The sequence below is a fragment of the Trachurus trachurus genome, assembly GCF_905171665.1.
Source record: "Trachurus trachurus genome assembly, chromosome: 19".
NCBI lineage: Eukaryota > Metazoa > Chordata > Actinopteri > Carangiformes > Carangidae > Trachurus > Trachurus trachurus.
Genome location: NC_139913.1, coordinates 9,807,557 through 9,932,407, shown reverse-complemented (window position 1 = coordinate 9,932,407; position 124,851 = coordinate 9,807,557). Strand labels below are relative to the sequence as shown.

Sequence of the window (124,851 nt, the reverse complement as noted above, 5' to 3'; positions counted from 1 at the left end):
TGCCATGTCCAAAAATAACCACATAAACTAACAAGAAAAAGTTCATAATTACATAATTTTAGCTTTGTTGCTGTTTTTGTTTCATGTAATTAAAGCAGAAGTAAGTGATATATTTGTGTTAATATAAGTCTTAAATAGTTATATCTTCTGACAGCAATCACTTACATAGAGTGTTTGGACCAAAACACGGGTCTGTCAGTCACTCTGCTCTGCGCCGAGCCGAGGAGAAAACATTTATCATATCCTACAGTTTTTATCCAATGAGGAGAGAGAACGGCATGAAGGGCTGTGTGTGCAGCCAAGGGACGCCGTGAATGCGGTGACGTAGGGACGAGGACTGTTATGGTGCGTTCAAGGCAACTCGTAACTCGTGTTTTTCCGACCTGTGAAGTCATACCAGTTCGATCTGGTACGAGTTCACGGGTCGGAAGTTACGAGTGGCCGTTATAGTGCACTTTCACCGGTAAAACAGGTCGGAAAAACACGGGTGGGTTGCCTGGAACGCTACAAAATCGTAAGTTGTGACTTGAAGCTGTAATTTACGGTTTCAAAAGCCTGCCTGGAACGCAGCATTAGCCAAAACGACCGGATCGCTTACTTCTGCTTTAATATATATATTCAAACTGTAATTATTCATGCACAACGCGTATGTTCTGTTGTCCATATTTTTGAGTGAAAACTATGCTGTTGCAAACTAACATTAGCTTTGTCAGTTGGTTTAGTTAGGTTTAGCCAGTGTAGGGTGTAGATAGATATTATACAAAGTGATTTCCAAACAGTCATTTTTACAGTAAAGGTTAATTTGGGAGTTTTTTTTTTGATAATATATAACTAAAAACTTTGAAAAGATTTAGTTGCCAAGGTGAGAACTCGTAGCCTACAAAGATGGCGGCCGTGACCTCAGGCGCCAGTTGCCTGGTTACCAGACAATCACAGAATTTTGAGTCCAAATCTTCTGTTGGTTGTTTATTGTCCCAGGTTTCAGACTGAGCTGGCAAGGTGAGTCGTCCTGGGTGAGAAGAACACCCCTTTCTCCTCCTGCTCTGACAGGCTGTATAATTAAACCCCTGCCTGGCTCTTATCGGGTCCTGTCAGAAACCATTTCCATCTCCCGCTTGGTGCCGTTCGTTCACCCGCCGTCGATGCGATTACCGGGTGAAAAGTAAAGTAAAGAGCCGAGCACGTTGCACCGCTCCGTGCCAGCGCACCTGACCGACCGACGCTGCTGTTGTCCAGGTAGACTGGGGATATGACGGCGGGGGCGGGGGTAACTTAGACCATGAGGCGGGGGTGGGGTGGGGTAGGCGGGTCCGGAGGATGTGACGTCCACCTGGGAGAGGAGATTGTAGCATATCCCGTAAACGCTGCCCGTTAAAGTTGATTTGTGGTGGGGATTATTACAAGGATGGCTGAGTGAGCGAGCGAGCGAGTGAATGCATTTGACTCAGGTGAACAGACGGAGGAACAGCAGAGACAAAGCGAGTCGGGATTTACACGTACACACACAGAGACATAGCCTACACACGGCTCCACAACCATGGATCTAACTTTTGTATTATCAGCTATTATCTTCACGCTTCTCGCCATTGTGGTCGCAACGTCGGTGTTCAGCAGCTCTTCGCCCGCAGCCGACTTCGCAAACGACGCACGGAGCTATTTCGGTTCCGCCGCAGGATTAGATCAGTCGGGGCCGAGGCAGAATGGCTATTTACCGGATAAGAAGAAAAAGAAGACGGCGGAGGACTGGTGCGAGATCAGCGGGAGCTCACACGATCACTGGGATGTAGTGAAATCTGTGCAGTCAGTAAGTCACTCTAGATCTACCTGTTATACAGTTTCACACACGCCCTGGAGTCATGGTTTATTTTGTCATGCCCTGTCAAACCCCTCTTTTGTTACACAAGTCTCAGTTAATCTGACTATCCCTCCCACTTAGCTAACAGTTTGTTTTACACTGACCGATCAGTTGTGACAGAAGCCTTCAAATCCTTCACCTCAGTATAAATAAAGGTGTGAAAAATAGTCCCTTAAGCGTTATAATCCTGCAGGACAGTTTGACTGCTTGGATTGTAATCAAGCATTAAAATTGAAAAGGAGGCGATTCTATACTTACCGGTATTCAAAACAATGTTGTAGTATCTTGTATGTTAGAAAGAGGGCAACACAGGGAGGATATCATAGGTTGCCCATTGTTTTGTCCTTCAGTGTTAATTGGTGTAGATAAATAGAGTGAACATGGCTTGACTTAAATTTCTAAAAGGTAACGAAGGGTTATAGAAAGCTGCCAGGATTGACCACCTAAATCTAAACACACCACTCCTAGGCCCGTCTCTAGTCTACCTTAAACATAGACTAGGTTTTTATTCAGCCGGCCTGGACAGATAGTAAAAGTTTGTGATGATAACCTTGCCTCTCCCATGAGTAGCATTGGTGTGAATTGAAGGCCTGATCCACATCCAGCATCCAGGAAGGGTGATGAGTTAAGGTAACACACAGAGTTAAATCGATTTGTTTGGAACTAAATATCCGCACAGCAGTTTCTAATCCAGCCTGGCTGCAGAGCACGTAGACGCACAGATATGTGAGAGGTAAAAGGTGGACTGCAAAGTGATGGTGTGATGCCCCTCATCTGACCCCTTAATTCTCCGACAGGAGGAGGCACATCCGCAACCTCACACTGAAGAACTGGCAACACCAGTTGTGCGCTGCTCCTCCCCATCCAGCCTGTCCATCCCCAGGCCTGGATCTAGGCATATGAGCTTAGAGCTAGATTCATCATCCAAGGCGTCACCAGGGAGGGTCCGTAGGTCATTCATTGGGGTCTCTGGGAAGGAACTCCTAAAGTGTGCTTTTTCTTACCCCCAGACCGAAGGAGCCACAGAGAGCCCAGGGACCAACGGTGAGCACTTTTACCCACTTTGAAAGAGTTGTGAGTTACATATTTGAATTTATACTTCATATGTATGTGGGGGGGGGGGTTTCGTGTTGGTTTTTAATCATTGTTTGTCTCATTTCATCAGATAAGCTGGAATCAAATGCAAACAATTCCTTGAAGTATGTCCCCGGAAAGGCACGATCCCACCACATGGAAATGATGATGTCCAAAGATGAGCTGGAGGACGAGCAGAGGTCAGTAACAAAATGAGGACAACTTCCTGACAAGACTCTTTATAAAGGGTTTATTGATACGAATTGATAAGAACACAACAGTTGTTCTTAATAATGGCTTCAAAAAGATTCATAACAGCTGATAAAACCATTTATAAAAAGGTGTCTTATTGAAAAAAGTAGCCACCAAATAAAGGGTGGGGTATAGTAAAAATTCCCAGAGTTGGACACATTAACTTGTGCTTACTGGACTTTCCATTTAGCTCAATATCCCTCTGTTTACCCAGAGTCCTTCATAAAAGAACTAAAGATGCTTTGTCACAAAATTGGTCAAATGTTTTGATTAATTTCTATGAAGTTGCATTGTGTCTGTTCTGCTTCTGTTCTGCTTTCTGTCCAATGTCAACTTGTTGTCTTCCTCCCTCTCGCCTTCCCTACGCTGTCTTCACGTGTGCTTGTGTGTCGTTGGCAGTTCAGTCGCAGCCGTACACGATTAGCTGCTGTATCACCCCTCGGCTTTAGGCGAGACTGAGTAAGGCGAGATTGAGTCTCTGCCAGGCATTAGCTGAAGGATGAATCACACGAGACTCGAACAGTTTGGTTGCTGCTGGTATTAAAAAGAAACAACAAGGAATAGAGGAGAGAGTTAAGGTAGTATATTAGTTATTCTAGCCTATAATTTTTGTGAATACCCTGCTCTTATCATTGCAGGATACACTCCAATACACACTTTAACTGTCTGTGAGCCTGAAAAAGGAGCAAATACGTGGTAAAGTATGAGTTATTCTCACCCGTCTGTCTCAGGGGAGTCACTTTCTGGCCATTTAATGCAAACCTCATCAACGCTGTTTGTCTCAGGCCAATTTGCTTTTACAGTTCTGGCCTCATCTGCTCGTTTATCCTCAAGTGGCCACGAAGCGACTGGTGTAACTGACTGTGCAGTGCTGCTTACCTGATCCCACTTACCTACCCATATTATTCCACATTAGATGTGTGATTCACAGGTGTCACAGCAGGTGTCGATTGTGTCTCCAGTCGTCACCTCTGACAGATAAGTGTTAGTTAATCCCCTGATGACCTGCTGCTGTTCGGCCACAAGGAGTCATTGTAACACAACACTGGGACCTGCTGCTGACAAAGCAGTGACTCCAAAAACATGGATAGTCAGAGATAGATAAAAGATCAAGAAGATAAAACCCTCATAGTTATGCTTTAGTATGACACATGTCAAGTTTAAAACAGTCGTTGCTAGTCATGCAGCATTATCTGTATCCGCATCATTTATTTTGCTTGTCTTTTTTTCTCTGCATATGTGAATGATCGACTTTTATAAGTCTTGTCCTGTCCCCTGTGTCGTGTCTGTCTCCTCGAGTCTAGCTTGTCTTTATTGTTTGTGACATTACAACAATGGTGATGAAGATAATGATTTGTGTAAAAAACTATAAAAACTGAACACTATTGATCTCTTGTACTCACTTTATTATAATGGTGCACTTGTGTCCACCCTTGCAGCAATAAATTATTATCATTATTATACATGAGATCAATTTCGCCTAGGTAATAAATAACAACTTCTTTTAGGAGGTTTGATAAGGAGGTTGTTCTTAAATTTTCAAGGAATTGTTCTGCATTTCATGAGATTTCCTTTTAGTTTTTTTTTTTTTTTTTTACATATATATTTTTTTAACTTATCAGTATTTATTTGATATTCACTTTCGCAGGGTGCAACGGGAGCAGCTGGCCGCCATCTTCCAGCTGCTTCAAGACAACAAGGAGACGTTTGGGGAGGTGACGGCAGGAGACATGGAGGACCAGCTCAAACTCTACTCCATCTGAGACTGCTCTCTGACTCTGCTCTTTTGCGTTGCCATCCACCATCAGACTGTGCTGCTCTATTATCTGTGAGCGTAACTGAAGGACCTCTCCGGGATTTCACATCATAGCTGTACAATCCACCAAACAGCAACTTTTATTTGTGTTCCTATTTTGTTGTTTTTGTTGTTGTTGTTGTTTTTGTTGTTGTTGTGGTTCTTTTTTCTTTTTTTCCCTTTCTTTTTGCTTCCAGCCCCTGTTATTCAAACTGCAGTCCACCTGAAGACCAAAGGAAACATCTGACCAGAGCAGGACTTTATAGCTTCAAATATACAAATAAGGACAAAGAGATAAAGGACTGTTGCTGTGTCTTTTAGTTTTATATCATTATAAAATGTTAATTTAACATCAAACTTTTTTTTTTAACTCAACTTTACCGTCACTAAATGTGAAACAGGTTTGAACCCCTGCAAAGTTATTGGATTATTTCCACTCAGTTGTGCAATAAACTTCCACACCTACTATCAAGAATGTGTTTGTGTGTTGCTATTAGGTTTCTATTGTGTGTGTACTCTTGTCAGTCACCTCATAGCCAGTCAACTGTGCTGACGTAATATACTGCAGGCGGCTCTCCTACCTGGGCACATCTATCCCATCTAGAGAAAGTAAAACACACTTTTTTTTTCTAACTGAGCAGCAAAGAGTCCAAACCAGAGGGATGGCAGGTGGAAATTACAGGACTTTTTCGCTGGTGATTGTGATGTGTGTCACCAGTGTACTTTTAATTTTGTCATGGGAATATTTATCAAAAAGCAGGTAAGTTGTATTTGAATTTTGTTCACTGAGAAACAGGAAGAATAACAAGAAAATACTTCAATATATTTTACAGTTCCCTCTGTATTAATTACATTAATTTTTAACCTTAACCCTGGTATTCATTCTGGTATACTCAGGTTTTTGGTTTTATGTTTTTCTGAATGTTTTTGATGACTGTGTTATTTTTACTTGATCTGTAAAGCACTTTGTAACTGTATTTTGAGAGGTGCTAAACAAATAAAGTTTATTATTATTATTGACCCTAAAGTTAAGTATAGCAGCACATTTAGGTCTACCTTTTTTTTTTTTTCTTCAAATTGAAGCCTCCTAAAGTGACTTGCTAATTCTGTTGCTCTTCTGTCACATTTGCATTTTTAACAGCACGGCATATTCAGGAAAACACACCGAGAGTGACGTTACAGATTGGGTGACGAAGCTAAACATAACTCGGGTTAAAACCACCACACCACCTGCAACTGAGGCTGAGACCCCCATGCCCATACTCTACAGAAAAAACTTCACAAAGTATCCTCGTTGGGACTTTGAGGAAGTCTATAACCAAGACGCCCCACCTAGACAGACAGTAAGCATCTTCAAATAGTTTTTTGAAATAGACTGGGTTAACATGGCTGACAATATCTTTGCTCTGATCTGTATGACCTGCTATGAACTTTTGTTTTTAATGCTTGCCCAGTATCACTTTTAATCACAATTAATTACTTACATTTGAGTGGTTAACAACACAAGCTGTATTCACCTGGGCGATTACTGGAATCTCCTGTTTGCTCAGGGAGTGACGTGGATTAAATTCCATATCCTGCGTTCTTTTTTCTTTTTAAAATTTTTCATTATCTGGTATTTTATCTCATGTTTTCAGACTTGTGCTGAGTCTCTGCGAAACTCTCAGGATGAGAGCTTCAAGAAGGCTTTCCTCCCCAACATTCGCTTGTTTCTACACAAAGACAACATCAACATGAGCGAGTGGAACCGACTTTCACATTTTAACAATCCCTTTGGTTTTATGGAGTTCAAATATGACGGTGGGTGTTACACACACGGACTGAGCTGAGATAAAAAATGTGATATTGATTAAGAGGAAGCAATGAACCCATGTCCGAGTATCCCTTTATCACTATCAGGTGACTGGTGCAGCCGATCTTAAGGTATTAAGGAAGAAAAAAACACAAAAGGCGGAAAAACCCAGGGGGTAAACTAGTTTTACAGTCAAGAGTCAGACAAGCAACAGAAAACGATCAGAATCAGAAACAGGACATTGAAAAGAACACATACACATAAAACAAGAAACAAATTAGATAAATATATCGTTTTGTCTCTATTGTTATTTTGTAATTTTAATTAATGGTGGAAATGCTGGGCTAGCCGACCAGCGTTTCCTTACTTTCAGTTTCGCGGACGCTCATGAGAATAACGCCGCCGTATTGCCGTTCATGGTCGGGACTACGACGGTAACTGAACCTCTTTGAACCTCTGACTTTAAAGCAGAAGTAAGTGATATATTTGTGTTAATATAAGTCTTAAATAGTTATATCTTACGACAGCAATCACTTACATAGTGTTTGGACCGAAACACGGGTCTGTCTGTCGCTCTGCTCTGAGCCGAGGAGAAAACATTTCTCGTATCCTACAGTTTTTATCCAATGAGGAGAGAGAACGGCATGAAGGGCTGTGTGTGCAGCCAAGGGATGCCGTGAATGTGGTGACGTAGGGACAAGGACTGTTATGGTGCGGTAACTCGTGTTTTTCCGACCTGTGAAGTCGTACCAGTTCGATCTGGTACGAGTTCACGGGTCGGAAGTTACGAGTGGCCGTTATAGTGCACTTTCACCGGTAAAACAGGTCGGAAAAACACGAGTGGGTTGCCTGGAACGCTACAAAGTCGTAAGTTGTGACTTGAAGCTGTAATTTACGGTTTCAAAAGCCTGCCTGGAACACAGCATTAGCCAAAACGACCGGATCGCTTACTTCTGCTTTAATTCTTGATGAATGAAAACATGAGTCTGTCTTGCGCCGGTCGAAGAATTCTACGGTGTGCACGGAGGCTCATAAATGTAGTGTGAAAACGCTTCGCTTTTCCAAAACTCCTCGTTGTCCCTTTAAAAGCAGATGAAAAGTCAATAAAAAGGATTCAAGCATGAGATCCACTTCCCTCCAGATGCTTAGAGCAGATGAAGCAAGGTGGCTGTGGCATCCTCTACTCCCTTGCGTGGCCTGTAGGCGAACTGCATGGGGTCAAGTTCATTTTCAGTGATTTTTAAGATTTCCCACCTGAGGTCAAAGCAACCAGTCTAAGATCATTAAAAATTTTAGGGCCACTAGATTTGGGAACTGGGGCCACTACAGCATCCTTCCAGATCTTTGGAACATGTTGTGTCTGCAAGGATTGTTGCAAGTAATGTTGCATAGCATTTATGAATGTACAAATGTGTACAAAATACATCATTCATCATACAACACATTAGCTGACACAAGCTAAGCATTTTAGCATCTGTCATGCTGTGTTTCTTGTTTTGCAGAGGTAATGTCTTCAGTGAAGCTGATCCCAAAGCCAAAGGAGCCTCTACTCTCCCCAAAGCCAGGTGGTGATGGCTGTGTGCGCTGCGCTGTGGTGGCAACTGGGGGGATCCTCAATGGCTCTAAGATGGGAAAAGAGATTGATTCCCATGATTATGTTTTTCGGTAAGAAAGATGGAGACCACGGAGAACATGGTGAACATGGCTAACTCAAACAGAAACACTAGACACTACTAAGTCAATATAAGCTCAAGCATGTGGGGCCTCCTTTCATATATCTGACAGTACAGCTATCAAGATACAGATGAGAGGGCAGAAGTGGTGGAACAGGAAGGTGTGGCCTGAAGGCCTATGGTGAAGCAGAGGAAACTGGCCCTGGTCCAGGCCAAAAGTGCTTTGTTTTTGCTCACCAGCCACAGCTTCCCACTCGACCAGTTTCATACACTCCAGCCATTCTTGCCATTACAAGGAACCTCAGTCAGTACTAAATGTGCTTTTCTATCTAAAGCAAATGTTGTATTTTGCCTTTATTTTCTTCTCAGAATACACCAGAATGCTTAATTTACGTGTTAAAATCACACATTTTTTCTTGGGGGAGTACCCACCGACCCCCCCCACTGGGATTTAGTTTGACACCTTTTTCACCGCTTTTGAGTTTGCAGGTGTGGCGTGTGTGTGTGTGTGTGTGTGTGAGAGAGAGAGAGAGAGAGAGAGAGAGAGAGAGAGAGAGAGGACTATATTACCTAGAGGACTATATTACCTGTTATTATTAGTGTGAATGCTGAAAGCATTCACACTATTGTTCTTCTGTTCGGCCATTTTCTTCCGCCTTTTTACGGTCTTCTTCTAGTCCTTCATACTTTGTGCTATTTCAACAATTCATATATCAAAACGTGCAGCTTTTTTTGAACTTTATCGGCATTACTTTTCTCTTTTTAACTATTTATACTTTTTAAAATATTTAACTTTTTCTGCAAATTAAACTCTAGACAAATTATTTTCTCCAGTTTTGTAGCCACACTTGTGTTCTGGCTAAAATTCTGGTCAAAAATGCAAAGAGACTTAGATAATAATTTAAAATATTTTTTAAATGCAGCCAGGGAGCCCTCTGCTCTCATTCAGCCCAATGCATTTTTTTCACAGCAGCAGGAGAAGGAGCTCAACTTTGTAACTTCTCCACAACTCTGTCTGTAGTCCAGTTGGTAAGGTGGCCGCTTGCCAACCCCAAGGTCACTAGTTCGAATCCAGGCTGAGCAATCTTGTTATGTGATGTTGAATTCTGCTCCCCTCCCCCACCCTCAATTGGTTACAGGTGTTCGTTAAGAGACGCGTCAATTGCTACTGCCACCGTTTGCAGCACATCATCACATTACAATGGCAACATGCTTATGTCTGTGCTCTCTGTGGCGAAGCGGCAGAGTAAAGGTTTAGTGATCATGAGGTTGGGGGTTCGATTCCTGGTTCAAATCTTGCCTCAACAACAATTATAGTGAATTATTTTCCCAGTCGTCCTCTGTTGACTTCTGATAACTTGCTTCATGTTGAAACTGCTGCTCTCAGCCTGAAATTCACAGAAATTTTCACTGTAAGTCATTCAAGCTTGACTCTCAAGCTTTCTTGGTGTTGACAGTGTTTCCAACAGGTGCAGCTTTGGGCTCGTTAACTTCAGAGTGAGACAGAGTGCAGCTCATCAACAGACAACAGTCTTTGCAACTGTGTGTACACTGTGGCCTAGAGGCAGAGTGAAAGTCTATTGACCATGAGGTTGTGGGTTCGATTCCCACCTCGATCAAACATTTGTATGGTGATCAGTCACTGCTTGCACTATTTGCTAATTCTGCAACAGCGTTCAGCTGCTTTCAGCATTCACACCATTTCCATTCTTGGAAATGCTTTTTCTAGTTATTATTATTGTTATGGAAAAGCTAAGACAGAAATAAATCTATATATTCAATAAATACACTATATTTCCAAAATAATAGGTAATTAAATTATTTCTCTCACCTGGTTAATGTGATTTCTAGTGTGAGGTGCGAGCGATGTTTACTTTTGATGTAGTTCATGGTGGAAAAAACCTGATGTGATGCATATTTTGATTGACAAAATATTAAAACAAGTTTTATTTTAAAGGGACAACGAGGAGTTTTTGAAAGCGAAGTGTTTTCACACTACATTTACCATGAGCCTCCATGCGCACTGTGAAATTCTTGGACTGGCGCAAGACGGATATCTTGCCAAGAATGTTTTCATTCATCAAGAAGTAAAGTCAGAGGTTCGAAGACGATCACATACCATCGTAGTTCCGACCATAAACGGCGATTCGGCGGCGTTATTCTCATGACCCGCCGGGCAGCGTCAGCGAAACCGAAAGTAAGGAAACGCTGGTCGGCTCGCCCAGCATTTTCACCACTACTAATAATAACAAAATAACAATAAAGACAAAACGATATATTTATCGAAAATGGACCCATTAACAAGTGTGGGTAACGTAGATTCATCCACATTAATATGAGACTTTTTTATTGTCGCAGAATTTTTCGTTCTGCCGATGGAGAAACTCCTCGTTGTCCCTTTAATGTCACAATAGCACCTCAATGTCCAAAGAAATAACTATTACAACGAAAAAAACTAGCCGCAGGTTGCCGACCTCTGCCCTGGGTGGTGGTGATCCCTTGTGTGTGTGTGATCCCCTTTCAAGATTTTCTTTGTGTGCACATCACGTTTTTGCTGTGTGAGCGGGGTGCTCTCCTCTTTCTTTTGGACGTCACTTTCCCGTCGACCCCTCCTCCAACCGGTAAGCCTCAGCCTGTTCTCCAGTTGGGCTCCCTTCTCCTTTTCTGTTTATTCATGGTTGCCAAACCTTGTGCTTATTTAAACAATACTGTTGTGCCCCAGAACTTTCGTTGGCCCAGAGGGGCATAACAATGGACCCAAGACCCCCCCCGCCCGCCCCCCGACTACCAAACCTGGCCTCAACTTAAAACACCAACAATACTTTGCAGCTATTTCATAGCTGTTGGGACCAGTGCCCGGTGCGATTGCCCGTGGCCCTAATAACGTAAGACTTGTGGCACTGTTTACCTGCATGGCGGGCTGTAGCCTGGTCCAAGGGCGTCAGTTTACTTTGAAAAGTGGTGGGGACAATGACCATATGCCCCCCCCCCCACAGCACCGCACCTGACACCGTTTCCCAGACCGTCTCATAGACTACCGTTCTCTGGCTCCAAGTTTGAGCAAATAAATGAGCAAAGGTCCGACCAGGTCCGACCAGTGTTGAAGCCTGGACCCTGGACCCGATGCGGCCGGACTCACGAGCATTTTTTTTTTTTAAATTCTCCGCCGGACCGCAGCAAAAAAAGAAAAGAAAAGAAGAAGAAGCCCGTAGTTGTGCTTAGAGACGTGACAGGTGGGGCATGACAAGCTGGTTGTTAGATTGTTAGACTATACTACAGTAGCCTAGGTCATTTCAATTTGCGAATCTGTGTTTTTTCCTTTTTATTTTTTTATAATGCGCATCGAGAGTGAGTGAGAAACAGAGAAACAGCGGGTGCACACCAGATGATTGCCAACCGGCAAAAACTGAAACGTTCTCTCCTCTTATAGAGAGGAAAAAACACAGAATATACAATATATGTCCAAAAGACTTTGTCCCGTCGTCACGACATGAGTGAGGAAGGATCGGATGGTTGCTCAGGTTTAGTGATGAGGAAGCAGCTGCTTCAAACAGACACGTTACAAACTTTATTTTGAAGGGACAGATTAGATGTTGATTTCGTTAACAGTGACTTTGCACCCAAACATTAAGCATATCGGGTGCTGTCTCATCCGGTACAATCGACCCCGCGTGGAGGCTGCCCTTCAGTCTGTTCTATTTTTCACGCGAGCCGGATCGTACCAGACAGGAAGTCGGGCACAGAAAAGGCGAGAGAATCCGGTCAATTTTCAAAATAAAATGATGATTACCGGTAATGAAGTTGTTGCTCGTCCGTCTATAAATATTTGTCAGTTGCGTCTGCACACGAGACACACACACACATCCATACAGAGCTAGAGACAGACCTGTGTGTGTGGAAAACCGAGTACAGACGAGTGGAGTCGATGTTTTACCGGCGCGGAGAGAGAGAGAAGCAGCTCCCTGTGTAACCAGCCAAGCGCCTGCGAGGATGCGCACAGCGCCCGCTCCGGCTGTGAGAACTCTTTAATCGAAACTACATTGTTGGGAGTTGGCTCCGGCAGAAGCTCTGCGCCGTGCACACTGTTTCGGCTGCCTATTTTGTCATAGTTTATCAACGTTTTTTCGCCATTCTTCATTAGGATAATGTTAAGTTAATTTTGTGGTGGGGACAAACAGGTGCCGGTAAGGGGCGTGACCACACACCTGACGCGATGCGCCAGACCTGCTGCAGCATCAAAGACTGAGGGACACAGAAGGAGAACACAGCATATATTCACACAACAAATAACCACGCGGTTACACAAGTTAAACAAGTTTTTAAGGATGGGTTTGGTTTAATTTGTTCTGCCTTTATCACAGTCACTATGGGTGTGGTGGTGTGGTGGCAGCCTCGTAAACCAGCCTCTCGCGGAAATGCATTTCATTTCATTTCTCGGGAGAGTCTGGCCTCATCCCCCCTGCAAGCGTTTGGGGTGGGCGGGAGCTGGGCGGGAGTAGTAGCAAAGACGGTTTAATATCTTTGGTAGTAGCGTTGACAGACAACCCCATTCAGCCAATCAGCAAGTTGGTGTAGTGACGGGGCTTTGCACCAGTCGGTCCCTGATTGGCCAACGTGCTGTGTCAATCACAGCGGGCGACGCTGATTGGCTCGGTCTTCTGAGGGTTTCAGTCCAAACGCTTAGAATGGGGATGAGGCCAGACTCTCCCTCGGAATGAAATGAAATGCACTTCCGCGAGAGGCTGGTTTACGAGGCTAGTGTGGTGGAGCTCCCTGGGAAAACCTTAAAGGTGTACAGAAATGGCCGCTGTTTGTCGCGCCGAGTTGTCACGAGCTGCAACACGAGTTTACCCGAGTAAGGAAAACGAATTTGATTGGTCGTTATCGAGCGGGCGGGATATTCAAAGTTTGGGGCGAGCCCGAGCTCCGTGTGTGTGTGCGTGTCTCAGACGTTTGAATGACGGATGACGGATCCAATATCAGTGGCTGGTGAATCGTGTACAGGCTGACGTATAATCCGTGTGCCTGCATTATCCAATGCGGAAAAAAAAATACACACTTTCATCCCGGATTTACTCAAAAATAGAATTTTGCACAAAGTTTGACCTACATCGTCTGAAAGATGAGTTATCACATTAATTTTATGACCCAAAGTGGGCTCAAATTCAATTTTCTTTTCTGTACACCTTTAAACCATCTGCCAATAGGAGAACAACACGTGTGTTGGCAGGTTATGCGGTCAGTTGTCTGTGTCACCTCATCTCATGTGATCTTCATCTTCTCCGTTTCATTTCATCGCTCTGATGCAGACATGGCAGCAGTACAGCAGAGCCAGACTTGTTGATGTGGCCCAGTGTTTACACTTATGAGTGACTGTGAGTGTCATGTTGTTAGAGGGAAAGTCCCATATTATAATAATTGTGTGTTAACTGGGTATTAACTTCCATGAGTTTGTTCAATGTGATGTTGAATGCCAGCAGGTTTTGTTTCAGTGGGCTGACCTAAATGTCTTTTTAAAAAATTAACACTGTGCATTGAAACATGAAAGTTAATTTTAAATACAGCCCTTTTTGTGCCATTTACTGTATAATGCTGCTATGTTACTGTGCTATGTGTTAAGTGTAGTCTGAAAGATGAATGTAGATTCTGTGACATCAGAGACAGAGGAGAGGTTTTAAAGCTCAGAGTGAGCTGTGTGCTCCCTCCTCATTGCCGGTACCTGACAACGCTGAACTGTACGAGCCGATGTCTTGCTGATGTGTTCACTGTCCCGATGCAAAAAAAACTGTATGTAAGTATAAAAGAAATACTTTTAAAAAGCTGCCGTCGGTGAAGAAACAAAAAATAAATGATGATAATGAATTACAGCCTATCCACAATGTGTGGTGAAACGGTATCTTTCTTTCATCATGGATCAAACCTGCCAGGGAGCGGGTTTGCTTCACAGCACATGTTATATGTTATATGATGATATTGACTGACTCAGCATTACGCTGATCCGGCTCTCTGAAACGGGAAACTCAGAGTTTCCGTCATCTCAGTCTCAACATACTCTGAGTTTCCACTAATCCCGCTTTCTGGAACAGGGCCCTGGTCGGGGGCAGGTACTTTCGAAAGGTTCAGGAACTATGTGGGCGTGGTATCCTGAACATTTCCGATTGGATGAGCACTCATTTCTTTTACCCGGCGGTATATTCAATTCCAGCTGCAAGCCCACTGTTTAGTTTTTTTTAGCGTGGATTTCTTAGATTTTTTTTCCACCAGATATAAATAAAAAATTAATATAATATAGCCATATTCACAACATTGTGGGAGAAAAAAAAATGACCTTGTATGTGTAATTTTAAGACTAGTAGGCTACATTTAGGCCTAGTGATTTGCATAATCTCCCCAGGATTTTGGGCCTCGGAGGAAACACAGCGGGCCACAGGAACCATTTAGTTCTGGGTACTTTTCAGTTTAAAAGCGGGTCATGAAAGACATGTGGATGTGTTTGTGTGGCAGGATGAATGGCGCCATCATCAAAGGTTACGAGGAGGACGTAGGGAACAAGACATCGGTGTATGTCCACACAGCCCACTCCATCACTACATCACTGTACTTGCTCAAGAAATACGGATACACATCTATTCCTAACGATGAGGTACTGAAACTCACACGTCAAAGGTGTTAATACGGGGATTGTTTAAACATGCTCCAAACACACACTCATCAGTCCTCCTTCTCCCAGGGTTCCTACGCAAGTATGGAAAGTATGGAAAAGTATGACATTTGATTTTATACATTTCCAGGTCGGGAAATGTATGGAAAATGGAAACTATTGTCTGGAAATATATTTATCACCTGGTTTTGGTCTTATCTGAAGTTATTTGGGTTCATTATTTTGTACAATTGTATAGCTACAATCTCCTCGAAATGATTTGGTTACATAATGGCATACACATTCAGAATAATGAAAACAAATGATTAATTACATGCTTTTTTATATTATGCACATCTATTTACTCAAATATTACAAATTATTTGAATTTTTTTACCAAGAAGTCTTTAAATTGGGGTCTGGAAAAAGTATGGAATTTGGACATTTCAAATGTGTAGGAACCCTGTTCTCCTTTTGACAGGGTATAAAGCATGTGATGATTCCCGAGGGGATGAGGGATTACAACTGGCTCCAGGGTCTTCTGAAAGGAGAAAGGATTGAAGCTGGTCCCTACAAGAACAAGCGGCAAGTACACACTAATACACATCCAAATTTCCTATGACGTCTGCAACGATGTACTGTCCAGTGCTTATACGTAAATATGACATGACTAAATGGTAACAAAGTAGTAACTAAACTTATTACCATCACATCATTCTTCAATAATCACTTTAGATTTTGTATTTTCTCCCCTCAGACCGAGGACGTACTATGGCGGGCAGTACAATGAGAGTCGTTTCTATGTCCTGCACCAGGATTTCCTCAGATATGTGCGAAACAGGTCACACTCAAACTTTTCACTTGATGTGGTTTATTATGATAAAACTTTTCATGTAGCGTAAATTCAAACCAAAAAAAGAATAATGAAAAAAAATAGCAACGATGGCAAAACTACATGTATGGCAATGAAACAAATAGTAGAGGATTCAGTTGAGTGTCCAAATAAAGAAGATGGGTTTTCTAGAAACAACTGGTGAAACGCTAATCGCTGATTGTACACCCCCCCCCCCCCCCCCCAAAAAAAAAGGCTGTATGTAGAGAGGAGTTGTGAAGAGTTGAGAGGAGTGTCGAGCGGGAGCAGAACGTATTTGTTATGCCGCCACTAGGGGGTGATTTATGATTGGTTTGGCTTTATTGCGTTCAAAATCCCAGAGAAAACCCCGCCCAATTCAACCCCAATTTCAAAAATGTACAAAAACTTAAAAGGCGAATATTTTGAATTTGGATGGGAACTGATTTCAAATTATTTTTACATGTTTAATATTATGTACATAAGACCCTAAATTACATAGTTAGAAGGCTTTTGTGGATTTGGGTTTCCAGGGGCTTTAAGGTCATTTTGGAGGCTGAATTATGTTTTTTCCTTATAAAACACATTTTAATACATTAAGTTGATTTTATATTTAACTGTCACCTACAGGTTCTTACTGTCTCGTAATGTGAATCGCACCTTTTGGGCAATGGTCAGACCGACCAATGGGGCATTCACTCTCTTCCTGGCTCTACAAACCTGTGACACAGTAAGTTAATATTATTCAAACTAGTTGCTGCACCTTTGTAATATGACCTAATATGTCATTAGAGAGAGAGTCACACATTTACTGAAAATCTATTATAACCTCATTCAACCCCAAGTCAAACTTTTGACCCTTAAAGGAATAGTTTGACATTTTATGATTTGTGCATGAACCACTGTACCTTGATATAACTTCTTTGGTGTGTCTTTAATTCTTTCTTTTCTCAGGTAAATGCGTATGGATTCATGACTGAGGACTACAACAAATACTTCAACTATTATGTAGATAGGGGCACCAAAACCCGTGTCATTTTTTACACTAACCACGACTACCCCCTGGAGCTGAAAACTTGGAAAAAACTACATGACACTAAAATAATGAAACTGTTTCAAAGAACAGACTCAGACACAACAACATGAGAGCAAATACTGATACAATGAAGATTTTGTACACTTTTTTATTCTTGTGATTGAAAACTAGATAAGCTCAGTGTAGTGGCTATTTGTCTTTAAGTCCAACTTAAAAATCAACAGGCCTCACCCAGAAAAAAACATAAAGTAGTAAATCAATAGATAATATAACTTCAGTCAAATCCAATCAAATTGTGATGAGGGCATCTAAGTAATACTGTGACAGAGTGAGATTAACATAAAGAACACAGAAACACAGTTTTCGATCTTCCTCTGCAGTTCTCCCTCTGATCCCATATCCAACTATCCACCCCCATTATTTCAGTTTATGTTTTCATGCAGCACATTGTGAAGTGTATAGCTACTGTACAAATAACACTAGTTTGACCACAAACAAGAATGTTATACCTGTCAAACTGACTAATCACTTAGTTCCTGAACAAAAATAGTTATATCTGCCTATCTGAATGAAATTGTGAACATTTGCATACAGTTTATTTTTGCTTTGTGTACAAACGGTACGGTTCTTTAATTCTTGTATTTCTGCTGGTGTCCTCTCCACCTGGATTTTACAACACACACAGGTGGTAGGGGAGACCAGGGCTGGTTGTAATATTTTTGACATTTCTGTCTGTATCTTGGAGCTCTCTTAAGCCAGAGCGTTCAAAATGTGATACTAACTAGTTACATGTGTACTTGGCGCAGTAGCTATTTGTCTTTAAGTCCAACTTAAAAATCAACAGGTCACTCAACCACCCAGAAAAAACATAAGTAAAGTAAAAAGTAAAGTAAATTGTAGTAGTAAAGTAATCCAAATTGTAGTATTACATAATAAAAATAAAAAAAACAACTAGCTACAACACTCAGTTTATCACACAATGAAATCAGTGATAACATGTTTATTTTTTGGGTTTGTTTTTGTCCAAACATGTGTTGTGTGTGTGTTACTTCTTCCTCTCCACTTTCCTGGTTCATTTTTTAGTCAATTCTGTGCTTAATTGCAGTTTGTTACTTATTATCATTATTGTTACAAATAATGATGTGAGTAGCCCCTTTTTGTGCATTTCAAAGTGCTTTACACTTGAAGCAGTAAAACAGGAACAAACAAAAAATACAGTAGGAGCAAATAACACAACAAATAAAACAGGACATGTACAGAAGAAGAAGTAAAGAAAAGAGAGAGAAAACACACACACACACACACACACACCAATGTTTGTTATTCTTATGGTTGACTGGTTAATGATTTTTTATACCTTTTCTATATGTGTGAATAAATGATTGAATTGAATTGGTTTTGAGATCACAAAAAACACAAGGGAAACACTGGTCTTTTGAGTGAGAATCCTACATGTGTAACAGGGGTTATGCATATGATTATATAATTACACAAAATGTTTTTGCTTTTGTTCATATACCTCAGGATTGTGTTCCCTGCTTTCCTTTTTCAGGGAACCCCATGTTTCTATAAAGACCCTTGTCCCGCCAAAACTCTCCCTCTTGCCTGTGGGAGAGGTGAGCAGTGTTCCTTGTTCCAATCTCTTTTGTGTTTTATTGGGCCTCATTTAATGGGTTAATAAATATGTATCCATGTTATGTCCACATTTTAGGGGCTCGCTTGAGGGAGGTCAAAGCGCATCATTTATTGTTTTTGTTTCACCTTGGCCGTCAGATAATAAAGACGCTTGAAAGAGCAGTGTTATGGTCTCCTCCCTCCTTCTCGACGGAAAAAACACAACACAGAAGATATACACCAGTTACACGTGCAGACAGTAAACAGTAGGCTATGTAAAGCAGCAGATAAGAATCAGGTTTTTGAATGCAGTCAGATTGTGTTTTACATGTTACACCTAACAACTAGAAAATGGAGGTTCACTGTTTGCGAACAGAATGTAGATAAATGCATCTCAGACCACCTCGGCAAGTGGTTTAACAAAACGTTTTGGTTGCCATTAGAGCCAACCACTTGTGATCGGATGCATTCAGATGTAAACAAGCTCAAACAGTGATGATTGTTTTGGGATGTTTGGCTGCTCTGCTGCAGCAGAAGGGCTGCGGTCAGGTTGATGGACCAGTCGCTGTATGTTGCATTTGCATAAAGTAGACTCGACTTGTACTTTATCCAAATAAGGTTCGTCCAAAACATTGCAGCTGGCTCCCAAAACTGTTCAAACAATCAAATGAGTGTTGATCAAATAATCAAAATGCTGTTACTGCACTGCCCTCAAATATTTTCAGAAACATACTTTGTTGAGCTGTAAAATGAGATCGTATGTGACCCGGGCCAGTTGCCATGTTGAAACCAGCAGAGCAAAAATGAAGCTCTGCCCACTCGCCGGTGCATTCAGTGATCCATTGCGGCATGACGGTGGAGCCGATACATTTCAACTCTACGTAGTCAATGTGTGTGCTTCCATCGGCTGCGGCTGCGGCTGCGCTGCGACACGGCTGGAGCACAGCGCATCAATTCAGCACAGAGCAGATCGTGTGGGACACGAAATCGTGTACAAAATACAAAACAAAACACCTGGTTAGTGTCAAAATAAAATGCACCGTGTTTACAGCTGATCATATTTCCTGCACTACACCTTGAAAACGTTGTAATGAGCAGAGACCGGCCTTAAAGGGATAGTTCACCCTAGAATGATATTTCGCTCTTTATCTACTCACCCTCATGTTGACTAAGGGCTGGAAGAATTTTCAGAGTCCACCGTCCCTTCTCTGAGTTACAGGGGGTCTTGGCGTAGCAGTGCATTTCAATGCAACGGTTGCAAAGGGACACCAGAGCTCTTCGTAAAAAAACACACACAAAAAAACATCCAAATACCTCCATGATGCTCGTATGTAATGTCCGTCTTGTGCTGAAGCCCCAAATTGCGTAATTGTCCCGAAAAAAATTAAATAAGTCTATATTTTAAGCTTGTTTGTAGCGGAAGCTTCTCGAAGCTCCTCTTCCTGGTCCGCCCAAATCTCGCGTGATTTGCGCCGGCGTCAGTGCGGTTACTGCGAATCACGCGAGATTTGGACTTCAGGGGCTTCAGCACAAGACGGACATTACATACGAGCATCATGGAGGTATTTGGATGTTTTTTTGTGTGTGTTTTTTTACGAAGAGCTCTGGTGTCCCTTTGCAACCGTTGCATTGAAATGCACTGCTACGCCAAGACCCCCTGTAACTCAGAGAAGGGACGGTGGACTCTGAAAATTCTTCCAGCCCTTAGTCAACATGAGGGTGAGTAGATAAAGAGCGAAATATCATTCTAGGGTGAACTATCCCTTTAAGTCAACAGGTTAGAGCAGTGGTCCCCAAACTACGGCCCGCGGGCCGCATCCGGCCCGCGCTCAAATTCCAACCGGCCCGCGGCCTCTGTCATAAAAAAAATCAATAATATGCGGCCCGCCAGCACGTACAATTTTTTTCCAGCCTCGATATATTGCCATGTGCATGCCTGTTTGTTTTCCTCGTCTCTGGCCTCCAAACAGGCTGAATGACAAGAGGCTTCACTCTGTGACTCGGTCTCAGCACCTGGGCGCGTTTGTTCCATAGCGGAATGACATGAAGGGAGTGAAGCCTCTCGTCAGTCATCCAGGATCTTTGTCTCCGTGGGGGGAGGCGGGGCCGCTACCACACCGTAGGAACACACACAGTGCAGCATGTGAGGAGCAACGCTAGGTAACGTCAGTTGCCAACTTGGTGACTTTCTCCCTAAATCTGGCGACTTTCCAAACCCTCTCATCGACTTTCTTTTTGACAAAAGCCACTGGCGACAAATCTAGCGACTTTTCCGGTGCTGTTTTACAAACGCTTCTGGTTTGGAGACTCGGACGTGAAAGCACGTCATCATCACAGCTGTTTTCACCGAGCAGCGGTGCTGCCGTGAGCCCCCCGCCCCCGTCCCTACAGCACTCAGCGGCGGTGTGACGGAGCTGTCCCCGCTACAGAGACCCGCTCCACGCCGCTGACACCCCCACAACACCCGTCTTTAGAGCGACATACACAGCCTCAGCTCAGTCACTCACCTCATCTACTGTGATGACACGGTCAATATCTATTCAAGTGCAGTTTTGTTGAGACTTGATAAGCCATTTTATTTATTGTTTTGGTTGTGTGTGGTTTTATATTTGAGTGCATCTTTTCTTAACAGAGACAGGGTCTATTCTTGTTTTTGATTTGATTTTTATTCAAGCGCAATTTTTGATTTTTTAAAAATATAATATAATATAAAATATAGCCTAATAATGTTTCAAATTAACCTAGATATGTTTAAGCTTCCTTTTTTTCCCCAGACATTTAGGCTATGTCATTTTATCTGGTCTTCAAATATGAAAAGCAGAGTGATTTTGATAAAAAAAAAATGTGAAGAAATTAAAAGAATTCCATTTGCAATGAAAAAAAGTATTAAATAGTTAATTTGCATTTAATGTTAATGGTTCAAAGGATGTCAGGCTGAAAGGTCGGCCGACCCGGCCCCCACACATTTTTACTTAACCAAATCTGGCCCTCTTTGCAAAAAGTTTGGGGACCCCTGGGTTAGAGGTTTTCAGACACCATTTCACCCCATTGACACACCATGGACAACTGATTCACAAAATAGGCAGATCAACAGGTCAGCATGGAGCTGTTTTCCTATCTGGATTAAATTCTTTTCGGTTTTGTGGTTCTCTTTATGGAGACTATCGTGCGATTATGAGGGAACAACAGTGCACAGACAGTAATGGTACTATGGATCATTCATTGCGGCGGGGGGGGGGTTGCAGTATTCGGCACAGCAGTTTTTGGACCTGCCGAGATTTGCATCCCCTGGCTGTTTTAGCCAAATACACTGCTACATGTATTCATGTTCATATGCATAAACTCACCAATGTGCGTCACCCCAGCAGAGCCTGCTTGCCGAGATCTGCATGTCGGTCGCGGAATGCCAGGAGATGCAAATCTTAAATGTACAGAGAAAATCCTGTACACTGTTAAACTTGCATGGGCATTTTTAATCATGGCGATGTTTCAGTCTTTAGATCTTCATCAGTGTTGGTGTGGCTCTGTCTATTTTCTGCAAGTGCAAACTAAGCTGTATAGCCATTCTCCTGGCTGTGGTGAATGTATCAATACCACAAGCTCACCACGCTATGAGATAATAACCTAACGTTACGAGACCGAGTTGTTTTTGAAGCAGGAACGTGCATCAGCTGTTTTGCATGAATTTACCTCTAAAACAACTCCGTCTCGTAACGTTCTGTTATTAGAGAGAAACCAAGAAATCCCCTGAGCCTCCGTAGTTTAGCGCTGAGCAGCTCGCAGCTCTGCTCCACCGCTCTAATAATAGCTTGCACCACCTACTCCTAAAACTATAGGAATTATGGCAATGGGCCAATTTGACAAAATGTTGAACTATCCCTTTAACTCCTCGATGGTCTATCTTCAGTGAAGTTGATCCCAAAGCCAAAGGAGCCTCTACTCTCTCCAAAGCCAGCCAGTGAGTGCGCTGCGCTGCGGTGTGGTGGGCAATGGGGGGATCCTCAATGGCTCTATCATGGGAAAAGAGACCAATTCACATGTTTTTCAGTAAGAAAGATGGAGAAAACAGAGAACATGGCGGCAAACCGCCACCAAGGGACAGTTGTTTGAGGCTGTATTTACCAGGTCATGTTTAACTATGGGGTGTTAAAATTAGGCTATTTCTTCTACACAGGCTGCAATTATGCTCTAATTAGGTGCCATGCAAACAAGGGGAAGTGGAGCTGTCGGTCAAAAGAGAAGCCAACAAAGCCACACTGTCTCACAAAGCTAGTTTGGTAAGTTGCCATGGGTTATGACCAGATCAGAATATGATTCATGGCTCAGGAGGTGGGTGTCCACTCATCTAAAGGTTGGTGGTGTGATCCTTGGCTTCTCCAGTCCAATTAAGGACACTTCAATCCTTAATTGGGCAAGTTATTGAACCCAAATTTTCCCCAATTGAACCATTAGCATGTGAATGTGTAGCCTATATATGATAGAAAAAAGTGCAAATGAATGTGAGTGTGTGTATGAACGTTTTTTATTTATACAACAGAGACACATTTTCTTCAATATTTGATGAAAGCTGTACCTGGATGACTGTATTTGCTTCAACCCAAACAAAGCTCAACATCATTAACTGAGGGTTGTTTAGAAATTTGGGTCATGTAGGTTTACCAAAAATGTATTCTGACAAACAGCACCACCTGCTGATTCATAAAAGCTATGACTATGAGAAAAAAAACAGTGCGGACTTCACCCTTTTTTTCCTTCTAAGTCTTTGTTAGTCCTGCACCTGCAATACTTTTGGATGAGCATGCTCTATCCCACTATTATGAGAAAAAATCCCTCTTAAATACTCATACATGAGATTTTAAACTATATACATATATATATATATATATATATATATATATATATATATATATATATATATATATATATATATATATATATATATATATATATATATATATATATATATATAATGTTGTATCATAATTAATTATTGTCATCATGTATATTTAAGTTTATTAAGTTGTGATTTATCACAGATTTATTTATATTTATCACACATTTTTTATTTGTTCCAAATGTGCCTATAGGAATATTTTGTCAACATTTACTATCATCAGAAGTGTTACTTTTAATTCAATTAACACAGTTTATTCCCGGAACTTGGCAAGAGCAAAGCAGCATCAGAGCAGAATCGCAGTTACATCACAGTCACATAATCAAACTCTTAATCCTGATTTTAAGAAAGAAAAAAAGCGGAAAAGCGGGTCCTGCCTGCGAGAATCCACTGAGAGGAACTGTGCACCAATTGGCCCAAGTAATCAACAGTGAACTCAATACAAGGTCACAATAAATTCTCAAAGACTAACAGGGCACTTGGTAAACTTGCAAAATGCGCCTGGACACAACCAGTTGTGCACTGCGCCTTGCTTGCACCTGGTCTATGAAATTGGAGCCCAAAAGATCAAGAAGATAAAACCCTCATTGTTATGCTTTTAGATGACACATGTCAAGTTTAAAACAGTCGTTGCTAGTCATGCAGCATTATTTGTATCCGCATAATTTATTTTCCCTGTCTTTTTTTCTCTGCATATGTGAATGATCGACTCTTATAAGTCTTGTCCTGTTCAGTTCTCCCTGCTTCAAGACAACAAGGAGACGTTTGGGGAGGTGACGGAGGGAGACATGGAGGACCAGCTCAAACTCTACTCCATCTGAGACTGCTCTCTGACTCTGCTCTTTTGCGTTGCCATCCACCATCAGACAGAACAGCAACTTTTATTGTGTTCCTATTCTGTTTTTTGCTGTTGTAGTATTTTTTTCTCTTTTTTTTGCTTGCAGCCCCTGTTATTCAAACTGCAGTCCACCTGAAGACCAAAGGAAACATCCAACCAGTGCAGGACTTTTTATATACAAATTAGGACCGAAAGAGATAACGGACTATTGCTGTATCTTTATTATTATAAAATGTTAATTTATCATAAAACTTTTTTTAACTCAACTTTACCTTTACTAAGTGTGAAACAGGTTTGAACCCCTGCAAAGTTATTACATTATTTCCACTCAGTTGTGCAATAAACCTCCACATGTATGATCAAGAATGTGTTTGTGTGTTGCTGTTAGGTTTCTATTGTGTGTGTACTCTGTCAGTCACCTCATAGTCAGTCAACTGTGTTGTCATGGTGTAAGATACTGCAGGTGGCTCTCCTACCTGGGCACATCTACCTCATCTGGGGGGAGGAAAACACTCATCTTTTTCTAACTGAGCAGCAAAGAGTCCAAACCAGAGGGATGGCAGTCAGAAACTACAGGCCTTTTTCATTGGTGATTGTGATGTGTGTCACCAGTGTACTTTTAATTTTATCATGGGAATTTTTATCAAATAGCAGGTAAGTTGTATTTGTATTTTGTTCACTGAGAAACATGAAGAATAAACAAGACAATACTTAAATATGTTTTTCCAGTTCCCTCTGTATTAAATGTATGGTGATTACATTAATTTTTAACCTTAACCTTAAGTTAAGTATATCAGCACATTTAGGTCTAGCGTTTGTTTTTTGTTTTTTTTGTTTTGTTTTTCAAATTGAAGTCTCCTAAAGTGACTTGCTAATTCATGAATGTTGCTCTTCTGTCACATTTGCACTTTTAACAGCACTGATTATTCAGGAAAACTCATCAACAGTGACGTTACATTTTGGGATACAAGGGGAAACTTGACTCTGCTGTCCGCTGTGTTTAGCACAGCCCGAGCCAAAGCTGCAGGTTCTATGACAACAAAATCACTTACGAAGATAAACACAGCTCAGGTTAAAACCACCACACCACCTGCAACTGAGGCTGAGACCCCCATGCCCATACTCTACAGAAAAAACTTCACAAAGTATCCTCGTTGGGACTTTGAGGAAGTCTATAACCAGGACGCCCCACCTAGACAGACGGTAAGCATCTTCAAATAGTTTTTTGAAATAGACTGGGTTAACATGGCTGACGATATCTTTGCTCTGATGTGTACTTTTGGTTTTAATGTTTGCCCAGTATCACTGCTTTTCATTACAATCAATTATTTGAGTGGTTAACAATAGACTACAAGCTTTAGCCACCTGTGCGGTTACTGGGATCTCCTGTTTGCTCAGGGAGTGATGTGAATTAAATTACATATCCTGTGTTCTTTTTTCTTTTTAAAATTTTTCATTACCTGGTATTTTATCTCATGTTTTCAGACTTGTGCTGAGTCTCTGCGAAACTCTCAGGATGAGAGCTTCAAGAAGGCTTTCCTCCCCAACATTCGCTTGTTTCTACACAAAGACAACATCAACATGAGCGAGTGGAACCGACTTTCACATTTTAACAATCCCTTTGGTTTTATGGAGTTCAAGTACGAAGGTGGGTGTTTTTCATGTGTGAAGCACATTTACTGAGCCGAGACACAAAAATGTGACATGTTGCAAAGGATTAAGATGAAACAATGAACCCATACCTCCTATATCACTCTCAAGTGACTGGTGCAGCCTGTCTTAAGGTATTAAGGAAGAAAAAAACAAAACAGATGGAAAAACGTAATGTTACATAGTATTTATGAATGTACACTGCAGTTTTCAATTAAATCATATTTAATCAAATTACTTCCATTTAAATCCATTTAATGATGACATCAGTGCAGACCAGAGTTGTATGTGTTGGGGTCTTTATAACATTACAACATATTTTTATGAGTCCCAGATCATTTGGATATTCACATTGCACTTACTATACATATAAATGGATGATAATCCCATTTACAAGTCTGCCAGTATACAAAATGGTCTGACAGGTTTAGACTCTCCCAAAAAAACAAACTATAAGAACAACAACAAAAGTTTTTAAATTTCCGAGAATAAAGTGGCAATTTTATGAGAAGAAAGCAGCGACTTCCTCCAAGTCCGCCTGGTTCTTTCTGTGGAATAGATGCATTTTCTTGCATATTCTTTTCAAAGTCCTGAAGTATCCATGTTGTAAAACTCGATAAAATACAATTTAATGCAGACTGATCGGTTCATTGTAAAACATTTATTTATTTATTTATGTTCACTTTTCATTCAAATAAACTAATGCGACTGCCACAATTGTTAGATTTAATCAATGAGACCAACATGTATCTCCTAAAAAGAATTTAACCAGCCGACAGTAAACCTCTAAAAAACCTGCAGGTATGTCAATTAGCGATCGTTGACGACGGAGGTTGGCCAGCTCTGCGGACGGGCTGCTGCCTCTGTGACGAGCTGCTGCTCCGGCGGTCGCTGCTCCCACAGGTAGGGCTTCACTTATCAGAAACGTCGGAGCAAACTTCTAAACAGCCGTCGACAAACTAACCACACAGGGATCTAAACAGTTACTTATTCTCGTAAAAATTATGACTTTATCCTCCAAAGTCTGTGAATTTTTTTTCTCAATGCGGCCCTAACACTACGTCGTACGGTCGTAGTGACGAAAACGTCCTCTTTTGCCCGGACATGTCCACTTTTCATGTAATGTCTTGGTTGTCCAGGTATTGTTTTGGGGGGGGGAGGTTTCAATAAAATCATGAATATGTCCGGTGTTCATTGTTTTTCACGGGACCGCGGACCCTGACAGATTAAATTACCGATACACGGGGGCTGAAGCCCAGACCGGCGTGGCCCGACTTAATTCTCAGTACCGGCCTGTTGAGAAGTTAAAAGTAGGCTAAGCATTTTAGCATCTTAAGTCATGCTATGTGTTTCTTGTTTTGCAGAGGTAATGTCTTCAGTGAAGCTGATCCCAAAGCCAAAGGAGCCTCTACTCTCCCCAAAGCCAGGTGGTGATGGCTGCGTGCGCTGCGCTGTGGTGGCAACTGGGGGGATCCTCAATGGCTCTAAGATGGGAAAAGAGATCGATTCCCATGATTATGTTTTCCGGTAAGAAAGATGGAGACCACGGAGAACACAGCGGCAAACAGCCACCAAGGGACAGCTGTTAGAATTGAAGAACTGTATTTACCAGGACAATGTTTAGCTAGCATGGTAATTGTATAAGGATTTCTTCTTCTGTGAACTCAAACGGGAACACTAGACACTAGTCAGTCGATAGGACTTCACATGGCCATTGTTTAGACCCAACGGTAGAGTTCACTTGTAAACAGAGCATCAGTCATAACTGTCACAATTACAACTGCAGAAGACAAAGGTTGGTATTCGGTCAACATGGTTACACCTTTGTGTGTGTGTATGGACATTCCTTTTTCCATATTTTGAAATGCTCAAACAAAGTTTCATTGTATTTCTTTACAATGGCAATAAAAAACAATCTATATGTAGAGGACGAGTATCTCCAGAATATGTAAGTCACACTGCTGTCTTCAGTCTTCAAGTGTACTGGGACAGACATAACTGGTTTGTGCAGATTTTATTACAAAACCTTTTTTTTCTTTCAGAACACAGTGCAATCCAGTTTTTTTCACCCATTGTCAACCCTGTCAATCCTGTTGATTGCAATTATGAAAGACGTGTGGATGTGTTTGTGTGGCAGGATGAATGGGGCCGTCATCAAAGGTTACGAGGAGGACATAGGCAACAAGACATCGGTGTATGTCCACACAGCCCACTCCATCACCTCATCACTGTACTTGCTCAAGAAGTACGGATACACATCTATTCCTAACGATGAGGTACTGAAACTCACACGTCAAAGGCGTTACTGATACTGGGATTGTTTAAACGTGCTCCAAATACGCACTCATCAGTCCTCCTTCTCCTTTTGACAGGGTATAAAGCATGTGCTGATTCCCGAGGGGATGAGGGATTACAACTGGCTCCAGGGTCTTCTGAAAGGAGAAAGGGTGGAGGCTGGTTCCTACAAGAACAAGCGGCAAGTACACACTAATGCACATGCAAATATCCTATGACAATGTACTGTCCAGTGCTTATAAATCTGACGCGACTTAACAGTAACAAAGTAACAAACCTTCATTCACATCATTCTTCAATAATCACTTTAGATTTTGTATTTTCTCCCCTCAGACCGAGGACGTACTATGGCGGGCAGTACAATGAGAGTCGTTTCTATGTCCTGCACCAGGATTTCCTCAGATATGTGCGAAACAGGTCACACTCAAACTTTTTACTTGATGTGGTTTATTATGATAAAACTTTTCATGTAGCGTAACAGCTAAAATATCTCACAGGACACAAAAATTCAAACCCAAAAAAGAATAATGATAAACAATAGCAACAACGGCAAAACTATATGTATGGAAATGAAACCAATAGTAAAAGATTCAGTTGAGTGTCAAATTAAAACGATGGGTTTTTTGATTGATTATTTCTAGACTATTTCTAGAAACCACTGATGAAACTATACAGTTGTTGTGAGTCGTCTGCGTAAAGTGATATCTTACCTCACCGACAGAAAAGTAATAGATAAAACTTACCTACTTCCCAATGTATTCATTAAAATGCCACAATCAACAGTATTAAAACCAAAATTCTAAACATTAAGGTCATTTTGGACACATTTTAATACATTAAGTTGATTTTATATTTAACTGTCACCTACAGGTTCTTACTGTCTCGTAATGTGAATGCCTCCTTCTGGCCAATTGTCAGACCGACCAATGGGGCATTCACTCTCTTCCTGGCTCTACACACCTGTGACACAGTAAGTTGATCAAATTTGACTAGTTGCTGCACCTTTGTAAGTCAAACTTTAGATGTAGTTTGTTAACTCTTAAAGGAATAGTTTGACATTTTATGAACTGTGCATCAACCACTGATGTAACTTCATCCTTGGTGTGAATAGTCCCTATTTCTTTCTTTTCTCAGGTAAATGCGTATGGATTCATGACTGAGGACTACAAGAAATACTACAACTATTATGTAGATAGGGGCACCAAAACCCGCGTCATTTTTTACGCTAACCACGACTACCCCCTGGAGCTGAAAACTTGGAAAAAACTACATGACACTAAAATAATGAAACTGTTTCAAAGAACAGACTCAGATACGACATGAGAGCAAATGTAATACTGATACAATGAAGATTTTGTACACTTTTCTATTCTTGTGATTGAAAACTAGATAGTGCAGTGGCTATTTGTCTTTAAGTCCAACTTAAAAATCAACAGGCCTCACCCAGAAAAAAACATAAAGTAGTAAATCAATAGATAATATTGCTTCAATCAAATCCAATCCAATTACATGACAAGAGTCTCTAAATCATACTGTAAGATTAAAGGGATAGTTCACCCTAGAATGATATTTCGCTCATTATCTACTCACCCTCATGTTGACTAAGGGCTGGAAGAAGTTTCGGAGCCCACCGTCCCTTCTCTGAGTTACAGGGGGTCTTAGCGTAGCAGTGCATTTCAATGCCATGGTAGCAAAGGGACACCAGAGCTCTTCGTAAAAAAAACACACACAAAAAAACATCCAAATACCTCCATGATGCTCGTATGTAATGTCCGTCTTGTGCTGAAGCCCCAAATTGCGGAATTGTCCCGAAAAAATTTAAATAAGTCCACATTCCAAGCATGTTTGTAGCATTAGCTCCCAGTGTTGTTGTCCGGTCTTCCGCTGCCAGCGCGCATGCGCAACGTTCGCACTGAGACTGGAGTCGGTCTCAGTGCTCTCATGTGCTCTTGCGCATGCGCGCTGGCAGCGGAAGACCGGACAACAACACTGGGAGCTAATGCTACAAACATGCTTGGAATGTGGACTTATTTAATTTTTTTCGGGACAATTCCGCAATTTGGGGCTTCAGCACAAGACGGACATTACATACGAGCATCATGGAGGTATTTGGATGTTTTTTTGTGTGTGTTTTTTTTACGAAGAGCTCTGGTGTCCCTTTGCTACCATGGCATTGAAATGCACTGCTACGCTAAGACCCCCTGTAACTCAGAGAAGGGACGGTGGGCTCCGAAACTTCTTCCAGCCCTTAGTCAACATGAGGGTGAGTAGATAATGAGCGAAATATCATTCTAGGGTGAACTATCCCTTTAACATAAAGACACAGTTATATAGATCTTCCTCTGCAGTTCTCCCTCTGGTCCCTTATCCAACTATCCACTCCCATACGTTCAGTTTATGTTTTCATATGCAGCACACCGTGAAGTGTATATTGTACAACACTAGTTTGACAAGGTCAGTACTGAAAATATACACTATACAAACAAGAATGTTATACCTGCCAGACCTGTTTGCATTTGAATCCATAGTTTAAAGGAGTGTAAAACAAACTGACTAATCACTTAGTTCCTGAACAAAAATAGTTATATCTGCCTATCTGAATGAAATTGTGAACATTTGCATATAGTTTATTTTTACTTTGTGTACATACGGTATGGTTCTTTAAAGCAGATATCAGCTTCACGGCCGTTTCGGCTAATGCTGCGTTCAAGGCAGGCTTTTGAAACCGTAAGTTACAGCTTCAAGTCACAACTACGACTTGGTAGCGTTCCAGGTAACCCGTAGCTCGTGTTTTTACCATCCTGTTGTCTGTGAAAGTTCCCTATAACGGCCACTCGTAACTTCCGACCCGTGAACTCGTACCAGATCGAACTGGTATGACTTCACAGGAAGGAAAAACACAAAGTACGAGTTTCTTTGAACGCACCATGAGTTAGCAGCCCCCGCCCTTGTCAGGCATCAATTGGTCCTCGTGCTACGTCACCACATTCACGCGCATCCCTTGGCTGCACACACAGCCCTTCATGCCGTTCTCTCTCCTCATTGGATAACACTTGTATCCCACAAGGAAAATTTTCTCCTCGGGTTACAGCAGAGCAGAGTGACGGAGAGACTCGTGTTTAGGCTGAAATACTTCATGTAAGTGATTGCTGATGGAAAATAGGACTATTTAGGACTTATATTAACAAAAACATTCCACTGATATCTGCTTTAATTCTTGTATTTCTGCTGGTGTCCTCTCCAAATGGATTTTACAACACACACAGGTGGTAGGGGAGACCAGGGGTGGTTGTAATATTTTTGACATTTCTGTCTGTATCTTGGAGCTCTCTTAAGCCAGAGCGTTCAAAATGTGATACTAACTAGTTACATGTGTCTGCTATTAAATGGCATAACTATTAACTCTGCAACACAAACAGAAAATGCATGGTTGAGTCTAAAACACAAGGAGTCAAAAGTTACAGTCTGGGTTAAGCTGGGGACACACTATGCAATTTATTTTGCCCAATTTTACCCACGATTCACAGTCAGGTCTAGTCTACACCAGTCGGCACTATAGTTGGGGACAGTCGGCATGGCGAGCTGGCGCAGAAATCTGTTAGTGTGTGATGGGGAACAGACTCAAATTGGCAAATGTGTGAGGTGAACATGTTATGAAATTGTAGCCTTGGTTTTTTATTTGTTTGTTTTGTTTCTTTGAGGTAATGTGGGAGATCATTTTTGGATTATTCTATTATATGTATTTAAGTGATATTATGTATGGGTTATTGAAGTTTCTAGTGGTATATTTGTGTTTCTTTTTTGCATATTGTCATTATTTTGAGTCTAATGTAGAGGATTTACGTACATCCTGTATCAGATGTATTTTCATTAAATTTAATTAAAAATGTGTTTTTTCCTTCTAAAACAGTGCGTGTCTGCCACAGGGTGCTACTCCTTCACATATGTTACAAGCCCTGGTCTCCCCTATGGTACTTTACAAATAGCCTACTTTCATGTAGTGGAGGAAACTCTGAGATTTGTGATCTAGGACTAAACACACGTACAAGGGTGTGGGGGAGGAGCTCCCCGAACAAAGAAATCTCTCAGTATGCAAACACAATGCATAGGACATGCCACCTGGCCAACAGCCACGTTATCTCTTACGTTGAAGGAAGATGTTTTCGAAACTTTGTTCTATCAAAGCAGGTTGCATATATACACTATACCTACAAGGCCCTTCTACCAATTAAAGAGCCTTCTCACACAATTTCTCTGCAAAACAGGACATATAATTTGTTAGGTTAAAGCAGAAGTGAGTGATATATTTGTGTTAATATAAGTCTTAAATAGTTATATCTTCCGACAGCAATCACTTACATAGAGTGTTTGGACTGAAACACGGGTCTCTCAGTCCCTCTGCTCTGCTCTGAGCCGAAGAGAAAACATTTATCGTATCCTACAGTTTTTATCCAATGAGGAGAGAGAACGGCATGCAGGGCTGTGTGTGCAGCCAAGGAACGCCGTGAATGTGGTGACGTAGCGACGAGGACTGTTATGGTGCGTTCAAGGAAACTCGTATTTTTCCGACCGTGAAGTGGTATCAGTTCGATCTGGTACGAGTTCACCGGTCGGAAGTTACGAGTGGCCGTTATAGTGACTTTCACCGGTAAAACAGGTCGGAAAAACACGAGTGGGTTGCCTGAAACGCTACAAAGTCGTAAGTTGTGACTTGAAGCTGTAATTTACGATTTCAAAAGCCTGCCTGGAACGCAGCATTAGCGAAAACGACCGGATCACTCACTTCTGCTTTAAATGAACACGTAATATTTTTCCATCACAGCCAAAAGTGCTTTACATAAAACAGTACACTACACACACACACACACACACACACACACACACACACACACACACACACACACACACACATAGCTACTCATGCAGAATTAAAAACATTGAGGAATTAAAAACAGTGAGGAAGTGCTTTAATACACTAAACAATTTGAAGTGAGGAAACAAAAGATAAAAAGAAGATGAGAAATATAAAACTAAAAAGTAGAGACTTGCTTAATTGAAAATTCAGTAAATATCTATCATACAATAAGGCAAAGATAAGGCAATTAAAAACAAGAAAAGTGCTAATGATCTAAGAATCGTAAAATAAATTAAAGGTGCAAGCAGCTGTGATCAGTCCCTAACCAGACCCTCATCACACATGTGAAGTTTCGAGCAAATTGGACAATGCATGAAGGATTTATAACAAGTTGATGTTCTGTGGTGAAGGATGGAAAGCCGCCGCTGTCTTTTCAGGCAAATTTAAAAACACAGAGGAATTAAAAACACAGAGGAAGTATGGAAGCATATTGCATTCACTGGAAAAAGAAAAAAAAAAGCTCTGTTTTTTGAGTAATTTTTTTTTTCTTCTGTTTTTCACATTAATGTATTCTTTTCTGACCTGCTAATGTTTAACCACTGTGGTCAAGGCAGCCTCCACTTACGTTACTTGCTACGGTAAGTTAAGTCAGAAAAAAAAGTACTCAAAAAAACAGAAAAAAAAATACTCCGAAAAACAAACAGAAAAAAATAATTAATTACTCAGAAAAACAGAAAAAAAACTCAGAAAAACAAACAGAAAAAAATAATTAATTACTCAGAAAAACAGAGTTCTTTTTTTCCCCGAGTGAATGCAATAGGCTTCTGAAGAGGAGGAAGTGCTAGAGAACAGATAAAAAAGAAGGTAAGAAATATAAAAATAAAAAGTAGAGAGAAAAAATTGTTAATCTTCATGAATTGAAAATTCAGTGAATATCTTTCAGAATTGTAAAATAAGTTAAATTTAGGTTGCCAGGTAGGCTGTCACACAGACGTGGGCCATAATGGTAAAAGGACAAGGTTGATTATAAGGCAAGGGTTACAAGTGTGGGTGACTGTCATGGGTATGTTTGTCTGTGCGGGTGGAAGAATGCACTTATCTACAGTACAATCAAATGCATCAATGGTCCCACGATCTGATCAGCTTGTCTCAACCCAGCCCGCCCCTCCTTGTGTCTTATTGTGGAAATAGCTGAAAGGATAAGTCAGCCTCACAGACAAAGATGTCATGATCCTGCTCATGTGAAGCAGAACAGATGCAGCAAAAGGTTTTACTGTTGCCAGTAGCCTGTTTTGTTGTTGCTTGGACTGGTTTTGACGTAGAGTGTCCGACAAATTACCTGTTGACTGAATGTGGACAAAGGACGAAGGACATGGGACATTGGGCATTGGATGGCCTAATACTCATACCTGACAAGCTAAACAATATGCAAAAGTCTTTGTTTTCTGCTGATGTCTCTGTGTGACCTACAACAGCAGATGTGGCCATCAGTGTGATGATGAGCTATTTCTAAACAGTGTGGTTGGGTTGGTCCACCGACAAAACAATTTACGATTTCTGGATTTCTGGACACCAAACAGCCGGACTCACGAGCATTAATTCTCAGCCCGACCGACCGTATTAAACTTGTAAATGAATGCTGCTCTGAATCCAACTCTTTTCTACCGTTCTTACTCTTTTAAACATTGACAATAAAACAATTTGAGAGGATTTTCCCAATTTTGCGTTGTTCAAAGTTAAATAAATCCCTGTCAATTATGCAAATTAGGCGACGTCATTTAGTGACTTTTAGGACAGCCAATAGCGACTTTCTATACCGAGTAGTTGGCAAATCTGTTTAACCAATCAAATGTTGGGTTACACTAAAGTCTCACAAAAATAGTTTGGTAAGTTGTCATGGGTGTGATCCTGATAGCTGTATCTGGATGACTCTATTTGCTTCAACCCAAACAAAGCTCAAAATCATGAACTGTGACTAGTTTAGAAATTAAGTCATGTAGGTTTATCCAAAATGTATTCTGACAAACACCACCTGCTGATCCTCTTAAATACTCCTATATATATGACAAGTATAACTATATACAGTATATAAAATGTTGTTTCATGATTAATAATTCTCATCATGTATATTATTATTTAAAGGTACATTGTGTAAGAATTACTCCCATCTAGTGGTGCGGTTGTAGATCGCAAGCAACTCAGTCGTATTTTTCATGCTGCATTGACGTGAAATCGGGCTTAAGGCAGATGGACAACAGCCAGGGCCGGCCCTAGGATTTTGGTGGCCCTAAACAAGATTTTTGTTTGTGGCCCCACTCTAAGCGCAAACACCAAATCACTGGTTAAAACTGAATACAGACATGTTTATGCCCTCTGAGGTTTGAGGCCATTTTCTTGAATTTAACATATTTTCTTAAATTTATCTTTTTAAGATTTGCAGATGTAACAATACTCAAGTGTTTTATGTCTAAATATTAGAACCTCCGCTGTAAGCACACTGAGGCAATTTTTCCTAGAACACTGTATAAAGAAATAATTTAGGCCAAATGCTGGAAATTTGAGGTCTGCTTTTTGAAAAATTTCAAATCCCTTGTGAAAGCACAGCTTCAGTCATGAGAATGAACTGTGTTTTGGTGCTTGAAATAGGATATGAATACAGTAATATATAAGTGTAGAAAACAAGTCTAAAATGAAATTTTGTAAGATTGCTTTTTGAGCACAAATGTTGTCATTCTGCCATTATATTTTCACCAAATGTCTCAAATGTGAGACAAAAGAAGCTGAATATTGACTTCAAATTACATATAAAGCTCATAGCGTGCGTGCAGACCTCAGGATGTTTAAATGACTTGATGAACCCCGGTACTTTTCTGATCATGTGGCCCCCCACCTAACGGCTGTGGCCCTAAACAACCGCATAGAGTGTTTATGCCAGGGGCCGGCCCTGACAACAGCTGTTGCACGTAACGGCATAAACAACTGTCTGTTTAAACAAGTGGCCCGTCAGCACGAGGCAAAACAATACACGTGACAATATGTTGTCATGGCGATGTCGTATTGTTGACCTGACCCACGTTTTACCGGCTTTCTCTCGACTTCTGTGACTAAAATGACATCTGGTTTGTTACCGACGGCCGTTTTTCCGACTGCACCTGAATGCAGCATTCACGTGCAGTCCTCACAGTCCTCACTGCGTTACCGCGGTGACTTTTCACAGAAGCCACCTCGACCTGAGCCGACAGCTCCGGTGTCTCTGGTGAGTTTCCGTGGTTTCCTACCGTCACGCTGCCACTGAACGTAAAAACATGGCGAAACGACATGGCAGCAGCACCGAGCTTACCCGCTCGATGTAGATATGAATGATATGAACTGCAAATTCAGAGCTTACGGGAACACTTCAGTTTGTTGATGGGGGTAATTATTGATGAATGAAAAACGTACTTTTGAACGAAATAATCGATTTTCGTGAATAGATAACAGAAGAACTTACACAGTGTACCTTTAAGTTAATAAGGCACACATTTTTATTAGGCTAGTTTAAAATGTGGCTTACAGGAATATTTGTCAACGTTTATTATCATCAGGAATGTTACTTTGAATTCAATTTACACTGTTTATTGCTGGGACTTGGCAAGAGCAAAGCAGCATCAGAGCATTGAATCGCAGTTACATCACAGTAGTCACACAATCGAACTCTTAATCCTAATTTTAAGAAGAAAAAAAAACATTGATTAAACCACTTTTTGGGTAGGAAAAGCAGGTCCTGCCTGTGAGAATCCAATGAAGGTCACAATAAATTCTCAAAAAGGAACAAAGTGCTTCATACAAAGTACATACATTTCTCAGTAACCCTCCTCCAGTGGCAGGGGGAGACGATGAGGTTCCCCAACTACCCTCTTACCACCTCTGCACCTTGCACTGTTGCGTCACGTTTACATTTTGAGGTTAAATGCTTTTAACGGTTCTTTTTATACCCCAGATGCACAACTCCCTCCCCGCCCTTTTAGAGGTTGATATATCCCTTTATATGGAAATATTTTCATTCTGCATACAGAGTGGTAGGTATTTTTCCATCGCACTCCTTCCTTTTCACCCCCAGTTTGGTTTATTGGGCAACATTTCTTCTTCAGAGTGCTAAAAAAAGTACTCAGCAGGAAGAGGGCTGTTAGGCTGTTATAGACCTCTAACCGCAAACAGTCCTCTTCCTGTTATAAAGTACCACTATCTCTGTTCAGTCTCCTTACTATTATTACTGTTATTACTGTAGTAACAGCAATCATTACTTCCAAAGCAAGAAATCATACATCTCATATGACAATCCTCTGTTTTCTTGAAAAAATGTCATTGATTTCAAGATCTCAATACTCGACAGTGGCCTGGCTGTAGTGCAGGGTCAAAGAAAAGGTCAGAGATGTCACTGGCTGTAGCACATGGGCTTAGCCGCCCCCCCACCCCACCCCCTGCAACGGCCCAGGTTCAACTCTGAATAAAAGCCCTTTACTGCACCTATCCCCAAAATGAATAATGAAAAAAAGAAAAAGAAAAGAAAAGATGTGACTGCATGTGCAACACCTAGAAAAGTCACCGCAGTGTTGGCATAACATCCCCGCTGTGTGTTTTTTTTTCTTCTCCATCTTATGAGGAAGCTGTTCTGTAATTTGTAACGCCCATGTCAATAAGGTCATGAAGGTGGGTTTCCTGCCTCAGCAGCACTTATGCAACAAAGTGATCCAAAGAAAGAAATTAAAAGCAAAAGAAAACGTGTCTTTTTCTCTTAGAACAGCAAAGGGATGGCAGTCAAAAACTACAGGATCATATTTACAGGATCGTTTTTTGTCTGCAGTGTGCTCATGTGTTATTTCTCATGGGAATATTTATCAGAAAGCATCAGGTAAGTTGGATTTGTATTTTAGAGCAGCATGTTTCCAAGCCTAGTACTTTTTTTTTTTTTTAATCAAAGTCTCTTAAAGTGACTTGCCAGCGCTTGAATGTTGCATCTTCTGTCACATTTCCAATTTAGCAGCACTGACACCGACAGTGATGTTACATTTTCCTGCCCGTTATTTTTAGCTTTTTCTGCAGGTTCTACAACAACGAAACCAGTGACGAAGCTAAACGCCGCTGGAAAGAATGATTCATTCAAATGGCTGCACACTGCATAGTTTTTGCTTTGGCAGCAACCTACAGTACAGTGTTGTGTTAATTCAACACCAATTATACATGTCCAATCAGCACGCTTACTTTGTGTTGATTCAAAACTATTGAAATTTGTTTTGTAAATAAAGCTCTGCAATCATTTCCCTTCTCCACGAGAAGAGGAACAGAAAAAAACACATGCAAAAACAATTTCTCTAAACGCAGATGAGGTCTGCATCTTTACATCAGTGTTTCCGCTGCCAGACAGAGAGAGAGCGTGAGAAACGGAGGAGACACTGCACATACAGTATGTAGGTGCCATACTGTGTGTGTGTTTAACTGTTAAGATTGTGTGTTTTGATAGGATGTCGTTTATGTAGTCATACATAAATTACCCAATATGTCACCAGAGACTGAGAAATTTGTTCATTTTATCAAAGTTGTGGTGGTGCGGTCGTCTTTTCATTTTGCCTTTGAGGAAGTGGTTGGATGTTGTTCAGTGTTTTGTTTTATTTTATTTTATTTTATTTTAATAGGGTACTTTATTTTATTTTATTTAAATGCAATCGGCTGAAAATTAAATATAAAAACAGTCTTGTGATGGCTCCTCTTTGGTTTTATTCATATTAAACAAAGTAGAAGTTTATTCATCAGTTTATTCATATTCAAAGAATGACATCATTCTTTTCTTGCAGCCGTGGGAGTGAGAACAAATTTCTTTGTTCTTTGCGGAGTATGTACAGGCCTTCATCATATCATTTTGAAATACTGATCATAGTACAGCCAAAATATTTGCATTAAAAAAAAAATTTGCAGCACACATATTTTGATTTTGTGTTTTGCCTGTTGCCTCGAACCAGGCTGCATAAAAGATTGATGAAATTTTCTCCTGGACACACACCTAGATTCTTGCACAATAATCAGGTTTTCCCAGTGCATGTACAGTATACAGCTTTATATCGGTTCATTTTGTTCTACTTCTACTGTATGTTGTCATGTTTCTGAGGGCATACAGACTGTGTGAGTTAAGGCCCTTACACAACTGGGAATGTATTTTTTGTGCGAGTAAAGATCGCGTGTCAGTCTTTTTTTTTTTCTTTCGACTCTGGTTTTTTTCATCATGGGTCCTTTCACACAGCAGACCATGAATGTTACGCAGCAAAAATGCGACGTAATTTTTTTTCGGAGTGATTTTTCTGAGCTTTCTCCTGGCAAATAGACACAACAACCGATCATACTGCGTGGAAAGGAGGTGACAGTGTTCAGATAGTGAGCTGCTGTGTTGGAGGTAGTAGAGTTGGTAACAAGGCGACTGTGGCACAGCAGGTTTGGCTAACATAAACAAACTGTCGATTATGTGAGGGATAATTAAAGGCTATGTTCGTTGTGCGGGTTTAAGGCACGACGTAGAGGCAAAAAAACACCCCCCGACAGAAGGCTAAACTTTGGTTTATAATTGTTGCGTCTGTCGCATATTTGCATCGTCTTTTATTTGTCACGTCCCCAGTGTGTAAGGGCTCGGGGTACCATGACCACAAAGCTGCACCAGGGCAGAAGTTACTGTGGCAAGGTGAAGAGGGCCCGGGCGGGGATTGAACCCACACCTCCCGGGTAAGAGTCATGCGCGCTTGCCAGTCACCCAAAGGGACATCCCCTTGGCCAAGTAGCCAGGGCACATGATCAATTGGAGGCATAGTGACAGGACCACCACTGTCACATCTCTCCCCCTCTTTTCACAAGCACGTCCTCGTGCTTCCGCGCAGGCTGCCACACATTAGGAATCCATGGACCCACCCCTAGTGCTACATGGATCCTGCCAACAACGCCAGAATGTGGCAAGGTGAAGAGGGCCCGGGCGGGGATTGAACCCACACCTCCCGGGTAAGAGTCACGCGCGCTTGCCAGTCACCCAAAGGGACATCCACTTGGCCAAGTAGCCAGGGCACATGATCAATTGGAGGCATAGTGACAGGACCACCACTGTCACATTACCGTGCGGCTATCTGGCACCTCGAGTCTGCGGGGGAGGGGAAACAACGCGCTGCAGTATTTTAAATCTGACTGCACCAGTTTTTTTTGCTACAGTCCTACATACGGCTCCTTTAACTGCAACAGGAAATCTATCTCAATCTGGAACAATTGTGGCTGACCACATGCATCACTTTCAGTAGGCTAACTCGTTTGGTCTTGCCACAATGAACATTTATAGTTAGACTGCTATAGTCACCACTTCAACACACACACACACACACAACATGAGCAACCAACGTCCTGAAAGTTCCCTATCACCACAACAAAATTAACTCGATAGGCTACCCTACATTTAATTCAATTCAATTCAATTCAATTCATTCAATTAAAGTAGCACTATCACTATCACTATCAGAAATAGCCATAAAAAACACTGAAATATGCAATAAATAGGTCCAGGGGAGCCATAACTATGCCTATCTGTACACAAAATATAGCCAATGGTGTAGTGCCTGTGGAGAAAATGCAAAATTCCTTTTTGTTATGAGACAAGTCGGCCCGGCGCTCAGCCCCACCTCCTGAACGGCACGCTATGTGTAAAGAGAACGATGTTTATGTCTGATACGCTGCACCACTGGCCCCATCTAGTGGCCGAAAAAATAATTGGAATTTGCGATAGTGCTACTTTAAGCACAATATTGTTTAGCTAAATTGATGAAAACTATCTTTTTTTAGCTAACTCGGGTGCATTTTCATTTGTTTTTTTTTACAATGATTTATTAATGTACATTGTCCCTTGTCAAATAAATTAAACTGAAACTAAATTAATCTTCTGACTGTCAAAAGACCACAGGAAAACAGAGCTAATGCTAGTGCTAACAAATGCTAATTTATCAGATAAAACTTTACAAACTACCCAAGAGCTGTGCTCTACTTTTTAAATGACGTTGTTGCAATGAAGTTAAGTATCCATTCGGGTAGCACCGATGATTTGATACAAATTCACACATTAATCTTTTAGTTATTTATTAGCTTATCAACAGAAAGTAAGTGGCACGAAAAGTAACTGCACAGAAAGTAACGGCGCTGTGTGTTTTGAAATGACAGCAGCTTTGAAACTTTAAGGAGCAAGGTTCGCAGACATAACGACAAACTAACTTGTGCATAATAGCCTACTCAAATTAATTCCAGATGCCCATACTTACCGAGCTGAACTGTAACAGGCTGTACTGTGGATATATTGAACTGACGCCTGTCAATCAATGCAGTTTACTACGCTTCTTAACTGGGGTTTTTTTTCTTTCTTTTTTACCTTTATTTAAACTGAAGATTTTAAAGAGGAACTTTGCAAGATTCAACATTTTGGCAAATTGACCCATTGCCATAATCCATAGTCGAGTCGACATAGAGGCTTGTTTATGCCGTTACGTGCAGCGGCTGTCGTCCGTCTGCCGTCTGCCCAATTTCACGTGAATGCAGCATGAAAAATACGATTGAGTTGCTTGCGATATACAACCGCAACGCTAGATGGAAGTAATTCCTACACAGTGTACCTTTAAAGCAATCAAAGACACTAAAACAGATCCAACAGATGCCATTTTTCCTTTTTTTTCAGTGAATTGCCAATTGAAGGTGAGACCCCCATGCCTATTCTCTACAGAAAATCATTCAAGAGGTATCCTCAGTGGGACTTCGACGACGTCTATAACCAGGACGCCCCACCTAGACAGACAGTAAGCATCTTAAAAAAAACATTTGTAAGGCTGGGTAAACATGGCTGATGATACCTTTGTGCGGATGTGTACTGTACCTTGGCTTTGGTGTGACCTGCATGGATTATTTATGAACTTTTGCTTTCAATGCTTTCCCAGTCAGTAGGCTATCACTGCTTTTAATCACAATCAGTTATTTCCATTCGAGTGGTTAACAATAGACTTCAAGCTTAGTCACCTGTTATCACTGAAATCTGCTGTTTACTCAGTCAGACTAAATGACATGTTCTTTTCCTTTGTACATTTTTTATTATCTGATATTTTATCCTATTTTTTCAGACTTGTGCTGAGTCTCTGCGAAACTCTCTGGATGAGAGCTTCAAGAAGGCTTTCCTCCCCAACATTCGCTTGTTTCTACACAAAGACAACATCAACATGAACGAGTGGAACCGACTTTCACATTTTAACAATCCCTTTGGTTTTATGGAGTACAAGTACGACGGTGGGTGTTTTGATATTCAATATTTTTTTCCTGTTCAGTCCCTCTGACAATGACATCAATGCACAGAACTACTAGTGTTACCTTTAAGCCCACTATGTAATTACAGCCAAATTTAATTTACATGCTGTAAATTATGTGATCATCAGAGAGAGAGACAGAGAGTTGATATTATCAATTAGTCAAACTTTTCTAACTCATCACCTGCTTGAAAATTTCAGAAATGTCATTGGATCTCATAATAATACAAGTAGCCTATACAATGTTGCCCGGGTGGTGGTGAAAACTTAGAAGTTCTGATTATTGGCAGTAGTAGGCTTTACGAAAAAAATGTCCCACAAAAAAAACAAGTTTTACATTTTAATGCTGTTAAGGATACATTATTTAAAATATATAAAACGCATTAGCACCATTAAAGCAGAAGTGAGTGATCCGGTCGTTTTGGCTAATGCTGCGTTCCAGGCAGGCTTTTGAAATCGTAAATTACAGCTTCAAGTCACAACTTACGACTTTGTTGCGTTTCAGGCAACCCACTCGTGTTTTTCCGACCTGTTTTACCGGTGAAAGTCACTATAACGGCCACTCGTAACTTCCGACCGGTGAACTCGTACCAGATCGAACTGGTACCACTTCACGGTCGGAAAAATACGAGTTTCCTTGAACGCACCATAACAGTCCTCGTCGCTACGTCACCACATTCACGGCGTTCCTTGGCTGCACACACAGCCCTGCATGCCGTTCTCTCTCCTCATTGGATAAAAACTGTAGGATACGATAAATGTTTTCTCTTCGGCTCAGAGCAGAGTAGAGGGACTGAGAGACCCGTGTTTCAGTCCAAACACTCTATGTAAGTGATTGCTGTCGGAAGATATAACTATTTAAGACTTATATTAACACAAATATATCACTCACTTCTGCTTTAACTCTTGCATGATCGTCAAGTCATGCTATGGGTTTCTTGTTTTGCAGATGTGATGCCTTCAGTGAAGCTGATCCCAAAGCCAAAGGAGCCTCTACTCTCCCCAAAGCCAGGTGGTGATGGCTGTGTGCACTGTGCTGTGGTGGGCAATGGGGGGATCCTCAATGGCTCTAAAATGGGAAAAGAGATCGATTCCCATGATTATGTTTTCCGGTAAGAAAGATGGAGACCACGGAAACCATGGTGGCGAACAGCCACCAAGGGACAGTTGTTCGAAGCAGTTTGTACTAATGATTTTAACAAAACCTACAAGCCGCTGAGGGGCTGCTATACACCTGTAGTCAGTTGACGTATCGTCCTCTCTGTGGGGGGTCCATTGAATGAGAGAAACTCATTAGACGTCTGTACAGTTAATACATTTACTGTATTTGCAATCTCCAAGTTGGTTAACCAATTGCCTTCACCAATCTATACACAGACCTACATTAAACCAATAACTTGTATGCACGAAACAAACAAAAGGCTCACATGTGATGCACACACACCACCTACCATGCCACAAGGGTATTTACACCAAAATAAACATACACATACTTGTGAAAACAACAAAAAACAGCTCCAACACTGTAGCCTATTTACCAGGACACAAACCCTTGAGAAAAAAGGGAACCTACAACAAATTTTAAATTTTGTTTTAATTGTAGATTGTATTTCTTTTGTCTTTAATCCCAGTGTATTTATTTATTGAAGACTTGTGGATGTGTTTGTGTGGCAGGGTCAATGGTGCCCTCATCAAAGGTTACGAGGAGGACGTAGGAACCAAAACGTCAGTGTACGTCCACACAGCCCACTCCCTCAGTGCATCTGTGTTTTGGCTCAAGAAGTATGGATTCAACTCTGCTCCTTATTACCAGGTCCTGAAACTCAAACGCCAAAGGCGTTAATACTGTGAGAGTCAAAACATGCTCCAAACATACACTCATCTCTGTCCTCCTTCAACCTTTCGGCAGGGTATAAAGCATGTGTTGATTCCTGAGGGGTTAAGGGATTTTCGCTGGCTCCAGGGTCTTCTGAAAGGAGAACAGGTTAAGGTTGGAGAATACAAAAATAAGCGGCAAGTACATACTAACACACACAGAAACATACATATTGTACATCCAGTGCAGGCCTGAAAACATGTCTCCGACTCTCCGTATTGTGCTGCACACGTTTTATCAGTCGTGGTGGCCAGTGTACAGTTCAGTGCTTGTAAATATGACATAATCACATCACATTTTGTATCCCCTCTCCCAGGCCGAGGACGTACTATGCTGGGCAGTACAATGAGAGGCGTTTCTATGTCCTGCACCAGGATTTCCTCAGATATGTGCGAAACAGGTCACACTCAAACTTTTCACTTGATGTGGTTTATTATAATAATGATGAAACTTTTCATGTAGCGTAACAGCTAAAATATCTCACAGGACACAAAAATTCAAACCAAAAAAAGAATAATGATAAACAATAGCAACAACGGCAAAACTACATGTATGGCAATGAAATAAATAGTAAAAGATTCAGTTGAGTGTCAAATTAAAACGATGGGTTTTTTGATTGATTATTCCTGGACTATTTCTAGAAACCACTGGTGAAACTATACAGTTGTGAGTCGTCTGCGTAAAGCGATATTTTACCTCACCGACAGAAAGAACCCACAGTAATAGATAAAACTTACCTACTTCCCAATGTATTCATTAAAATGCCACAATCAACAGTATTAAAACCAAAATTCTAAACATTAAGGTCATTTTGGACACATTTTAATACATTAAGTTGATTTTATATTTAACCATCATACAGGTTTTTACTGTCTCAGGTTAAACTCTTTTAACAAGCCGTACTCAAGCTTTTCATTTGTTTAGTATAATAATAATGACAAAACCTTTCAAGCAAACATGCAGACAAAATTTTCTTGCCAAGAAGAAACAAAAATAATCTCAAATCTAAAAAAATAAAACTCAACTTTATGATCATCTTGAAGGCTAGCCTATATGTTGTTTTTTCGCATGCATATAAAACACATTATCGTCCACAGGTTCTTACTGTCTCCTAATCTGAATGTCTCCTTCTGGCCATTCGTCAGACCGACCAATGGGGCATTCACTCTTTTCTTGGCTCTACACACCTGTGACACAGTAAGTTAATGCTATTTAAACTTGTCTGCCTTTGAAATAAAACCCATAATAAAAGGCAAATTATTCCTCTGAGTCTATACTGAAGATGTCTCTTGGTCGAAAGTCAAAACATCTTAATTATAAGATATGCAAATTCATTATTCTCTAACTCTTCCTGTTCTCAGGTAAGTGCATATGGATTCATTACAGAGGACTACAAGAAATACTCCAACTACTACTTTGAAAGGAAAGACAAAACCAAAGTTATTTTCATTTCCAACCACGACTACATCCTGGAGCTGAAAACATGGAAACAACTACACAACAGTAAAATAATCAAACTATTTCAAAGAAAAGACTCTTGACAAAGGGACACAAAATGAGTAATACTGATACAGTGAAGATGTCATCAAGATATAGTTTGCTTCCTTTTTCTGTGACTGAAAATCAGATAGTGGTTAACTCAGGTGAATACCTTATTCAAATTAATCATTGCATTTTGATTTTGATTTCCAAACAAGTTGGTTCTGGTAAAAATAAAATAAAATAAAAATAAATCACCCAGGTGCATGCTGGTCTGACATAAATAACCTCATGTTTTATAGCATCACCCAAAATTAACAAAATGCCAATAACCAATAACTCAAAACATTTACCATAATAGAAAAAATCGACAATCATGTATGCTGTTTTATTGATTTTATTTTATTTGTTTATTTATTTAACATTCTATATTTTATATTTATGCAAAGTAGGACATATTGAACTAATTCAAGACGTCTGATGTAAATGTCATGAAAAAATACATATTTGGGTATTTCACGTTTTAAAATTTCTTTAAAATATACTTCATAAATAAATAAATAATTTAACAAACATCTACATGTTTAAAGTTGGTTATATTACACAAGGCGAGGTTGACAGGTTGTCATGGTATGTGAATGTGAGAAAAAAAAGCACAAATTAATGTGTGAATTTAATAAATAAATACCGAAGCAGAAACAAATTGTCTTCCATAATTGATCATAGCTGTATCTGGATGACTATATTTGCTTCAAACAAAGCTCAACATCATGAACTCAAATGGACTGTGAGTAGTTAGGTGATTAGGGTCACATGTACTGTAGGTTTATCAGACAGTTACTCCAACAAACAGCACCACCTGCTGACTCGTATGAGCTACGACGATGAGAACTGAAGTGGGTGTCTTTTATTTTTTGTCTGAAAGGTGTCAACACTGAAAACTGATTGATCCCTGCCAACACAAGGAGCAGCTTGTTTTTTTGGGAGTGGATGGTCATCCTTATCTCCTGTGATGATGATGGCTATATATATATATAAATATAGGTATATATATGTATAGATAAACTGGTCAACTTCCTTTTACCATTTCAGCATTTAAGTGGATTACTAAATGTAAGGATTTCTAGTTTAGAAATGCTGTCCATGCATTGGTTGGAATAATAACATTATTGTTGTGTTCATTCAGTTCTCATTTCTATAGGTTTGTCCCCATAAAACACTGTAGGACGGATGTGTTTATTCATTAGAGGCTTTTGAACTTTATGCTGAGTCTGTGCGAAACTCTCATGATGAGAGCGTCTCATTGTATTTCTTTACAATGGCAATAGAACTATCTCTCTGATGATTGATTGATTGATTAACGGGAGCAGCTGGCCGCCATCTTCCAGCTGCTTCAAGACAACAAGGAGACGTTTGGGGAGGTTGACTCTGAGCATAACTGAAGGACCTCTCCGGGATTTCACATCATAGCTGTACAATCCACCGAACAGCAACTTTTATTGTGTTCCTATTTTGTTTTTTGTTGTTGTGGTATTTTTTATTTTTTATTTCTTTTTGCTTCCAGCCCCTGTTATTCAAACTGCAGTTCACCTGAAGACCAAAAGAAACATCCGACCAGAGCAGGACTTTATAGCTTCAAATATACAAATAAGGACAAAGAGATAAAGGACTATTGCTGTGTCTTTTAGTTTTATATTATTATAAAATGTTAATTTAACATGGGGCCCCTGCAAAGTTATTGCATTATTTCCACTGAGTTGTGCAATAAACTTCCACATGTACTATCAAGAATGTGTTTGTGTGTTGCTATTAGGTTTCTATTGCGTGTGTACTCTTGTCAGTCACCTCATAGTCAGTCAACTGTGCTGACGTAATATACTGCAGGCAGCTCTCCTACCTGGGCACATCTATCTCATCTGGGGGGAGGAAAACACTCATCTTTTTCTAACTGAGCAGCAAAGAGTCCAAACCGGAGGGATGGCAGTCAGAAATTACTGGACTTATTCGTTGATGTTTGTGATGTGTGTCACCAGCGTATTTTTAATTTTATCATGGGAATATTTATCAAAAAGCAGGTAAGTTGTATATGTATTTTGTTCACTGAGAAACACGAAGAATAAACAAGAAAATATTTAAATATTTTTTACAGTTCCCTCTGTATTAATTACATTATTTTTTAACCTTAACCCTGGTGATCAGGCATTTACTATTAGAGCCCCACTGCTGTGGAACTAAGGCCAGCTAACTCTTTGCCCTCTTTTAAATCACGTCTTAAAACCCACTTTTACAAGAAGGCTATTTTAGTGTAGCTCTGTTGTTTGCCACTTTTATTGTTTTTATTTTATTTCATTTATTCTATTTGTTTTATTATCAATACTGACTGTGTTATTTTTACTTGATCTGTAAAGCACTTTGTAACTGTGTTTTGAAAGGTGCTAAACATGTAAAGTTTATTCTTATTATCATTATTAACCTTAACGTTAAGTATAGTAGCACATTTAGGTATAGCTTTTTTTTCAGAATGAAGTCTCCTAAAGTGACCTGCTAATTCATGAATGTTGCATCTGTTTCTCTTCTGTCACATTTGCACTTTTGACAGCACTGTATATTCAGGAAAACACAAATTTTACGACAAAAGGGAAAACTTGACTCTGCTGTCCGCTGTGTTTAGCACAGCCCGAGCCAAAGATGCAGATTCTATGACAACAAAATCAGTGACGAAGCTAAACACAACTCAGGTTCAAACCACTACACCACCTGCAACTGAGGCTGAGACCCCCATGCCCATACTCTACAGAAAAAACTTCACAAAGTATCCTCGTTGGGACTTTGAGGAAGTCTATAACCAGGACGCCCCACCTAGACAGACAGTAAGCATCTTGTAATAGTTTATAAGACTGGTGTGACCTGCATGGATTTTTTCTATGAACTTTTATTTTTAATGCTTGCCCAGTATCACTTTTAATGATGGTTAATTATTTACATTTGAGTGGTTAACAATAGACTACTGTACAAGCTTTAGCCACCTGTGCGATTACTGGAATCTCCTGTTTGCTCAGGGAGTGATGTAGATTAAATATCCTGTGTTCTTTTTTCTTTTCAAAATTTTTCATTATCTGGTATTTTATCTCATGTTTTCAGACTTGTGCTGAGTCCGTGCCAAACTCTCCGGATGAGAGCTTCAAGAAGGCTTTCCTCCCCAACATTCGCTTGTTTCTACACAAAGACAACATCAACATGAGCGAGTGGAACCGACTTTCACATTTTAACAATCCCTTTGGCTTTATGGAGTTCAAGTACGACGGTGGGTGTTTTTAACGTCTGTGTTTGAAGCACATTTACTGAGTTGAGACTCAAAAAATGTGACATTGATTAAGAGAAAACAATGAACCCAACACAAAAGGTGGAAAAAGATAATGCATTTATGAATGTACACTACAGTTTTCAATTAAATCAAATTACTTAATTAAGATTTTGATATTCCTTTCCTGTTAAAACAATTTAATGATGAAATCAGTGGATCGATGTGTACAAAATACATCATCATACAACATTAGCTGAGGGGCCGGCCCTAGGATTTTGGTGGCCCTAAACAAGATTTTTGTTTGTGGCCCACTCTAAGCGCAAACACCAAATCACATACACTGCTTAAAACTGAATACAGACATGTTTATGCCCTCTGAGGTCTGAGGCCATTTTCCCGACTTTTACATATTTTCTTAAATTCATATTTTTAAGATACTTACAGACGTAACAATATCCAAGTTAAAGCAGAAGTAAGCGATCCAGTCATTTTGGCTAACTTTCTGTCAGCCGATGGAGTTCGCAGTCCCCTCCCTCGTCCCTACGTCACCACATTCACGCGCATCCCTTGGCTGCACACACAGAGAGGACCGCCCCTTTATGCCGTTCTCTCTCCTCATTGGATAAAGGTTGTAGGATACAAGGAAAGTTTTCTCCTCGGCTTACAGCAGAGCAGAGTGACTGACAGACCCGTGTTTCAGACCAAACACTCTATATAAGTGATTGCTGTCGGAAGATGTAACTATGTAAGACTTATATTAAAGCAGAAGTGAGTGATCCGGTCGTTTTCGCTAATGCTGCGTTCCAGGCAGGCTTTTGAAATCGTAAATTACAGCTTCAAGTCACAACTTACGACTTTGTAGCGTTCCAGGCAACCCACTCGTGTTTTTCCGACCTGTTTTACCGGTGAAAGTCACTATAACGGCCACTCGTAACTTCCGACCGGTGAACTCGTACCAGATCGAACTGGTACGAGTTCACGGTCGGAAAAATATGAGTTTCCTTGAACGCACCATAACAGTCCTCGTCGCTACGTCACCACATTCACGGCGTTCCTTGGCTGCACACACAGCCCTGCATGCCGTTCTCTCTCCTCATTGGATAAAAACTGTAGGATACGATAAATGTTTTCTCCTCGACTCAGAGCAGAGCAGAGGGACTGAGAGACCCGTGTTTCAGTCCAAACACTCTATGTAAGTGATTGCTGTCGGAAGATATAACTATTTAAGACTTATATTAACACAAATATATCACTCACTTCTGCTTTAACACAAACATTCTGCTTACTTCTGCTTTAAATCACTTGAATTGAACACCGATCTTTTGGCCCCACCTAACGTTGTGGTCCTAAACAACTGCATACAGTGTCTATGCCAGCGGCTGGCCCTGTTAGCTGACACAAGCTAAGCATTTCAGCATCTGTCATGCTGTGTGTCTTGTTTTGCAGATGTGATGTCTTCAGTGAAGCTGATCCCAAAGCCAAAGGAGCCTCTACTCTCCCCAAAGCCAGGTGGTGATGGCTGTGTGCGCTGCGCTGTGGTGGCAACTGGGGGGATCCTCAATGGCTCTAAGATGGGAAAAGAGATCGATTCCCATGATTATGTTTTTCGGTAAGAAAGATGGAGACCACGGAGAACATGGCGCCAAACAGCCATCAAGGGACAGTTAGAATAAGCTGTATTTACCAGGACAATGTTTAGTTGGCATGGTAATTATATAAGGATAAGGATCTCTTTACTCAAACATTAGACACTAGGAAGTCAACAGGACTTAACGGCATGTTTTTTAATGCTCAAATAAAGTCTCATTGTATTTCTTTACAAATGGCCATAAAACTATCTCTCTATCTATCTAGAGGAGTGGCTCCACAAGTCACACTGCTGTTTTAGGGGCTTTTTCTATCATGTCTACTAAAACAGATTGTAGATTGACATGTAAGAAAGACATAACTGGTGTGTGCACATTGCTCTTTCACAACAAGCCTGTGCATATTCTCATTTGTCCAGGTCATAGTATCTCAAAGGAGTTTAAATCGAAAGCAACTGGACTTGGTTATTTGTCTGGGAAGACGTTTCACCTCGTGTGGATGTGTTTGTGTGGCAGGATGAATGGTGCTGTCATCAAAGGTTACGAGGAGGACGTAGGGAACAAGACATCGGTGTATGTCCACACAGCCTATTCCATCACTAACTCACTGTACGAGCTGAAGGAGTACGGATACACATCTATTCCTAACGATGAGGTACTGAAACTCACACGTCAAAGGTGTAGGCTAAATACTGGGATTGTTTAAACATGCTCCAAACACACACTCATCAGTCCTCCTTCTCCTTTTGACAGGGTATAAAGCATGTGATGATTCCCGAGGGAATGAGGGATTACAACTGGCTCCAGGGTCTTCTGAAAGGAGAACAGGTTAAGGTTGGAGAATACAAAAATAAGCGGCAAGTACACAATAATACACATCCAAATAACTAAACTTATTACCATCACGTCATTCTTCAATAATCACTTTAGATTTTGTATTTTCTCCCCTCAGACCGAGGACGTACTATGGCGGGCAGTACAATGAGAGTCGTTTCTATGTCCTGCACCAGGATTTCCTCAGATATGTGCGAAACAGGTCACACTCAAACTTTTCACTTGATGTGGTTTATTATAATAATGATAAAACTTTTCATGTAGCGTAACAGCTAAAATATCTCACAGGACACAAAAATTCAAACCAAAAAAAGAATAATGATAAACAATAGCAACAACGGCAAAACTACATGTATGTCAATGAAACAAATAGTAAAAGATTCAGTTTAGTGTCAAAATAAAGAAGAGAGCTTACAGAGAGTCCTAAATTAAAAAGATGGGTTTTCTAGAAACCAATGGTGAAACATAAATTTGTGAATCGTCTGCGTAAAGTGATATCTTACCTCTGCGTAAAGTGATATCTTACCTCACTGAAAAGTAGTAGATAAACTTACCTACTTCCCAATGTATTAATTAAAATGCTATGATCAACAGTATTAAAACCAAAATTCTAAACATTATGTTTTTTTGTTTTTTTTGTAAAATACATTTTAATACATTAAAGGGACAACGAGGAGTTTCTATTCGGTTATAAAAAAGTCTCACGTTAATGTGGATGAATCTCCGCTACCCACACTTGTTAATGGGCCCATTTTCGATAAATATATCGTTCTGTCTCTATCGTTATTTTGTTATTATTAGTGGTGGCGGAGATGCTGGTCGAGCCGACCAGCGTTTTTTACTTTCGGTTTCGCAACGAGTCATGAGAATAACGCAGCTGAATCGCCGTTTATGGTCGGAACTACAACGGTATGTGAACCTCTTTGAACCTCTGACTTTAATTATTGATGAATGAAAACATGAGTCCGTCTTGCGCCGGTCAAAAGAATTTTACGGTGCGCGCGGAGGCTCATAAATGTAGTGTGAAAACGCTTCGCTTTTCCAAAACTCCTCGTTGTCTCTTTAAGTTGATTTTATATTTAACTGTCACCTACAGGTTTTTACTGTCTCGTAATGTGAATGCCTCCTTCTGGGCAATTGTCAGACCGTCCAATGGGGCATTCACTCTCTTCCTGGCTCTACACACCTGTGACACTGTAAGTTAATATTATTCAAACTTTACTAGTTGCTGCACCTCTGTAATATGACCTAATACTATGCCATTAGAGAGAGAGTTACACAAACTACTGAAAATCTATAATAACCTCACACAACTCCACATCAAACTTTTGACCCTTAAAGGAATAGTTTGACATTTTATGATTTGTGCATGTACCACTGTACCTTGATATACTGTAACTTCTTCTTTGGTGTGAATACTCCCTAATTCTTTCTTTTCTCAGGTAAATGCGTACGGATTCATGACTGAGGACTACAACAAATACTTTAACTATTATGTAGAAAGGGGTGTCAAAACCCATTTAATTTTTTACAATAACCATGACTCAATCCTGGAGATGAAAACTTGGAAAAAACTACACGATTCTAAGATAATTAAACTGTTTCAAAGAACAGACTCAGATACAAGGACATGAGAGCAAATGTAATACTAATAAGATTTAGTACAACATTTTGTCAAAATGTCAGAAATACTGTTATCTAAACAAAAGTCTGATAATACATTAATTTGTCTTGACAGCATGGAAATGTTGGTGATTTGTTTTTAACAATAAGTGTTGTGCTTCATAAGAGAAAATCTGATGTTTAAAAATACCACTCTCACATTGACTGCAGTTGTTCCCATGAGAGCAGGATTCAAAATGTTCTAGAAAATTCAGTTTTTGAGATAAAATTCTGATATTTGCCAAACTTCATCAACCATGACTCCAAAATATTCTCACATTTTTTCAGGAAGATTGAAAATGTATTTATCAAGAATTTGATGGTATATGTTTACAGTACTGTTTACAGGCAAATGTTTTCATGCACTGTAGGCTCAATTTTTGATAAATAAAAAATCTGTGTGGATCGTTTGTGGAGGACGGTCTGAAGATGCTCTCTAGCAAGCTTTGTGTCAATTGAGCAAAAATTGTGGAAGGAGATTTGATGGAGGTTTAATACGTTTTATAGATTTTGAAGAGTGATGGAGTTTATAATTTGTAATGAGTTTAAGTGGACAAAAGTTTCAGCAGTATTGAGGCTACACTTTGGTGAAAGTTTCAAAACTGTAGCATGTACCATTGGTTTGGTAGAAATTTTCAATTTTTGTGCCTTAATGTGTGGAGTTGAGTAAATCTGACATGGGACCGGACATTTCTGTAAAGTTTTTTTTCACTGATTGTGCATGGGAAGTAGGATTTCCTCGGAAGAAGAAGAAAGTAGAAGAAGAACATTGAGGAAAACAATAAGGTCATGGCAGCATATGCTGCCCATCCCCTAATGAATGTAAGTGTGTGAATTTAAAATAAACAAATACTGAAGCAGAAACAAATTGTCTTCCATAATTGATCATAGCTGTATCTGTATCTATTTGCTTCAAACAAAGCTCAACATCATGAACTCAAATGGACTGTGAGTAGTTTAGTGATTAGGATCACATGTCGGTTTATCAGACAGTTACTCCAACAAACAGCACCACCTGCTGACTCGTAAGAGCTACGACGATGAGAACTGAAGTGGGTGTCTTTTTTTTTGTCTGAAAGGTGTCAACACTGAAAACTGACTGATCCCTGCCAACACAAGGAGCAGCTCGTTTGTTTGAGAGTGGATGGTCATCCTCATTCATTCATTCAGTTTGTGTTTCTTTATAGGTTTTTCCCCACAAAACACTGTAGGACTGATGAGACCTTGTAAAAACAACAACATGCAAATCAGTAAGTCAGACCTACAACACAAAACATGGACCGCAAAACAAAAAACAAGTCTACATACCGTAGTATATAGCCTACATCCTGTATTTGAACCAAATAAAAAGCATTGAATGTATGCTATCTTCCCTTCCAGCCACTCTATAGGTGATCCGCTCATAGTCTGCTTAGCTTAGTACCTCTATCAAGGTGGGAGATTTCTATGGGGTTATTTTTGTCTCATTAATACCTGTAAATGCACAGAGGGTAATCTCTTGGTTTGGACACGCGTTTTGCTATCCACAAATACAAATTTCTAATTTGTAGCTTGTATTTTGTTTTTTACAAAATAGTTTTTTTTTACAATATAATTTTCAAAAAAGCCATTTATAAAACACAAGTATATTTGTTGGCTTTCATGGAGCTCTGTTGGCCAGTAAGTTTGATTTTTGTTGTTCTCGTTCTTCTCCAGCAGGGGTCACTCACCAAACATGGATCACATGGACACACTCATGTTCAGTCTTCTCCTGTATGAGGAGGGACCTAACTAAGTCTGACAAATTAAGGATCTTAAATGCAAAGATTGAATGTTGACAGAGAAAAAAAAATCATATAGAAATAATTTTCAACCAGACCTGTTTCAGTAATGTTTCTATGTGGTTTGCTGTATTCAACATTGAAATATAACTTCACTGTTGTTAGTTAGTTAGTTAGTGTTTCCATTCAGTAAAATACTTGTTTTCTTTTTCTTTAATTTTTTTTTTATCTATCCAACCTGGAAATAGCAGCAGGAACAGACATGAAAACATACCATATGGCTTGTTGCATTTGTCTTAGAGAATATTTTATCTTAATTTATGATTGTATATATTATTGTTAAATTATTTAAACAATCGTTCCAACTTTTATTCACCAAAACAAAAGAAAAGCAAAAGAGGAAATGGTCAGCTAATATGGCAAATGCGCGCGCGTGTGTGTGGTATGAGGGGGTGGGCTGAGCTCTGTGTGTGTGTGTCAGTGTATGTGTGTGTGTGTGTATGTGTGTGTGTGTATGTGTGTGTGTGAGAGCATTGGGTAACTGCAGCAGCGGCAGAGCAGCTCGGTGCTTCGCAGCGGTGAGGACGTCTCTCTCTCTCTCACTCAGAGTCGAAAGGATTTCTCGCGGACTCCAGGAAACAGACAGGTGAGTCGGTCCTTTCACGCGCTTCGTGTGTTTCTCCCACTTTGCCCCCACCAACACGCACACACACAAACACACACACTCCCCCTCTCTCTCTCCCTCACTCTCTCTTTCTCTCTATCCTACACGTATGTGGACGCAGGTGAAGGTGACCACCACACGTTGTGCAGTCGGTGCTGTTCTGCTGCTGCAGTCCAGGTCGGACAGGTGCACATGGGGCGGACAGACGCTGTTGTAGTAGCTACGTTCTCGCTTTAACCTTTGTATTGTCAAACCTGACCCGAACTGTTTGTCTGCTGGTGAAAACAGTGTGATCTACGTCGTTGCAGCGTTTCTATCAACTTTTACACACTATTTTTTGAATTGTATGGTCAATAGAGCTTTATGGAAACACACATCATGTTTGAGTCCAAATCTAATTAGGATATTGTTTGGAAACCATTTCAATTGTGTGAAAATAGTTATCAGTGTGGTCTGGATATGGCACTTACAAGAAAGTACCCTGAGAGAAACCTTCCTATATGTTTTAAAAACATTACAAAAACAAATGTGTGCTCAGTCAGCACCACATGAAGGTTGAAGTGTTATGGTATCTGTATTGTGACCTGAAAACATGTATTCCTTAAAGCTGGCTCCACTGTTTTCCTAAAGTCAAAGGTAGAATAGAAGAATCATACATTGCATGTGCTGTATGCTGTCACTGAATCCATTACCAAAGCTTGGCACTGCTTTCCATTGAGTCAAAGGTTATATTAATGTTCTGTAAATCAGTTTGGGCCCATTTAAAACTTCTGCAGGGTTGCCAGGTTGAGGGAAAAGCTCTTTGACTGTTGAGCAGTCATGAAAGAAATACAAGCAAAAGGAAATACAAGTGTTGCATTCAAATCTGTGCAAAGAATAAGTACAGAGACAATACATGTCGTGTTCAATGGGCTTTTTCAAAGTATTATGATAATAATCTAATATGCAATCAATTATATCATCTTATGATGTATTTCACTATCGTGGCAGGAAGCAAATCTGATTTAAACTCATTCATATACTTCCAGATAATTAACCAGATAGCTTAATCTCACATTTCCATCATAGTCTGTTGTTAAATTGATTCGGCCCACAATTATAAGAGATGATAAGCACATAATTTTCTCCTGAAATGTTGTGATATGTAAAGTGGTAGATAAGCCTATAGAAATTCCCCTTAAGTGCTTGAATAAGTCAACAGTAAAGGGCTGTATGTAGCCTACCTTTTTAAATGTTAGTATGTCATCTGTCATTACAACAGACAACAGATGACATTTGTTATTAGAATAACAAATAAAGAACATGTGTTGCACAATAGGTTATAATGACATCACACTATACAGTGCATTACAACATGGTCTTATATGTCTTGGAAGAATAAACTTTAACCTCATCAGGTCAGATTCAGTATCATCCTGCACCCTGTGATTACTCTTTACACCGTCCGATAGTCGATATAATGTTTTCGTCACTGCTGATGAGACAACTTTTCCCACTGGTCCGGGAAACCAAAACTAGGAAATGCTGGGCGAGAAAAATAATATCAAAATAACTATAAAGACAAAACAATATATTTATTGAAAATGGACCCATTAACAAGTGTGGGTAGGGCTGGGCGATATGAGAAAAAATCCTATCACGATAATTTTTTTCATATCAGTCGATATCGATATATATCACGATAGGACTCAAGTCACTGTTTTTGTCAAGCCTAAATGTTCCATCATACTCACAAGTGAGATTTGAAGATATCAGAAGGTTATTTCTGATTTAAATATTTATTTTTCGTCAAAAATTTAACATTTCAGATGTAATGATTAAAGCAGATATCAGCTTCACGGCCGTTTCGGCTAATGCTGCGTTCAAGGCAGGCTTTTGAAACCGTAAGTTACAGCTTCAAGTCACAACTACGACTTGGTAGCGTTCCAGGTAACCCGTAGCTCGTGTTTTTACCATCCTGTTGTCTGTGAAAGTTCCCTATAACGGCCACTCGTAACTTCCGACCCGTGAACTCGTACCAGATCGAACTGGTATGACTTCACAGGAAGGAAAAACACAAAGTACGAGTTTCTTTGAACGCACCATGAGTTAGCAGCCCCCGCCCTTGTCAGGCATCAATTGGTCCTCGTGCTACGTCACCACATTCACGCGCATCCCTTGGCTGCACACACAGCCCTTCATGCCGTTCTCTCTCCTCATTGGATAACACTTGTATCCCACAAGGAAAATTTTCTCCTCGGGTTACAGCAGAGCAGAGTGACGGAGAGACTCGTGTTTAGGCTGAAATACTTCATGTAAGTGATTGCTGACGGAAAATAGGACTATTTAGGACTTATATTAACAAAAACATTCCACTGATATCTGCTTTAACATATAAAAGCAATCAGTAGCCTAATAACGGTTTCAGATAAATACAACTGGTATTATATACAGTTAGTTTCAACCAAATAATTTGATTGGACAAGAGACATACATGAGTGCTGATATACAGTAGGCTACAACAGGCATTATCACTCCACTGTTCAGGCGTTCTTTAACATTACATCAGACAGGAGTTAGGTCAGACTAGAGCCAGGCTCCCCATACAGGAGCTGCTCCATCTCTCTGCTGCTACAGTTATAAACGGACGTGAAAATTAAAACCCGGACCTGACGTGGTCCGTCTGAGCAGCGATCATTCTCAGCCTAAACCAGGCTGGAAAAGAAAAAGGAAGAGAAATCGCCGCGGTTAGCGCTTGACTCGCAAGTGGCCAGTGTTTAGGTCGGCACAGCTGAACAGTGTCGCTCTGGTGTGAGCAGCAGCAGCAGCAGCAGCAGCAGCAGCAGAGCGGCCACGCCGTGACTGCGCTCCCTTTGATGTGTGACGGCGGCCGGAGCTCGAGCCGCTCCGACTGCCTGCTGTCTCCGTGGTTAAAGTTTAGCGTTGTTTACAGACTAGTACTGTATCTCGGGGTTAATGTAAACATGACGTACCACGCGTCTTTTCGCGGCCACTCGTCCTAGTTCTCCTCCATTTTTTCTTTCGAGGCAACACTCATTCTCTCTCTCTTTTTTACTGGCGATGCCCCGCTGCTGACGCCAGGCTGCAGCAGCCCAAACATTACCACGTGTTGTTGTGCTGTGTACAGTCTTCCTGTGCTGTGTCAATCTAACCTGGTTGGCTCAGCCAGTGGTTCAGCGCGGCGCAACTCCCGTTTTCATTGGCTGTTTCAAAACATGAATGAATGAAACCTATCGACTTTCTATCGACCACGTTTCATATTGCTATTGAGTAAAGTTATATCGCGATATATATCGTTATCGTTTTATCGCCCAGCCCTAAGTGTGGGTAACATAGATTAATCCACATTAGTATGAGACTCTTTTATAACTAGAAGCAAACTCCTCGGGGTCTCTTTAATGTGAATTTATTTTGTAATGAACAATTTATTCAGGTTAGTTTGGGGAAATAACTGATCCGAGGCCAGTGTGTTTAGTCTTTGTGTGTACATGCGTGGTGTTTGCTGTAGCTAACTGTCCAAGTTGGCAACCAGAGAAGATCAGGTCGAAGTATCAGTCCAGTTGCTTATTTTTACCCAGAAATGTAAAACACATCATTATTATAGAAACCAAGACAACAAAGGATCATTAGATGCCGAAAAGGTTATTAAAAGGCCTATTTCAACAAGAATTATGGACCTAACCAAGTCGGTTTCGTGTTTAAACCTTACCAAACCATGATTTTTATTTTAGTAACCACAGTGTTACACTGTCTGGTGCAGTGTTTATTATGGTAACAATGACAACCAAGGTCCATTCAAGCGTTGAAGGTGCCACTCACTCGCACCGCAGGGTTGAAAAACGACCTCCATGGTTGTTTAGGTTGGAGGACTTTCCATCCAAGGACTGTCATCACCTGATTGTGTGGTGGAAGATTTCAGTAACAGGCAGAAGATATGTATATTTATGATTATAGTTAGAGTAGCGGTGTGGATGCATGTGAATGACGTTCACGTTGGCTTGCTGCATGTGCAGGATTGTCCAGTGGTCTGTTTACTCCACCAGTCTTTTAACTTGATGTTCTTTTTGTACTGTATGTGTTTTTTATGTATGCAACATGTTCCCTGTCTCCGCAACAAATTTCTCCCTGGTGGAAACCAATAAACTAACCTAACCTAACCTAACAGTCGACTTGACCGTTGACATTCAGTAGAGTGTCTCGTGTCCCTGATGATCACATGTGGTCAGTGTTGAGCGTCATGGTGCAAAGTTTTTACATCAACTCGACCTGCACAGAGAAAACCTTTGTAATTTTAGTTTACACAGACTCTGGTTAGTTACAACAAAATCACGATTTCATACTTCTCCAAGAAGATGTGTCTTCAGATTCTTCACGTCGTGGTGAACGTGGCCCACAGGGTGAACCCACTCATTCTTCCCTTAATGTGCAACTAATCTCATTTATGCTTCAGCTCTGTGAAAACCTTTGGGGTAAAGAAAGAAAGAAAGAAAGACAGGAGGGGAAAAAAAGAATTGCAGTATGTATTGCAAACAGTTCCTTTAATGAAATATAATGTTGATGCTGTTGTGTTTGTTGGGAGCTGCTTTAATCTAAGCTACAGTGGCGTGTTTGGCATCTTAAGTGGTTTCAAATGAAAGAAAAGTACAAGAACACTTCACCTGTCTTATTGATCTTCCTGCAGAAATGTCAGACTAGATGTTTAGCAAATAATTCTGTCCTGCTTGACAGATGGTCGTATTGGAAAACAGCTTCATCACAGTCTGTAAATGTCTTCATACTCTCTGTAGGTGAGTAATGGCTCCTTTTCAAGATGTCTGATGAGCCCAGAAGAGCAGAGAGAGACTATCACCGAAATTAGGTTAAAAAGTCCCAGTAGATCTGTCTGAGGCCCAGCTCTATGGATCAATGGACAGGAAGAAACTGATAGTCTTTGCTAAGTAAAAGGCGCCTGCTGTCTTTGTTCGATTCCCTTCCTCTCCTGTCATGCACGGTGCATCTGTGGCTGATGTGTTTGTTTACCTTCACCCCCCCTCTCCTGGAGTTTCCATGCTTTCGTCACCACGTCATCATCGCCCTTGCCAACTCCTGCACCCGGCGCAGATGCAGATGTGTTGAGACAATGGTGTGTTTGCTGTGAGCTATACGTGCATGAGGGCAAAACCACACCAAAGGGCCTCTCACCAGCATTGCCCGCCCGTCTGCTGCTTGATCTGCTGCCGGCCGCTTGTTTTCCCAGCTTTAGCTCGTGTTGCCTTCACTTAACAGCGTTTAAAGGGGAACTCCACTGCTCGTGCGACATCAAAAACTCTTCAGTTGTTGAAATAAGCAGTTATTTAGTTACTTATTTTTGTGTTATGCCGACAAAACAACAAGACCTTATATGATAAATGATGCTAATACTCCAGTACAGGAACCTGTGGAAGAGGTGAAGTTAGCAGTAACTGTAAACCACTGATTTGGAATAAATTACCATTAGATGTGAAAACATTAAACTGACTCTAAACCTTTCAATACTGAGGCAAAATTATGGCTGGAATAAAGTCTAATTTGCAAGCAGCTACAAATGTCAGAGCATCTTTTCATTTTGTTTGCTCTCAGCTGAAACACCAGTTGACAACCTTAATTCCTTTTCCTAGTCATTATCAATCAGTCTGTTTGCCTGTGTAGGTTTTTATGCGAGTATGTGGCTTTGATTGTCAGTTTTCATTTCCATTTTACTGTGATGTATCATGTGCATCATTTGCGAAAAAGGCAAACCAGCAGCAAGGACTGCAAATTGACCATGGCCAGAAGCCCTGTATACATTACACTGGCTGCACTTTAATTAGATGTAACACTGCCAATATGTACTGTGTCTGACAAATGAACCGATAAATAAAAAAAAGTCTTAACTGAGGGTTCACATAACAGCTTTTTTCTGGAGCTCCTGACTTTGCTAAAGTTTTCCTTGAAACCACCGGTCACACTGATGTTTGGTCTGCACGGCCTCCCCACCTCAGCTTCCTCACTTATAGGATACAGATGAAACACCAAGAAGACAATCATGCAGTTTCACTTCTTCCTCACAATTTGAGCTTAGATATATCTATTGGACTGGTTAAAGCAAAGCAACTGTAGGAAAAGCAGCAAAAGTACATGGACATTACTATGTAAAGCCAACGTCGTCACTAAATCTGTCACATTTCATCTCTCACTGTCTCATCCCATAGGTTACAGAGCTTAGCAGCCAAAGTGCTAACAGAGAGGTCATTAGCTTCATTGTGCTTCATGCTGCGAGTGATTTGCAGCAGCAGCAGCAGCCGTGGAGATTAAGCTGGTTATTCTCCAGTGTCACTGCTCGGCGGAGCAGGATTCACAGTGTTGACCCTTTGATCGGTGACAGAGCCAGAGAACGAGCAGCCAGGCGGAGATTGTGCTGATGGCACGGGGCCTAATCTCTAGATTATCCATCATGCTGCTCCAGTGTGCACACAGCTAATTAAGAGATGAAGTTGTGTGTTGCAATATCGCATCACAAGTCTGTATGTGTGTATGTGTATGTGTGTGTGGTAGGGTGGAGGGGGACGCATTATTTAAACTCCCCAAACTTTTTAAATGGTCTTTTTATGTAACGACACCTTTGTCGTTCACTTTGGCTAATTGGTTGTACTCAGAGAGTGATCATGCATATCAGCATCTAATTTTCTGCTCATGCAGCCGAGTAGGCAAAAGAGTCTCTTCACCATCATCGTGCCCTTTGTGCACGTTCTGGCATCGCTATTGTCTGTTTCTGGGCTGGCGAACACAGGGGACATTAGAGGAAAAACTGTAATTTCATTCATTTTCTGCTACTACAATAACCCATAGTGTAAAGTAACTAACTTCATTATTCATAAACAGATACTCTTCAAAAGGGACTTGAATATATTTAAAGTGCACAACATTCATCTGACAGCTTTAAACAATAGTAGCCTTTCAGATTCAGATGTTGCAGACGTTGCATTATTTAAAAGTTGAAGCCTTTTTTGGTGTGTGAGCCTCCACAGAGCAGCAGCACCAAAGGAGACATTTCTGCTATAAACATTTCCAGTGGTTTCATTTAAATAATTCCCCAAAGATTAAAGATGTAGAACAAGCTCCACCACCGCCAACAAAAACAGCAAAGTACTGCATTCAGCACATTTGGTTCGATCGGTATAAAAAACTTTATCTATAATAATATCACTTATAATCACATAAGAGTTGTAATTTTGTGATTTTAGTGTTTTAACTTCTTACATTGTTTCTATCAATCTTTATAATCCTATCACAACTAATATTTCATTCTCTTAGTGTTTTTATTTCTTAACTTTTAAATTTTTATCATCCTAACTACATAGTGCTTGTATTATTTACTCTTTTTTTAACTCTTCTTTATTATTTCAGTTCTGCATGTTATAATATTGCTGTCTGTGTTCGTTAGTCTCTAAAGATGAGTCCATTTCAGTTTTTTCTTTCACTCACTAATTGAGCGCTCACTGATTGATTGACAAAAGTATTTCTACATGATTTGTTCTGCTGCACACAACAACTTTGACTATTAATACCGATAGTTTCTCCTGAGTAATCACTGTTTGTTCTGCTGATGTCCATCTTGATTTTAATCTGTGTCTCTGAAACAACTACAACCTCAATACAAGAAGCTCATTTGGTTGTTTCTTGTTTATCTAATAATCGTTGTTTTCCTCTTTCTCTGCACAGATTCCTCTCAGCTGTCAGGATAATCAAAGAGTCCGAGGCCTGAAGATAAACTCCTCTCAAACTTAGATTATTTGTGCACAACCAATCAAGGCTGTGCTTGGTGTGTGTGTGTGTGAAACATGGGGCACCAGAGGTCAGTCCGACCCCTCCTGTTCCCGCTGCTGCTCCTGCTGCTCCTGGCCAGACTGTCGCAGCTGTGGGCCTTCCCCTTCAGCCCGTCTTTGGACTTGGACGTCACTCCCAGGACAACTGTCGTCTCCAAAGGTGAGGGCTGCATGGCTGAGCTCAGTTTTTCTAGGTCAGTGGTTGTTGTTCCAGCTGTGGGAGACACGAGGATATGCTGTGTCAATGCTGAACGTGCGCATCAAGGAGAAGTTGGTTGTTGTGGTGCTGGTTTGCCGATTTTTGCGCACTTCAGCAACAACGTCAGCAGCCGCTGCTTCTCATGACATCTCATCTCATCTGGAAACAAATAAACATGACACATGTAGTATCAGATTCTCTCACATGACGTCCATCACAAATCCATATGTCTAATTAGACATTAGAGGAAGAAAATTAGCTGAGTTTTATTCATCACTGGATACACTGCCAACAGGAACTGCTAAAAGTCAATTTGACACATGTTAGTTTTCAAAATTTAAACAAATATAAGTTGAAAAAGACATGAACTGACAACATCATAATAACGGTGTGTTCCTTCAACTTGAAGCTCAGATTTTCCAAGTTTCCAGTTCGCTACAAGGTCAGAAACGCCCAACTCAGAAATTTGGAGGAACTTCATTCATGCAGTTGCTCCATGCACCAACAGTGAATAAAAGCTATAAATTACACTGTTAATCAGCTTTTTTTGTCCTTAAATTAGTCGGAACGGTAGTGTTGTGCAACTTCTTACTGAGGACATGCTGTTATGTTGTTTAAACGCTAATTATCTCTCACAGTGTGTTGCTATTGGCTGGGATTACAGTAGCTGGCAATGCCAACTACAACAATAGCCACCAAGAGGGAAACAACGGCGTTCGTTCGTCATGAAAAGTAACTGGGACTTGGTCAACTCGGGTGTGATGTCATTCCCAGGTCTGAATTCGGACTTCCAAGGTGAATTGAACACACCATCGCTATCTGCAGCAGTCTGGGGGGGGGGGGGGGCTGCAGTTGCAAAAACATGGCGACATAATTATCTCCCAAGGGTGGTGGGAGGTTGTTGACTCTTAAAACACGTCGTCCATCCATGCAAACACACGTGCAGCAGCAGCAGCCGACTAAACACTCACCTCGGCTCGCTGTCCCCATTTGATGCTGCTCCAGCCTCTTCCCTCCCCCCCTCCCCCTCCCCCTCTCCACGTTAAAAAGAGGTGGCACAGTTTTTCGAAGTTGGCCCTGAAGACAGCTCCTCCATGCTCGGAGTTATTAATCGCCTCTCTCAAGCCCTGTCCTAGATCACACGGCTCAGCAAACACCTCTAATGAAACAATAGACAGGAGGGCCTCATAAAAGAAGACCGGAGCACACTGGGCCTGATTAGTGTCCGTGCAGAAAATACTGCTGAATAGGTGCGTTTTGGCACTTTTAAACACATGACCAGAGCTGCTGCTGCTGCTGCTGCTGCCTCTCCTCTCTTACCTTACCCACCTCACCTCGCTCCCACCAGCTCACCTTTCCCCTCGCTCTCCCTCCCCCCCCTCTCTCTTTCTCTCCTCGCCCCCCATCACTGCGGCAGAGGCTGCCACTGCCACTGCCACTGCTGCAGCTGCAGCGAGAGAGAGAAAGAGAGAGGGAACTCCGGGCGCTGGCAGTCTGATGGGATAGCGGCGCTCTTAGCTCCACTCCGCTCCCTCTCCACTTCCTCTTCAGTCCTCAGAGGATGAGTATTATTAGAGGACGGGCCCGGCTTCATCTCCAGCCGAGCTCGCAGGTGCAATGTCGGAGGAAAGAGCTGTTGAGAGCGTTGCAGCATGTGATGATGATGGTGATGATGATGGGAGGATTTGCTGCTCTGCGTTCTGAATTACAATCAATTAGAGATACTGTGTGTGCATCTGCTACTTTTTCATGATTCGAATGGCAATATTTAGTTTGCTGGAGAGAGAGGAACTCCTCCTCGTATGCTTCTGCTGCTGTTATGGAGCTGTTTACTCCACAGCCACTGGGAACTGACAGCACTGAAATGATTCCTAATATGCACAGTTATTTATCAGCCGAAATGAAAAGGGACACGCTCGATTAACTCTGCGGAGTTCGTCAGACAGGGCAGCACGTATAATTCATGAGGCCTCATTAAGAAAGTTTGTAACAAACATCACAGACAGAGCTCATTGTCTATTCTGAAAGCCTCTAAATCGTTGTGTCTCCGGCTATTTATTTACACGTCTCTGACTCTGCCTCGGATTATAAATCATACATACTCCCTGGCTTCTCCAGGCACGGCCAGTCTATCACCGCACATTTTATTTTTCCCCTTGCCCTCACAGAAAGTCGTCCTTGACCTACTTTTTAAAAAAACCTCAAGAGGAAGCATGTCAGCGCATGTGAGAGTGGAGTGTGTGCACGTGTGTCAGCATGAGTTTCATCAGTCCCCATGCATGCATGTTGTCCCAGTTGCCCATGTGTGTGTGTGTGTGTGTGTGTGGGAGGAGAGTGCTATCTGGGTTTTTACATTCAATCATATCGTGTAAAATCTGCATACATGCACCTGCTTGTCGCTTCCCCTGTGGAGACAGATGTCACTTGGCGGGGGGACGGGGTAGGGGTGGACTGCCTGGGCGCAAACTGCTGTAGCCTATGTATATGGAAGAGGGATGTGCTGCTGTTGTGTGTGGGTGTCACTACCTATGGGAGATATTGTATCGTGGGAGGATTTATATTATGTTTCTCAGATGGGGTGAGGGGGCGCTCATTAAGTTACAGTATATGCTTTGCAGATAACCTGCATAAGTGGGAGTACAAGGACATGCTGTATATAAGAGGGAGATCACACTGATACAGGGAAGAAAATGAGACTATATGACATTATGCACTTTTATATGGAAATCTCCAGGGACAGTTCTGCTGGGAAACCACAACATAACTTAAAATATACAGTAAAGGAGCTGCTGACTGGGCCAATTGAATATCAGCAACTGTTTTGATAGTTTAAAAATCTTAAAGCAAAAACAATAACAAACATGACCAAGTTTCACCTTCAAAGAAGATGTAACAGGCATTTTCTCTGGGGTTTTTTCAGCATCATCTCCTATACAGACTTAACAGCTACTAAGTGCATAATAACTACTAGGTAGCTAGTCATCTAATCCACAAACAACTACACGTCATCTGTGTATGTAAACTTTGTCACCACTGCAGATAAGATCCATCAAATCATTGCTCACTTATCAATAAAATATCAGAGTTGTGACCTTTGCCTTAAAGTACTATAGGCCTACCATTTAAAGAGGAACTATGCAAGATTTTAACCTTAACTATGCTACATTTTTACCTTAATTAAACAGCCTCTGAGTAATAGTGATGGTTAAATAAATAACCTGTAACTTGTTCCAGGGAGAATGGAGGCTCTCTGCCTTCCACCGAGCATTTCTTGGCCGAAAGCCAACCTTGTAAGATCAAACCCGTAATCTCTTGTTTAGGACAAATAACACCACATAAATATACACATCATACATTTATGATAAATCACGCTTTCCACTGCTCCATGGATTGATTTCTCGCCGGCTTCTAAGAAAAAAACTTGCGTATTTCCCCTTTAAAGAGCTCGAGGAGCTGCAGCAATGATTAGCTGACTAACTGATTAGCTTATCAACATTAGCTACATTTATCAGCATCCACCATATAGTTGAATTATCTTTAGTGAAAAATAACAAACATGACCCGGTTTCACCTTCAAGCAAGATGGAACAAGCATTAGACACAATGGTTTATAAATTAAAAAATGGTAATAAAACCCCATATAAAGTCCAGTGGTTTGTTTGTGAAGCTTAAATAGGCACATTTGAGGGTTAGATTGTGTATTTTACTGTATGTGACAGGGTGCCGATGGTTTTCTACCTCCCCCAGAGGTGAGATTCATGCTTGGCCATGTTGTGAACCCGGCTGTTTGGCCTGTGGGGCGCCTGCTTCACCAGACCTGAAGTAATGGAGTGGTGAAATATTGATATGCTGTAAGTTGTCTGTTGCTGCTGTGACAAGCTTGGGTAGTAAAAAAAAAAAAAAAAAAAAAAAAAAAAAGCAGTCTCGGTGGTGAGTGAGAGTCCTTATTGTTGACACCAGTGATATTGTGGTGGTGGTGGATCTGCCTGGTATAATAAACCCTGCTGCCAGCCTGATGCTTTTTCTTTTTTGGTAGAGTTTTCTTTTCTCTATTCAGTACTGGGCAATTACAGCACTGAGGAGCTGGGCCAGTGATAGCCACCAATTTACTGTTCAGCCAAATCCAAATCTATTATTGTCGGCACAAACAGCCCGAGCAGCTGCATCGACTATGTGTTGAACTCTGAAAACATTGATAATTTACTCATATTATCAGCTGGGCCTTGGCTGCTTTGACTGAAGTTATTAAATCTGAACCTCAGCATGTGTGACACCATTCATTTTCACTTTTTTTTTTTTTTTTTGTGCTATTCTCTCCGTGGCGATATTTCATGCCCCTTGGACCATGAGATTCCCATGACGCTTTGATCTTATTCCCTTCTTGATTGTGCTGATGTGTGATTCTGACAGGCTCTTATCGGTGATTCACTTACAGCATCTCGCAGATGAGGCTTGAAATAACACAAGCGCTGTTGGTTGTGTTGTACGTCGTGGGGTTGGCTTTTCTTTTCCTGAGATGAAAGTCTTGGCTGTCTTTCATCTCGTTCTGCAGTCTCCGTGGTCCAACCGAGTCCTGTGAAAGTTCTGGCTCTGAGACAAGCTCTGAATTTTGTCAGTGTCATCGTGGGTAGTGAAGTAAACACAACGAGACCGCTTTGACATAATAATAAGTGAGCTGTCTGTCTGACAACTTTATTGACGAAGAACTGAGCACAGGGCTTAGGGTTGTAAGCTCCTGCTTTTTCTTTAAGCCTCAAAAACTTTAACTCCTGAAAAGTAAGTGGTAATTGGGATGAACTTCAACCTGCACATAAGGTTCATGTTAAAACCGTAGCCTATATACAGTATATAAAGATAGATGTACATAGCCTCTGTGTCGTCATCTATAATGAGTTTTTGAAGCTCACAGTGGGCTCTTCCACTGTCGCCATCTTGGCAGCACCTGACTCCGCCCCTAACTCTGACTCATTGTTAGAGCCAGACTCTAGTGGTCTTTATAGGAACTGCAGTTTTTGGTGCTTTCAAACTGCTGACGAGGTTTTAATTAATCGCTAAGATAACCATTTTCTCAAATCAAATAATGGTGATTATAATTGTGTTTGTGGAAAGTCGAAAACCTTTTTGTTGTTACTTTGATTAAGCAATTATCTCATGGTAGCCTAGAGACACAAGAGCTTTGAGAGTGGAACAAAACAAACTGATTTGATTAAGATTTCAGTTTTTACAGCTTCACTGGCTTCCCATGGAGGCCAGGTCATGTCATATCTAATTATTAATAATGATGATAAGACTTTACAGAAGTGTTCCTTACACTTTATGATTAGATGGCGCAGTTATAACTCTTCACAGATGGTCAAGCTTCCTACAGTCTGGTGCTTTTAAAGCAAAGCCCAAACAATGGCTGTTAAATGTATTCCTTAACAGAAAGCGAATATATTAAAATTGTATTATACAATATTATAGATATAGGTTATATATATTATATAATCTAATGAAATGTAGAACAGCCGGTGTCTTTTATGCTTTTTCTAGCATCTTAAAATTGGATGTTGAATGTTGAACACCGGGGACGACGAGGGAAATATAAGTTCACCCTGACAAAGTCTGACATGTACTATTTTTGTTCGCTACACATATTTGAGTGTTGTCACTCAGCCTAAACCTAACACTATCTGAATCTGACACCTTGGCTCAGTCCCAACACACCTGTGGATAATTTGATCCGATCCGGCGTTTTTTTTTGTTTGTTTTGTTTTGTGTTTGACCCGACACAGAAGAAGAACAGTGAGTGACACTGACAGCAGCGTGATGCGCCGCTAATTAACAGGAAGTCCAGTCATGGTCAGAAACAATAGCAACACATGTCATTCTCACCGCTGCTCTTCATGGTTTGACTTCACACTCTGTGGCGATAAAGAAACACCACAGTGAGACCCGTGAACCTCACACAGCTGTGGACTGATCTCAACGGATCTAACCTTTACTGAAGAAACAGGCCGTGTGAGAGCTGCAGAGTCCCGGCTTAATGGGAAATAGATGTTGTTGTTGCTGTTGTTGAAGTTTTCGTCTTGTTTTTTCTTCCCTCTGATCTCCAGTGAACGAGATTTATGTGCATCTCAAAATGTGGGAAGATGAAACCAAAACCTGGTTTCATCTTCAGATACTACTACTATATATTAGCATGTATACCTGGCTGGAAATACAGCATTTGCAACAATAACAAATGGTAACTTTATGGTATTCTTTCTCTATTCTTTAAACAGCATTTACACTATAATTCATTGATTCATTGAGAAAATAATTAGCGGATAATTTAGCAATGACAGAGGTCTTTCCTCCCTGTGGCAATCAGACTATATAACTCCTCTCCCTTCGCTAGGAGGGGAACATAAACAATAATATGTCCAAGTACAACAACACACCTCATTTTAAAATGTTTAAATTATTTTTTGGCCCTTTTGCATTAGTATTATATCATTTTTAAATTATATATTGCACTCAAATTATGTAGCACAGTATTTAACCTATGTCTAGGTTGCTCCCTTTGCATTTCTAACGTATATTCTATTGTTTTAGACAGGATATATTTTATCATATACTTACTCTTTCTATCTGTCTATCTGTCTATCTATCTATCTATCTATCTATCTATCTATCTATCTATCTATCTATCTATCTATCTATCTATCTATCTATGCAATCTTCACATTATACAAGAAACACACAGGATTCGATTTCAACACACGGCTGAGCTCTGTAAACCTACAGCACATCTCTCCTCTTCCTTAACTGTCCATTATACAGAATAAAAACAAACAGGGATTCGATTATGTTTGTTATTGTTTTGTCTGTAATGACAAACAGGGTTTTCACTAATGTCTCCACCTCTCTGTTTGCTGTCTGTCTGTCTGTCTGTTGTTGCGGTTCAGTTGCAATCAAAGACACATTTCCAGTATAGTACCTACGACAGCGGTGTGGTCAATTATGTTCTCTATTGTAAACTGCAGGTAACCATAGCAACAGTACTTTTCCTTTTCTTGTTACAGTGAAATTATCCTCCTAACCATGAAAACAAACGATAAAAAAGCAAAAAAAGAAAGGAGAAACACAGCAGCAGCATCTGTATTCGCCCGCTGTGAGCGTGATGATAACGCACGTCCAGATGAAAAAAATATCAACAACAATGGACGACTTGGTACCCGAGGGGAGGAGGGGGGCTTCTTAATGTTTGCCATCTATTTTTGTCGACCACGCACTAGGACATCCGGGTTTATATATTATTGCTTACATAATGCAGAGTCATGTTTACTGACGCTTACGCCTTATAAAGACACGAAGAAGGAGAAGAAACGCTTATATAACGTGGACGACGGAGTTGATGACAACTGACAGTTCTGACACTGTCCAACGAGCTTAAGTCACTTTTTCCTTCCAGCATTTGTTCCCAAATCTTTTTTGTAAGCACGCGTACTGTATGTGTGTGTGTGTGTCTGTGTTTATGCATGTGTGTGTGTGTCACATGCTCTCCATAGCGATCAGCCACTGAGTCACACAGGAAGTCACACACAGCGATGACTGTGTGTGGTGGTGATAGACACAGTGGATTTACTATCATCCTGGAGCCCACATGGTGGATTACAAACACGTCGGAGAGCGAACGGGCGCGTTCTGGACTCGCCACCTGTGACGGCTCAGAGCTGAGACACTGGGGAAACACACACACACACACACACACACACACACACACACACACACACACACACAGAGAGAGAGAGAGAGAACACGCGCTGCTCAGATCTTCTGACTCGCTGACAGAGATTTCCTCACCCTTTTTCAAAAGACAGATGAAGGGCAAAATGAGTGCAAAGTGTGTGTGTGAGTGGGAGTGTGTCTCTGTGTGTGTGTGTGTGTGTGTGTGTGTGTGTGTGTGTGTGTGTGTGTGTGTGTGTGTGTGTGTGTGTGTGTGCGGCCACTGGAAAAAACTGACAGATGTTTTTAAGGGTCAGTTGTTTTTGATGCTTTGCCCTCATCCAGCCTACTGAACATTCACACAAATAGGTCTGCAGTGACACACACACACACATATAGATGCCCACATGAAGACAACAGTAAACCAGTTAACAGGCGTCTGTCACACCTCGGCGCTCTGTTGACTTTCCTCACTGATTTTGTAGCAAAACACAAGGTACAGTCAGTCAGTGTGTAAAAAACTTCTTCAGAGGTTTTATGTTTTCACTTGAAGAAAGAAGAAGAAAAGAAAAGAAAAACATAACGGAGAGTTATGTTTAATGTGCTTTTTTTTTTTGCTTATTCTGTTAGTTTTATATCCTGCAACTTTTCTGCTTTGATTCAGCCGTATTAAACCCATTCATAACCCTTTTATAAACAATGCGGTTCTTCCTCAAGTCACTAATAATAACTTTACCGAAACAAAATACAGGATGGAATTAACCAAAGATACAATAACCTGATCAAGGCTGATAATAAAACAAAGACATGAAGAAAATAATCAGCAGGACGTTTTAGAAGAATCAGTTTATCACAAACAATATCGAAACACGTGTTTGAGATAAAATAAGTTTCAGTTTATTTACTCAAACTAAAAATATTCGTCCATTTTTGGGCCTAAACTGCATCGAATCTTCAAAACGCTTTTTATACAAACCATGATGTGGTTGTGTGTCTGTTCTCTCTACACTGAGAAGAAGCTCTTCACTTTCTGCACAAAACAAAAAGTCCACTTTCTTTTCTTATTCCCTCACAGACGACGGATTGGTTCTGGAGAACAGCTGTAATTGCTGCCCATTGATTTTCACTCCTGTGACTTGGGTTAAACTAAAGCGTCGACTTTCTCCTTCATACGTCTGTAGTCACCAAAGATACTGAGAGAAGCACAAAACAACACAACACACTCTCATCATGCCAGGTCTGAGACAAGGTCGCTGTGGCCCCTGGGGGCCGGGGACATCGCGTACGTCACCGTTGGTCCTTCTCATCAGCGCCGTGCTTGTTGTTATATCACGCAGCAGCCACTATTTTTATAAGATATAGAAACCAAGGCCTGTGCTTTGCGCTCTGAGATGACTCATGGGCGGTGAGTCTCGACTCGGCCTTGGGCTTCCATTGTGTTTGCATAACTCTCGTCATCTCACAAGATTAAGCGCCGCCGCTTTCCTCCTCGTAACGTCTCGTTGATCAGTGTTTTTTTATTTCGGGAAGTGCTCACGTGTCTCGTAGTTTCAGTTCATCCATCATTGCCTGCTGCCAATTACTCACCTGCCCCGTGTTTTGCGATCATCCAACCTCCCATACGCTCCTCTATCATCCTGTTCTCCTGTCAGATCGTCTTTGTTCCTCCTCGTGTGTTGGTCTCTCTCTCTCTCTCTCTCTGTCGTTTCTCACTAAGCTTTGTTCTCTGTTTTTTTGGAGTTCTGCCTGTTTCCTGTCTGGATTTGTTAGTTTGACTCAGACTGATTATCTGTGTGTGTGACTGGCCGCCCGGCTTCCCACTAAAAGGATTATTAGTCTCTCTGAACTTTAACTTTGTTTATTTATTCATATATGTGCATGTTTTTTCCATCTGTTTTCTGTCTGTCATCTCCTGCTCATCAATATGTCCCGTGCACAGACAGGTGTGTGTGCAGTGTGCACGGCTTTGTACATGTGAACGGAGGAGAGTGCGCCCCTGCTGCGTGGCTCCTGCCCCTCGCTGCCGCCTCCCAGCGTGTCCTGACCTTTGCTGTGTGACAGGAGCTGCTCATCATTGCTCACTGAAATCTGACGAGTAAAAGATGCTCGTCACAGAGTCTGTATCCGTAGAGGTCGTCGTTGTATAACAAAGTTGTTGGTTTTTGCTCCTTTTTTTAAATTGACAACAAGAGTATACACAGGACTGAGTACAGTTAGAGATGAGATGAGTTCATGCAACATTAATACACAAACAAACATGCCAGGGGGTTGACAGCAAAACAGGAAAAAGAAAAACTTATTCAGTAAATATTTTGTAAAGCTTACAGAGATCATACTTTTTAACAGATTTTTTTATTTTCACAATCACAAGGGGAGGAGATAACTGTATTGTCCAACGTATGCAGACAGTTCCAGGAGAGCTCAGTGGGTAACGGCATTGACTTATAGACCAGGAGGCTGTTGGTTTGAATCCCTTAGTGCGTTGTGGCTTTTAAGCTCCTGGGTCAACAGAAGAATAGTTTATTATTGCTCAGGCTGATGGCTGCTGGCCTCCTTGGCTTTGGTTTGGGTCTGTCCCCATAGCTCTGTGTTTTAAGCACTTGTCTAAAGAGACAGCGACTAAGTGCAGGGTGACTGGGGAGCCGGCCCCCATCTCCCATCTCTGAAGGAGACATCCAGCTTGACAGCTCAGTGGGCGAGGACACTGGACTGGACTGGGAGGCTGTGGGTTCAGTTCACAGTCATTGCAAATATGTTGCAGAAGAGGAGCTTTCTTATGAATAGATGTGAAAAGCATTTGCTGGAATCGGTAGCAGAACATTTCAGTTGACGTCATTATTAATAAGTATTATCAGGAAATGTGATGTAAGATTATACAGTAGCATGTTGGACCTGAGGGTTTATCTCATCCAGCTGGAAGATAATGCGAGGTTAATGGTTCAAATCCCACTTAGGGATACTAGGTTTTCTGGGTCAGCAAGATCTGCAGAGCTTGTTTATTGTTGTATTTGCTATAACCACAAACTAATTGTGTTTTGTGTTATTACTTAGTAAGTATTATCAGGAAGTATAATGATAGATAATAATAGCATGGTGGACCTGAGGGCTGAACACATCCAGCTGGAGAGCTCACTTGATAATGCTATTGTCTATGGATTTGGAGGTTGTGGGTTCAAAACCTATTTTGGGCTAGTAGGTTTTCTGGGTCAGCGAGATCTGCAGAAGAGCTTGTTTTTCTTATGATATAAAAGTATTTGTTTTAATCACAATGGATTATATTGCGTGTCATTATTAGGAAGTATTATCAGGAATGAAAGATAATAGCATGATGGACCTGAGGGCTGAACAGAGCTCAGTGAGAAATGGCACTGACTCTGAAGTGGGAGGCTGAGGTTTGAATCCCACTGTGGGCTAACATGTTGTGAGTGTGGTAGAGGAAGTTTTTATTTATTGTGGGTGAAGACAGTGTGGCCTTGGGCTCGGCCCCCATGTTACTAATAATCAATCAACACCTGTTCCCCCAGAGCTCTAACAGAGAGTGAGTATCCTTCCTCTGGTTTCACCCAGATCTAACTACCTTCCCCTTCTTCGATGAAGCTGTAGCATCTATTTCACTTCACTTCGTTGTACCACTGTATAAAACAAGAAGCTTAAAGGGATAGTTCAACATTTTGGCAATTTGACCCATTGCCTATAGTCATAGCAGTAGGTTCGTTACCTTTAATTGTCGGTGCAAGCTATTTTTAGAGCGGTGGAGCAGAGCCGTGAGCTGCTCAGAGCTATGCTACGGAGGCTAATGGGCAGGTCACAACTTGTCCACCAGAGCGTTTCGGAGTTGTTGGATTGTGTATTTGATGAGTTTGATGGGAAACCAAAAAATCCCATTAGCCTTCGTAGCGTAGCTCAGAGCAGCTGGCGGCTCTGCTCCGCCGTTCTAAAAGCTAGCACCGACAATTAAAGGTTATGGCAATGGGCCAATTTGCCAAAATGTTGAACTATCCCTTTAACTCTCTCATGTGAGAAGTAACTGTAACTGTTGTAGAAGCTTTAGTTGTGTTTGTGTAATCGTGCACTAATTCAGGTGTGGCCTTTTCATGCAGAGGTAGTCAAAGTGATCTACTGAGAGCGTTGGCTTGTTTATAACTTTTTTACGAGCTGCAGAGGCTCGTACGATTCACGCTAATGACTCCAAATGAACATTGTGAAGATTAATTATGTTAAAATGCTGCGTCCTTTAAATGTCACCGCTCTTAAGATGGAAAAAAAAATATGCAGAGCGGATGTTCGGTCGATGCAGAGTTTTTTTCTCCTTCTGCAGCTGTAAAAAGCAGTGTCATCCTCCCCGGAGCCGTCGTGTGTGTGGACGATCGGTGTGACAGGTACGACAGCGGCAGTATGGTAATGACCTAATTACTGACCAGTGAGAGGGCGTCTGTAGTTGTCTGGCTGTCAGTGATAGAGCAGCAGGGACGGTGGGCGGTGAGAGGGACCGCAGCCCGACTCCAGTCTCTGCTCTTCAACGGGACGCTGTCACGATCCGTCAGTCAGTGGTCAGTCGGTGTGTCCATGTGACAGTTGGACAGGCAGCCAGTCATGTGGGGGAGGAAACACCCTCCATGTGATGTCGGGGAGGGGGCAACGACTCTAAACTGTTGTATTACGCAAGATCAAAACTCGCTGTCAGACTCATTATCGTCACAGTGTTTGTGAATTAGAGCAGGAGGAGTATTAGTATTAGTGTGGAGCCTCCAGGACTGTGTGTGTGTGTTTGTCTTTGTGTATCTTTGTTTTTACGTAAACAATGATTCAAGTTTCAGGTGGGAGGGTCCTTTAACTGGTTTAACAGCATTTCCTGTCAAACACGAACCTGATCGTTGACATGAAACCTGTCATTTTTTCCATCTTTTGACCAAAGCAGAAACAATATCTTATTCCTCTTAAACAAACGTATCTCAGTAGCCTACTTATTGTTTTGTGTTAAATACAAACAGCTGGATGCAGAAAGTCTGTGGCTGGATGATGCACCTTTAAGTGTTTCTGCATGGATAATGGAGGGATAATGAGACAACAGGCCCCCTGGGCACAGACATATACAACACGCCCCAACTCTGTAATATAAGAGACAAAGTGACAACAAACACACTAACACAGGTGTTTGTGGTTGTTTTAACTCTTTTTTAATCATTTCTGTAGTTTACATCCAAAGGGTTTTTTCCCTGTGTCTCTATGTTTCCATCTCTTTGCATTATCTCATTTTGTGTCCTTCTTTTAGTAGTTTTGTATATCTGCTTGTTTTGTAGTTGTTCTTTTGGTCATTATATCTTTCTGCATCTCTTCATGGCTATTTTACATCTATTTTTTTTTGTCATTTTGTGTCTCTTCATAGTGGTTTTGTGCATCTTTGTTGTTGTTTTATATGACTTTGTAGCTATTTTGTGACACTTTCTAATATTTTGTCTCTCTTTGTGGCTGTTTTGCATCTATTTGTTGTCATTTTGTGTCTCTTCGTAGTTGTTTTGTGCCTCATTGTGGCTGTTTTGCATCTATTTGTGGTCGCTCTATGTCTCTTTGTAGTCATTTGATGACATAAGTTGAGATACTTCCTGCAGGTCGGCCTGGACCCTTAGACCCAGTACTGTCTGTGCCAAATACCAAAAGTTCACATTTCACCCAGTTAGTTGAGTTATAATGTTGTTATTATATTCTTGGTTGACGCAGTTCCTGATTTTAAAGGGGAACTAAACCAGACATAGAATCAAGTTTACTGGTCATAGGAAGTATTACTCACTCACCCTGTTAAAACTGAATAAGCGTGTGTTTTTGGAGGCTGTTGTTTCAGTTGTTCTGCTTTGTGTTTCATTTCAGAAACATCTAGAATGATTTTAATACCTATATATACATTTAATGCTCAGCCTCACTACATTACATCTCACCCTGATCTAATTCAATATGTTCCACTGAGGTTTATGACCCATGCAGTGTAAAATAACACGCTGGTTAATCATCCATATCCCTCTGCAGCAGTTACTCTGTGAACCTCCGGCCACTGGAGCCTCAGAGAGTCGCAGAGAAGCGATGAACAGGAGAGCAGATGAACAGCGACAGGCGCGAGCGGCCTCACACCACAGCAGATCGATATGTGTTGGGACAAATACTGGTTTTCTTATTACAGCCGCTCAGAGATGGAGGTGGAGGAGGATCAATGTGTCCACCTCCACTCAGCCGCCGATACACCTTCAATTACTCCGTTGTGTAATGACAGCTGCTCTCTGTCTCTCTCCCTGCTGCGCGTCAGGTCGATTTAATCAGACATCCATCTCGAACTTTTCATGCAAACTCTGTGAATCTCTTTCTTGCTCTTAGGGAGATCTCCCACGGAAAAAAAGAAAAAAGAAAAAAAAAACATAACAACGTCCTCCTTTTTACTGTCTCACAGCAGCAGAGCGACCTGCCCCCATTTTCTGAGGTGCTACACAGTTGTGCGTTCAAATATTCAGCGTAGTGCACCAGGCCAATTATTTCATGATGGATATAAAGTGTTGGCGGCGCCATGGACAAAAGATTGACAACCAAAAAAGACATCTACACACTACTTCTTCAGTGACAGAGCTAACCCTAATTTGGCCCACTTACTGTACTGTGTGAACCTCCCTCCCCCATCACACACACACACACACACACACACACACACATGCACACACACACACGTGCACTCACACAGCAGTGGTGGTGGTGATGATGATGGTGATGGTGACGATGCTGTCGCAGTGCTGCTGATGCGATTTGGCAGTACTGGGGCACAATTCCTGCTGAATGCCCTAAAATTTCGCCTCCCCTTGTGGCCCCATCCCCACATTTCCCTCTCAGCAATCACTCCAGCGACGACCCCCCACCCACCCACCCCCCCACTCACCCCCCCACTCTCCCCCCCACTCTGCCCCTCATCTCCCAGATCTGTTGTTGAGGCTCATCCAGTCACGCTACTAAGCATATTCACTCAGGGGTGCATGTGGAGAGTCTGGGAGTGTGAAGCCAAGAGAAAAGCTTTTTACACCAGATTGTACTTTCCGTACATATGTTTCCTGTACGGTGGCCCAGAAGACTCAGTTCACTGCAGCTTATTAACCCAGGGGTGTCAAACATGCGGCCCGCGGGCCAAAACCAGCCCGGCAGAGGGTCCAATCCGGCCCTCAGGATGCATTTGCCAAGTGTGAAAACAGAAGAGGCATAATGTTTCTTATCAAGAAATTTTACGTTGTTCGTAATATGTTTTGTAAAAGGATAGCTTCTTAAAGTCACCATCCCAGGCGGCTGGAGTTACAATTTTGTTTCTCAAATTGCACAACTGATAAGCACCCACCCCCTCCGTTGTCTGAGATTAATTTAGTTGGTAGGACAAATTTTGGCCCCTGTTCCTTACACAGACGGCCAAATTTCATCATTGATATGTCAAATCACTTATGTCATCGATTACTGTCTAATACTTACCAGATATACTCTATAAAATGAGCCGCCTGGGATGGTACCTTTAACTAACTAATCTTAATAATCTACTAAAGAAAACATCGACACAACAATTTCATTCTTACGATTAATGATGAGGGCCGTCGTGTTTCGTTGCTGTCATAGACGTCAAGTTGGAAAATCGTAGCTCTGAGATGATACGAATCTTTGACGCCGTTCAATTCATTTTTCACAACTCAGAGCTCGTTTTTTTTTCAGAATTGCGGGATGTATTGAACGCAGCATAAATCCTTACTGTCGTACTTGAAAAGGAACCTTAATAGGGGTGGGAGAAAAAATCGATTCACATAGATATCGTGATATCTTTTTTGACGATTTTTAAATCGATTTTTTTTTTCAAAAATCTTTTTTTTTTTTTGAAAAAAAAATTTGGGGGAATTTTTTTTTTTTTTTTTTTTGAAATTTTTTAAATATTGTGCAATGTGTATTTGTTAGCCTCTTTTACATACAGGGAGTACAGGCTTTGAAAAGGGTTTAAGTTCACTTTATAATGGAGTATGTTCATTTATAGGCTCCTACAGTATTTGTGTGCAGATAAATGTTAAAAATGCAGACTAAAAATCGAGAGAATCGGCCACTATCGTAGAATCGCAATTTAAAGCATATCGTCCCAGCCCTAAACCTTAATAAATAACCTAAACCTGCCTCATCATGATACTGCAGGAACATTATCGGTACCTTTATACTGTATGCTGTTGTAGTATAGGCGCATTAATAACAAATGAACTGAGGTATTGGGGTAATCAAAAAGTAACTAAAAGTAATCAGGATATGTTCACCTGATACAGAAACAGTTTAGAAAGACCCGCGATGGTTCAGGTGATGTTACTTTGAGCTGAAACAGGAAATGACCTTCTCCTCCTCTGTGTTGAACCGTGTTGTTTCAGGTCTCCTGGGCAGCACCCGCTTCTCCGGCTCTTCCAGGAACTACAGCACGCTCCTGCTGGAGGAGGAGTCGGGGCTGCTGTACGTGGGAGGCCGAGGAGCTCTGTACGCTCTCAACACCTCCAACATCTCCACAGCTGCAAACCTCACGGTGAGCCCCGGGACGCTGCTTAATTGCCACCGGAGAAGCTGCAAAACTCATTTCACAACCAAGTTTTTTTTTTTCTTTCTCTCTTGCTGTTTCCTAAAAGAGGACAAACTAATAATAGCCTTAAGCAGATTGAACAAATCCCATTGTGTTCCTCCAATTTTATGGATATCGGATTTAATGCACCAGGCGTTTAGTCAAGGGTTACTGAGGAGAGTGACGCAGCCAGAAAATATAATGCGCTGCCCTTTTCTCTCTTCCTGTTTACAACACACACACACACACTTGTTGTTTTCCTCCCTTTTCCGTCCATACAGAGATCTTTATATTTATCTATTTCCTCTCTATCTGTTTTTTTTCCGAGCGAGCTGACTCACACTTATTACCTCCTGTTGTTTGCAGATTGATTGGGACGCTTCCCCTGAGCAGAAGAGGCAGTGTCTCAGCAAAGGCAGAGACAATCAGGTACACGTCGTCGGCTGCAGCTCTCGGCTCTCATTGTTCATCCCCTTCTTCGTCTCCTAAAGTCTCCACTTACTGAGTTATTAGAGGAGAATGTGAATGAAACACCTCTGCTTTTAGATGAGCAGAATGCCTCTGACAGCAAAAAGGTGGATAATCCTTTCAATTGCCTTTTAATCCATTTTCCCTCCGAGACTAAACTGGGGAGGAGGGGGTGATTGAACATTAAAAGAAAAAAAAAAGCTCTTTGTACATGAATGAAGTGGACGGTGCTCTCTCCTGTTTTTTTTGCAGACCTTGAAATAACTAAAACCTGTTTTTCCTTCCGCTCTCCGCAGACAGAGTGTTACAATCACATCCGCTTTCTGCAGCGCTTCAACGAGACTCACCTGTACGTCTGTGGAACAAACGCCTTCAGACCGCTCTGCGCTTATTTAGTAAGAGCCTTTAAAAGAAAAAAGAACAATTCAGATCATGAGCTGCATTTAAATGATGCGATTAATCTGCTTCCAACTCTCCTCCTCCGACAGGACGCAGAGCGGTTCAGCTTTTCCTCGGGCTTCGAGGAGGGCAGAGACCGCTGTCCCTACGACCCAGCTAAAGGATTCACCGGCCTCCTCGTGGGTACGAATCCTGCATTTGCATTTAATTACTTCTGCTGAGGTCAAAGCCGCGAACAGGCTGCAGCAACCGGACATTATTTGACTGAAGAGATTTGATAAACTGATTGTATCACACTGACATCATGGTCATTCAGTCAAGCAAAAATAACATAGGCAAAGTTGGACTGGAGGACACAGTACACTCATTTACTGCGGTCGATTTTAAGGTTGGATTGTACAGACTAAACTTTATATCATGGTATAATTTACAGCATATCTTTGTTGAAGTACTTCTGAAGAGGTAATAACACTGGTAGCTATTGTATTTAGGACATATTTCACACAGTACATGGGTATTTTAAGGACATTTAATGTGCAAAACTTCAATACAGATCAATGCAACGTTATTTATATCTCTGGAAATAAAATAAAATCAATCTGCACAACATGAAAATCAAAACTGACTTCAAGTACAGGTACCATACAATATTGCAAGTCACAATTTAACTGTAGAGGCCAAACTAATTCAGTTTTAACTAGTGTTTCTGGAAGCAGGGCCGTTCTTCTCTGAGCTTTTAGTTGATTGGTTTTATATATTTATAGTTTTAAAATCTTAAACTTTTCCTTCTGCAACTGACTCCCCCCCCAAAAAAAGACTGATTATTATTGCTGCTGCGACAAAACACCAACACTACTACAGGACTCAGACACTGAATCAATCAGTCTAATTAGCTTCAGATAAACTTGGGAGAACATTTATTCCCAAAAGAAGAGTAGATTTAGTCTCTGCACCTCTGACTGTGTGGTTGTTTTTATAATCATTTCACTGGAGCCTGGACAAGACGACTGATTAGAGCGAGTGTTTCATAAATGAAGAACTCAAATCGCTCTCTTGATTCAGTTTTAACATCCTAAGCAGACTTGGATCTATGTCTAATTATCATTTATGAATTTTATAACAGCACTAGCTCATCTCTCTGCAGAAGAATCTGCCAAAAACCTCCATTCACGTCTTTTTCTCTCATTTTTCTTTCTTTCTTCCTTTCGTCTCTGCTCAACGAACAAACTCGTGTGTTGCTGTTGTCGATCAAGACGGCGAGATGTTCACGGCCTCTCAGTACGAGTTTCGCAGCTCTCCAGACGTGCGCAGGAACCTCCCCTTCCCCACGCTCAGGACAGAGGAGGCCCCGACCCGGTGGCTTCTGGGTAAATCCACAAACATCCGCAGACGCATCACATGCTGGTTTTAGTTACTATGTGGTTTGACTGACGGTAAAAACACTAAATAAACCAAACCTCATTGACATTTTGCACGTCTTTTTTATCTCTGATGTTTTGCTGCTTCAACAAAAACTGATTCCCCCTATAGAATAAAAGAAAAAATCACATCAAACATTTCACTGCACTGCAGCTCTAACTGGCTTAGTTGTGGCAATTCAATCAGACTTAAAAGCTCCGTCTTTAGTTTCCAAGGAGACACATCTTAGGCTGCTAATAGGTCTGTGTTTGGGTATATGTGTGTGTGTAATGGGTGTGTGTCTTTTTGTTTGTTTTTGTGCATGTGTGTGTGTGTTTACAGAGGCGGACTTTGTGGGCTCGGCGCTGCTGAAGGAGAGCGTCAACAGCTCCATCGGTGACGACGACAAGATTTACTTCTTCTTCACCGAGAAAAGCCAGGAGCAGATCACCTACCCGAGCCAGACCAAGGTGTCCAGGGTGGCCCGAGTCTGCAAGGTCAGATAGACCAGACAGTAGTTAAAGGGATAGTTCAACATTTTGGAAAAATGCAAATTGACCCATTGCCATAATCCCGGTGTAAGCTATTTTTAGAACGGCGGAGCAGAGCCGCAAGCTGCAATCAGAGCTACGCTACGGAGGCTAATGGTATTACTTGGTTTCCCTCATCAAACTCATCAAATACACAATCCAACAACTCCAAAACGCTCTGGTGGACAAGTTGTGACCTGCACATTAACCACGCTATGAGATAATAATGGAACATTACGAGACGGAGCGTTTTTTTTTTTTTTTAATCCATGGCTGTAAATAGTGCCAAACAAAGCCACCATTTCCTCCTGAGTAATGCTAATGCACCTGTTTTCATAAATGATGTAGCCTTTTATAAAACCTCAATGATACAATCAGTATAGATGTGAAATGTACTAGGCTAGTTATAGGCAAGGCAAGGCATATTTATATAGCGCATTTCATACCAAGGCAACTCAATGTGCTTTACATAAAGACAAAACATTTAAAAAAATAAGCAAAGACAGAATAAAAACAAACAAAACACTAAAAACAGAGTTAAAAGCAAGAGCAAATAAAAGTAAAATAAAAGAAAATAGAAAAAGTTTTAAGTTCTTAAAAGAGCTCAACTATAAGCAACTATAAGTTATAGAGCTTTTTGGAAGAATGTTTCAAGACATAAAACTTTCTTGAAGAATACAGAACAATGGCAAAACATGTTTTTTTTTCGTGGGGGTGTTTGTCAATATTTCCAGTGAAAAGCTCTCAGGCAAGGTCGGCAGATGTCCTCTGATTTCAAAATAAAACGGTCAGCCGGTTTCAGATTTTTAATCTCGCGAACAATAAACAACGCAATGATAGATATTCTGGGTCAGGGTACAGGTTTAGCTTTGTTAGTTTGTCCATCCAAACAAACCTCGCTGCAAAACATAAACCTTCTTCTCATGGATCCATGCAACATTGCACAATATTCACATCCAATAAACTGGAGCTCTTGTGACATTCTCAAAACAGGACAGCCATTCATCTTTTTTCTTTTCTTTTTTTTTTTTTTATATGTCTGCATTGACGGAGAGTTTTGGAGTTGTGTATTTGATGAGTTTGTTCTAAAAATAGCTTGCACCGACAAATAAAGGTAACAAACCTACTGCTATGACTATAGCGATAATGGCAATGGGTCAATTTGCCAAAATGTAGAACTATCCCTTTATCCATTTTACTGGGTTTGGAGAGTTCTTTTTTCTTTTTTGCAACTCACGTAAGAGATTTTTCATGGCTGCAAGGAGGAGAAAAGTTGGCAGCGCAGCAACAGCAGGATGATTTAATGCTTCATGTCCCCTAATACACAGAGATGTAATGATGTAAATGGGTTTATAGAGACTTTCTGTTCTCTCTCTCTCTCTCTCTCTCAGCTGCTTCCACTCTTTCTGTAATTTCAGTGCTGAATGAACCTGCAGTCTGGCGTCCTTCTTTCATTTTCCTCTTTGTCGACACTGTTGCCAGGCAGACTGCTAAAAAGCCCACCAACCTCCACCTCCAATGGCAAACCCTCACGCTCTCTTAATTGCCATTTCTTCCCTCATCCTCCTTCTCCTCCTCCTTCTCCTCCTCCTCCTCTTCCTCCCCTTTCTCCCTCTCACCTCATTTCACTTACGATCAGCATCTCCGGTCTAGACATCATGCCCAGCAACCTTTCCTGGAGCTTCCTCTTTCCTCTCTGTAGGTTCTTTCATCCCATATACATGGTGGTGTAATTACCAGGATCGCACTGTGCAGTTGTGCTAAAATCATTAGTTGAAGCTTTTTTTTTTTTTTTTTTTTAATAGGATAAAACCGTTTTACACTCGACACCTTAATTGTTTATTGTTTTGCACCTTTTGTGAAACAAGAAATCAATGCAAAGGTTACGAATCAAGAATCTAGATTTAGCACCAATCGCCCGTCCAATGGAAATCAATATTAAAAAAAAACATAGCCTATCAGGAGTGAAATAATCTTGACTACATATTTCCATTTTGACCCAGTGACCAGAAATTCATACGTTGATCCTTTCTATAAAACATGTGGCTAACTAGTTCACCAACTATCTTAAGAAACACTGCACTTTCAACATAAAGAAATTAAATATGCAAAAACAGTTTGCGTTAGCACAGTTGCTAACACACTGTTAGCCAGTTACAAGCTAAAAAAAACAACATAAACAAAATAAAGACGCTAATTAAGCTAACTTCACAGTTTTTGGTCCAAACAGAAGGAAATGAGGTGTTTCCTTAAACAATAACCATCTTTAAACCCTACCTCAAGGCCTGATCCTACAATTTCCTAACGACAAAATAAGTGTTTTTCCACTTTCTAGGAAACCAACACAAGAAACATTATACATAGTTTGAACTTTTGTTTCCTAATCAGTCAGCCAGTGATTGAACAAGTAGTTTCACCACAGTATGAATGTGGTATGAATGAATAATGGTTTTTATACAGTAAAGCCCTTTGAGTGCCTAGAAAAGCGCTAGGCTATAGGCCTATGCAAGCCATCATTAGGCTGTCATTATCAGCTGTGTTGTCTGTTTTATACATTTTGAGCTGATAATAATAATAATAATAATATAGCTAAATTTAAAACATATTTCACCACTGATGCCTTAATTATTGTTTCTCACAGTGAATCCAAGGATGTACAATTATTGAATGACTCATAGTTTCCAACAAGTGTCCTGCTAGCTCTGTTTATTAGAAATAAAGGGAAATATGCCACTCTGGTTTTAGTGTTTTGATTTATCTTAATGCATCAATAAATTAAGACTGATGTACCGATTTGTATATTCATTGCCCTGCTATTAATGGTTAATTTCCTCTCTCTGCATGTTTCACCTTGTGCCTCTGCAGCTTTTACATTAATCTGACAGTATTCACTTCACACTTGCCACGATGAAATTGATGTGGAAATTTCTACAAGGTCCGACCTTGTAATCCCAGCCGTGACTTTTATGTAGAAGTGACTCTGGCACTTGTTTGGACGTGAGATGACAAGTTAAACTGCTGTGACATTTAGGTGCACATCTTTTTATTCAGCCGTGAGTCACCCCCTCCATTTCTGTTGTGCATTAAACGGAGCTTTTGTGTCGCTTCGCTGAAGTTATCCGTGCACAAACTCTGCCCCAAGAAAGAGGGGGGAAAAAAAGGAAATGATTCTGCAGCTATATCTTTAAATCATATTTGTCTTTTCTTCCGGTGGTCACACATTTTTAAATACATTACAAAAGGTGATACACATCTGCAGGCAGTGAATTAATCCCTCCCTCAATTTTTTATTTATTTTTTTAAATCCCCTACTCTGTGACAGTTCATCTTCTTGTGATTCTCTCTGCATCATTTCTGGAAATAAGGTCTCGGCTGCTCTCTTCTCCGGCACCGTGGAGTTGTCACAGCACCAGAGAGTGTAATAACTCAGTCTGAACTAGGCCACAGCAGCGCATGCAGATGTCGAGCTGGTCCCCGGCTTCGCCCACGTGGCAGCAGCAGCGCAGACAGACAAGACAGACACCACCAGACGCTGGTTGGAGGCAGATCCGTAGATCCTGACGGGGGCCTGGCAGTCGCCTCTGGCCTGAAACCACTGAAGACCTGCCATTTTTATAGGCTAGCTGCAGAACTGGTCGCCCCTCTCCTCTCCTCTCCTCTCCTCTCCTCTCCTCTCCTCTCCTCTCCTCTCCTCTCCTCTGTCTCTCACTTTGCAGCCCAGACTGCATCGACTTCCTCAGTGATCATGACCTATTTTTTTCACACAGAGGAGCGTACATGGCATAAAAACAAGGCCCCTCTCTCAGTGCCACTGTGTTTTTATTTTAGTATTCACCTCCATAAATCCCTAAGAAGGAACCTCAACGTCGCTGGAACGGTATCACAGCCTCCGTCGTTCGTGTCCTCCAGGGTTGGTCTTCCCACAGGCCTTAAGTGTCTTCGCTGTGACTCCCTCAGATCTACGTCACGACAGCCCAGTGACCCAGACGCTGAGTCTGACTGACGTATATTATAATCTATCAGTGCATCCCTTTAGCCATTTTCCACAATAATAACCTTGCATCCATCTCTATAAGAACGCTTTATGTTGTTTTCTCAGTAGCATCCATCTCCGCTGCTGCTTCACTAACCTCCCTGCCGACGCCATCTCTCCAGAGACTTTGCTCTGCGGTGAAGAATGAACCCCAACATTGGGTGCATTTGTCTGCAGTCCTTTCCCACTCCCCTCCCTCCCTTCATGTTTCTCTTACACCAAAAAACTGAGTTGGTACAGTAATGCCGGATGCATTTGTGTTTTAGATACTTATGGTGACTTAAGCTGTTTTGCCTTTTTTTGTGTGTGTGTGGGTGGGTGGCAGAGGCAGGCAGAGCGGCAGATCTCTGCGAAAGACATAAATGAAGAAAGATGAAGCGCTATAATTCAGATAAACAAAAAAAAGGGAAGAAGAGTAAAAAGTCTGCATCGTTCTCCCCCATCCTCCCACCCCCCCACACACCCCTCTTTTAAATGATGTGTGCTAAATTACTCTTTCAGGGAGAGAGAGATCTTTTCGCAGTTTTGCCTCCCAGTGCTCCCAAGATGCAATTAGAGCAAATGTGCTAAAGTCGACATACTCTAAGGTTTCAGCCCCACTTCCATGAGACTCACAGCCTCCTCTGTTTATATGCATATTACTATCTGAACACTATGATTTTGATTCCTTGTGTCCTTGTTAATGCAGTCACAGATTGGATGCCACTGATGTGTATATGATATATGAGAGTGGGTCAGTCATCCGCTGTCTTCCTGTGTCCTGCAGACGGACTGGGGAGGCCAGAGGACGCTGCAGAGGAAGTGGACCACCTTCCTCAAGGCGCGAATGGTGTGTTCGGTCCCGGAGTACGAGCTGCACCTCAATATCCTGCGCAGCGTGTTCGTGCTGCAGGGCCGCGACGCTCAAAGCACCGTTTTCTACGGCATCTTCGGCCTCGAGTGGTAAGAAAAATCACATTTAAGTCACGTCTCTGCGAGCCTCCGCTCCCAGGCTTTAGAAACTCTGTGCAATCTCTCGTTTATCATGTGAAAGGAGAAAAAGGGAAGAGCGTTCTCTGGGTTTACAAACCACTATCCACCGCAGCGGTTGGTCTCAGGAGTCAAAACCTTTGAGTTCAAATTGAAAGGCTGAGTAGGAGATTATGGAAAAATCGTTTGAGCTGGCTACATTTTTTTTAAATACACGATTTGAAAGTCCAAGCCCCTTTCTTCAGACTTCTCTCCGAAGCCACGCCTCCAGAGCACAGGCAGGATTCCCACACGTCCTGGAAAACCTGGAAAGTGGTTGACCAATTTTCCAGTCATGGAAAACACATGGAAAATTAGAAGAAAAAAAAAAGGTCAAATGTCCTGGAAAAGCTTGAGTTGTCCTGGGAAATTATTTATCACCAGAGCTCGATTTGACTTTTTCAGACCCCACTAAGGATTTCTTTTTGTGGTGCCTAGCGGGAAAACTAGCGACTTTGAGTTGATGAGTGTTACCAGTATTGGACTGTGAGCATCAGGCTTTTCTCTCCTGCAGCCGCAGTCTGCTCTGCCGTCATCATTTCCTAAGCATGTAAGATAGATAGAGTTAGAGCCATAGACTGCACATCTTTAAATCAGACTTCTGGGGGTGAGAGAGGACTAAACATAGAAACTAACTGGTTAAATGTACTAAATAAGGTACAACTTTGAAAAAGAACTCTTCTCCAAAGCATGAATGGGACGGGGGATGTAAGACTGTAGCAGCACTCTGACAGGAACTCGCAATGTTTGTTTTTGTTTGTTGTCCTTTACAGAAAAACCACATGAACTTCACATGTGACTCTTGCACATGTGACTTTGCACATGGGATTTTTCACATGTGAAATATAGGAAATGTGTGGTTTTGGCCCAATTTAGTGTGAATCACATGTGAATCACATGTGAATTTTCACATGTGAAATACATGGCAAATTCATGTGGATTTTCTGTAAGGGTTTTTTTTTTTTGCCATAACATTGCTGCAACTGTCTTGTTGAATTTAGTAAACTAGCATAAGCTTTGGCTCTGGCGTTGTCTCTTCCATATTGTAAATCGTTGAAGACTCTGAGCCCGTGCACGAAAAGGGGTACGTGCCGAGGGAGAAGGGAGGGGCAGAGGAAAGTTTGATAGATGCATCACAATCCAATGAATTCGTTGGTGGCGTTCAAAAGGATTTTCCGTTACACAGGTGACTGCATTTTTTCATTTTCGTGAAAAAGCATTTAATTAATTGGTCGCAATCGGGATGTGAAGAGGATTTCAAGCAATACAGTGAAAAAAACGCTCCAGAGATCCAAGATCTCCTCCACTACCTGAGCACAAAAAAATAAAATAACCACAACCTGCAAGAAGAAACTCCAGGCACAGCAAGACACGAGAACATTAGCGAGGTCAAGCACTCATGTGGGGTGATAAGTTGTGGTTCGCAGTCTGCATTTAAATTCATCCTAGACACGTTTGGAGGCGCTGAGATCAGGGCTCAGTGCAGAACCACAGAAAAGTGTTTATGGTTTATTGCAGCCTATGTATTATAAACATCCCTGGTGCTATAAAATGTTCTTTTGTGCAGGTTTTGTAAAGGCAGTAAAAGTTAAATGTGGAGTTTTGATGTCACCCTGGGCTCTGAGAACTTGTTTCAAATGATAAATTGTTTGAAAAGAAAAAAAAAGAGATGAGCCGATAATGAGAAAAAACTCGTTATTCCAAACCCTAGGTGAGTCGTTATCAAACCAGAGAAGCTCAGCTGCAGTCAGAGCTGTGTGACAGTGTCAGAGGACGAGTGGGATATCTGGCAGCGATGTGCGTGTGTGTGTGTGTTTATGCTGATATGCAGAGTCATGCTGCATAAAACCGTCCCAAGGGTGTTTGGATTCTGATGGAGGAGGATCGCATCGCAACAGGACAGTAACGCTGCTTTCCACTGTTTGTCGTGTTTTCTTTTTTTTGTGTGTGTGTGTTTTTTTTTCACTCCTCCTGTGCTTCTCTCTCTTGTGGACATTCGAGCTCGACCTCTGCCGTCTTATTCACTACAGAAGCTTCCTCTAGTCTCCTTTTAAAAAAAAAAAAAAAAAAGACACACCTGTGTGAGTCGCAGTCATTACTATGCATCACTGAAGTGTGTGAGCGTGAGTAAAGCCCCGGAGCTGTGCTGCTCACCAGCTCTGAAGACAGATTCTGGTTTCACTTCTGTCTCATTTTCCTCACTTGAATGCTTTTGAAGACTGAGGTGGGCACACAATGGACCCAAGAATGTGACGCACACACAACCCCCCCATTACTAATCTCACCTTTAGGGTTTAAGATTAAGGGTCACCTGGTTCCCAACTCTCCAACTCATGCTGTTGTTATGTGGCTGAACAAATCTTTTCTTTCACAGGTGCGCCACCAAAACCACTTTATTTATGACTCACAGGGAGTGGGTATTTTAGCTCTGCGAGTGCGGTGTTGAAAAAACATGCAAAACAAATATTTCCTTCTGGAGAAGTGGCTGGAGATAAAGAGAGGGAAATTACACACCTGTCAGTGACACCGCTCCCACATGTCCATGCAAGACAAATTGTTAAAATCCAACAGGAAAATTAAAATGTAAAAAAAAAAAAACAGAAAAAACTAAACCTTACGACCGTGACACCCACGGTTTTCAGAGATCAGAGGAGGCTCTTCAGTAGCCTAGTTACCTTTTCACCTGTCACTGGCTACTGACGACCTGTGATGGGTTTGAAATTCGATCTGTGTGGCAGCTGCTCCCCAGATAATAACCCCTCAGTGTTTATTCATCGTTGAATCATTAATCCTGAGTGTGTCCTCTGCGGTGGTGGTGGTGTGTGTGCGTGTGTGTGTGTGTGTGTGTGTGTGTGTGTGTGTGTGTGTGTGTGTGTGTGTGTGTGTGTGTGTGTGTGTGTGTGTGGTGGATATTGCCTTTCAGGAAGAATATCAAAGCCTCTGCTATCTGCCAGTACGCCTTCTCAGATGTACAGAAGGTTTTCGACGGGCCGTACATGGAGGTACAGGACTCCAAGTGGAGGGAGTACACGGGAAAGGTGCCAGAGCCGAGACCTGGATCCGTGAGTTTCATTAGTCAAAGCCTCGGTAACCCTTTAATGTACAGGCCGCTATTTCCTCGTGATATAATGTCAAGAAATAGCCAAGAAATAAAAATTAATTGCGTCATAATGTCTAGAAATAGCCCAGAAATGACGGTCAATTTCATATTAATGTCGAGAAATATAGCCAAGAAATAGGCTAACGATTGATTGCATAGAAATAGCCCAGAAATATGGGTCAATTGTAAGGACTTGGTGGAGAAAAAATCTGTCCGTTCTCAAAAAATTCAAAGCGTGAAAAGCATGTGTAATCTTTTGCCTTTATGAATAACATTACTATGAAATTGACCGTTATTTCTAGGCTATTTCTGGCACTACTACGCAATCAGTTGCTATTTCTTGGCTATTTCTTGACATTATCACATAATGGACGGCCTCTTAAATTAAAGGGGTTACCAAAACCTCTCTTTGTAACGGTCCCTTCAACAAAAGAGCATCTGTCGTCATTCCTCGGCCTGTCTTTTCTTTTTCTCTTCCCAGTGTATCACAGATCTGCACAGATCACAGGGCATCAACTCATCCCGAGACCTCCCAGACAACGTCCTCACGTTCGCCAGAAGGCACCCGCTGATGGCCACCCAGGTTCACCCGATGGGAGTCCGACCGCTCCTGTTCAAGAGGAGCGTCAACTACGTCAAGATAGCCGTGCACAAGGAGACGGCGCTGGACGGGAAGATTTATACCGTCCTGTTTTTGGGAACTGGTGCGTTTCACTATTCAACACATAAAACCTGTGATCGATAAATCAATCTGACTGTGACTGAGGCCTGATTGTGTCTCGCACAGAGCTGCTTTGTTGTTGTGCATCAGGACTGAGTGTAGCTACAATCATAAAAGCAGCTTTTTAAGACTTTATGCGACCTCATGGTAACCATGACAATGCTATATGATGTATAGCATCTAGCGAGGCTGTTGACTCGTTACTTTACCTGGGATGTTGGGATTCAGATCTGGCATTCATGTCACATCCGAGCTGACCAGATTTCCAGTTATGAGTTGGTAACAAGTAGGAAAAACAATCATTTTGTTTAGCTGGTGTTAACATTGTAAGCTAATAGCCTACCAGCCGAAAAATTTGCATGTGAAAGCAGCATAGTCTATCTATCTATCTATCGGTAGGGTACAAGTTGCAGAAGTGTTAATGCAATGGGTTTAATTTAATAAAAACAAGTGGATTGTGAGCTTGGAGTTACAAAAGAAATGTAAACTTTTCGTTTCAACAGAACACACCAAGTGGCTTTATGCTCAACATGCCGATGTTTAGCATCTTAACTGTTTGCGATGCTCACCACGTTAGTGTTAAAGCAGAAGTAAGCGATCCGGTCGTTTTGGCTAACTTCTTGAGTTAGCAGTCCCCGCCCTCGTCCCGCCACCACATTCACGCGCATCCCTTGGCTGCACACACAGAGAGGACCGCCCCTTTATGCCGTTCTCTCTCCTCATTGGATAAAGGTTGTAGGATACAAGGAAAGTTTTCTCCTCGGCTTACAGCAGAGCAGAGTGACTGCTTTAACAACATGCTAACCTTTGCTAATCAGCGCTCAACACAAAGTAGGCCTACAGGCAAGATACTCTACCATGACAATATGGCTCATTACAAACTGCGCCAATGATATGAAACGGTATACCCATACTTCCTGCATCCTAACTGCGCGTGGTCACCGGTTCCCCTCTCCTCCTGTTGTGAACAAGTGTAGATTTACAAAAGTTGTTAGTCGACAGTAGTAGAAAGTGAGCTATTTATATTTTCGTATGATAACATACAATATTTACGCAGCTAACAGACATATTTACCATTACGATTAGTTAGTGTGGGTGTTCGCGAACGTTTGGTGTTAGCCTACGTAGGAGATCTGTCCCAAATCTTGTGAGATTGTGTTGTTGGACAGCAGATATGAAGTTTGTGAGAAATGACTCCAGTATTCAGCGACTATTGGGCGAAATAATCAACGAATCTGTGCTCATGTTCACTTCTCCCTTTGGAGTCAAATTTAAAGACTCAAACCTTGATGCTGCTGATGAGACACAGATACAGGACACTGACTTGTTGTGGGGCGTCTTGCTTCTTAACCGTCTTTGGTACAGGTGATCGGTTTCTACTAACGATGTTAAACAACCACCGATCATCCTGAAGGGGGCGGCACTGCTGCTAACATGGCAAAAAACACATCAGTCCATGGATGTGATCTTGCACTGGGTGACACCTCCCCTCGTTGCCATGAACCGTGGACACTGTAATTTGTTTCCCATGTGCACATCCTGCTGCTGGAAATAACCCCAAACACTATTTATTATCTTGTTTGTGCCGGCTGTTTTAGGAAATTCCTGACCTTCTTTAATTAAACTGTATATTTGTGATCTGTTTTTTATATTTTAGACAAACCGGCTTTGACTGGATTTTGCACAATTTTACTCTCTCGTCATCCTGTTTGACAAGGTTGTTTCTTTTTCCCACAGACGACGGGTGGTTGCACAGAGCCGTAGACATCGATGGAGAAATGCATATTATAGAAGAGCTGCAGCTGTTTGACAAACCGCAGCCCATCGAGAGCATGGTCATATCATCAGCTCTGGTACGTATTCATGTAATGCAGAGTAATACATTTAAAAATAATGAGGGTTTAAATGGCCTTTTTATGCTAAAGCGGTGCAAATGAAAATATGATAGATCACGTTCTGGCGAATAAATTTACCTCATAAACATGGAAACATGCTGTTGAATTGTTAAGTTAGAAAATATAAAATACAATTTTTATATTTCAGGACCTAAGTTTGTACAAAACAAAAAGCTAATCTACAATTAGCAGACAATATAAATTTCCACTGACATTCCCAAATCCATTAATAATTGATGGTGTTTCAGCAAATATGCTACTTAGTATTTGAATGCATTACAATAGCTTATTGTAAATTGAGGCTTCAAAGCTCAGCGGGTTGAAAAAAGAATGAGTGACGGTGCGGAAACAGATGAATCATTTATCTGTCGTCGTGTCACAGCGGAGCATCTACGTGGGCTCCCACTCCGGCGTCGTGCAGGTGCCGATGTCGGCCTGTCAGAGATACACTTCCTGTTACGACTGCGTGTTCGCCAGAGACCCGTTCTGTGGCTGGGACGGGAGGGTGTGTGTGGAGATATCCTCACGTGCACAGAGGTGAGTGGGCACACACACACACACACACACACACACACACACAGACTGATTCATGCAGACGCCAAGGCGAGGAGGCAAACACAGAGTGTGTGTACTTAAGACTAGAAAACCAGACAGATAAATTTACTCTGCTCACCCACAGATCCTGAGTCTATAACCCTCAAAACCGCTCTGCAGTTGCATCAGTCAACTCTGCTCATGAAACCTATTTTTACACTTTTCTCTCTGTTTGTTCTCCATCTGCTCGTGTGTCCATTTTTGTATGGAAATATCAGAGTTTTCAAAAGAAAGAGTGATTCGCTAAATTGAAAAGTGAAAATATAGGTCTGTTTTCAGGTAAAAGATATAGTGACATTATATATTATTCTCTCAGAGCTCTTTGTTAACATGACAGTCAAAGTGAATTCCTCAGACTACACATTAAGAATAATGATTATTACTAGACCTTCTTGAAATAAGTAATAAAGCTCCAAGCAGAAATTAATAATCTTGACACAGGGCTCATTTTTTTTGCATTACTCGACCTTTTTAGTTGATGTTTACTTCTTCCTTCTGGGCCCAACAGCAATCCTGGAGTCTGATGAATTATTTATGCAGCTTACTTTCCCTTCCAACAGAATTTTTATGAAAGCAGGTCTAAGACAATGTAGTCGACCTCAATTTTTCCTCATCAGCTCAGCGGGAGCTTCCTGCTGGAGTGGGAAGTGTTTTGAATTTTCAATTATGACCTTAGTAAAAAAAAAACATTCAGATTTAAAAACACCTGAGATCTGTGACTAGAAGAGAAGAGAAGTGAAACTGACCGACCTCATTTGGAAACACTTGACTTTAAATCCCTTCAATTAGCATAGTACTGTAGTTAAGAAATGAGCATGAACACACTGTAATGTAGTTGTGATCAAAGGGTTCAGTAATGTATAGATTATATCAGTAATTCATTGTTTTTTATATTTTTTAACTATATATATATCGACAAAAACATTAATTAACACTTATATCTGAAAAAAAACTGCATTGAATTGTGTTGCAGTTTATTTGTTTCATGTTTATATGCCTGGATCTATAGTGACAATTACCATAATCTCCAAGGACTTCACTGGAAACAACTTTGTAACTAATTATACAGAAAACAGATGCAGTGTTTAATGGGCACAGGTTCAAGTAATTAATTTCATTTAACTGCTGGTGAAATTAACTAGAGCAACTACAATAGTCAGAGCACAGCAGGTCAGAGCAGCATGTAAAGAAAGAACGTGGCGTTTGTGTTCAAGGAAGAAAATAACTCAACATGTGCTGTTTGGAGATTAAAGAATAAATGAATAATGACTTTGCACTTCTTCCTCTAACTATCACCAAAGTCTTCCTGCAGAGTTTTAGGGTAAATTATTGGAAAATTACAGACCTGCAGAAAATCCACTCTCATTTCTTACCAACATATTGGAACAGATGAATATTTCCTATGCCTTTAAAGTATAATTGGCATTTTACTGTTGGAGCTATTGGATGTGGCCTTATCTATAATGATGCATAAGCTTATATATACATACTGTATATACATTTTATAGGCAAATAACAACTATTCACAGCATTTACATCACAATTAAACAGAAATACTATTCTGAATGCAAAACTGTGAATCCTTTAAATTAAAAACAGTGGGGGAAAATTAATTAAACTTTTTAATCTTGTATCGGAGCAAACTGGAAGTGGTGGTTCTACACAGACAGGAACCAGTTCAAGCCTCAAACTCTCTCTCACACACACACACCTTCAAAACACACACACACACACACACACACACACACACACACACACACACACACACACACACACACACACACACATATTTTAGCTTACTCTGGCACCGGTGGCTGTTTGTGCCTCTCTCCATTCACTCTGCATGAGTGAGTCTCAGACATCTTAATCTCCATTACGGCAGCAGACACATCGGCCTCTCCTGTGGATTTGTTGTGGAGTTTCCGAGGGCAGCAGCAGCACATTCGCTGAAAGCAGCAAAAAAAAAAAGAATCGAAAGTTAATGGGAGATCTTCCCTGGTCCCCTCGGTCTATAACAAACAATATCCACTTCATTTCTAAAAGCAATTAGATTGTTTTTTGTCATCCTGAGCTTGCTATAAAGGCTTTGCTCTGTGGTGTTGGAGAGTAGAGAGGTGTGGACAGACAGACTTAGATGCGTAGAAAATGATCTCTGTAGAGGCCGTCTGGAAACTTCTGCAGGTAGATTTAAAACTGCGAAATCTGGCGTCCCTTTGTGAATTCAAATTAATGCTGCAGAAAAACTTCTCTTCTTCTTCTGACTGCTAATGCTTCAAAGTATTGTTCGAAGTCGGGGTACTTTATTTTATTCAAACAGACGATCTCACTGTCAAAATAGATCTGACATACAATATAACAACAATAAGTTACAGGCAGACATATTTATCAATACAGTACACACTAAATTCAAGGGAAAATAAGGGGAAGTAGATACATTTACTAAAAACAGGAACACATTTTGAGTTTTGCATTGTCCCTCAGTAGCATCAAGGGGGAAATTAGTAGATTACAGTCGATTCCTTAGAAAAGAAGAGAGGAAATGAAGTGGATAAAGATAGAAAATAAAGATTAATATTGAAATACTGAAATACACAATATGATAAATATACGTACATGTAGATGTACGTGTGGATGTGAGTTTTAATATTGTACTGTCATATACTGTACATGTCATGTGTCATATCAGTAAATAACTGAATGAATTATGGAGGTAGTGTCTGTTCAGAGTGGAAAATTACATCAAGTTATTGTCTCCCATCATAGTTTGTTTTGTTTGAGGTGGCACAAAGGTTGTTTTCAAGATTAAAATCTTGATTGAAGAAGTGATTTCAAAACCACCTTCTTCTTATTTTGTCATTTCGTGGCGTGTTTTGTTCAGCGTTTTCGTGGCCATGACTCAGCTCTAACAAATAAAAGTGAAAAACAAATTTCTTCAGTAATGTAACTCACCTTGAAATCACCTTTTTTTTTGCAGGTCAAACCTGACCCAGGACATCCTCAGGGGGGTGAGGGGCTGCAGGGAGAATTCAGGAAATGGTACGTTTGAACACACACCTGCACACACACACACTCCTCATCTATTTTAATGTTTGTAAAGTTTTGCTCTGTATTTCACCTCCTCTTTGATTAGTTTGCACAACTCTCTCTCTCTCTTTATCTCACACTCCCACTCACACGTGGATTATGGGGTGAAAAAAGTCCATCCCTTCTTTTCTCTGCCTGAAATCTCCAGCACTTAGCAGCTATTAAGGGATTTCATTAGGTGTGTGTGTCTTATCCCCCCTCCCCTCCTCTCCCCGGTCCCAGCGTACACATTTTAATCAGCTCCTCTCTTGCTGGAGGTCAGCCGGTCGAGCTGGCTGCATTGCAGGGCCCCGTACATTTCAGGAGGCTTATGAAATGTAATAGAAAGTGATGTTGAAAGGTTGCTCACCTGCACTTTGAAATCGTAACCTTGGCGACCTGACATCTCTCTCGCTCCATATCCTGCTGCACTCCTGTCATCCTGTCTCCTCTGCACTTTTTGTGGTAACACTTTACTTGAATAGGTATTCATAAGATTGACATAATACTGTCATAACCATGATATCAAGATAACAGCTGTCATAAACATCAATGAATACTTGTGACAGCTGTCGTTAAGTGTCATTCGATAAGTTATGTCACTTTTGATGCAAAGTTGACATTATTTGAGATGTCCTTGTTATGAGAACTTGACATAATTTTTAAAGTTTGGCAATTAGGCTATGACAGTTTAAATTGTCTTTATGTCAAGTTGTCAGAACAAAAACATCTCAAACAATGTCAACTTTGCATCAAAAGTGACATAACTTACCGAATGACACTTAACGACAGCTCTCATAAGTATTCATTGATGGTTATGACAGTGTTATGTCAATCTTATGAATACCTATTCAAGTAAAGTGTTACCCTTTTTTTCTTTCTTTTTTTAAACCTGTTCTCTGTGTGTTTGTCCCTCAGTGGTCCATCGGCGGCGCTCTGTGATGTCGGGCGACGACGTGCTGCTGCAGTGCGAGCTTCGATCCAACCTGGCGACCCCGCGCTGGACTCTGAACGGCAAAGAGCTGCAGGGATTCGACCTGAACTCGGGCTACCGCATCGGCACCGACGGCCTCCTCATCATCGGAGCCCGCGCCCAGCAGAGCGGCTCCTACCGCTGCTTCGCCGTGGAGAACTCGGTCTCGGTGCTGGTTTATCTCTACACGGTGCGGGTGCACACCGACCCCTACTTCCCCGTGGAGCCCACCGCCACCACCAGCCCCACCACCACCTCCAGCCCCGCCGTCCTCTCCACCAGCAGCCCCACCGAGCAGCCGCTGCCCTCGCCGCCGGCGCCGATGCCCCCGCAGCCCGAGTTCCGCACCTACAGACACATGGAGGCCGTGTACATCTCCCTGGTGGCCGTGCTCGGAGGCCTCTGCCTGGTGCTGACCGTGGTGCTGCTCTACGTCAGCTTCTGCACCAGACGGGCCGCTCGGGAACGGAAGTACTCCCACCAAGGGCTGCAGGTACGGCAAGCCACTTTAACATTTAAAAGCCAGACTGGATATGTGTTGCAGATATCTGTAGTTCAGTTTTGCCGAGTCAAAAAGAATATTTAAGATATCCACAACTACATTCTTCCTATTCACAATTGTCATTTCAGATATCCACGACTACGATCTTCCTAGGACAAATGACGTCACTTTTGCCATTCATGTGTATGGGGTTTGTCATTACAGATATCTACAATTCAGTTGCAGATATCCGCTATGTGAATTACGGATATCTGTAACTGAATTACGACTAGTACTAATTCCAGTTTGAGATATCTTCAATTTGATTCTGACTAGTCATAGTTCCAGTTCAAGATATCTTTAATTCACCTCAATTTAAGATATCTGCACGTCCCTTTTCAGATATCTTAAATTAAATTTTGATTATAGGCGAAATGACGTTGTAGATATCTCAAACTGGAATTAGGAATAGTCGTAATTCAGTTACAGATATCCGTAGTTCACATAGCGGATATCTGCAACTGAATTGTAGATATCTGTAATGACAAACCCCATACACATGAATGGCAAAAGTGACGTCACTTGTCCTAGGAAGAACTTAGTTGTGGATATCTGGAATGTTCTTTTTGACTCTGCAAAACCGAATTACAGATATCCTGAATGAAAAATCCAACTATTCAAAATGTAATTACGACTATAGTCAGAAAGGCGTTGTTGATATCTACAATGTTAATTCCTGATAGTCAAACTTAGCTTTTTAATTGTTAAATCTGCTCGCCATATGCAGGTGCTGGGCGCCTCGGAGAGGAAAAGGAGCTCCCACCTGGAGCTCAAAACCATCTCCAGCCACTGCAACGGCCGCCAGGGCCGTCGCTCCATCTCGGTGCCGACCTTCGCGGACCTGGGCGACGGTTTCCTCCAGATCGTCCCGGGCGAGGGGCAGATGTCTCCGTGTAAAACGCCTCCTCCGGCGCCTCCCCTTCCCATGCCGCCTCCGCTGCCCAACATGGACTACGCCAACGGGCTGTCGGCCACGCTGCCCAGCGTGCTGAGGAAGATGAACGGGAACAGCTACGTGCTGCTGAGGCAGGCCGACCCCGAGGGCATGTCGCCGCTCTACCACTCCTTCACGGAGGAGCTCAACAGGATCCTGGAGAAGAGGAAACACACACAGCTGGACCTGCAGCCCGACGAGAGCTCCATCTAGGAACGCCGCTCTCCGTCTTTTTTTTGTCTCACAGTTATTTATTTTCACCCCAAGTGTGGAAGAACCGACTGTATCAAAACGCTGCTGTTACTTACCCACAGTGTCAGAGAAACCTGCAGGTTGTGTCCTAACCTGATGTGAAACGTGCTGCCTCCTGTGTCTCCTGTGACTGAACGTCCTGAGATTTTCACTCCCATCGACGGATGGGACTCAACACTGACCAGAGATTTCTACTCAGAGAGCGAAGCTGTGAAAAAAACTCGACCCCGAGACTTAAGTTGCACCGTTAAGCGAGGAGCCTATAGCGACGCTTCCTCTGTGTGGGAAACGGTGGTCACATGACACAAAAGGAAAAAGTGCAACATGGGTAAAAAAAAATAATCATAATAATCAAAATAATAATAATGAGGCCATGAGGTGATCGTGTATTTTTCCAACTTTGGAAGATTTCAGGAAGTTTTTAATGCCATGTAATATTAGCACTCTACGGAGCTTAAAGTGATACTCCTTTATCTTCAATCATTGAAAACATGGCGTTGTACCATCCACATGATGTGCCTGCTCCTGTCTGTGTGTGTGTTTGTGCGTTGTGGGGCGTTGAGCTTTGACTCTGTAGCGCCAACACAAAGTCTGATGGTCTCTGTGGTTTGATCTGGCTGCTGGTTTCTGGGCAGAAGAGACGGATGGGTCCAGTCTAATTGTTGCACAGTACAGAACAACAAATCAAACCTTTGCTTTTCCGTCCAATCACAACTCCTCATCCTACCACATCCCACTCCCCGACAGTAACACAACACAACTCTTCTTATACTTCTCTGTTTGTTTTTCCATATTTGCACAAAACAGTTGTGTTTGCCAAATACTGAGCACATGGACGGACGAGCAGAAGAAGCTCATCACGTTTTTTGTTGTTTTTTTTTCCCCCACAGTGAAAACTGGAGTCTGTTTTAGGGCTGCACTTAACCACTGCTTTCATGATCCATTAATGTGTCAAGCGATTCTTTATTTTACTCAAAACATTTACTTTCAGATAAGCAGTGGAAAACCTCTTTGTTTTGTCTGACCAGTTAAAAACCTGTTCGCTATACTTAAATTATGAATCGTTCACAAAGCCTCCTGTTTTATGTGTTACATAGATTTTTATGCGGAGTGTCACTTTAAGGAGCCGGTTCTGTTACAGTGCACGAGAGCACAGGTGTGAAGACAAATCAAACACTTTAGTTCATTTCTCTTTTTTCTCATGTAAATAGCAATAATGATGACATCACTGTTGCAGCTGTTAGTAGCTCTGTGTCGTGCCCGTCCCGATGGAAACACCTGTAGCCGACTCTGCAGCGACTTGGACTTTCTTTCTTTGTTCAATCATCAGTGTCTCTCTGCTTTTATCATCTGTATGTATGTGTGTGTGAGAGTGTGTGTTGGGAAATAGAGAGAGAGCTGTGTCTACAGTCTATTAAAGCAGCAGTCACTTTGTGGTCAGGTTGATTGAATTCACCGAAGACCACAGATTGACTTCAGGGCTCAGGAGGCTGAGAGCGGAAAAACAACACGCAGTAAAAACTGTAAAGTAAATCCTTACTTGTTGTTATATTTATACACCTACGTATATGCTTCTACTTTGTCGTTGTCTGCCTGGCGCTCTATTTTTGGATTATTATTCACTACACCTTGAAGATTTTTACCTTCTCGTGAGACATGAAGACAGCAGCGTCATGCCAGCGATCTGAAAACACTGGATTCTTTCAAACGTGATGTTACAAAGAGAAAGAAACAACAACTTTTAATCTGGTCAGGAGGACAGAGTCGTGTTTGTCTGCTGTGAAGGACCTTCAAACATGCAACACACAAAAACAAAACATCCCCAGTGTTTACCTGACATCAGAGCAATGCCAAAACAACACAAACTGCAGAGCGTACTGTATTTTTTTTCTCCCTCTCTGGCAAGGTGAACAGTGTTATGACTAAACAGCGCTTGTACGAGTTGGGGAGAAGTGACAGAAATGAATCTCGGGGGGTAGTTTGTAAACGTGTCACGGCCAGTGGTAAATAAAGATCTGTCTTTGCAGGCAAAGTGTTGACTCAGCTCTTGTAGCGGCGGCTCAGCAGCAGGCCCCCTCTGTGGCGACCCGCGGCGTTCATCTGTCAGAGCGTCGCTGACAGCAACAGCAGCGTTTGGCTCGACTCCAGTGGAGAGAGAAGAGGGAGAGAGAGAGAGGCAGGGAGGGAGGGAGGACGGCGGCTTCTTTGTCGTCTCTGCAGGTGGAGGTAGGACAGGAAACGTTTGACCTCCGTGTCCTGGTTAGCCATGCGGGGAGGAGATGGTGATGAAATGAGGCAGGAGCTGTTTTGCATTCGAAGGTTTCATGTCGTCCCCTTGTTTTTCCTTGAAAGCCACTTTATTATGAACCTTGTTGTAGAGAGAGGAGAGAATATAAAGCCCAGCCAGTGCTTCAGAGGAAGTCCTTATCTGGCTGTGTGCTGGTGTATGAAGCCTTCTCTTTTTTTGTTTTGTTTTGTTTTTTAGACTTTGCACAGCAAACATTGTCCCTGTTTGTGTTTACATCCGAGTGCAGCACCGTGAATATCACTGAGGAGAGACTGTGCAGTAAATACATGTGTTGTTATCCTCCATTTAACGCACCTTACCCAGTTGGTTTTCAACTTTACACAACTTTAAACAAACTACTGCTGATTCTTTCTTCTTCTTTTTTTTTTGGTGTGGGATGTTACATTCGCCAAGCACTAGTCTCGCTTTTATACAAATGTAGGAAATATAACATCCAGAGTAGCAGATACTGCCCATAAGTTGTTTGTGAAAGTAGAAGGTGTTCGGTCCTGCATTATTTCAACATATAAAACATATTTTTCCTGCTGCCAGAGAGGACACAGATGCAGGAGGAAAAAAAGCTTTTAGTTGGGTGGAGTGAGCCTACGTTTTACAAATGGAAGTATTTTTCATCTTGGCTTACATTGCTGTCATATACCTGCGAGCAACAGTTACTTGCTTATGTGTGAATAAAGGAAAAGAGCAGGCAAGTGAACAGAAAGTGTCCCTCTATGCAGACGACCTACTTTTATACATTAGACCTCAGTAAATCAATACTATATGAACCCACCACCTTTCCTTTATCCGTACATGAGAAAAAAAAGTGCTTTTGAGTGGTGGTTTCTTTTGTCCCTTGACCTTTCCTGGTTGTTACACCTGATCTAAAAACCTTGGCTGTCTATGAAGAGAAGAGCTTTTCAGCTTTCTCTATTTCCATCACCCTCTTCAGCCTTTTACTACTTCTTTTCTTCCTCATCTTCATTCCTTTCCTCTCTCCTCTCTCTTTTTCTCTCTCTGTCGCCTCTTTCTTTTCTTTTCCCATCTCATCCCCCCTGCATGACAGCATCATCTATTACTCTGTCTGCTCACATTCACACTCTCGCTCAAGGACCCTGCTGAGTTTACAAATGGCCGTGATGGCCGCTAATCAATTAGAGCCAGTTTTCAAAGAGCACTTGAGTTTGTGTCGGTGAAAGCAAGGGGGACTGGGGGAAAAAAAACAAGAAGATTATCTGCATTAGTTAAACATCAAACATACGATTAATGTTCTTCACACATTTCTAGCTGAGGTTGTGATTTATGAAATTGTTTTTAATCGTACCATTTACCCATGAGCATCGGACTGAGTGAGGATTTATCTATTTGCATAAATTTCACCCGACCCACGGTGCTCAGAAAGACTGACCAGGATCAATAAGATGTTCTGATCGATGATAACTCATAGAAGGTATGATTCACAGGATGTGTTTCCGTTGGGTTACATTTACAATCTGTATAAAAAAAATTTGCTGCACTCATCCCATGTATTATATCAAGGCTCAACTTGTGGACAATCTTGATGTTGGACAGTTTGTCTGAATCTGCGACCATCACTGCTGCTGCTGCTTCTTCCTCACTCATGGACAATCTGTTTACAATGGCCAACAGCTCCACACTGCATTCTCTATTATTATGGACTTTATGTAAAAATATCAAATGTGTTCGGCTACCAGTTTTGCATTTCTTTTCTTTTCTTTCCCAGCTGATTCAATATGCAAGCTACAGTATATTTTATGTAGAGGTAGATCGTTTCTCTAAGTGTTGGCCAAAGATACTGGTGTAAGAAGTCCACATTTTGCACTGTTCTTACGTAAATACTTTGTCGTTAACCCCTGTGAACTGTGACACTTTCCATCATGTTGGTTCTGTATGAGTTTCTGATGTAGATAATGAACTTGTCCCATGTGGTCTTCTTGGCTGAAACGACATCGCTGCTTATTGTATGATAGTTAAACAACCACTTCAGCTGTTCAGAGAAAGAACTTTTTCTATGTCGAGTCTCATGTCCTATTTATTTGAATTCATTAAATTTTCACTTGCTTTTTTGTGAAGATAAAACAAAAGAAACACTTTGCATTATGTTCAGCTCAAGGGGTGGGAGGGGGTAGGGGGGGGGGGGGGGGGGGGGGTCGGGGGTGATGTTCATTGTCAACAGCCTCGAGGGGAAGTCAGGAAATGACATGCAAAGAAACATGTTCACACTGGTTTTTGTTTCTCAAGACGCCGTGATACTCGGTCACCGTCCTCCGCCGGGAGTGGAGCCCACGTGAGTCCCAGAGTCATTCACATGCATACACATACAGTATATAACAGAGGCAGAGGTATAACATAAGCCAAGGTGGGGATAAAATGACCATTTTCAAAGCAGCATTCAAGGCTAGTAACTTAGCAACAGCATCTTTATTTAGAGCCTTTTAGAGTCCTGGCGTGGGTCAGGTTGTGCCAGTTCCCATTGAGAGCGCGGGTGTGATGAGAGCACCGTGGCTCTGATAAATGTAATTGGTGCCATAGATAAAATGAAAATGCAGGAAATGAGCATCATTAAGACATTTGGTGCTTTAATTCAGTGTCTTTCCACTGAAACAGCCACGGGCCACCTGAACGTGGTCGTATGAATTATACAGATGATTTAAATTTAGTCACTTCTATTGGCTAAACAGTGACAGTGACTAAGAACCTAAGATACAATTAACTTTACAAATTAATAGTTTCTACATAGGTCGAACAACAATAACAGCATAAACAGCTTTTAAAATGATCTCTACCATGCCAACATTTAAATGCAACCATTTTGCATAATCAATATTTTTTACATTTAAGGAACAGTTTTCTGCTGTTACTACTGTAGTTTTGATTTAAAGATTTAGAGGTCCCATTTTGTACAAAGGTCTATGTCTTTCTTGATTGTAAAGCAAGTCGAGGTTTTATATTAATACTATAAATGTGTAATCCATGCACAAAATGTACATAGCATGTGTTCAAAAACTGTCTAGAAACAATTTGTTGAGACTTCTTTAACTTTGTGATGTCACAGCAGTTATCAAGCCCCTCCCACCTAAACCGACCATCCAACATTTGCTAGATTTGGTTTCTCTGGGTTTTATCCTGAAATCTGCTCTATCTTTGTTGAATTACTCAGAAAACCAGTCAGAAGAGAGACTCACAGCCTCCTCTCCTCTGATTGGCTGACCTGTTGTTACTAGCGATCTACAGAGAAGCTGAGAGAGGAAATGGAAAACTACGACATCAAGGAGAAGCGTTAAAGTATGAACCTTATTTTTTTTACTAGAAATGGTAACAGTATGAAATACTGAGTATCTGAGAGTGTGAGTGTACGGTAATTTAAAGGGAAGCGGCGTCCGTCCTCTTATCATAAATGCAGCTCAAGTGCAGATACTTGGGAGGAAATGAGTGAAATGATCAGCAGCAGCATCCAGCTGCAGAGCTCCACTGCTGTGTCTCTGCAGCTCCCTCATGCTCCTATTCCACATATATTCTCACAAATAGCCGAACCATTTCCTGCAGGCAGAGTTTTATATGTCAGCAGACTTGTATCCATCAATCAACTGAAACCGACAATCTGTCCTGGGGCATCTTTTTCCCCATTCACACTGTGCATTTGTATTCATCCAACAACGAGCATTCACTTGTATATGTCTGTATATGAGGAAGAACAGTGAGGTTATCTATGCAGGGAAAGCAGGATGTGCTTCTCGCAGTCAAAACAACAACAAACCAATGAATTTGGGATGTGAACTGTAAAGAAAAGCAGCGAGTTTTTCCAACCTCACCTTGTTGAATTGAAGAGACGTGTTGGTTTTGTGACGCTGCAGACGACAGCTCTGTGCTGAAAAGTTAAGAGTTGTCCCTCAAGCTATCACACAACCATCTGTCACGTTCAGTCACAGCAGTATTACACTGTAAAAAAAAAAAAAAAAAACTAAAAAAACAGGTGTCGCCTATTCCCTGAAATAAAAAACCTGCGCACATCTGTTTCTGGTCTGATGAGGATTTCAACTGCAGGTGAATTAGACGCCGATTGCGCCGTTGGAGTCGGCTTTGCTCTGTCGACATGTCTCTGATAAACTCTTCAAACGACAAAGAAAAAAAAAATCTAAATTTAAAACACCAACAGCAGCTTTTGCACTTGATGTATTTTTTTATTTCATACAAACTTCCATCTGCTCTTCAACATGAATCTTCAAATAACCTTAAAAAAAACAGTTACCTGCTTTTTTTTTTAATCACGTCAGCTGACAGGTCTCAGGTGGATTCATGTGAAGTCTGTTCAGAGCTGCTTCCTGCTCAGCTCACGTTTCTCTGCTGCCAGCGACGGACAAAAAACAGTGTGACGGCGCCTCCTGCAGGAACATCCAACAGATACACTGGGAACAGGAGGAGCACCAACACCAGAACCGGCCTGTGCAGAGCTCAAAGATGAACTGAAACTGTCTCTAGTCCTGGCTCAGCGGCCTGATGGGGCCGACGGTCGGGGGCCGGTTGGTGAACGGGTGCCACTGGCCCTGGATGCTGGGGTTGTCCGTGTGGAAAGGTTTGCGGATGCGGATGATGTCCAGACCCGACTGGTTGGTCAGTTTGGCCAGAAGCTCGGAAATCTGCGGAGACGTTTTGCCCGTGACGATTTCTTCCCTCACGTTGCCGTTCACTGGAGGGGAGAAAAGAGAGGAAATCACTGATAAGACAAACGTAATTATTATAGAAGATCAATAAGAGTGAAACTACTTTATAAACCTCCAGTGATAAGTTGGTGTTATACTGCCCCCTAGTGCATATATGAGTAGTAACAAATATACAGCTCACTTTACAAACATCTTGTACCATATATCTTTCCAAAAACCACAGTTTAAACTTCAAAATAAAAGACTGGCAATAAGCCTGAACCCTGTAAAGATAAAGCATGCCTTTAATTTCTATATCTTTATTTTTCAATAGCACAATTTGCTCTGATCCATTTTTTTTCCAATAACATTAATCAAGAAAAATCAAGTATTTTGTCAGTTTATAAAATAGATAGATCATTAAACAAGTGATAGAAACTGCAAAGATACAGACACAGGGAAATGATGTCATGAGTATTAATACTGAGTCAGTTTGTTTTACAGATAAAGGAGCTGGCATGTGACTTAAAATTCCTGTGTAATTAATGTGATAAGTGCAAATTATAAGAGAAACTAATGCAGCTGAGGTGTTTGCCTAGAGGTAACCCTCAGGTTATTAAGACGGATCAATGTCTGGATTTCAAATCAATAAGAATTGAATATTTAACACAACTTGCTCTGAGTAATTAAAAAGTAGGACTTACAGTACTCTGCAACTATTTTGGGAATCCTGCAGGCCTGAGGAGACACGTATACGACAGTCCCCGGGTTCGTCTTGGCGTAATCCACCACCCCCTCCTCAATGAAGTCCCTGAGGAAGAACCAGAAGAAGAAGAAGAAGAATTGATGTTGTTAGTGATGATGATGCTTATTTCCATTACTCACCATGATGCAATATAAGCAAGCACTTTTACTTCAACTGTATATTTATCAGTATAAATCAGTTTAGAAGTCACTTGTTCCACTTATCCCCTAAATTCATCTCATTTCACGGTGAAATACTGAACTTTTTAGTACATTTGCAGCTGCTCTGTAGCTACTGGATATTTACAAGATTAAGACTTTACACACAGAACAGATGATCAACAAATTAATTTCCTGTGTGCTACTTTAGTCAATAAGGAAATGTCACATCAAGCAGCTTCAACATGACAATGCTACAAATGTGTTAATGCCTCAATTAAAACTATCAAAGGTAATAATGTATATTAATCAGGCCTGAAAATAATAATCATGTCTTAATCGTTTTTCTATTTGTAAACTGCTGTATCACAGGTTACTCATCCCCCACCCCACCACTCTCTTGACTTACAAGATCATATAAAATATTGAATATAATTTCTGCAATTTAAAGCCTTTTTGACAAAGATACATGAAAACCACTGATGTTAGTTACACATTTCCCCTCGGCGAGGAAACAGCACAAGCACATAGCGTTTTGCATGTAGGCCCAAAAGTTAAATTTTGGTGTTTGATTTGTCAAAACCAAAGACTACTTTGTGTTGGTCTCTATCACATAAAACCCCAATAACGAACGTGACAAAATGTGGAAAGTTCAAGGGTTAGCCTAAGGCACTGTACCTACACAACTCTGCTTACAGTGTTAGTACGGTGTTCCTTATCAAGTGATCATCGAGAGTGCACATATTACCTACATATAATCAACAATACTATATTTGTTATTATTATTTTTTATTTTTTATTTACCTGATTCCCAACGAGCTCTGTGCTTTTTTGGAGAAGATGATGGAGACCCTCTTCAGCTGACAGACGTAGCGACCGACGCCGTTCTGCAGGACGCTGCGCAGGAAGCGGCTCGCTGTCCCTCTGGACGTCATCGTTTCTACCGGGTCAGGGTCGATTAATTAACTATCCGCTAACTACTCATCCACCGGTACGACACGTCTGGACAAAAACAGCCCGGTTAAAGACGGTAAACTGCTCTGGTTTTCACAGAGGACGACTTCACGGGCATGGGTGGCGCAGTCCGTCCAGAACAGGGTCCGACGTGAAACGTGTAGCAGGAACTACGGTTTAAAAAACGTATATTAAATTAAAAACGTCATTTTAACACCTAATGTCTTTTAAAACAACACATTTTTAATATATTTAATTTTTAATAGACTGTATAGGTACATCATTTATCTATTTGACTCAAATACTTTAGCGGTCTGGTTCCTCTCGGCACATGTTTCACACGGACGTGTTTTGAAGACGCGCGGAAAAGCCCGGGTGAGAGGAGCATGGAGGAAAATGAGTGCAGATAACAGAGGCAGTAAGTACAATATAACGTGTTCATTTATTTAATTAACCCACTTTATTCATAGTTAAAGCTTTCTTACGCCTCCACGCTAATTTTTTGACACATTGTCTGTCTGAGTTTACTAGAAAAACGGCGGTTTTCTACATCACTGCCCGACTAATCTGGGTCAAACACTGCAAGTTTTACAGGCTGACTGTTCTTCATTTTTCTATAGAATATAGTAGAATATCCTTTATTGTCATTGTCACATGTACAACGAAATTTAAAATGCCAAACCAGACGGTGCAACATCCAAAAAAAGAAAAGAGACTGTGAAGGAGCATAAAAAAATAGCTATAATAAATAATGTTGATAATGAAATAAAACAAAACAAACACACAACCTTACATTCAATCTGCTGAATTGCACAACCCCACATTGCACTGTGATTAGGTTTTAGTGGTATTGAGTGTGGTTGTTGCTGTGGGGTATAAACTGATTTTTAATCTATTTGTCCTCGTCCTGTTCTGTGCCTTTTCTGGTGTCTGCTGCAGGTGCAGAGCCGTAACCAGGGGACCAATGTGGAGGAGGCTGCTGCTGAGGGGCACCACCTGTGTCCTGCAGGTGGCAAAGCCAAAGTTTCTCCACCAAAGACATTTCCCCTCCCTGGGTGTGAGGCTGTGTGACGCCCACAGACTCACTCACAGATCTGCAGCTGCTCCATGTGCGCTGCTCAGGCTCCGGAGTGCAGGCTTCTTCCCGGCGCACAGCGGCACTAGGACGTATAAAAAAGATGCCAAATCCACTGTGGAGTTCCCTGCGAGTCCCATCACAGTCACAGAGATCAAACAGTACCTACGCTCCAAAGATATTCTCTTCCACGATGGCTACAGCTGCCTCCACATCTCCAGCATCTTCGTCGATTCCCCGGAGAGGAAGGACACTTTCTCGCTGTTCATCGACAAAACCACGGGCCAGTTTCTGTGTAAGGACACGCTGGTGGAGGGGAGCTGGGAGGACCTGCAGGACTGTCTGGAGGTGATGCAGAAGGAGGGCCAGGACTTCCTCAGTCCCCGGGTGCTGCTGGGATACCCGGAGAGTGTGGAGGAGCAGGAGGAGAGGGAGCGGGAGCTGAGGGAGGTGCAGAGGATCTGGTCCAGCTCCATGCCTTTCTCTGACCTCCAGGAGGACGAAGCCCAGCTCATCAAAACCATGTTCCAGGTACTGAGAGTGAAGTAGGGAGAGATGTGTCGCCATTTTACTCCTGTTTAAATTTGGTCTCATACTTAAAGGGATAGTTCAACATTTTGGGAAATTCTCCTATTGCCGTAATCCCTATAGTCATAGCTGTAGGTTCATTACCTTTAATTATCGGTGCATGTTGTTTTGAGATCTGCGGGGCAGAGACGTGAGCTGCTCAGGGAACACAATGGAGGTGAACGGTACAGGTCCCCTGTCCCTCATCAAACTCATCAAATACACAATCCAACAACTCCAAAACGCTCTGGTGGACAAGTTGTGACCTGCACATGAGATAATCATGTATAATCATGTTACATTACGACACATGAAGCAAATACTCAAGAAATACTGCATTTGCCTCTAAAACAACTCTGTCTCGTAATGTTACATAATACATTATTATTTCATAGCGTGGTGAATCTTGTCCAACTGAAACTTGTCCACGAGAGCGTTTTGGAGTTGTTGTGTATGTGATTGTGTATTTGATGAGTTTGATGAGGGACAAGGGACCTGTATTAACCTCCGCTGTGTTCCCTGAGCAGCTCACGTCTCTGCCCCGCAGATCTCAAAACAACATGCACCAATAATTAAAGGTAATGAACCTACTGCTATGACTGTAGGGATTAGGGCAATAGGCGAATTTGCTAAAATGATAAACTATCCCTTTAAAGAGAGTTTGTATTCGTAATTGACATTTAAATTGACAATGAAAAGCAAAGAGAAAAGATGTTAGTTTAAACAGTAAAAGTTTAGGAACTGATGGTTTACAATTTAGAGAAAAAATGACACAATAATGCAAACAAAACAGTACAATAAAACATACTGTCATGGTTAAATATTTATCATTAAAGTATATTAGATGTCTTTTCATTTTCTTGGAAACTGTTTTAAATTATCGTCAAAGAAAAAGACAAATACTGTCAGACTGTTTTCCTCAGATGATGTTAATGTTTTTTAATTTGTTGTTGCAGATCACAAAGATTTCTAATGCAACCCTCAAGAAGTTCGGTGTGAGACTCTTCAAACCCACCAAGAGTCTGGTCTTCCCCTGGTTCGGGGGCCCTGACTCCTCCCTGAAGGGGGTGAAGCTCCTCTCCGCCCAGAACACAGACACTGAGAAAGTGACGTACAACGAAGCCACGGTCCCAAAGTGCAGCTCCTACTACAACCTGTTCGGCCTGCCGCTGTTGGGCCGCATGGACTCCGAGGTCGTTCTCACCGGTAACGAACTGGACACTCTGGCCGTGAGTCAGGCCACCGGTCTCCCCAGTGTCGCTCTCCCCCGGGGGGTCAGCTGCCTCCCCCCGGTCCTGCTGCCTTACCTAGAACAGTTCAAGCGGGTGACGCTGTGGTTGGGAGGCGACATCCGCTCCTGGGAGGCGTCGAAGCTGTTTTCACGGAAGTTGGGCCTGAGGCGGTGCTCTCTGGTGCGACCCGGCGAGTACCGGCCGTGTCCCTCCGAGGCGCTGGCACGGGGGAAGAACCTGAGCCACATCGTCAACTCCTCGATATCGGCGGCTCACAAGTCCATCGTGTCCTTCAAGCAGCTCAGGGAGGACGTGTACGGGGAGCTGCTGAACACGGATCAGGTGGCCGGCGTGAAGTGGACGAGGTTCCCAGAACTAAACCGGATCCTGAAGGGACACCGCAAGGGAGAGCTGACGGTTTTCACAGGTATAACGACAATAAACTTCATATATGATCCTGGTTTGTACATGTTTAATAGTGATGTAGACCTTGTTGACCCCACATCACAGCAGGTTGCAGTTCTTTCAGCATAAAAACTCAGATAAACACTAAAAACCTGAGTGAAAAAAGGCAACAACCATTCGTGGAAACACTTAGTGTGAATATTACCGTTCTTAAATCATCAGAGGAAACATTTTCATCACTAACTTGTGGATTTCTTTCTTGATGGACAAAAATCTTATATGACAGTATAAGTTTATTATGAAAAGTTAAGATTTAAAGTTGGCATGTAGATTATATCTAATGTAAATGGGATTTGGTTACAAATTTGTGTTGGAAGGCGTTGGAAGAGGATAAATTGCTCCCAGTGTTATTTATAGACACATGTACCCACCACTAGCAAAATATTATGATCCAAGGTGAATAAATCAGTGTTATGTCTTAAGTGTCCAAATTTGATTCATGCAGCTTTAAAAATGCATTTTTATTATAATTAATCAATTTGTAACTAGGTTCATATTCCATGTTTTTACGTATATTGTTTGTTTAAATATGGATTAATAGATTAGGATTACGTAAATGATAAGAAATAATGAATAGATTAAAAAAAACACTCACACACAGTACATCAAAGTTTATTTTTAATACAACTACCCTGAAAAGGATATTTTGGTTCTGGACTGTGAACCAGAGTCTGAATATGTGACTTTCTACTTTTTATGATGTCTCACCCACTGCACACAATCTGCAATCAAACAAATAATAGACTTCATCTCACTATGTTCTTTATGTGTCTTTGGGGACCAGGTCCTACTGGCAGTGGGAAGACGACCTTCATCAGCGAGGTGGCGCTGGACCTTTGCATGCAGGGCGTCAACACGCTGTGGGGCAGCTTTGAGATCAACAACGTGCGTCTGGCTAAGATCATGCTCACACAGTTTTCCATGCAGCGGCTGGAGGAGAACCTGGAGCAGTACGACTTCTGGGCGGACAAGTTTGAGGAGCTGCCGCTTTACTTCATGACTTTCCACGGGCAGCAGAACATCAAGTAAGACACGTCAGGATGTTACAGCCGTCTTTCTTCTTAGAGTTCATCAAGAAATCAACAAATCATAATATAAAAGACAGAATAATGTTGATAAAGCCTTTTTCAATTCATATTAATGTGTCAATGCCTTAATATACCAGTGCTTCCTTGCATCAGATATTTAGATAAATATCTGCTAAACTTGGCTGCGAGTGTTAGATGATTCATCAGTTGATAAATGGTTGCTGTGGCAATCCATTACAGCATAGATTAATGGATTTTTTAAAATGAAAAATGCAAAACATTTCCTGGTTCCAGCTCTTAAAATGTCAGAATTGAATGCCTCTGTTTGCTTGATTTGTTGACGGAGCCTAAATTGGAAGATTAGATTTAGAATGAAAAAACATTGTTTATTTGTTAATAAGCAGTTTAATTGTATTAGCCAAACCTGATCAATATCTGTTCTTCTTCCATTTCCACAGGACGGTTTTGGAAACAATGCAACATGCTGTTTACGTCTATGACATAAACCACGTCATCATTGACAACCTGCAGTTCATGATGGGCCAGGAAAACCTCTCAGTGGACAAGTGAGGAAGAGTCAATTATTATTATTTATCCACCTTTTCATGCATGTTTTTTTTAAGGTGGACTGTCTGTGACATATATGAAAATAAATTATGGTTTTCATCTGATCCAGGTTTGCAGTCCAGGACCACATCATCGGGGCATTCAGGAAGTTTGCCACCAACACGAGCTGCCACGTCACACTGATCATTCACCCCAGGAAAGAGGAGGACGACCGCGAGCTGCAAACAGCTTCTATCTTTGGCTCTGCAAAGGTGAGACGAGGAAATGCTTCATCATGGCTTAAAATTATTAGATTAGGGACCAAATGTATTTAGAGTTTCTTGCACAGCTACATTATGTTTTTATTTAACCAGATAAAAGACTCACTGAGATTAAGACCTCTTTCACAACGTGGCCTGGCAAAAAAGGCAGTAGCACACATAGTGAATAAAGAGATGAATAACAAAACAAACATTGAAATATAAAAGTAGACAAATTAAGTGTAGGAGAAGAGACTAATGATAATACTAAGAAGTTCTTCTGTCATATAAAGAAAGGAAAATTGCCCCTGTACACTTTGCACAACCTTTTTTATTTGACATCTGCCGTGTTCACTCCCCTCCAGGCGAGTCAAGAAGCCGACAACGTCCTCATTCTGCAGGAGAAGAAGCTGGTGACGTGTCCCGGCCGCCGGTCTCTGCAGGTGACGAAGAACCGCTTCGACGGCGACGTGGGCATCTTCCCTCTGGACTTCATCAAGACGTCGCTCACCTTCTCAGCTCCGGTGAAAGGCAAACACAAGCTGAGGAAGGTCCACAACAAGGCGGAGGGCGAGGACGTGGAGGGGAACGAGGGGAACGAGGGGTACGAGGTGGCGCCGAAGAAGGTTGTGGTCAAGAAGCAGAAGGCGGAGAAATCAAACAAAACAACAAAGACTCCTGCAACTGGAAAGTGAAACCGTCCAAGTATCTTTATATATACAATATATATAAAAAAGTGTATAGTTCTCTGTCGTATCACTTCTGTCAGAAAAGATGATGCCAAGTCAAAACTTAAAGTTAATATCAGATAAGCTGTATGTTCATGAGCTAACAGCGTTGATTGTAAATCCCAGCGGTGTTTCCGATCACAGAAGATGTTTTTCACTGTGTAATGAAGTTTGGAGCCAGAATGTGAAATAATGATGGTTAAAAGTGTTAAAGATCCAAAGCTTTTCTATGCAGGTAGTACCACTGTATAATAAGACTGAATTCTCAATAAGTGTTAATGGTTTAAAAAGACAAACAAACAAACAGTTAAACTCCTTTACTTTCAACTCATACTGTGACACAAATACTGTTTTTCATGCCCTGTACTTCATGGTAAAACACTACCAGCGTCTGATTGCCAATATGATATAAGCACTTGCACAGTACCACTGTGTGAACTCTACTGACTCTTTACTGAAATATTACATGAGCTACTGCCTACTTTTGTTTTTTAAAATAAAATGCATATGATGCAGCGGTTTTTCTTTTTTTTGGTCGGTGTTTCTATGTGGCAGCCAGCAGGTGGCAGTGTGTGCTTTACACACGACAGTTCACTGAATGGTCACAGTACATCACTGCTTTTCTTTACTACGTACTTGTGGCTATAAGTTACCCAGTTTGATTCAGCTTCGTCACACAAGCTTCACTTGGGACTGTTTTAACATTTAGCAATTATCCCCAGATGTCTGTGTTATTTGTAAACAAACGGGCTTCTTCTTAGTCCTGCAGCTTTGGACCCCAAATTCAGCGGGTAAGTTAACTAGACGGTGCCAGTTATCCATCAACATGGCTGATGTGAAAGTTGTGTCCTTCCTTGTTAGTAGTATATTGTTAGTTATGTCGGGCAGTATAATAGGAACGATACAGGTTCTTCATATCGCACCTGGTTCAAAGTTGGACAGAAATAAAACTCGTTCCTTCATGCGTTCATGACGTAGGTGACGTGAACACAACCTCCGCTGCACGTCATTCCTCGTTTGCATAGTGGACAGTGTCTCCGCCTGTCACGCAGAGTGAAGCCTCGAGTAATGAATCATTACTCTAAAAAGGTGTTGAAGCCTCAACAAAGCCTCCATTGCCCATCACTTGTCAGTGTGGCTGGGGCATGTCCTGACTTGATCAGACGCATTTCTACCTGTGACCAGTAGATGGTGTTTCACCTGTAGAGCTTTCTCTCAGGTGAAGTCAGGTCAACACCATTAAAGGGGAACTAAACCCCTCAGTTTTGGATGACGTGCTCTAAGCTTGAAATTCAAAAAATGCCTTGATTATGGGCGGGACTCAGGAGCACTCTCCGATCCCCCCTCCCCCTCCCCTGCGCCCCATTCACACCCGCGAAATCACACAAAAGAGAAAAAAAAGTAATAAACACACATTGACACTTCTGCTAGCGCTAACGAGCTACTAACGAGCGACTCTAACAGCACTAGTAGCGTGGACACTACTAGGAGAGGACGCCAGAGCCGTGACACAGCATCTACAGCTGATCCGCCGGCTCTTTAGCTCGTTAACGGCTCGTTAGCGCCGGCGGCGGCCGCACTAACGATTCCCGTTCAGGCAGCTGTTAGCAGCCGTTAGCTGCAGCAGAGCAGCTAAACTGCCTAGCAACCGTTAGAGGCAGGCAGCAGCCGGTGCTGATTGGTCGGGGAGCTGGTGGCCGGTGACGAAAGCTGCCTCCAAAACGTCATCTGCCTCCATCTCAGCCAATAGAAAAATTCGATTGTAATAGCCGTGTTTCAACCCATAGAGGGCAGTCACACTGCATTTTTACTACAAAATACACCAAGTTGAAATATTTTGACTAAAATGTCAAAAGTTGGACCAGAATCAACTGACAACACTACCTTATACCCAAATATATTTGTTTTCAGCAGAAAAAAGTGGTTTGGGGGTTTAGTTCCTCTTTAATTGTTACCTCTGTACGTCCACGGTACATGTTAGGTTACATACCATTATACTGTATGGAGCTTTAAGTGAAGTCAGTTTACTCATCATGTTAAAGGGATAGTTCAATATTTTGGCCCATTGCCATAATCTCTATAGGAGTCATAGCAGTAAATTCGTTACCTTTAATTGTCGGTGTAAGCTATTTTTAGAACGGCAGAGCAGAGCCGTGAGCTGCTCAGAGCTACGCTGTGGAGGCTAATGGGATTTCTTGGTTTCCCTCATCAAACTCATCAAATACACAATCCAACAACTCCAAAACGCTCTGGTGGACAAGTTGTGACCTGCACATTCACCACGCTATGAGATAATAACACAACGTTACGAAACGGAGCCGTTTTCGAGGTAAATGCAGAGACTGCTTGCTGAAAAACTGTCCCTGTTGTGCGCATCAGCGGTTTTGCATGAAATTACCTCGTAACGTTCCGTTATTATCTCATAGCGTGGTGAATGTGCAGGTCACAACTTGTCCACCAGAGCGTTTTGGAGTTGTTGGATTGTGTATTTGATGAGTTTGATGAGGGAAACCAAGAAATTCCTTTATCATCCGTAGCGTAGCTCTGAGCAGCTCGCCACTCTGCTCCGCCGTTCTAAAAATAGCTTACACCGACAAATAAAGGTAATGAACCTACTGCTATGAAGCGATTATGGCAATGGGCCAATTTGCCAAAATGTTGAACTATCCCTTTAAAAGACAGGTGATAGGTTCTATACCTAGGTTTTAATGCACCTGCCTATTGCCTCCAGTGTCACGCTGCACAATCCATTATTTAGACTGAGCGACTTTTAGTTTATACAAAGTGTGTTTCAAAACATCCCCACATGAATATTTCATGGGTAAAATCAATTGCCCCGGGCTCACTGGTGTAGGGTTACATGTAGAATCAGCAGCTTTCAGGAGTGAGACAGTCTGTGCTGTAGTGTAGCCTAGTGTCGACTAGTGCAGGATATATTGATGGTCCAAGTGTATTTGTTGTATTTCATCGCTGCAAAGTCATATAAATTTCAAATTTATGACATAACGGGAACAGTTCACTGTCAGGCCATAAAAGTGTCTGTGTGTTTTATAACTGGGCGTCTGATGAGTTGAACCTCGACATCCAAAGTTAGTAAATTTTGTTCAAATGTCCCACAGAGTCACTCTTATTTAAAAACAAAATTAAAGATATTTGCATTTTGGGAAGCTCATTAAACCACATTAAACTTTAACTAAAGATCGACTCTAATGTGCACATAATGTGATTGTATTATTAGATTATGAAATACAGCTTAATATTGTTCCACCGTAGTTCACACAGAGTCTGTCTGCCTCTGAGAGCTTCACTGGCTCCATCTCTGACAGACCTGGCGCCGGACTCACCCTGCGTCCACCCCCAAGCTCCTTAGACGGCTGAAACTGTCAAATATAGTTGTAAGCTGTGGGAAAAGACTCTTTGGGTGTTTCATGAATTCAACATCGCTGCAGACGAGATGGGTGGAACGAAAACAAATGTGACGATCTCTAGGTTTTTTGTTCCCAACTTCCCTCGTGTCTCCCTGTTAATGTTTCCCTGTCAATGTTTTACTACCTCTTGATTCTCCATAATGACTCCAGGCTGTGTGCTGGATGGGTCTGGGTGTCCTCTGCGCTGTGTGGGTGTGGGATGTGGCTGCTGAGGCCTCTGAATGGGGCTCTTTGTCTTTTAAGGCAGTGCTACGCTCAGATGATAGCGGCCCTGTCGCCTGCCAGCTCCTCAAGAAGACGGGAGAAAAACTCCCGAACAACTGAATTTGACACAAATGCAGATGCATGCACAGTTTGCACAGAGCTTCATCCAAGAAAGCTTTAAAAGATAACAGTGCACGCTCTCTATTTCTTTTCAGAGTAAACAGCTGGTGAGTATTTATAGAAATGTGTGTGCAGGTCAGGGAACAGAACTGGACATCTGATTGTTCTCTTTTGTTTTGAGTGGCTTGTACTGATTACAGCTTTGCATGCCTATTCAAATAGTTGCCATCTGGAGAAAGTTGGGGGTTGTAGATGAAACAACTTGAGTTACGCAGCTCTTAATCATGAAGGAAACAAATTGTGCAGAGACCAAAAGAATTCCACTTCATCAAAACGCTATAGGATATTAGAGGATATGGATCAAACGAGGCGAAGGAAAGATGTTTGAGCTGTAGATAAACTCTGTTCTCATGAAATATTTCAGATGTCAAAATAAAGTATTAGATCTGGAACCTCCCCATAAACTGAGTCAACAAACAAGACAAAAAAAAAATCCAGGCACAATAACAATCTATGAAAATTGAACCCGAGGTTCCAGCTGCTCCCGGCTCTGCTGTTGCTGTTGCTTCTGCTGATGATGATGGGATGCAACTGATTCCTGACATGCATGCATAGCTCTCCGCCCCATTAGCCTCCCTTCATTAAACCAACTATTTGACCAAGTCAGGACGTAATTTCAAGACCTTCAATCAGAGTAAATCAGCCGGGGGCCCCCAGCTCTACGAAGGCTCTTCACTCAACGTCCAAGATGGGATCATATTCCATTTGAGTTTCAGCTGACCTTGGTTATGATAGTGTGTTGTGTGGATAAGAGTTTAGGTCAGTCGGGGGGAAAACAGCCACAATGAGGCTGCCAGTGGAAAGCGTCTTTATTTTTGCAGTTACTTATTTTGTTGCTGAGTTAGACAAGTAGATTGAGATAGGAGGACTTGCATGGTTGTGCATTAAATATGAAGATAAAACATGGATATAGCTGGTTTATCTAAGCATAAAGACCAGAAAGAGGTAGCCCATATGTTAGTTGTAGTGATTCAAGAGCGCAAAGAAACATCGTACTGTAATTGTAAACACTGAAGACTTGATATAAAAGTACAGGTAAAATGTTATGGTAGTAAAAATCAAAGCTTTGTTTTTTCAAGATCCTGAGAAAATTGTGTGGCCGCTTTGGGCTTCCATAGATGAGTGACAAAGGAAGTAAAGCTTTATTTATAGAGCACCTTTCAAAGCCAGGGTTAAAATGTGCCGTGTGAATCTATGGCCACTAAGGACTTCCATACTAATTGGGTGCTTGCTCTGGTTTCATATTTGAACAGGTGTAAGACTGCTTATTATCATTTCATATAAGCAAATAAAGAATACTCAACCTAGGAATTGTGTTCTTTGAATCTTTGATGCAACAACAGAGTTTCTAGTTTTTATTGCAGACTTGAGAGACATAATATACGCACTGAGGAAAACCTCTCTATTAAATAGTGAACTATTCATTCCTATGATTCTATTCTTAGGTCCAGTAACCTACATTCATAAATCAGTCTTGTCATGGTCAAATGCAGGTGAAATAATGGATTTATGTTTGTCAGCCGCTGCCTCCAAAATCAAGAATGGACTGTCAAACTCAGGTTTCAAGCCAAGAGGAGGTTTAAAAGCATTTTCAGACTAATCTAAACATTCTGGTTCACATTATTTTTTGTTCTGCTTTTTAAACCCCAAATTTCACAGCCTAAAGACACAGTGAGAGTATGATTTGACCCAGACTGACATTAAAATAGAAAGTGTGACAGAACATGCTGAGTGTATGCAGGGACACACTGGGTATGTGGAGCAAGTTCAACAGTACAAACTGTGTCTGTCATGTCACAGTTTCTCTTTTTGAAGCAGGCACAGTAACTTTTCTTGTGCTTTTGAAAAAAAACTGCTCAGTATTTCCATGCAGTTCTTGCAATGGATACAGTGAGTCAGAAATGTTGAAGTTATTTCTCTGTGCATCTGCAGCCTGAGCATGACGAGGACTCGTGACGCTCGCGGACACACCAGGGGCGGTTAGCTGATTCAAGATGCCCCCGCCATCGCCTCAGTGTCAGGGCATGAGGGAGTGGGAGGGGTGACAGAAAGAAAGAGATGGGGGCAGTTTACTCTGCCTCGCTTGCTCACGTGCACTTTGCACGTTTGACCCACATTACCCAACAGTATGCCCTCCACTGTGTATATTAATAGCTATGTGCACATTCTCCCCCTCTCTGCCAGACAAGGAGAAAACTCATGTTTGAGCTCATTATGTGAAAGTTAAGTCTGAGGTTATTCTGCATTGTTCTTACAGCCAACAAACGCCATGAAAAGATGAGGCTGCAGCTGAAAATAGCCCAAATAAAGCCTGAATAAAGCTGTACGTTACATTGTTTAGCGCTGATTAGCAAAGATTAGCGAGCTCAAGCTTTGACCCCCCCCCCCCCCCCCCCCCTCCAATTATGACTTCATCCCCAATGAAAGAAGCACAGCAAACAGATTAGGGTGGGGGCTTAAAAATCTTTCTTATCAGTATCATAAATATACAGTGTTTTCCACATTCATGCCAGGAAGATGGTTGTCGTAAAATTACAGACACCCCTAAAGTGGACTATACCATTTCGTTGTCTGGCCATCAGTAACGCTCCCTGGATTTCAACCAAGAAACTCTGAGCTAACCCTGATCTCACAATCCAAGATGGCCGCTTGGTGTGTCAACAGTTATGTCTTGTTTCTGTTAAGATGAGGAACAACGCACACCGTAATTGTAGAGGTGCTGGCGATGGATAAAGTTGAGAAAAAAGTTGACAAAGGCCAAACCGGCCGAACCGTTGTCAAATAAAACTCTCTGCAACTGGAGCTGAGTGTGCGGCGTTCTTGTTTTTCTTTTCTCATGTCTTGTTTCTGTGTCATTAACTTGTAACTACTACCTGTCGACATATTATTATATTGCTTTTCAGGCTAACAACAATAGATAACAAAACCGGTTGCTTTACCAACTCGTAACTGGAACATGTTCGACTCAGATGTCACATCATTCAGGGTTGAATGCAAATTTTACCTTTTTGCATGGCTGACAATGGTCTTAGCTGTTCTTTTCTTCTTAAAGGCGAAGCGTTTAGTGAAACATCTTGAGGTGGACCAGCATGCATTGCTGCAGCCTATCTGCCTCAGATCAGTTCCAGCAAATTCTCCTCCTGCTTCTCCTCGCTCTTGCCAAGGATACGGTGTAGGCTCATGTCTCAAATGCTGGACTGTCATGTGGCATTAGCGCCGGGCCTTTAGTCGACCATCCACCCGCCGATGACAGAGCTGCACTGTAAACACCTACCATCCCTGTGTGCTCGACTGGCCGTGTTTTGCCTTTTGAACATGACAGGGAAAGCTTTTTGAGAGACACCAGCGTGCCCGGGGCTTATGTAACGCTGCGATCTGGCCAAAGAGAATGCTCAGGGGCTTAATCTGCCCTGGCACCATGGGCGTGGAGGCTGTTCAAGAGCCCTGAAGGGACTGGGGAGGGTGAACTGTCTTACTTAGCAGTTCTGGCTTTTATTCATGCTCGAAAACTCTAAGAAGGTCAAATGAGGGGGCAGGTGGGGTGACAATGAGGGAATAATTACAGTGGTAAAAGATGAGAGTGTTGGGTTGTGGTTGGGAAAGTAGATTCTGAGGTGGAGGGAATAGATGACGAAACAGTTAAATGGGGTTTTAAGAGGCAGCCTTCTCTGTTTTTTAATGAGTGGAGGGGCCTCATTCCTTTGGAGCAAGTGGTCAGAATTAGCGTCCTACACCGAGGACAAGTGAGGCTCCTGGTGCTGCTCCAACACCTCACACCAGACTTTCATTCAATTCCCTCCGAGAGCGAGAAAGAATGAAAGAAAGATAGAAAAAGAAAGAGAGTGAGATGGAGACGGCTTTGCCCACACAGCCAACCAGACATACTCCGCACAGCCGAGCCAAAGAAAATGCCCTTTCATTCTCAAATTAGCCGTTTGCATGGCCACCTTCAAAGGAGACCCCTCACTGCCTAATCTGCTCTGACTGTGTGCACACACCGAGCGTCTGCCTCCAGAGCCAGTGGTCGCTCAACTGCAGCAGTTAATTGAAGCATCATCAGCGCAAGCATGGTCAGTTAAGCTGATTACCTCATAGTGCAATATCCTCCAACGAGATTTTGAAATAAGGCCAAACACATGTCACATATGAATCCTGAGTGTGATCGTTTCAGGAGCAGTAGCTGTGATATTGTGCAGCATTTTCTTTCTTTCTTTTTTTGAATATCTCTAATGATTGCACATTTTAATCAACCCCTTTAATTGCAAAAGGACAGCATTTAAAGTGAGTGCACCATTCAATAAGTGGCAGAAGAATTCCCTTGGCACGTACTTGACACTGAGATTAGGTGGTTGAGGGAGTCTCTGGCGCCTCGCAGCTCCGGCCAATCACGACAAAAGAAGCTGAATTCCTGCAGAAAACACACTTTGCCCGTCGCTCATGCAACAACATCTGCCTGTTGAAGATTAGTGCAGGGACATGTGCAGATGGTTGCTGATTGCTTTGTTATTACAACACATATGGAAATATGATTCATAATCGACTTTTCCTTGATTAGGAATAATAACACTGACTCTGCGTCTTCCATGGAAATACAGTTTCGACACCAGCTGCTGTCTGCTGCTTTCTACTGCTGTTTCAGGCATCCTCTCCTCCTACAATCGGCACAATCAAACCATTTTAAAGATATAAATGTTATCTTTTGTGCCACATTTCAAAGCGTAAAATTGCATGTTAGCCTTTGATGAATTCAAATGAAGCAAAATTTAGATGTCCACTTTCTGGTGATTTCAGATAGATTATGCACCTGCTTTCAGATATTCTGAGAACAGCTTTAGCATGAGGTGACAATTGAGAACCTGTCCCCAGTTTATTATAAATCAAATCACACCAATTTTAATAAAGTCTGGAGAAACATGACTGTTGACAATCAGCCTCTTGTGAACAGTCTAGTGTTGTGACGTTCACTGTTTTTTTTTTAACATCTCTGTGTGTTCATAACAGTCAATTGAAGCTGCTCCATTGGCTACGTAAGTGGCGTGCAAACTCAGGTATTAGTGGGATATCTAATTTTGTATTATTTTGTTCCAAATCTCACCCCATTATTTCCAAGATAAAATGAGTTACCATCAGGCTGGCTTCTTAAAACTTAATAAATATTTTTTAAAAATCAGTCAAATGAGCCAGTTTTTTGAACGGCTCTTTGAAAGGAACGTCTCACCAAGATCCGGCTCCCCTCAAAGAGCCATAAATCCCATCTCTAGAACAGTCTCACATCCTCCACATTAAGGTGTTAACTCTTTGTTTTACATCATATTATATTTGCTCCTTTGTTTTAGCATCAGAAGTGTGATCTGTTGCTGCCTTAACATTTTAGTTTCCAGCCTAATTAGCAACCAGTCACCCACGGCCTTCTTCTCTAATGGTATCATGATGTTTTGTGACTTCACCCATCTCCATTTATATAAATTCTGGTGAATTACAATCTACTCTTGTGTGTTTTTTTTTTTTTTTTTTTTTTAGACATTATTTACATGAAGACTCTCCTCCCAAGATAAACACCAGCATAATTAGTTTTTCTTGCAGCCCTAAAGTGACCATGATTACTCCCAAACCAAGTGGTTTTGTGCCTAAACCCAAACCAAACCTCAACAATGTAGCTTTGTAATGGTTGGAGGACTAATTTGGTGCACACACAATTTCCCCACACATTTAGGGATTATTATATTTCGGGTGACTTCTCTTTTACGTCTACAAAGACAGAGGTTTGGATGATCTGTCTCAACTATTGATAGGGTGATAAGAGACTGCACGGCTATATTTTACTGTATCTATCTGAAAATGCGGGGGAAAAAACTGAAAAACAAGGACAAAAAGATTGTTGATTGAATCTGTGTTGTCTTCTTCCATCTTTTCTAACACCTGAGCACTTGTGATTATGATGCTGCCATGTCCCAATGGCATGGCATGTTAATACACCAGGCTAAACCCACAAAACAAAGACCCACAGTGTAATAATTCAGAATTATCCACGCCCACACACACACACTGTTAGTTGTTTTATAGACTAGCTACATACATATGTAATTTTTCTTCTGCTGCTCATATTAACAACCTTTTCCTGTTACTGCTGAGTCACAGAGCTTGGAGGCAGGTCAGCGAGCACAGAGCACATTACACATGGTGTTTTTTTTCCTCTCCTGAGCCTCCGACACCGGTGAGAGCTGCAGGTAAAACAGGCAATGTGTCTGGATGTCAGCAGGTCACCGATTCCCTGCCATTTGTGCAGTTTTACTTTTGCTAAACTCTTCTCCTTCTGTCTGAGCTTTGCTTCCAGGTAGATCTGTGCTATAGCATGTTTCTTTGCAGGGATACTGTTTTATTGCTCCCTTTTTTTTAAAACCATGAACTGAACATGACTCAATATCTCAAGGGAAGAAACATGTGAGGTCCATTCTCAGACTCAGGCATTCAGTGTGCGCTCCACTGAAAATACTGTTCATCATGTAG

At 41.5% G+C, this 124,851-nt stretch overlaps 8 protein-coding genes across 10 annotated transcripts; 7 read left to right on the top strand and 1 right to left on the bottom strand.

Moving 5' to 3' along the window:
• The first annotated feature begins 1,338 nt into the window (after positions 1–1,338).
• Positions 1,339–5,422, top strand: mxra7 (matrix-remodelling associated 7). Of its 2 annotated transcripts, none has more exons than XM_083993647.1 (4): positions 1,339–1,804; positions 2,866–2,899; positions 3,021–3,129; positions 4,830–5,422. In XM_083993647.1, exons 1-4 carry the CDS (start codon positions 1,538–1,540, stop codon positions 4,942–4,944), a joined length of 525 nt encoding a protein of 174 aa, XP_083849773.1. In that variant the 5' UTR covers positions 1,339–1,537; the 3' UTR covers positions 4,945–5,422. The 2 variants fall into 2 exon arrangements, with proteins under 2 accessions (XP_083849773.1, XP_083849772.1); XM_083993646.1 differs by having other exon boundaries at positions 2,653–2,899.
• A 290-nt stretch (positions 5,423–5,712) lies between these two features.
• LOC311003176 (alpha-N-acetylgalactosaminide alpha-2,6-sialyltransferase 1-like) lies at positions 5,713–17,077 on the top strand (the record flags this gene model as incomplete). Its single annotated transcript, XM_083994861.1, has 9 exons — positions 5,713–5,736; positions 6,218–6,319; positions 6,614–6,776; positions 8,271–8,433; positions 14,946–15,084; positions 15,563–15,666; positions 15,839–15,922; positions 16,562–16,661; positions 16,886–17,077. 9 exons carry the CDS (start codon positions 5,713–5,715, stop codon positions 17,075–17,077), a joined length of 1,071 nt encoding a protein of 356 aa, XP_083850987.1.
• An 8,268-nt stretch (positions 17,078–25,345) lies between these two features.
• LOC311003175 (alpha-N-acetylgalactosaminide alpha-2,6-sialyltransferase 1-like) lies at positions 25,346–29,581 on the top strand (the record flags this gene model as incomplete). Its single annotated transcript, XM_083994860.1, has 8 exons — positions 25,346–25,516; positions 25,799–25,961; positions 27,328–27,490; positions 28,101–28,239; positions 28,336–28,439; positions 28,592–28,675; positions 29,129–29,228; positions 29,393–29,581. 8 exons carry the CDS (start codon positions 25,346–25,348, stop codon positions 29,579–29,581), a joined length of 1,113 nt encoding a protein of 370 aa, XP_083850986.1.
• A 12,256-nt stretch (positions 29,582–41,837) lies between these two features.
• LOC311003174 (alpha-N-acetylgalactosaminide alpha-2,6-sialyltransferase 1-like) lies at positions 41,838–45,868 on the top strand (the record flags this gene model as incomplete). The annotated part of the gene is made up of 8 exons (XM_083994859.1): positions 41,838–41,953; positions 42,272–42,434; positions 43,401–43,563; positions 44,126–44,264; positions 44,361–44,464; positions 44,644–44,727; positions 45,425–45,524; positions 45,689–45,868. The coding sequence occupies exons 1-8, from the start codon at positions 41,864–41,866 to the stop codon at positions 45,866–45,868; spliced, it is 1,023 nt and encodes a 340-aa protein (XP_083850985.1). The 5' UTR covers positions 41,838–41,863.
• Positions 45,869–48,505: 2,637 nt separating this feature from the next.
• Positions 48,506–53,164, top strand: LOC311003173 (alpha-N-acetylgalactosaminide alpha-2,6-sialyltransferase 1-like; the record flags this gene model as incomplete). The annotated part of the gene is made up of 8 exons (XM_083994858.1): positions 48,506–48,676; positions 48,948–49,110; positions 50,557–50,719; positions 51,213–51,351; positions 51,450–51,553; positions 51,649–51,732; positions 52,627–52,726; positions 52,973–53,164. 8 exons carry the CDS (start codon positions 48,506–48,508, stop codon positions 53,162–53,164), a joined length of 1,116 nt encoding a protein of 371 aa, XP_083850984.1.
• Positions 53,165–55,497: 2,333 nt separating this feature from the next.
• On the top strand, positions 55,498–99,802 carry sema4gb (sema domain, immunoglobulin domain (Ig), transmembrane domain (TM) and short cytoplasmic domain, (semaphorin) 4Gb). Its single transcript, XM_083994088.1, has 16 exons — positions 55,498–55,598; positions 63,336–63,599; positions 79,739–79,887; positions 80,287–80,349; positions 80,685–80,783; positions 80,877–80,970; positions 82,041–82,154; positions 82,528–82,682; positions 87,515–87,690; positions 90,680–90,818; positions 91,338–91,560; positions 93,315–93,430; positions 93,855–94,009; positions 97,041–97,102; positions 98,048–98,595; positions 99,371–99,802. Exons 2-16 carry the CDS (start codon positions 63,455–63,457, stop codon positions 99,788–99,790), a joined length of 2,658 nt encoding a protein of 885 aa, XP_083850214.1. The 5' UTR covers positions 55,498–55,598; positions 63,336–63,454; the 3' UTR covers positions 99,791–99,802.
• A 2,116-nt stretch (positions 99,803–101,918) lies between these two features.
• twnk (twinkle mtDNA helicase) lies at positions 101,919–114,997 on the top strand. Of its 2 annotated transcripts, XM_083994090.1 has the most exons (9): positions 101,919–102,055; positions 104,376–104,421; positions 105,295–105,419; positions 109,571–110,237; positions 111,230–111,932; positions 112,755–112,995; positions 113,457–113,564; positions 113,675–113,816; positions 114,170–114,997. In XM_083994090.1, exons 4-9 carry the CDS (start codon positions 109,596–109,598, stop codon positions 114,497–114,499), a joined length of 2,166 nt encoding a protein of 721 aa, XP_083850216.1. In that variant the 5' UTR covers positions 101,919–102,055; positions 104,376–104,421; positions 105,295–105,419; positions 109,571–109,595; the 3' UTR covers positions 114,500–114,997. The 2 variants fall into 2 exon arrangements, with proteins under 2 accessions (XP_083850216.1, XP_083850215.1); XM_083994089.1 differs by lacking the exons at positions 101,919–102,055; positions 104,376–104,421; positions 105,295–105,419 and adding an exon at positions 108,994–109,049.
• mrpl43 (mitochondrial ribosomal protein L43) lies at positions 106,385–108,758 on the bottom strand. Its single transcript, XM_083994099.1, has 3 exons — positions 108,482–108,758; positions 107,479–107,585; positions 106,385–106,821 (listed from the first exon to the last, which is right to left on the bottom strand). Exons 1-3 carry the CDS (start codon positions 108,610–108,612, stop codon positions 106,610–106,612), a joined length of 450 nt encoding a protein of 149 aa, XP_083850225.1. The 5' UTR covers positions 108,613–108,758; the 3' UTR covers positions 106,385–106,609.
• Positions 114,998–124,851: the final 9,854 nt, after the last annotated feature.

Coding starts and splice junctions, on each gene's coding strand:
- sema4gb (XM_083994088.1), top strand. CDS start 63,455: ATGGGGCACCAGAGGTCAGTCCGACCCCTCCTGTTCCCGCTGCTGCTC. Junction 80,350..80,684: donor GCAAAGGCAGAGACAATCAG/GTACACGTCGTC, acceptor CGCTCTCCGCAG/ACAGAGTGTTACAATCACAT. Junction 91,561..93,314: donor CGTCCTGTTTTTGGGAACTG/GTGCGTTTCACT, acceptor TTTTTCCCACAG/ACGACGGGTGGTTGCACAGA.
- twnk (XM_083994090.1), top strand. CDS start 109,596: ATGTGGAGGAGGCTGCTGCTGAGGGGCACCACCTGTGTCCTGCAGGTG. Junction 113,565..113,674: donor GAAAACCTCTCAGTGGACAA/GTGAGGAAGAGT, acceptor CATCTGATCCAG/GTTTGCAGTCCAGGACCACA. Junction 113,817..114,169: donor CTATCTTTGGCTCTGCAAAG/GTGAGACGAGGA, acceptor ACTCCCCTCCAG/GCGAGTCAAGAAGCCGACAA.
- mrpl43 (XM_083994099.1), bottom strand. CDS start 108,612: ATGACGTCCAGAGGGACAGCGAGCCGCTTCCTGCGCAGCGTCCTGCAG. Junction 107,586..108,481: donor CAGAGCTCGTTGGGAATCAG/GTAAATAAAAAA, acceptor GTTCTTCCTCAG/GGACTTCATTGAGGAGGGGG. Junction 106,822..107,478: donor CAAAATAGTTGCAGAGTACT/GTAAGTCCTACT, acceptor TCTCCCCTCCAG/TGAACGGCAACGTGAGGGAA.
- mxra7 (XM_083993646.1), top strand. CDS start 1,538: ATGGATCTAACTTTTGTATTATCAGCTATTATCTTCACGCTTCTCGCC. Junction 1,805..2,652: donor TAGTGAAATCTGTGCAGTCA/GTAAGTCACTCT, acceptor ATTCTCCGACAG/GAGGAGGCACATCCGCAACC. Junction 3,130..4,829: donor GAGCTGGAGGACGAGCAGAG/GTCAGTAACAAA, acceptor TCACTTTCGCAG/GGTGCAACGGGAGCAGCTGG.